Source organism: Gossypium raimondii, chromosome 8 (assembly GCF_025698545.1).
Source record: "Gossypium raimondii isolate GPD5lz chromosome 8, ASM2569854v1, whole genome shotgun sequence".
In the NCBI taxonomy this organism is placed as follows: Eukaryota; Viridiplantae; Streptophyta; class Magnoliopsida; order Malvales; family Malvaceae; genus Gossypium; species Gossypium raimondii.
Genome location: NC_068572.1, coordinates 56,813,583 through 56,957,761, shown reverse-complemented (window position 1 = coordinate 56,957,761; position 144,179 = coordinate 56,813,583). Strand labels below are relative to the sequence as shown.

The 144,179-nt window shown below is 34.3% G+C and overlaps 7 protein-coding genes, 3 long non-coding RNA genes, 1 other non-coding gene and 1 pseudogene across 14 annotated transcripts; 8 read left to right on the top strand and 4 right to left on the bottom strand.

Moving 5' to 3' along the window:
- The first annotated feature begins 12,073 nt into the window (after nt 1-12,073).
- On the top strand, nt 12,074-14,180 carry LOC105792402 (UDP-xylose transporter 1). Of its 2 annotated transcripts, none has more exons than XM_012620963.2 (8): nt 12,074-12,295; nt 12,448-12,568; nt 12,644-12,828; nt 12,929-12,996; nt 13,090-13,222; nt 13,301-13,462; nt 13,569-13,835; nt 13,956-14,180. In XM_012620963.2, the coding sequence occupies exons 2-8, from the start codon at nt 12,448-12,450 to the stop codon at nt 14,040-14,042; spliced, it is 1,023 nt and encodes a 340-aa protein (XP_012476417.1). In that variant the 5' UTR covers nt 12,074-12,295; the 3' UTR covers nt 14,043-14,180. The 2 variants fall into 2 exon arrangements, with proteins under 2 accessions (XP_012476417.1, XP_012476416.1); XM_012620962.2 differs by having other exon boundaries at nt 12,075-12,295; nt 12,443-12,568.
- A 15,582-nt stretch (nt 14,181-29,762) lies between these two features.
- On the top strand, nt 29,763-37,641 carry LOC105792400 (protein ENHANCED DISEASE RESISTANCE 2). Of its 2 annotated transcripts, none has more exons than XM_012620960.2 (21): nt 29,763-30,191; nt 31,253-31,327; nt 31,434-31,487; nt 31,570-31,635; nt 31,722-31,780; nt 32,023-32,153; nt 32,223-32,269; nt 32,349-32,446; nt 33,024-33,119; nt 33,208-33,272; nt 33,371-33,442; nt 33,892-34,038; nt 34,216-34,523; nt 34,691-34,754; nt 34,883-35,058; nt 35,438-35,539; nt 35,701-35,751; nt 36,366-36,509; nt 36,926-37,021; nt 37,138-37,239; nt 37,361-37,641. In XM_012620960.2, the coding sequence occupies exons 1-21, from the start codon at nt 30,036-30,038 to the stop codon at nt 37,451-37,453; spliced, it is 2,202 nt and encodes a 733-aa protein (XP_012476414.1). In that variant the 5' UTR covers nt 29,763-30,035; the 3' UTR covers nt 37,454-37,641. The 2 variants fall into 2 exon arrangements, with proteins under 2 accessions (XP_012476414.1, XP_012476413.1); XM_012620959.2 differs by having other exon boundaries at nt 34,216-34,535.
- A 2,341-nt stretch (nt 37,642-39,982) lies between these two features.
- On the bottom strand, nt 39,983-43,265 carry LOC105793704 (uncharacterized). Its single transcript, XR_008188191.1, has 4 exons — nt 42,799-43,265; nt 41,576-41,668; nt 40,914-40,985; nt 39,983-40,494 (listed from the first exon to the last, which is right to left on the bottom strand). It is a non-coding gene; the product is annotated as an uncharacterized LOC105793704 (long non-coding RNA).
- A 1,771-nt stretch (nt 43,266-45,036) lies between these two features.
- On the top strand, nt 45,037-48,080 carry LOC105792398 (GATA transcription factor 11-like). The gene is given in 4 exon segments (XM_052635394.1): nt 45,037-45,200; nt 45,881-46,245; nt 47,050-47,682; nt 47,684-48,080. Coding segments are annotated over 3 exon segments (1,035 nt in total). The 5' UTR covers nt 45,037-45,200; nt 45,881-45,915; the 3' UTR covers nt 47,756-48,080.
- A 5,628-nt stretch (nt 48,081-53,708) lies between these two features.
- Nucleotides 53,709-55,285, bottom strand: LOC105792399 (ubiquitin-like protein 5). Its single transcript, XM_012620958.2, has 2 exons — nt 54,988-55,285; nt 53,709-53,997 (listed from the first exon to the last, which is right to left on the bottom strand). Exon 1 carries the CDS (start codon nt 55,237-55,239, stop codon nt 55,018-55,020), a length of 222 nt encoding a protein of 73 aa, XP_012476412.1. The 5' UTR covers nt 55,240-55,285; the 3' UTR covers nt 53,709-53,997; nt 54,988-55,017.
- A 2,611-nt stretch (nt 55,286-57,896) lies between these two features.
- On the bottom strand, nt 57,897-58,639 carry LOC105793703 (uncharacterized). The gene is made up of 2 exons (XR_001133553.2): nt 58,492-58,639; nt 57,897-58,213 (listed from the first exon to the last, which is right to left on the bottom strand). It is a non-coding gene; the product is annotated as an uncharacterized LOC105793703 (long non-coding RNA).
- An 11,089-nt stretch (nt 58,640-69,728) lies between these two features.
- LOC105792397 (uncharacterized) lies at nt 69,729-76,264 on the bottom strand. Of its 2 annotated transcripts, none has more exons than XM_012620955.2 (19): nt 75,982-76,264; nt 75,300-75,403; nt 75,067-75,153; nt 74,873-74,948; nt 74,713-74,787; nt 74,567-74,620; nt 74,061-74,120; nt 73,836-73,952; nt 73,625-73,719; nt 73,303-73,511; nt 73,087-73,184; nt 72,810-72,913; nt 72,491-72,656; nt 72,246-72,368; nt 71,893-71,975; nt 71,380-71,521; nt 71,270-71,299; nt 70,967-71,037; nt 69,729-70,817 (listed from the first exon to the last, which is right to left on the bottom strand). In XM_012620955.2, exons 1-19 carry the CDS (start codon nt 76,018-76,020, stop codon nt 69,992-69,994), a joined length of 2,559 nt encoding a protein of 852 aa, XP_012476409.2. In that variant the 5' UTR covers nt 76,021-76,264; the 3' UTR covers nt 69,729-69,991. The 2 variants fall into 2 exon arrangements, with proteins under 2 accessions (XP_012476409.2, XP_012476410.2); XM_012620956.2 differs by having other exon boundaries at nt 69,729-70,814; nt 75,982-76,263.
- An 18,645-nt stretch (nt 76,265-94,909) lies between these two features.
- On the top strand, nt 94,910-95,404 carry LOC105793445 (agamous-like MADS-box protein AGL80; annotated as a pseudogene).
- Nucleotides 95,405-116,188: 20,784 nt separating this feature from the next.
- LOC128042880 (uncharacterized) lies at nt 116,189-116,891 on the top strand. Its single transcript, XR_008198390.1, has 2 exons — nt 116,189-116,287; nt 116,587-116,891. It is a non-coding gene; the product is annotated as an uncharacterized LOC128042880 (long non-coding RNA).
- A 3,771-nt stretch (nt 116,892-120,662) lies between these two features.
- LOC105793702 (agamous-like MADS-box protein AGL80) lies at nt 120,663-121,400 on the top strand. The gene has a single exon (XM_012622548.2). The coding sequence runs from the start codon at nt 120,663-120,665 to the stop codon at nt 121,398-121,400; it is 738 nt and encodes a 245-aa protein (XP_012478002.2).
- A 5,184-nt stretch (nt 121,401-126,584) lies between these two features.
- Nucleotides 126,585-127,331, top strand: LOC105793444 (agamous-like MADS-box protein AGL80). Its single transcript, XM_012622355.2, has one exon. It carries the CDS (start codon nt 126,585-126,587, stop codon nt 127,329-127,331), a length of 747 nt encoding a protein of 248 aa, XP_012477809.1.
- Nucleotides 127,332-141,996: 14,665 nt separating this feature from the next.
- LOC128032345 (small nucleolar RNA R71) lies at nt 141,997-142,103 on the top strand. The gene has a single exon (XR_008188472.1). It is a non-coding gene; the product is annotated as a small nucleolar RNA R71 (small nucleolar RNA).
- The last annotated feature ends 2,076 nt before the right edge of the window (nt 142,104-144,179 follow it).

Sequence of the window (144,179 nt, the reverse complement as noted above, 5' to 3'; positions counted from 1 at the left end):
CCAAATAGCTAAGTATCCTTTTAAAAAATTTCAAAATAAGGCAATATTTTGCGTTTGGAAATTCGAGAAAACGTGCCCTAATGTTCTGGGTTTCGATTTTTCTCGTTTAACCAAATAACCAAATATCTTTCAAAATAAGTAAATTTTGGCATTCATTCGCGTATCGGGAATTCGAGACATTGTGTCCTAACTTACTGGATATGATGCTTTTTTTTCTCGATTAATGTGAAATATGCTTCTTTTCCCAAAAATTCTCAACATTTTAATACAAGGATTGTATTTTTAATTCTTCAAAGTTTTCAATTCTCGACATTAAGACATTAGCTAATCAACTAGGTCCCAATTTTTGGGCGTTACGAGGGTGCTAATCCTTCCTCGTACATAACCGACTCCCGAACCCGTTCTTTTGAATTTCGTAGACCAAAATCGTTGTTTTAATAAAATCAAACCGTTTATTAAAAACAACCATTTTCGAGGTGATCCAATCACACCTTATTAAAAAAGATTGGTGGCAACTCCCGTTTTTCCGTTTTCATTTTCAAAAACCAAGTCGACCCCGTTTTCATCAAAAAAATGGTGTCAACATTGATTACTGTTGTGGGGTTGATGTTAAGGATTTAAGTTTAGTCCCAGATCTAGTGCTCCCACCAAAACTCAAAATTCTATAATTCGAAAAATATAATGAGACTTGTTGTCCTGAAGCCCATATCACCATGTTCTGTCGAAGAATGACGGGATACGTCAATAATGACCAACTGTTAATTCACTACTTCTAGGATAGTTTCATCAGGTCGGCCGCCAAGTGGTACAACTAGCAAAACCGTGCCAAAATCAGCTCATGGAAAGACTTGGCACAACCTTTCATGAAACAATACAGTCCTGTGACGGACATGACACCCGACAGAATTACACTACAAAATATGGAAAAGAAGCAAAAGAAAAGCTTCAGGCAGTATGCTTAGAGATGGAGAGAGGTGGTAACACAAGTCCAACCACCTCTTCTGGAGAAGAAAATGACAATGCTTTTCATAAATACTCTGAAATCTCCGTTCATTAACCACATGTTGGGAAACGCTACCAAGAGCTTCTCAAATATAATAATGTCCGATGAGATGATTTAAAACGCAGTAAGGAGTGGGAAAATAGATGCGAGGGAAAACGTTAAAAGATAAACCCCAAGAAAGAAAGAAAATGAAGTGAACACTGCAAGCGTGTATAATAAAGGCTATTCAAAACCAATCACTGTGGGCCAACCAAGGACCTTGGCAACCAGCTATTAAGGCCCTTCAAGGCAAGAATCCAACTCAAGACCAAACACAGAAAAACTCTAGTTCACAACCATCTCGATGACATATAGAGAGTTATATCAGAACTTGTTCGATGCGCATGTAGTATCTCCATTTTACTTAAAACCCATGCAACCTCTGTTCCCAAAATGGTACGACGCAAATGCTCAATGCGAGTACCACGTAGGAATAATGAAACACTCAATTGAGAACTGCACTGCATTTAAAAAGTAGATTGAAAGGTTCATCAATATGGGACTCGTAAAATTCGATGACCCATTAGGACCTAATGTAGCAGGAAATCCGCTACCCAGTCATTCAAATCAAGGGGTAAATGCGATAATTGGGAATGGAGGAAAGATGACCAAAATTGATGTTGTGGAGGTAAAATCTCCGCTAAAATGGGTCTGGCAAAAAATATAGACAGAGGATTAATTATGCAAGATTCGAAGGAGGTATTCAAAAGAGCGAGGAGCTACTGTGAGCTCTACTCTAAAGAAGGTCATGAGATCCAAGAGTGCACTAAATTTAGAGCTTTGGTGTAAAGTTTGATGGATAACAAGGAGTTAGAATTTTTTGAAGATGTTAAAGGCTCGGAAGGAGGAGACATATGCGCCTCAGAGGAAGGATCAACGGGGAAAGTCCACAAGGTCAATCACTTGGTGGTGATTATTTCACGGTCGAGAAGCAAAGAAGTGGGAGCACAAGCTGCGCCGAGAGTCATAATTCAAAAACCCGTGGCTTTCCCCTATAAGGATAGAAAAAGGGTTCCATAGAATTTTGACTGCAATGTGATGATCCCAGGAGAGGAAAACTCGGTTGGCACTTTAGAAGGTTGGCACTTTAGAAGAGGGCCAGAATATTGGCTTCTACATGCGCAATAAGAGGTGCTATGACCCTATAAATACAAGAACTAAGCTTGTTAAAGGAAAAAATATGACGGTTGAACATAAGAAAGAAAATACAGCTAGACTTGAATCACCTGTTAATGAGCCAGTAACTGAGAATGATGCTAAAGTATTCTTGAATTTCTTGAAGCATAGCGAGTATAGTGTTATAGAACACCTTCATAAACAACCAGCTCGCATATCAGTACTAGCCTTGCTCTTGAACTCAGAGACACATCGTAGCGCGTTGATGAAGGTGCTGAATGAAACTTATGCCGCTGATGATATCTTTGTGAACAAGCCAGACCAGCTGGTTAACAATATAAGTGCCGACAATTTTATCTTTTTCAATGATGATGAAATATCGCTAGGGGACATGGGATCCACGAAGGCTCTACACATCATTACCCGCTGTAAAGTATATACGTTACCAGGGGTGTTAATCGACAATGGATCTACACTTAACGTCTTGCCTCTATCCACACTAAATAGGCTACCAGTGGATAGCTCTCACATAAAGACGTGCCAAAATATAATGAGAGCATTCTGTGGTACGGAAATGAGGGTAATGAGAAGGATTGAAATACCTTTTTTAATTGGCCCAAGTACATATGAGGTAGACTTTTTGGTGATGGATATCAAGCCCTCTTATAACTACTTGTTGGGTAGACCTTAGATTCACTCAGCTAGGGTAGTGTCGTCATCACTACACCAAAAGTTAAAGTTGGTCACAGAGGGTCAACTGGTGACGATAAACGCTGAAGAGGATATCATTGCATCCATAACTAGTGACGCACCATACATAGGGATTGATAAAGAGGCAATGGAATGTTCTTTCAGATTATTGGAATTTGTAAACGCAACTTTCATTGTCGAAGGAAACAAGATCCCAACGCCCAAAATATCTAAAACTACGAGGATGGGTCTGCAGTTGATAGTTGGAAAAGTAGCCTTACCTGGAAGGGGACTCGAGAAATACCTCCAAAGGAGAGTCGAGACACTATTGCTGATGGATAAACGAGACTACTTTGACTTAGGATACAAGTTAGATGCGAGGCAAAAAAGAAGAGAGCTGGAGAAAAAGCAAGAAAGGAGAAAAGCGCGACTGAGTGGGGAAGAGGTCAAGTGGGAACTAATGACCTTTCCCCATATATCTAAAACGTTTGTGTCAGGAGAAACCATTTATCCTAAACGAATGAGGTCAAGAAAAGAAACTGCGAAATAAATGTTGGGAAATCTAAGCATCAACGCCATATCCGAATAAGGAATTAGGAAAGAGAATTTATCAGGCATTTGTCCTTACATACCTGAAAGTGTTCTGAAAAATTGGATTGTGGAAGAGATTCCTGTAATTTTTAGAGCTAATTCAGAGTAATGTTCAAAACACACTTATTGCTCTAAGCCTGGGAGCAATAAGAATCCTTTTGTGAAAAAAAAACATATGTCCAACATCTTTATTTCAATAAAATACATCTTTGTGTCTCATTTTAGGCAAATATTCTTTTATTTTTTTCCATTTCATTCATACTCATACCACACAGATAATTATTCTTAGATTCATTTGTTCTTTGGGTTTCCCTTCATTCCTATAACATGTCTCCAGATATCAATGATATGAGCGACGCTGCTACTGACTCAGGGTCTCCTTTTGAGAAAGATATCTGTCCAGAGGAACCTCAGGACTTTGAAGATGATCGAGATTGTAACCAATCTCCTGATTCGTTAAGGATGGTAGAACAAGATGAGAAACAAATCTTACCTCACAAAGAATTAGTAGAAATTGTGAGCTTAAGAGAAGAGAAAGAGGTGAAGATCGGAGCCTGTATCACCGTAGAGACAAAGCGAGACCTAATTGAGTTACTTCAAGAATTCAAAGATGTCTTCGCATGGTCGTATCAAGATATGCCTGGGCTAAGCACTGATATCGTAGTGCTTTGACTCCCCATAAAGGAAGAGTGCAAGCTAGTTCAACAGAAGCTCCGAAGGCTAAGTCCCGACGTCTTGCTGAAAATAATAAAAAAAGAGGTCAAGAAACAATTCGATGCTGGTTTCCTGCAAGTGGTCAAATACTCAGAGTGGGTAGCTAATATAGTCTATGCCCTAAGGAATATGGAAAAGTACGAATGTGCGTAGACTACAGAGATTTAAACAAAGCTAGCCCGGAAGATAATTTTCCATTACCTCACATCGACACTTTAGTGGACAACACGGTAGGTTATTCATTGTTCTCATTTATGGGCGGCTTCTCCAGATACAATTAGATTAATATGCATCTTGAAGATATGGAAAAGACCATACTCGTAACTATGTAATGAACATTTTGCTATAAAGTTATGCCATTTGGACTAAAAAATGCATGAACGACATATCAAAGAGCTATGGTAACTTTGTTTCATGATATGATGCACAAAGAAATTGAGATTTATGTCTTCGGTATGATTGCAAAGTCCTGAACAGAAAAGGAGCATGTACAAGTCTTGAGGAAATTATTCTTGAGATTGAGAAAATTTCAGCTGAAGCTCAATCTAGCAAAATGTACCTTCGGGGATAGGTTCGGAAAATTGTTAGGATTTGTAGTTAGTGAAAAGGTGATCAAGATCAACCTAGATAAAGTTAAGGCTATACAAGAGTTGCCTTCATTGCACACTTAAAAAGGGGTTCGAGGTTTCCTAGAAAGACTAAATTATATTGCCCGGTTCATTTCACAACTAACCGAGAAATGCGATCCCATATTTCGTCTCCTTAAGAAACACAATCTAGGTGTATGGGATGAGGAGTGCTAGAAAACTTTTGACAACGTTAAACATTACCTATCCAATGCTGATGCCACCTAGCCCAGATAAGCCATTGATGCTGTGCTTGGCAGTATTCGGGAATTCCATGGGATGCGTGCTTGGTCAACATGATGAGTTAGGAAGAAAAGAAAGAGCGTATACTATCTCAGTAAGAAATTCACTGAATGTGAGACAAGATATTCACTAATCGAGAAGTTGTGTTGTACCTTGATCTAGACAACTTGAAAATTGAGACAATACATGTTATACCACACAGCTTGGCTCATTTAAAAAATGGACCCTCTAAAGTACAAGATGGAGTCGACTGCTCTGAATGGAAGAATAACCCGATGGAAAATTTCGCTTTCTGAATTTGATATAATTTATGTGAACCAAAATGTAATAAAAGGGTGTACAATAGTAGAATTTCTAGCCAGTAGAGCTCTAAAAGATTATGAGCCTTGAAACTTTCATTTCCCGAATAAAGATTTGATGTATGTTGCAACCACTGAAGAAGATGCTCAAGAAGGACATCCTTGGAAATTAAATTTTGATGGAGCTTCAAACGTTATGGGTAACGGAATCGGGGTAGTCCTGGTATCCCCAAACGGAGATCATTATCCCTTTACTAGTAAATTAGATTTTGATTGCACGAACAATATGGCAGAATACAAAGCATGCATCATGGGTATCCGTGCAACCATAGAACGCAATATCAAAGTACTAAAGGTATATGGGGATTCTGCACTAGTGATCTATCAACTCAAAGGTGAATGGGAGACAAGAGATCCCAAGTTGATCGAGTATAGAAGGCTGGTCTTGGAGTTAATTAGAGAGTTTAATGACATCACTTTCTGCTACCTTCTACGAGATGAAAATCATATGGCTGATGCCCTAGCTACTTTAGCTTCGATGATCAAAGTGATTAAACAATAGGATGTAAAACCTATCTAGATGAGTATTTATGAGGCTCCAGCCTATTGTTACAACATCGAGGAAAAAAATGATGATCACCCTTGATACCACGATATATTGCAATATGTAAAGAACCATGAATACTCGGAGCAGGCAACCGAGATAGATAAAAGGACGCTAAGAAGACTGGACAATGACTATGTCTTAGATGGGGAGATCCTATATAAAAAAAAGAAAGGATCAGGTGCTACTAAGATGTGTAGACGCTGTTGAGGCCAAGAAAATCTTAGAAGAGGTCCATGAGGGTGTTTCCGAAACACATACTAATGGTTTTACAATGGTTCAGCAAATCATTAGATTCGGATATTATTGGTTCACCATGGAAGGGGATTGTATCGGTTATGCCAAGAGATGTCATAAATGCCAAATTTATGGAGACAAAATTCATATGCCTCATTCACCTTTTCATTTTATGAATTCTCAATGGCCTTTCTCTGTGTAGGGCATGGATATCACTAGGCCGATCATGCCAAAAACTTCCAATGGGCATCGATTCATCTTCGTAGCCATTGATTACTTCACCAAGTGGGTAGGTGCCACTTCATATGTCAATGTCACAAAGTCAGCAATTAGTAAATTCTAGAACAAAGAGATCATACATCGGTATGGAATGCCAGAAAGGATCATATTTGATAATGCATTGAACTTGAACAACAGTACGATAGCGGAGGTCTGTGGTCAATTCAAGATCAAACACTATAACTCGTCACTATATGCCCAAAAGTGAATGGTGCGGTAGAGGCAACCAATAAGAACATTAAGAAGATTGTGGGGAAAATGACTGAGACTTATAAAGATTGGCATGAGAAGTTACCATTTACCTTAAATGTTTATCGAACGTCTATCAGGACCTCCACCGAGGCAACGCCTTTCTCATTGGTTTATGGAATAGAGGCGATTTTGCCCATTGAAGTCAAGATTTCTTCTCTCTGAGTTTTGTCAGAGGTGAAGTTAGATGAAGCAGAATAGATCCAATCCCGATATGATCAGCTGAACTTGATTGAAGAGAAGAGGTTGAAAGCTATCCGTCATGGCTAGATGTACCAAAAATGAATGATACGAGCTAATGAGAAAAATGTTTACCCCAAAGAATTCCATGAGAGAAACCTGGTATTGAAAAAGATCCTTCCTAGACAAAAAGACTTTAGAGGAAAGTGGATGTCAAACTGGGAAGGACCTTATGTGGTAAAGAAGGTCTTTTTTGGAGGAGCGCTAATTTTGACCAAGATGGATAGCAAAAACCTGCCTAACCCTGTGAATTCAGATTCAGTCAAGATATATTTTACCTAAAAAAAGGGAGAGGCTCAGGTGAAAACTCGCAAAGGGCGTCTTGAGACCAAAGGGGTTTTGAGTTGAAAACCCAGGAAAGGGCAACTCAAAGTTTGATCGAAGATTGAACATTTGGTAGTCACGTCCTCTCAAAAGAAGAAACGTTACATCTTAAGGCATCAACAAAGTACTTTAGATCTCCTAAACACATATCAGGCTCAAAATGATCCTCGAGAAGTTTGTGCGGAGAAGCTCATGCTACGATATTTGGGGCAACTAGTTTTATCTTACTCATCTTGTATTTTAGCAATGCTTGCTATTTTGATTAATCTATTCATTTTGAGTTTTGCTCTCAATAAATTTCAACCTTGTATATTGTTAAAATATTTTTCAAGCATTTTTCATTGAAATAACGATTAATGGACTAATAATATTCAAGTAAAATGATTTCTTGCATATTACTCTGAAAGTTTTCTAAATAGTATAAGGACCTGAAACAGGACCACTAGTCAGAACTAACCAAATCTAAGAGTTAGAAAGGTTTGGGAACGAACAATTTAAATTGTGATTCTTTCCTCAGGTTTTCTGTCAAAAATACCAGTTGAACAAGAAGGCAGGGTAATGCGTTAGTAATAAAACCTTGATGAACAACGAGCAATGTCAACCTAAGCATTAAAAGGGGATCATTCTCGAAAAAATGACATTTTGCATTCATGCAAATATTATTCATATACATCTAGTTAGGAGCATTTGATTCATTCTGATCATAACATCCTAATCGCTTAGCATAAATATAGGCCCATGAAATGGATTTTACAAGTCATGTTCCCTAGAGAAAGGTGTAACAGATTAGTGAAATCACAAATCCTATACCCCTGAAGTTATAGTGGGACTGATTAAAGTTATCGTGGTGAGTCTTATCTCTCTGAAGTTGCAGTAGAGCAGATTAAAGCTACAAATCTCATCCCCCTAAAGTTGCAGTGGAGCAGATTGAAGATAGCAAATCTTATTTCCCTGAAATTGGAACAGATTAAAGCTACAAGTTACAAACCTTATACCCCTAAAGTTGCAGCGGGTCAGATTGAATCTACCATAGCGAATCTTATCTTCCTGAAGTTGTAGTGGAGCAGATTGAAGCTACAAATCCTATACCCCTGAAGTTGTAGTGGTCAGATTGAAGTCATCATAATGAATCCTATACCTCTGAAGTTGCAGTGGGTCAGATTGAGACTACAACAGCAAATCTTATCTCCCTGAAGTTACAACAGAACAAGATGAAGCTACCAATCATATACCCCTAAAGTTGCAGTGGTTTGGAATGAAGTTACAGTCGCAAATCTTATCTCTCTGAAGTTGCAGTAGAGCAAGATGAAGCTACAAATCCTATATCCATAAAGTTGCAGTGGAATAGACTGAAACTACAACAACGAATCTTAGCTCCTTAAAGTTGCAATGGAGCAAGACGAAGCTGTGACACTAAATCCTGCCCTCATAAAGTTATAGCGAAGAGGATATAGTGGAGTAGAGCATCCAATGATTTGAAAAAATGGGTTACTTAAAAAAGAGAAGCACTATAGAAGTTGAGATTTAGTAGGACCAGACAGAATTGGTCCTCTTTTAAGGCCTTTGCTCCTTTCCCGTTACACGACAATGAGCAAATAAGGGAAATTGTAGTGGCCCAAATTTATTTGACCCAAAATAAAACCAAAAATAAATAAATTTACAAAAAAAATAGATTGGCCCAAATAAAAAAACGAGCCCGAAAGCCCAGAACCTAAACTTTTTTTAAAACTCTATTTAACCCTAATCCTTCTCGCGTCGCAGCCTCACCACGTCGGCAGGCATGCTGTCTGACACTCCCTCTGCCACCACCTCCGTTGACCTCGCCAATACCTGTAAAAAAGGATGAAAAAAGACAAAAATAAGGACAACAGAAACGAAAGCAGAAACAGAAGCAAAACAAAAATAAACAATGTAATATTGGCTATAAAAGCCATAACCAGATTGTGAGAGATTGAGAAATATACAAAAAAAAACAGAGATTTTAAAACGGAAATCATACAAGGTGATTCATTCTTTTTTATTTTTATTTTTAAATAAGTAAATAATAATAAAATTTTACCTGTCGTTTGATCTTCGCACCATCGTCAGTGTTTCTTCCAGTTCGAAAGGTCGTCGAACCCCTTAAGATTCAGCCAAGGCCGCGGTGGAGGACGCTGAGAACCAAAAAGTTTTCTTTCTTTTGTAGAGTTTCGACTTTAGTTTGGGATTTTTCGACCCCAAATTGGAGTTCTACACAAAAAAAGAGAAAAAAGGGAACATTTTGTTTTTCTGGCCACTAGGGATGGCGGTCACCATCGCCGACGACCTGTGGCCACGGCGGTCCCCTTACCCGGATTCTGAGCTTAGCCTAGAGGGAAACAAAAAGAAAACCCCCGCTTTTTTTAAAAAAAAACACGGAACAAATGATTTTTTTCTCAAAATTTTTGGTTTTATAGCCTTGCTAAACGACGCCGTTTTGATCGGCGTTCTTAAGCCTCAAAACGACGTCGTTTTGGAGCCAAACCCGATGACTCGACCCGGATCCTCTTAGGATCAGCATGTTTTTAAAAAGGAGGGGATATTTACATTCCTGGTCCTTCCGCCTTTTGGGTTGTTTTAATTTAGTCCTAATTTCACTATTTTTTTTTCTTTTTAGAAATTTTACCTCGCTTTCAATTAAGTCCCCGGTTCGCTGGTCTCCTAGAGAAGGGACGCGTGTCTTGAGGATTGGGATAATTGCTCATTTGGTCCTTGTTCGTTTTCGCGCTTTTTATTTTGGTCTTTTATTTATTTATTTTATCCCAATTTATCCTTTAGTTTAATTTAAGTTATGATTAAGTCATTTACTTATTTTAATTCTTTTATTTATTTTTTACTTATTTGGTTATTTATCATTCCTTATATTTGAAATTGTTTTTATTTATTTATTTTCTTTTCATCGAGCATTTATTTATTTATCTATTTTTTTCTTTTCCTTTTTACACTTAAATATTAGATTGTTTATGCTCTTTTATTTGTGTATTTTTTATAATTGTTGTTATTATTTTATTTTATTTCTTTTCTCGTTATTTTATTATTTCTTTTATTATTTTCCACATTTTCTTGTCATGTTTATTTGTCCTTTTTAATCATGCATTTTCTATTTTTATTTTTATTTTAATTTACCTTATTTATTATTATGTTATTATAGTATTCCTTTATTTACTTATTATTTATCATTCTAATATTATATTATTATATTAAATCATTATCACTATACCATACATTATATTTAGACATATTTGCCCATTTTGTATTGTACCCGAATAAACTAAACATACATCACTTTAAACATCATATTAATTTTTTTACTCGATGCGTAAAAAGGAGTATTTGAAAACCAAGGCAACGTTCTTATTTAGAGATTCAAGAAATCAGCCCTAACTTACGGGGTTTGATTTTCTCTTTGAACCTAAATAACTGAACATCCTCTTAAAACTAAAAACACATGAGATTTAAACAATAATTGAATAGGGAGAAGTTTTATTTTCGAGAATTCGAAATGTCGTGACCTAACTTACGGGACATGACTTTTTTCATTATCTCAAAATAAGAAGGCTTCTTATATAAGTTTTGATTTAATTAAATGATTTAAATAAAAAAATGCAAAGAGGGATCATATTTGAATCTTCGAATTTTTATTTTTCGACACTAAAGACATCAAGTAATCAATTAGGTACCAATTTTGGGCGCAACAAGGGTGCTAATCCTTCCTTGTGCGTAACCTACTCCCGAACCCATTTTCTGGATTTTTGTAGACACAAAAATATTGTTTTAATAAATGAAATCTCTTATTAAAATGATGAAATTACGAGGTGACCCGATCACACCTTTTAAAAGTGATTAGTGGCAATTCTCATTTTCGTTTTTTAAATAAAAGTCGATTTCATAAAAAGGTTTCGACAGTAAAGATTAGAGGAAGCCAAGGAAAGGCCTCCCTTAATGAGTGAGAATGAAGGGTTTTTTTTTGGGTTCTTACCAAACTCCAATTGGATGGCAAACCCTTTTAACTTGCATTGGCAGGTACCTAATTTTTCATATAAGAAAATGTTCATCTTACCTTCCTGCCTTGTGGGCTAAGTTTCATTCTCATATTTATCTCCCTTAAATGCTTAAGAATTCAGATTTACAAGACCCCATTTGACTGTGACACTGTTCTTAACCACCAAATTTGAATGCTTAAAACATGACAGAAATCAATCCACCATTCCTAAATTATATACTTTGGTATAAATTTTAAAATTATATATGAACTTTAGTTTAATATGCAATTTTATATATGTAATTTTAATTTATCCAATTCTCACAAATTATTACCACAATTATTGATAAAGCATCATTTTAAGTTTGTATATTGCATACACAGATAATTACACTTATCCAATATAAAATAATTTGATGTATTTATTTCTTTAAATATGTATAATTGAATCAAAATAAAATTCTACGTATATGTTTGAACCACAATCAAAATTTCATATGTATAATTGCATCAAATAAAATTCATATATATAACTATGTATCAAATTTGTTACGTACTTAAATTTAACAAAAATAGTTTTAAAGGGTATATTTAACATTTACATTTAGGTGTAAAATTTACCATTTTTTGTTTTACTGGATTTTGCTTATTAACCTTATTAGAGTTATCACCTTATACTGATTTTTTTAATCTTATTTTAATTTCTTTTAGAAATTTTGACTGTTACTCATTGCTTAAATAAATCCTTACCTTCCTCCTTCTGGAAGAACTAAAAACAAATACACGTAGTACTTAAAACTATAACAGCGTGAAACACCAACCTCCCTAGCAATCTAACATAAAAAGCCTACATTCTCAAACAAGCCACAAATCATCTCTCTCTTGTTCTTTTTTTCCTCCAAAGCTCAATTTTCTCCTGCACTCTCACTGTTGAATTTCCCGGTGGTGGCTTGTTGTAACTTGACTTGCTTTCTGTTGTTTTTATGGAGTTTTAGCAACCCTCTGTCAAATAACATTGTCAATTTATATATTCTTTCAAAGGTATCTCTCTTTGTTCATTCTTTTGAATCTTTTTCCATTTTCTGCATAGTTATCCATTTATTGCAAGCCAGAAAAAGGTTGATAAATATCTTATAAGAGTGCAACATTAAAAACCTCTGCAACACATGTTTGTTTGTTTTGTTTCAGCAAAGATGGGAGAAATGTCAAGCTTCCAATTGGGAGTTATAGGGGCCCTGTTTCTTTCTGTTGCATCATCTGTCTCTATTGTCATATGCAACAAAGCTTTGATGAGCAATCTTGGCTTCCCCTTTGGTAACTTTTTTTTTTTTTTTTTTTGCCTTTATTTGAAATAGAAAATTTTCAGTATTCATTTATCCTTGGGTGCAGCTACCACACTCACTAGTTGGCATCTCATGGTAACATTTTGCACCCTTCATGCTGCCCAAAGATTCAATCTGTTTGAGAATAAATCAATTGACATTAAGACTGTGATGCTTTTTGGCATCCTCAATGGTGTTTCTATTGGATTTCTTAACTTGAGCCTTGGATTTAACTCCATTGGTTTCTATCAGGTGAACTCCATTTTTTGTTGTTGTTGCAAACGTTATATTCTCACACCTTCATCAAAATCAATATACCCCTTATTCTTTGTGGTGATGACTCTTTTGACAGATGACCAAACTTGCAATTATACCATTCACTGTATTATTGGAAACTGTCTTCCTCAAAAAGCAATTCAGGTTTTTTCTTAATTGAAGCCATTAAACTTGTGAATACTTCGAGCACTTTTGAGATTCAAAGCTGATCGTAACTCTTTGTTTTACTGTGTGCAGTCAAAAGATAAAGCTATCCCTCTTCCTTTTGCTTGTTGGAGTTGGCATTGCCTCCATTACTGATCTCCAACTCAATTTTGTTGGGACAATCCTTTCTCTCCTTGCCATTGCAACCACCTGTGTTGGCCAAATTGTATCCTTTTACTCTCAAGCTTAAGTTTCTTGAAAATGATCACTAAAATGTTTTATTTCTTAACTTTGATTAATATAGCTGACAAACACCATACAAAAGAGGCTCAATGTGTCTTCAACCCAGCTGCTGTACCAGTCAGCTCCATTTCAAGCAGCTATTCTTTTTGTGTCAGGCCCTTTGGTAGATCAGTTCCTCACCAAGCAAAATGTGTTTGCTTACAAATATTCCCCTATAGTCCTGGTAAAAGAACCAAATCCCTCCCTTTCCTTAGCATATCAATAAAACAGATATCATGAATGATATTTCAGATAACTAATTGCTTTTTTTTTGGAACATTGATTTGCAGGCATTTATCATCCTCTCATGTATTATTTCTGTATCTGTCAACTTTAGTACGTTTCTGGTTATTGGAAAAACATCCCCAGTTACATATCAAGTACTTGGTCACCTCAAAACTTGCCTGGTTCTTGCCTTCGGCTATACACTGCTGCATGACCCTTTTACAGACAGGAACATCCTTGGAATCCTGATAGCCATTTTTGGCATGGGTTTATATTCATATTTTTGCACCCAAGAGAACAAAAAGAAACAAGCTGATCCATTGGAGTGTCAGGTAATGTCATAGAGAAATCATCAAACAGAATGCTCATAGATATCTATGCCTTTCTTTTCTTGTCTTTATATCTTTCGAGAAAGGGTTGTTGACAATTTCTTTATATGTATTGTTTTACAGATGAAAGATAAGGAAGACAAACCATTTCTGGCTCACGAGAAAGAAGGCCATGAAGTTAAAAGTTCAGACAAGAATTCCATTGTCTAAAGCAAAAACAGGATTTTGTTATAAAGATTTTGTCTATTAAGTTAAGGTGTTGTTTCAAACGTTTTGTACCTTCCAGCACAAATGACTTTGATTCTTTAAATAAACTGAAACGATACTGGTTTGTAGCCGTTCTAAAAAGTTGTTTCACTTTAGTAGCAGTTGTTTCGATAGTTCAGTAATGCAAATTTTACTAGTAAAAGCACAATAAGATCAAAATTGCTTATGTAATTCGCATATAATACTATGTCCACACAGCTTTTTTCAAACAAATAATTCACCAAATAATTTCTCACTACCAGTAATTTAAGCTTAATTTAGCTGACACTCACAAAAAATAGTTGTAGACAAGTGCGAAACCAGAAAATTTGGGGTCAAAATTAAATTGTAATTTATAATACCCTATATCTTTATCATTTTTAAAATATTAAATTAATTTTTTATCATTTTTAGGAAGGCTAAAGCCAATTTTATTTTTACTAATTTAAAATTTTAAAGTTTCTAAAATACCTAAGTAGACAATTTTCCATTTTAAAGGACCGGGCCTACCAGCCCTTAGCTACGCTCCTGCTCTCAAACACTCAAAGCATAGTTGGTACTTGTTCTAAACGCTACAGCAAGGACCTGTGCTAGATTAAACTTAGAATTGTCGATACTAGATGCTGATGCACTAGAAGGCTCGCCAATAATGTTACATTTTCTAATATTATTGTTGCTTCACTGCATGAAAAGTGAAACGTATACGTCTTAGGTTTTCATCTTTCAACCAAACCAAAGGTGAGAGACGAAACGAAAGTAAAATTCTCAACTTGATTAGAGTGATAGAAATCGACTATTTTCAAGCAAATTAATTTCCATATTACTACTAAAGAGAATAATATTGAAGGTAAAAGTGAATTATTTCCATTGAAGGTATAAGTGAATATTATTGAAGGTAATAGCATCGGCAATAGCACGATATTCTGCTTCAGTGGAGGAACGAGAAACAGAATGTTGTTTCTTTGAAGACCAAGAAATAGGAATAGAGTCGAGATTGACAACATAACCAATTGTAGATGTGTGATCCATAGGGTTGCCAGCCCATTCAGAGTCAGAGTAGGCAATTAAACGACGATCAGGCTCACCGGAAACACGGAGTCCAAAGGTAGCAGTATGATGAAGATATCGTAGAAGGCGTTTGAGAGCTGCCGAATGAGACATGGTAGGTTGGTGCATGGCTTGAGAAAGTCGACCGATAGCAAAGGCAATGTCCGGCCGAGTAAAAGCCAGGTACTGTAAATTGCCAATGATGCGACTATAAAGAGAGCCATCAATAGAAGCATCTTCAAAGAAAGTTTCGGAAATAACAGAGGATGTCATTGGAGTGGCCAGACCTTTACAGTTTTCCATGTTAACTTCATGTAGCAAATCCAAAATATATTTGCATTGACTTAAGAAAAGACCATCAGAATGTGGAAGTACCTCAACACCAAGGAAGTATCGAAGAGAGCCCATGTCCTTTAAAGAAAATATGTTGGAAAGAGCATCAATAATGTATCGAACTCTGTTAGGAATTGTCAACCACAATTATGTCATCGACATAGATCAATATATAAACAGCGACTTCAAAACGGTGAAGATTTGACTAAGACTTCACAAATCCCAAACGTAAGAAGATAAGTTTTAGATCATTATACCAAGCATATGGTGCTTATTTCAAGCCATAGATTGCTTTGTTTAACTTGCAAACATGTGTTGGTAAATCAATATTTTCAAAACTGATTAATCAGCCAACCATTTTGCGTAGCAGTTGTCTTGATAAGGCAAACAATAGCAAGTTTCACAATGGGACTGAAAGTACCGTGATAATCTAGTCCACGACATTGAGTATATCCTTTGCCAACAAGGTGGACTTTATACCTTTCAACAGAGCCATCGGGGATATGTTTGATCCGAAACAACCTCTTACAGTCCACCACATTCGTAGATGAATCATATGGAACCAAGTCCCATGTTCAATTGCACACAAGGGTATTAATTTTGGCTTGCATGGCTAAATTCCAGTGGGGGAATTAGCTTAGCATGTTTCTAAGAACGAGGTATTGATGGCCACTAAACTAATTATAAATACGAATAAGACAAGCGCACTTATCGAACAATAGTATAGTTATGGTGAGTAGGGAATATCGTATCCACGAGGACTACTAGTAATTACTATTTTTTCTATTTTTCTACTAGTAATTACTAGTAATTACTATTGTTTTTAATATAAAATTACTAACTAATCTAACTAAGAATGCAACAGAGAATGAAATAGGAAAATAATCGAAGATAACCAATGAGATAGACAATACTCAAGAAAGAATCTACCTAGACTTCATCTATTATTATGAATCTGAATTAAACAATTTATTCACTTGTGTCTGGATTCGTAGAAATCACTAAATTATGTTAATATCTCTTTCGAGAGCAAGAACAACTGACTCTAGGTTGATTAATTGAAATCTCTTTCTAATTAAAACCCCTATTATCGCATTAACTCAATCGATTTTATGGATTCCCCTATTAGATTTGACTCTAATCCGGTAGATTTATGTCATCCTACTTCTAGGATTGCATGCAACTCCACTCAATTATGGTAGATCTATTCTTAAATAGGGACTTTTACTCCACTGAAATAAGCACATTAAACTTGAATTAATATATTAGAAATATTAAAACAAGAAATAAGCATACATAATTGAGAACAAGAATCAAATATTTATCGCGTAAATCAGAAATCAAATAATAAGATTCATCATAAGTTTCATCTTCCCTAGGTATCTAGGGAATTTAGTTCATAATCCTGAATGAAAAAATTTCAAAGTTAGAATAACCACAAGACATAAAAAATCTCAATAAAATTTTGAAGGAAATTAAATGGAGATCTTCAATCTTGAAGGAGATCCGCTTTCGAGTTGATTCTGATGGTGTTCTTCTCGAGTCTTTTCTTCAATCTTCTCTGAGTGCCCTCTTAGGTCTTCTTCTAATTGGTATTTATAGACTTTAGAATGCTCAGAAAGCCTAAAAATTGGGTTTTTTCGTGTATTTAGGAAACAGGGTGCGATATAGACACGGGCTGGCACATGGGCACGTGGCCAGCCCGTGTGGCTCACACGGGCATGTGGCCAGCCCATGTGGAAATGCCCAAGCCATGTGGATTCTGGAAACAGCTCTATTTGTTCGATTTTGGCTCGTTTTTCGCTCCTTCTGCTCCCAAATGCTCTCCTAAATATAAAGACATGATTTTAAAGGATTAGGAGCATCAATTTCACTAATTTACATGATTAATCATCCAAAAACGCATCAAGAATGGGATTAAAAATATGTTACTTTTATGACTTATCAGGTATAGAGTGGGTGGATGTAATGGTGGCTTGGTATTGACGAGGCTTGAGACTATTAGTTTTGGAACGGGTGATCATTGGGTGGTGGTAAGCAATGTTGGAAGTTGAGGAATACACGAATAAGGCGCCATTGCGGTAGTATAAGGAGAAGGTTGAATGAAAGAAATTAGTGGCAGTTGTTGTTTGTGGCGACTTTGGTAAGTGATTAGTTTAGAGGGTGTGGTATTTATGGTGATGGTGGGGTTGATTGTAAAGTAGTAATGGAATTTTGGTGAGTAGAGTCAAAGGGACAAGATAGAGTCTAATATCGATGGATGTGTGGGCAGTTGCAAGCGTAGTGGTGGAACATATAAAGAACTTTGAATAGAATCTGGATTGAGATTTTTATTTTGAGTGTTTTGAAATGAGATCGTCTCACAAGATATTATTAATTTTAAGACAAGAAAAGATATTTGTAAAAGGATAATTATCTTTAAAAAAAAACATCTCATGATAAGTAAAATTTGGACATATATGGATCAAAACAATGGTGACTATAAAATTTGTTCAAAAATCCCAAGTAAACGCATAGTGTAGAACGTGACTCAAGTTTACTTTTGGCATATGGTTTAAGCCAAGGTAGCATAGACAACCAAATACTTTTATGGATTCAAAATTTGGTGGTTTTTGAAATTTCAAAAAGAGATTGATGTTCAATGAATTAAATATACTGCCTGATGACAGGCATAAGTCCAAAATAGTGATGATAAGGATGCTTGATGTAGCAATGTGCAAGTGTCACGGGGCTAGACCTTTCGTCTCGCAATCCGTGCGGCCTTAGGCGATCCGTTTGCTCCAAACTCGCCCAAGTCAGCCTTAACTCGATGAGGATTCTTTAAGAACTCCTCCAAGGCACCAATTGAACAGCGGAAGCGATTTTATGCCAAAAGAAGCTAAGCAAAAGAACAATGAAAAGAGCGCGCAAAGTGTTTGAGTAAATGCTCTCTACTTCTCTTATTCACAAAGAATAATGAAACAATTCAGGAGTGAGTACAAATGAGGGGGAGGCTCTCTATTTATAGTTGAGCTCCCCCAAAACCGACGGTCAAGATACAATTACATCGACGGATGAGATTTAACCATATCCCTTAATTTTAGGGATTTACAAGATAAGCCTTATCAAATCTAATCTAATCTTTACAAGATATGATTCCCTCTATCTTCTAAGATTAGTTACCATATTAGCCTAAGTTGCCATCTCTTCGCTATCGGGCCAACCAGGCTTCAATCTGACAGGCTTCTCCAATACCTCTTTGAATCGGGCCAGTTCTTGTGGGCCAAATGATCCCCATCTGAGCAACAGACCTCCATTGGATGCATTTGGTGCGCTGGTCACGGGCTTTGAACTGCGGCCCGTGACATTCTCCCCCACCCATTCTCGCAACGTCCTCGTTGCGACTTCCGAATGGCACTGACTTGATTCGCCCCGGTCTCGTCTCGACGCCTTAGCCTTTCCCTTCCTTCGGGACCCTTGCCTCGGCTTACGTCGCTTCTTAACTCGAGCCGTCCTACTCGCTGCATTTACTCTGGTCAACTGTCCCACATGCATCGCTTCCTTTTCTTGAAGTCGATGCACCACCCACCTCTCCCATAGGTGGAAGCCTTGTCGACGACTCGGCCAACTCGACGCTTCACTCAACTTGAGCCTCATTGGTCCCGGCTTTCACTGTTTTCATCGCAACTCTTTCCTCTAAGTCCGATGACAAACTCACCTCTTCCCTGGGTGGAAGCCCCTCCGATGACTCACCAAGCTCAGACGTTGCCTTTCTTTTGACTCCGGCTTGCTTTGGACAGTTCCGCAACTCATGCGGACCACGGCACAAGAAGCACTTTACTTGCTTCCTTCTGCTCCTCTTTGCCCTCTTGGCTTCGGCTTTTCCCTTGCTCGAACCAAGCTTCTTGGGCTCCTTGTCTGTTCCATCGTTCCCCTCGATGACAGACTTCCTCGGACACTTCCGCAACCTATGCGGACCATGACACAAGAAGCACTCCACTGGCTTCTTCTCGCTTTCGGCCTCCTTGGCTTCGACACCCCTTGCGCTCGAACCAAGTACCAAGGCCTTTTCCACCGGCTTCTTCTTAAGCGCGGATTTCCTCGGACATTTCTTCAACATGTGTGGACCGTCGCAGAGAAAGCATTTCAGCTTGTCCCTTTTCTTCTTGGGTTTCTTCTTCCCAACTCGTGGTTTCCCATTACCACCATTGTCGCCGTTGCCATTGCCATTAACTCTATCTTCCTTGTGATCCATTTCACTTACGCCCCTTTCCTCGGACTTGGAAGACCCAAGCTTGTCTTTCCCTAGACCAAGCTTGACCACGGCCTCAACTACCGTCATGGCTTCCGACAGCTTTTGGACACCTCTTTGTTCCACCTCCTGTCTGACCCACGGCTTCAATCCCTTTTGAAAAGCAAGCAATGCTTCTTCATCGGTCACATCTGAAACTTGGAGCATGAGTTCCTTGAACTCTTGAACATACTCCCCCACTGTGCCTCGTTGCGTTATCCCTTGCAACTTTGCCCAAGCTTCTTCCTCGGCAAACTCTGGGTAAAACTGTCCCTTTAATTCGCATTGGAACTCTTGCCACGTCCCAATCTCACCATGCCTTTTATCGTGGTCCTACTCGCCACCATAAAAGCGCAATGTCGAAGAAACATTGAAGCAAGTGTTTACCTTAATCGCATCTTCCACGATGCCTTTTGGCACTAAGTAGTTTTCCATCCTCCACAAGAAATTGTCCACATCACATGCGACCTTGTCCCCACAAACTCTTTCGGCTTTGGGACATCCTCATTCTCGAGTCTTGCATTTGCCACTCCTTTCCCCACTACCGCTTGACACAAGGCCGCTCTCCTCGAGCTCCTCTATTCTTGTGCTCAAAGCCCTCGTCGTGGCCACTGTTTCCTCCTTCAAAGCCATCATCATGGCCTCGAGAGCATCATTCCTGTCCGACAGTTTATCCCGGTGTGAATTAAACAACTCGTTTACCTTATCCATGGTGGAACCAAGAGACATCTTTACATAGTCTCTGGACTGCTCCTCCCAGTTTGCTATGCGATCCTCGAGCCCATCGAGTGCCTCCTTTACATCCTCCATGGAACCCTCGAGTTTTTCCACACGTTCCTCTACTGCCGATATTGTCTCCCTCAAAGACTTCCTCGCCCACCTTTGTTCGAACTCTTCTTTCGACATCCCAACGGTGCCTTTGAACCAACAACTCAGATATCACTTGGTTCAAAACTTGGCTCGAATACCACTTGGTTTGAACCTGGCTCGAATATCTCCTTGGTTCGAACCTTGCTCGGATACCACTTGTCACGGGGCTAGACCTTTCGTCTCGTAATCCGTGCGGCCTTAGGCGATCCGTTTGCTCCAAACTCGCCCAAGTCAGCCTTAACTCGATGAGGATTCTTTAAGAACTCCTCCAAGGCACCAATTGAACAGCGGAAGCGATTTTATGCCAAAAGAAGCTAAGCAAAAGAACAACGAGAAAAAGCGCATAAAGTGTTTGAGTAAATGCTCTCTACTTCTCTTATTCACAAAGAATAATGAAACAATTCAGGAGTGAGTACAAATGAGGGGGAGGCTCTCTATTTATAGTTGAGCTCCCCCAAAACCGACGGTCAAGATACAATTACATCGACGGATGAGATTTAACCATATCCCTTAATTTTAGGGATTTACAAGATAAGCCTTATCAAATCTAATCTAATCTTTACAAGATATGATTCCCTCTATCTTCTAAGATTAGTTACCATATTAGCCTAAGTTGCCATCTCTTCGCTATTGGGCCAACCAGGCTTCAATCTGACAGGCTTCTCCAATACCTCTTTGAATCGGGCCAGTTCTTGTGGGCCAAATGATCCCCATCTGAGCAACAGACCTCCATTGGATGCATTTGGTGCGCTGGTCACGGGCTTTGAACTGCGGCCCGTGACACAAGTAGTTTCAAAAAAATGTCTCTGTTGCCTTTCAATTATGCTGCCCTTTGCGGTGTATACAGAGGTGATACCAAATGTTCTACACCATAAGAGTGAAGATAAGATTGAAAATTTTGAAATTCTCCACCACCATCAGTTGTGTGAAATTGATGCTCTAGTAAAGGGTGCAATGTTTTGAAGATGTTTAAAATCTCTATCTTGGTTTTTAAAGTGAACAGCCACATGTAATACGAAAATTGATCGACAAATAAAACATAGTATTGTTTTTTGTCAACAGATAGAACAGGGGAGAGTCCCCCATAAATTACTGTAAATTAATTGTAAAGGCTTTTCACTTTGCAAAGAATTTTTGGAAAAAGGTTGTTTGTGGTTTTTATTAGATCAATTAGAGTAACAAATAAATTGTTTCTAAGAATAAGAAATCGGAATTGAAAATAAATGTAAAATCTTATTGAGAGTATGGTGATGAGGATGACCTAAGCGATGGTGCCACGGCTGATAGGGGACAGCAACATTGCACCTTGGAGTATTAGAGATATTGCCCAACGACCATTCATATAGCCCGTCTCTATTCCGCCCGAGAAGCAGTGGCGCCCCCGTAGTCAGATCCTTCACAAGATAAGAATAAGGGAAAAATTCAATAGATGTATTATTGTAAAGACAAAAATGAGAAACGGAGATAAGATTAGTTTTAATGGTAGGAGTGCAAAGAGCTTGGTGAAGTTTAAATTTTTTATCTGAGACATTTAAAGTGACATTACCAGTGTGAAAAATTGGAACAGTGTTACCATTGCCCATGACGATTTCTTCTGAACCATGGTAGTCCTGTGTAGTGGTCATACTGTGAACATCTGGGGTCATGTGATGAGTTGCATCGGTATCAATTATCCAAGGTGCACATGAATTTTGAGATCGAGCAGGAAAACTGACTCTTGCTTGCATATGATTATGAGATATCGAACGACACACATGTGCAGAATGGTCAGGTCAGTCACAAAGTTGGCAGTACACGATGTATGTGGAATGTTGTTGCCGCTAAGTGTTACATAGTGGACGCTAATGTTGATTGAGTCCGTTGGGATTGTTATTAGAGTTTTGTCGATGGTTGTTTGTGTTGTTGCCAGAACGTGATGAAGTGAATGATGACCTGTGGACAATATTTGCTGTGATAGGTGTTATTAGAGGCTTTTTGTTGTCTTCATGTCGTGAAAAGATTTCATGATCGAGGAGCTTGTTGAAAAGCTCTTCATAAGTGATGGGAGTGTCACTAGATCGGATGATTGCAAAGATGTGTTTGTATTCGAGACCAAGACCTTGTAGGATTCGAACAATAAGATGAGAATTAGTGACGGGTTCACCAATAGTGGCAAGCTCGTCAGCAATAGACCTTAACTACAAGTTCAAGCTACTAGAGAATATTCTATTGTTGTTGCATCATGATCTACATGCCCTTCTTCAGATCTCAAAAGGGGGCATCCATCATGGAAAAAAAAATTTGGTTTAAGAAACACTTATGTATATAGAATGGTATATAATGTAGAAAAGAATGTCTTGGGTTTACTTTGAAAAAAAAAAACCAATTAAGATTGGTTATTTATAAGGTTTAAAATTAGAGTTTTATTACGATTTTTCAAAAACTTGACACCCATATATATCGATCTCATTTCAAGTAACTATTTCACTTTTCAAATAAAGAGTTACAAATTATGAAATTTTAAAATTTTTAAAACAAACATTTTCACTCACTATTTGATTTGAATATTATCTAAATTCATTACAAAATTAAATTCTATTGTTGCATTATCATTGAAGTATCTTATTAAAAACTCGACACCCGTGGGGCGATATGGTTTGATTTTTGTTAATTTTTTTGGATTTTTTGAACTGCCTATCATAATTTAGTTAGGTTCTTGATTTTTCCATCTTAATTTTGGATTTTGAATTTTTAAACTTACTTCAACAAAATAAATTTTGTTTTTATGACTTTTGGATGGGTGAATTACCTAAAAATACCAAAAATTATGAAAAATTATCGGATTAGACCAGTTTTTCTAAAATTTATCGAACGTGTTTTCCCTAACGGCTACTCCCAATGGTCGAATTCAACAGCTCCCCCCCCCCCGCCCAAACGACCATTTTTTTCCTATTTAAACCCCTAATTTCTTACTTTTTCAATTCACTCTCAACTCTCTCTTAATTCATTCTCAATTCTCACTCAATTTTCAATCCTCTCTCAACTCTCATTTTTTATTAAAATTGTATTAAGATTTTTTTAATTAATTTTATATTACGATTTTTTTCATATTTATTGAAATTAATAATGGTAAATTCTCTAATTCGTTTGGATGACAAGCACATTTCGATCGTTCAATGGTAAATGGTAAGAATTTTTTTATTATATTTAATTTAATTATTTTGTTGTTATATTGAAATTTAATATTTTGTATTTTTTTTATAAATAGTCGAAAGATTAGATTTTAGAGATGTATATTCGCAATCTATCCACTCCTCCATCGTCTTTAATCAAACCATACTTAAGAGATGCGAGATTTTTACATGTAACCCTTAAAAAACCCCCTAACCCCTAAACGGAGAAAGAAGGATACGTTTTCCTAAATCGACCTAATTTGATAATTTTTTTAAAATTATCAGCATTTTTGGATAATTCACCCCTTTTGAATATTATTTGGTAAGATTCAAAGTACTTTTCATAAATATTTTTAAAACAATAAATAAAAATAATCAATAACTTTTATATGATATTTTTGAAAAACATTTTTATCTAGAACTTTTAAGTTATTTTATTATTTTAAATATGAAAATTTTATTTTTACCTCATAAAATTTAAATTTATTATAAATTAAAGGCATAATGATAAATTTAGCCTTTAATATTCACATCTTTGTCAATTTGACCCTTATTCATTTTTAGCTAAATTTGGCATTCAAATTTTAAAAAAAGTCGAATTATACTTTTTAACAAAAATACTGGCTAAAACGTTAAATTTTTAAACATGGAGGCCCTCATGGCTATTCACATGTACTTCATGCTAATTTTTTTAATTTTTATGAATTTTTTATATTTTATATTTTTTTGAATATTTTTATATTTTTTTAATTATTGTTGATGTGCATACAAGACAAAATGTGTCAAACCAGAATGAAGTACACGTGAATTGCCACGGGTTGCCAAGCTAACATAGTTAAAAAATAATATTTTAATTAAAATTTTCGTTTTAAAAAAAGAGATTTGACTATTTTTAAAAGGTCAATAACTAATTTTAGCTAAAAATAAATCAAAGTCAATTGACAAAAAATATAAATATTAAAAACTAAATTTATTATTCCATTTAAATTAAATAAAATAAAATTTAATTCGATTCAAATAATTATAATTTATTAACTTTTATTCTATAAACTATCAAAACATCTCAATTCAAATCAATTTTTATTCTCAACCTTGTATAAATATCAAAATACATTTAATCATTTGATAACTATTACCCTAATTTCAATAAGATGTGAAAAACTTAAAATTTAAATCGATACACTAAACTCAGCATTGATAAGTGCCCAAATCACTATCGCAACAAATAATATTATAATAAACAACAAATAATATTAGTATTTTCAAGTGGAAGTAAATAACCGAAGCAAGCAATTCGAACAAAAAGCACATAAAAGAAATGATTTTATGACTGGTGAGAGAATTGAAAGGGCGAGAGACAGCGCCGCCCACATGACAAGCCATAGTGCCGAAAGTTTTCACTATCACCTATTTCATATCTAATTTTAATTTTAATATTCAAATCTTACTTCAGCATTTATTTAATTTAATACTTAAATTTAATTTTTACATTCAATTTTATACATAAAAATTTTCTTTTGTCTTAATTAAATATTTATATTTTTTACTAGAGAATAAGTGTTAAGTTTTAATTAAGTTACATTATGTTGATTGGCCTTGATGTTAAATTAAACTTAAATACTAAATTGAGAAAAAAACTTTTTTATGGAGCATAAAATTAAAATTAAAAACGAATTATATTATTAGCCAACTTTCTTTCGTTACGTAAACGATTATACGGTCGCACCTAACCCAACCATCCTCGTTCCTTTATGGGATACTTTATCTTTATTTTATTATATTTGATGATGTCCGTATGTTATTACTACTATATAGGAAAAAATTGTGAAAGGGCTACTTTGTTTTATTTATTTATTTAATAAAATAATCTTACATTTAATGAATTATTTTTATCAATTTACTAATACTCTTTTCTTAAATATCACGTAGATGTTAGGAATTTATTTTAAAAATAATCATTTGTGACATGTCTATACCATTAATAATAAGTTATGGTCAAGAGTTAATGAAAACTGAAAAAAAGAAAAAGCAACGCTATTATTTGAATGTAAAATTATTATCATTTTGTAGATAAGGATTTGTTTTAAGTTTTTAAATTTAAGTAATGAGTTTGTTTAAATATATTTTAATTTGTTACTTTCAGTAGTTTGTTTTTTTTTATATATTTTTTATGTTATTCAAGACTGGAAGACGATCAGAGTTCTAGGTTTGGATGGTTTCTATTTGGAGGAGAAGATAGAAGGTCTCCTTCTGCTAATGAATCGTTTTCCTCTCCACCGAGGCAATTTTTTCTTCTTTTCTTTGGCTTCTGTTTTTTACATTACTGCTGTTTGTTTGTTCCCTAAATGACCGAAAAGGCAGACACATATCTATGGGGTTGTTGGTTTTGCTTTTTTCTTAATGCAATTTCTGCCTCTGTATTTTACTTTAAAAAAATGATTCGGAACTAATTGTTTTCAAGATATTTAAAATTACATTCAACTTTTTAAGAATACAATATATATTTTACTATTAAATTTAACATGTATTGATAATTATTTAATGATATATGAATATAAAGATTTATGGTGATTGATGATAAAACTAGTACTATTCCATAAAAGTAGAAGAGTAGTGGGCATATAAAAAAATAAAATAAAGAATGGTCATTTTCATTTTATATGAATTTTCGTAAATATGATAATAGAGTTATAAATTTTAGTGGAGCAAGTAGCAAGATGTTTTAATGAAGCCAGAGCTATGTGAAATTCTTTGGGTGTAATTGGAGGATTTTGTACGGTGGCATGCAGTTTGTGCTATATAATTTAATTTAGACACAACACTATTGAATGAAAACCACATGAGTTCATCAACACTTATGCCACCATTAAAAAAACAAGAAAGAAAATTTGGAAATCAATACGTTGTCTATTTTTGTTTTGTGATCAAGTAATCTTTTACATCTTATTGATGTCGCTAATGAAAAACAAGTTTTAATAAGAAAATTCATTAACATAAGATTTAAAACTATGCGAATATTTTGATTAACCTATAATACAATTTTCTGTATGTTTAATTAGCATGAGATTCTCTAGCAATTAGATTAACTTGAAACTAAATTACAACGTTTTGTCCAAGGAGTGGTTGCCCCAAAGTCTTGGAAAATTTATTTATCATGTAATAGAGTTGTTATTCTTTTTAAGATAAAAGGAAGTTGGATTGCATTTAGTTAGAGAGTACATTATAATAGCATGAGAAAACACAAAGTGACTTGAAGTAAAACATTTTTTTACATATCCTTCAACTTAGAACTTCTAAAGAGAACATTCGTCGCACTGTGAGGCCTTTCCGTCTCTTTGCAAGTTGGCTACAAGACCCCTTGTTTAAGGCTTGGGTGGTTTCATAAAATCAGCTCAAGAGTGGAACAGGTGACTTTTGGAAACATCTTCATTCGCAAGAATCATATCATAGCAAGGCTTAAGGGTGTTCAACAGGCTTTAGACAGGTTGAATTCTAATAATTTGAGGAAACTTGATATTAAACTCAGAGAGAAGCCCGAAGAAATATTGGGTCTTGAAGAACTCTTATGGCGTCAGAAGGTTAGATGTGAATGGTTAATGGATGGGGGCCGTAACACCAAATATTACCAAAGCAGAACGATGACCAAAAGAACTAATAGAATTGAGGCTTTTAGGCCAGAAGATGGAGGTCGGTGCTTTGATGAGGAGAGACTTAGAAGGGAAGCTGTCAACTTTTTTACAAGTCTATATACAAACGACAAGGCGGGAGATGGGTATTTCCTGATTAAAAGCTAATTTTCGAAAATTTCTGATGTTGTTAGTGATTTACTCAATTTTGATGTTACAAACTAAAGCACTTTTTTGAGATTTTGCCTTTCAAAAGCTTTGAGAAGGGATGGGTTACATGCTAAGTTCTTTAAGAGTCAATGGGATATTGTTGGCATTTCAATTTGCAAACTGATTCGGAGAATTTATCAAGGAGAGATTTTGCTCTCAATAGCACTTTCATTGTTTATTGGCCTAAAGTCGACCACTTAATTCCATCTGATTAACCTATGTTTCGTCATCTATAAAATCCTAACAAAGACCATTATTAACAGATCAAGGCCGATTTTACTAGAGATTATCAGGTTAGCTTCATTGAAGGTAGGTCCATCACAGATACCATCATCATTGCGTAGAAAGTTATCCACACTATGCATACTTGTAAAGGGCATAATGCATGGATAGATATTAAAGTGGATCTTGGAAGGGCTTACGACAAAATCATATAGGAATTCCTCAAAACTCTTTTGGATACAGGTTTTTTTGCATAAAATGATTCACCTCAGTAAGTACTAAATTTGTTATTCTACTACGCAAATTGTATGAAATGAAGGTATGATTGAGGAATTCAAACCTTCTAAAGAGATTTGCCGAGGGTATCCTTTATCATCATATCTATTTGTTATGGGCATGGAAAGATTAGCTCACGATATTAACAAAGTAATTGAGAACAAGAATTGAGTTCCTTCTGAACTTTCAAGAAGAGGGCTGAAAATCTCACACCCTCTTTTTTTGCTAATGACTTGTTTTTTTTGCCCGAGTTGATATGGAGAAGTGGATGTAATTAGCAATATGCTAAACACTTTCCGCTATTTCTCAAGTCACAAAGTTAATGTTTGGGAAACTCAAATTTTCTTTTCAAAGAATACTAAGAAGAGTGTAGGGCAAGCTATCAGTGTAAAACAAACTGTGTTTTCATATAGTGTACTATCTAGGTTGGTATTTAGGAGTCCCTTTATTTCACAAGAGAGTGATAAAGGATACTTATAAGTTATTCTAAAAACTATTCAGACGCATCTTAATAGGTGGGATGCTAGGAGGCTTTCAATGGCGGGAAGAGTGACACTTGTTAAATTGGTCATTTTATCAATTCCTTACTACTTTATACAGTTTGCTCTCATTCCAAAAGGCATGTGTGATAAAATAGTGAAACTAGTCAAATTTTTTATTTAGGGTTCTATGTTTGAATCAAGGAAGCAAGCTTTTTATTGGGTGAAACCAATACATGTTTATTTTATTCCATATAGAGGACCCAATCGAGCTGAATTAAAGGGAGATAAAGTTCACATTGGTTGTAGTTTTGACAAACTGATACATATTTATTTAGTAGAATTTAAATCTTGTCTTGTACTAAAGATTGATAGTGAATTATTCTCTAAGTAAGACTCCACAAACATAACAAATGTAAGAAGTTTTTGAACTACGCAACTAATTTTTATATCCATCTCATAATTTTGCTCTGTTTGCTAACAAAGCTAGTTTCAATTAAATATGCAACTGAAAGGCATAAGCGGACAAAGAACCTTCCCCCCTCACACCTATAAATACCTTGAAGAACGAAGAAGAAAGGATTGAATCCTTGACTCTTTTACTAGCCCTAGTCCTCTATCTTCCTCCTTCTCTACCTCCTTGCATTTTTCCGGCTCTCTTTGCTCCATCACCTTATGCTCTTTATCTCCTCTATTGCTGATACTTATATTAACACATCCAATAATTATTTTGAATTTCAATCAAATACAAGTATAAACAAAAAAAAATTCCAGCACTATCTTTCTTTCTCGTACAGAAGAACTTTTTTTGTAAGGGACAAAAAAATCTTAAGACATCTCAGGCGTAAGAGGGAAATGATTGTTTTCAAGTTAATTTAGTTGCAAGCTTTTCGACCAGCTATGAATTTTGCTGTTGCTTATTTTACAAGGAAAAAAACAAAACAAATTAATTTTTTTCTTCTTTTTTCCCTTGTGATTTCATAAAAATTTTCTCATGAATAACCCATGTTTTAATAATTAAATAAATAAAAACAAAAAGTGAAAAAGGGGGAACGTACATGATTGGTTGCATAAATCTCGCGTACTTTTTAAATAAACTTCAAATCAAATGAAAGGTGAAAAGGGTAATATAGTAAATTTAAGTAATTCAATATTCGCCTGCCAATCGTTGTCTCATATACGCTTTCCTCCATCTCAGAATTTTCAGTTCTCTTAAACAAAGAGAAAACAGGGAAAAAAAAGCGAAAATTTTCGAAACCGAGTCGTTCTTTTTCCTGTTCTTTTCTTTGTATTTGAAATTTCAAAGAAAAAAAAGCAACATATTTTGATTCTATGCCACCTCATTTCTGGGGATCGGAGGATCAAATTATCATTACATTTCCATAGATTTTTTTAAAAAAATTCTGTGTTTGTCTGGCAAAGAGCTCTCCTCCTCTGTGTTTTTGAAGAAAAAAGAAAGAAGAAAAGGAAAAATGGCTGGTTCCCAGAGCGGAGATTTAAAAATGGAAGGATGGTTACATTTAATTCGTTCGAATCGGATTGGATTACAGTACTCAAGCAAACGTTACTTTGTTCTTGAAGATCATCTTCTTAAGAGCTTCAAATCCATGCCCATTTCCAATCTCCAGGTTTCTCCCCTCTTTACTTTTTTAGTATTTTTTTGTGTGTGTGTGTGAAGAAGCTTATATTGCAAGCTTCGTTACTCATTTACGAATATTGTGAACAAATAATGGCATTTAACTTTAATATGATTCTCTTTTCTTTTTGATTAATCGATCTAGCTGCTATAATGAAGGAATAACGAATTTTTAAAGTAACGGTTCTTATATTTGTTTATTGGTTGTATTTTTTTTTCATTCATTTAATAGTGATTTTGGTTGCTTTTATGAATTAGTTGAATATACTTAATAATTTCATAACAAACGCGTTTCTCACTAGGTATAGTATGAGTATTTCGATACGGAGGGAGAGTATTTCTATACTATACTAACCTGGTTGAAGTTCTTCGCTGACTTCTTTTTTAGATACTTTTTTTTTGAATAGTTTCTTTCAATAGAGCTGTCTTTCAAATTTACTCCTTTTTTTCTTTTCTTTTTGTTAGAGAAATAACTGTGTAAAGGTAAATCTGGGGAATTGTACTGTCAACTTTGTGTCGGGAATACTTTACTTTAGCATACATATGTCAGTCTTGTGTTCTTTAATCTTTAGTTTCTTTTTGAAAGTTGAGTTGATTTGATGATAATTTTAAGCCAAGCTAATAAGTGGCTATGCATAATTGTACAAGTGATGAAGCCAGGTTTTGTTTTAGTGCGAAGTGGCTTAATTTAATTTGATGATTATCATAAGCCAAGATAATACGTTTATGCATAATTATACAATGATGATGAGGCCTCGTCTTTGCTTTAGTGGGAAATGGCTTAAGCAGCCTCGAAGAATACTCGACGATCAAGCTATCTTGTGCCTCTGTTTCTAGATGTTGCAGTTCATTTTTAGTTTTGTGAAAGTATTGTTCATATGATTTGATTAATCAATAAATGGGGATGCTAAGATGGTATTTAGGCTCAAATTCATTGAGTATGTTCTTTTTGTTTGTAGCTTCACATTTGCATACCGTTTATTTTTCAGATATGACAATTTTATTGAGCATAAAAGATAAACCTCTAAGATAAACCTCTGATTTTCCTTTTAGGAACCTGGTAGAAGTGCAATCATTGATTCTTCCATTCGAGTGACAGACAACGGGAGGGAAAGCATTCACAGAAAAGTATGTGGTTTTTTCCCTCTAGGACAGTGGTAAATTTTCTGGTTTATGTTTTCTGATTGGTTCATGCTATCGGACCCTTAATGACAGTTCTTTGTTCACCTTATAGGTGTTCTTCATATTCACCCTTTACAATAGTTCTAATCACAATGATCAACTTAAGGTGAGGCAAATACAAAGATTCTTAGTCAATATATATCATACTTTCACCTTCATGTATGAGATATGGAATCTAAATTTTATAGCTAGGAGCTAGCAGTCCTGAAGAAGCAGCAAGATGGATTCAATCCTTGCAGGAAGCAGCCTTAAAGGTGCTGAACTGCTTTCTCTTGTTAATGCACATCTTAACTATCTGGCATTAGATGATATGAGACTGGACTTGATTGTATATATGCAGGGTGGTCCATACTCTGGAAATGATGCTGCTTATTCAAAGAGCAGATGGCAGTCCTTCAGGTATAATAAAGAGACCATCTAGCATTTCTATTCAGCATAAGCTTCTCCCCCTTTCTTTTTTGTCTGTTCACCTATGCTTGCAAATGATTTGCAGATTGCTTGAATAACTTAAGTTGGATTTGTTTGGGATAGTTAGTAGTGATGAGTGTGATAGGACATGACGTGCTTTTTTATCAAGTATTCTCCCATAGTTGTTCCCCATAACTATAAATCAGTTTCTTATAAGGATTCTGTGCATGCAGGTCAAGTGGTTCAAATAATGAAAATCACAATAATTCTCTTGACTGGACTCTTTATTCATCCACAAAGATGGACAGAGTGACATCTGATGTTGTAGCACCATCACCTTGGACAATCTTTGGATGCCAAAATGGCAAGTACAAATCAAATATTTGTGATTTTTTAGATAGAGTTATTTGTCTAAAACCATGAGGCAATGCAGGTCTCAGACTGTTTAAAGAAGCTAAAGAAAGGGATTCTCATAGAAAGGTTGGTAGCTTTTGATTCACAAGTCAAGGATATTCGTGCAATTGCATTTGACTCTTTTCTCTCCTCCCTCCATTGGCAGTGGGATGACCATCCTGCCATCATGGCTGTGGGCGTTGTAGATGAAACTTCAGAAGCCATTTTTCAAACACTTATGTCTCTTGGACCCTCAAGATCACAGTAAGCTTCCAATTACTCTTTAGTTTCTTAAAATAAAGCTCTTATATTCTTTTGCAAGAGGCATGGTTTAATTTCAATATCAAGTGGTACTTTAGATCTATGCATATTAGCAATCGTAGTAGATCTAGCATTGTGATTTGTTGGAACAGACTGCACTGTGATTGCTATTCTTACTGGCCATATTTAAATGCGCTGTTAGAGTTCATGTGTCACTTCTGTTGTAATAGAGAAGAAATGTCAACTTAAGTTTGATGGATGATAGAAATAGAAACCAAGTAATTATTTCCCTTGTTAATATGAATCCAATCTCTTTAGAAACTCTTAATCCAGAAACGTTTATTAGCTACACAAAACCATAAGAAGAAATCTATATTCTGAATATGACTTTATGCAAAGATTTAGCATCAGTATTTGGTGCCCGTTTAAATGCATATATATTTTTTTATTATTACTTACTGATGCTCTCTTGTATATCCTAAAGTTGTGCGAAATTAGAGTAATATTCATCTAGCAAATTTTTTTGTCTTATCCAGCATGCTTTCTGTTTCTTTTTCTAAAACCGAGGGTAATTTTGCAGATGGGACTTCTGTTTCTACAAGGGTTGTGTGGTTGAACATCTTGATGGTCATACTGATATTGTTCACAAGCAACTCTATAGTGATTGGTTACCTTGGTCAGATCCAAACTTCTGATATAGTCATTATATCTTGCAAGTCGGAGATTTCTGTTTATATGTCTTCTCTAACTCATTATACTTGCAGGGCAATGAAAAGGAGGGATCTCTTGTTGCGGCGCTATTGGAGAAGAGAAGATGATGGAACATATGGTACTAATTGTTCTGAGGGAACTCTTAACATTTGTATTCAAAGTTGGAACAGATCAAGTTAAACTGCAAACTAACTTATTTTGGTTGATATATGACAGTTATCCTCTACCACTCAGTGTGTCACAAGAATTGTCCCCCGCAGAAAAGCTATGTCCGTGCCTGCCTTAAAAGTAATGTATGCCTGAAATACATAATAAGAAAAGATAACTTTTCTACATTTTCTGAGTTCACCATATTATTCTGTTATACATAAGTAAATACATTATAAGTTGCATGAGCTGGTTTTGGTTTAAATTTAGCATGCAAGAGCCTTGTATTCTTAGTATCTCATGTGTGCATGATCACATGCAATTTACTGGTTTGTGTTTGAAGCATCTTTGGCTTCTCAATTCGGATACTGTTCATTGGTTCATATTCTATTGCTTTATTTTGATTTGATCAATTTCGCCATTGTTCTTGTATACCACATAGAAATTTGTGGGTTGCTGCACATGATGCACTATTGGTTATTTTTATTTTTATTTTTTTTGTGTGTTAAGGAACGATGTGGAGATGTATTTTTAAAAGAAGCAAAATCAAAACTTAATCTACAACGTTATTGTTTGACGCTTACTTGCAGGTGGTGGATATGTCATATCTCCTGTGAATGAAGGAAAACAGTCTGTTGTAAAACACATGCTTGCAATTGATTGGAAATTCTGGAAATCTTATCTTCGAACTTCAGCAGCTCGGCCTATTACCATTAGGATGCTTGAGAGAGTTGCTGGTAAATCATTTATTTGTGTTTTAACTCTGTGGGATTTGTCATCCTAAGCTTCAACTGATGTTATAATCTTATTTATTTGTTCATATTATTTTGTTTGTGGTTTGTGCATCTGTCTTATAACTTTGTGTGATCATTTGAGCCATTAAATTTCTAGGAATTTATATCATGTACTTGCAGCATTACGAGAATTATTCAGAGCAAAACAAGTAAAATATCCTTCGGACAATCTTTCTTCTGGAGAGTTGATACGGAAAGTTAGGTTGCACCAGAGTGTGGAGGATGGCGCAATTGATATGTGTACACAACTAGAGGCTGGGAAAACTAAGGAAACTACAAGTGAAGTAATGGAAAGGGCTCCTTCAGAACATTCAAGTCTGTTAGGTCTTAATGATGCAGCTGATGAATTCTTTGATGTTCCCGAACCAACAGACTATGAGCAATCAGAAGCTGGTTGGACTTCTGACTTTGGTCCTGAAATATCTCAGGTGCACATCAAAGTAATTTTTTTTTTTTTACATGAAAGTGAATTTGCTGTTAACTTGTGGTTGTATTGCCGTTACTCTTAGCATTAAATGAGGCTATTACAAGTTCTGCGTGTATTATTTTGCTATGAGTTTCTCACTTGACTTCTATGTGACTGAGAAATTTGTAGGATACACGCCATCCAAAGTTATCAACTGCTGCTGTTTTTGTGAAGAAGTTACATGGTCTTGCAGGTGGCTCCGTTTTGGATGATCAGTATTTCACCTTAACTTCTAAATGTGGCAATGAAGAAAAAAAAATTTCTCAAAGAAAGTTGTAGAAAGATAAATTGCTGATAACTTACAGTTCTTCCATGTTGCAGTTCAAAAACGAGGCTACATGGACTTACAAGACATGACGAGGGAAGATGGTATATGTTGCTCCTATGGAAACACTCTTCCCAAGGATCCAACTTGTACATTGCCTTGTAGTTGGACAGCTGCAGAACCCTCGACATTTTTAATTCGCGGAGAGAATTACCTAGAGGACCGTAAGAAGGTATGAAGAACAATGCTTAAGTGAGGATAAAGTTGAAGTCTATGAGAAAAATTCAGCTGGTGTGTTCTATGATGATTCATTCATTGTACGTGTGATTGCATGATCATGCCGTGAACTGACATTTTGTCTCTGATGATCTCTGACTATACTGTCTATGGCTCTATACATGTCCTTCCATATTTTGCATATAATGTTTGGATACAATCAATTGTCAACTTTTGTAGATATCATATAGTGATCAACTTCTAGAAGTTAGAAGTCATGGATATCCCCATTGATTTCACTTTTAACTTTCATTTTATATAGCTCCAATTTTAGTTTTCCTGCATTAAATTTCAACTTCCAGTTTAAAATTATTATGTATTTGCTTTGCTTTCAGTTTAAGGCAAAGTGCACTTTGATGCAAATGGTTGCTGCAGATTGGCTAAGATCTGACACAAGAGAAGACGATCTAGGAGGACGTCCTGGGAGCATTGTTCAGGTTCTTTTCATTTCTTTTTTCTTTAAACATATGTCATTACTAATTTTTCAGATTGAGATTTGAGGTCATTGTTTGTGAGTCACCCATAAGCAAAACTAGTTGCATTTGCAATATGTTGCCTGTACGTTAAAATAATGTTACAAAAATTGTTGGTTTTGCAGAAATATGCTGAGCAGGGAGGGCCAGAGTTTTTCTTCATTATAAACATACAGGTATAGGAGTTTTTGCTTGCTTTTAATTCCGCCAAACTATATTTCCATCTAGGCTAACATACTAAAAAGACCCTTAAACTACTACACTGTGTTTAAACAAGCCCTTAACCTATTTTTGTAGTTAAATAAGCCCTTAACCTATGATTTTTACTCATAAAAGGCCTTTATTTTAATATTAAAGTAAATATATTTTGAATTTCAGGCTCTTATCTTAATTTCTTGTTCATCCAATAAAATTATATACACTTTAACATCAACATAAAATCTAAAAGAGTAATCAAAATTTTCAAAAGAGTATTTATGTCATGCATCTAAGCACTTTCAAGAAATTTAAAATTTTATTTTTATTTAATAAAATATTCTCATCAAATTCACATCGGCATAAAATGCAAATTAGTTTAAATTTTTTAAATAGTTTTACTTTAATATTAAAATTAAGGGTTTTCATGGGTAAAAATCATGGTTTGAGGGCGTATTTAACTACAAGAATAGTATAAGGGCTTGTTTAAACAAAGTATAATAGTTTAAGGGATTTGTTAGTGTATTAGCCTTCCATCTATGTTTTCATCGGTTCTTAAGCATTGAAAATAATCAAACTATTTCCTGCAATGCAGGTGCCAGGTTCAACAACATATGGTCTAGCACTATATTATATGATGAGTAGTCCAGTGGAAGATTCACCCTTGCTACACAACTTCATCAATGGAGACGATGCATATAGAAATTCACGGTTTAAGCTCATTCCATACATATCAAAGGTTGTTATTTGCAGCATTTTGCAGTTGAGATCGGGAATCTTTTCTATTCTAGTGAGCTCACTTGTCACCAGTGGGTTACGTAATAAACTCAAAGAGAAACAAACAATCGATCTTACATTTAACTCCATTTAAATTGAACAGGAGAAACTACGTTTTCCGAATTCTCTGCACCTTTTTTGACAGGTCACTTAGTTTATACTTACTACTGCTTTCAAAGATTTGCATTGTAAGAAATCCCTAAGCTTAAGGTTTCTGTACTGAGCCTACCCAGGCCTTATGACCTATGAAGCGAAGTAATTGCATGCAGTCTTTACCATGAAGACTAGCCGGTTTAAACTCATACCGCATATAGCTTCATTTCACAATTTGCATTGCATAAAGAAAAAAGGTTTTGATAGATGACTTTGTTTTGTTAGGGATCGTGGATAGTCAAGCAGAGTGTCGGAAAGAAAGCTTGCCTCATCGGCCAAGCTCTGGAAATGAATTACTTCCAGGGGAAGAACTACTTGGAGGTAAATTTATAACATTGCCTCATTTTTAAACAATCAATGTTCAAAGTGGATTTTGACAATTCTAAATAGCATGAGAAACTCCGGCATACTGAAACTTCGTAATTGTTTGTTTTCAGCTTGGGATCGACATCGGATCATCAACGGTGGCAAGAGGTGTAGTCAGTCTTGTGCTTGGTTACCTCAACAATCTGGTTATTGAAATGGCATTTTTGATACAGGTAAAACAACAAACACCAAGCAAAAACAATGAATGGAAAAATAAAATGGAATTTCAGTGTCTTTGATCTTACACTTCCATTAATGTCCAAAATTGTAAATATTTCATGCGGAAACCTACAGGCAAATACAAAAGAGGAGCTGCCGGAGTACCTTCTCGGGACGTGCCGGCTTAACCATCTGGATGCAGCCAAGTCTGTTCCGGTAAAAGTATGATTGAAAAATAAAATTCTTAAATCTGATGAAAGAATGAATCCCAAAATCAAATCAAACGGGCTTTATCAATCAATACCCATTGATATTATAAAAAAACAGCTTCTTCCTTTTTCTTTTTTTTTTGTATAGATGACAGTGTTGATTAATATTGTATTCAAAAAATTTTCCCGTTTTGATATCTTTCTTAATTTAGTTGTTAGCTTATCGTTTTCTTTTCTAAATTGAGTGATTGCACTAATACTCATGGTCTGGTAAAGATCGAGTTCAAATCAAAACCATTCTTTTATTTCCTTAGAGAAAATCAATAATATTTTTTCTTAGATTTGATAAACAAAGTAAATGATGACAAGTATTTAACTAAGAATTAATTAAAAGTTATATGTTCCTATTCTTATTTTCGTGATTATTTTACTAAACTGATCACTTCATAATAAAGAAGCAAGAATTTGTATCAATCTGATAAATTATGGAAATTTTCCATTTTCAATATTTAATTTTAAATTGTGTTGGATACTTATTAACTTTTAAGTAATTTAATATTTATAAAAAAATGGTGAATATGATAAGTGGATTTATTTATCACTTAAAACTATGAAATAATTCATTTATATCGTGTAAAACTTAAATGGTTTTCATTCTCTATAATTTTTATATGACTAGTATTTTAACAATCCAACCATTAAATTTATATCAATCTAAAATATTGTATATATTAATATATATTTAATGGTTGAAATTTTTTATGTAAAACAAATAGTTAGAACTTTTTAATTTATGCTAAACATGTATGATCTACATAAATAAAATATGAAATATGACAGTTAAATTATTAAAATATTAATTGTATAGAAAAGTATGAAAAAATACAAAATTACTTAAGTTTTATACCGGTGTAAGTAGATTCCTCCCATTTTATTAATATATCAAACAATTTTATAATATAAAATCAATCCTAAAATTAAGTAGTTAAATTTTTAATGTTAAAATTTTCAATTTATCATACCCCTTGCTTCGTTTCTTTTTGCATTTACAGTTAAATCTAGGAATCTAAATATCAAGGGCTCGTTTGGTTCGCTGTAATGGAATAGAGGCGTAATAGGTAATTCTTTTGTTTGGTTGAATGGAATGGAATAGAGGCATAATGGTATTCTTGTGTTTGGTTGAATGGAATAGAGGTGTAATAGCATAAGGAAAAAAACTAAAATGACTAGAATACCCTTAGTAGAAAATTTTTTTAGGTAGATGATTATTGTTATTGTTATTAAATTTTAATAAGATTATTAATATAAATAATAAATAATTTAATCATATTTTAACATAATTATTATTAAATATAATTTAATAAAATATATAATTTAATAAAATATATGAATTTACTAAAATCATAATATATAATACTATAAAATAATTTAAAATAATTATTATTAAATATAATTTAATAAAATATATAATTTGATAAAATTCTTAGTATTAAATATTCTTATATGAATTTACTAAAATCATATTATATAATACTATAAAATATAATTTAAAATAATTATTATTAAATATAATTTATAATCTACTTTATTATTTTTAAACGCAATACATATTTTAATGTGCTAAAATATCATTAGTGGAACAAATAATTTAATTATTCTACAATTAAAAATATTACCAGTAATAAATAACTTGAGAATTATATTTTGCATAAACATAATTTTCATATATTAACAAAAGGTTAAATGAAATTCATGAAATTCTATGCCATAATCCATATGTTATACAGTTTTAGAACATCAAAAAGTTAGAAGATTGTAATGACATACCATCCCAAATATTACAAATAGAAAAAGTTACGAAAATATCATCAACAGAAATAAGAAGTTTAATGGTCAGCAAAAAATCTTCTGACCCATTCCAACCGCACATCAGAAGGTAAACTAAAGAAAATGAGCATTTGAGTTGGATGATCTGGAATTCATAGTTAAAATCCAAGCAACTAATCTCTAACACTCTCATCCCCACCTAATCAAAGGTAAAGTCACTGCCTTTCATCTTCCAATACAACTTAAGCATGGGATGAAGAGTGTTTCCATTAATTATGGAAGAAAAATGAATATATTTTCTCTTTTGAGATTTTTTTTCTATTTTTACGCTATCTTTCTATTTTTACGCTCTACTAAATACATTCAAAGTTTATAACCAAATTATCTTAACATATATGTGGTTCTTAACAGTTGGAAATTAACTAAATACAATATTAAGTATACTTACAAGAGATGATATTTAATATGGTTACACATGTATTATGACACCTTGTAACTTTTGCATAGATAAAATTACAGAATGTATACAAGGTTGCTTTTTCCATGTCATTCTTTTTTAAATCTCTTTTGGATATCAATTATTCCAAAAATATCTTTATAAATTATTTGGAGCAGATTATTAATAATAATATAATTACCCTTTAAAATGCACTAGACCACGCAAATAGTATATCAACAGACAAAAGCATTAAGTTTATTCAAATAATAATAATAGAGCGAGTATTTAAATAACAATAATAAGTTATCTTTAAAATTACATTGTATAAAGATATTTTGAAATAATTTTAAAAAGATATCATGGTCTCCAAATGAAAACTAGATAAAATAGTTTAACTTTGAAAGTCCGTTATGTAGAGGAAAGCCGTGCATCAACTACGACATCACAATTGAATTTTTGTCTTAAATCTTCATATATTTCCCCAAAGCAGTCTCTCATACCATTTGAAGACTCCCATTCATGGTCTCCAAATAAAAACTAGATAAAATAGTTTAACTTTGAAAGTCCGTTATGTAGAGGAAAGCCGTGCATCAACTACGACATCACAATTGAATTTTTGTCTTAAATCTTCATATATTTCCCCAAAGTAGTCTCCCATACCATTTGAAGACTCCCATTCAAGATATTGAATATGGCATGTGAAAGAACCAACTTATTTGATTAAAAGCACCAACATATACGCTTCACACAGTACTTTGCACAAACAGGAGTAGATGTAAAAGCAAAATCAATAACTGTAAACATCATTAAAAAGGCATTGTCAGCAAGTCAAGATCTATGACCCAAATATAGACAAAACGCCAACAAGACACATAAAGAACAGAGGGAATCGATTTAACAGATAACTATGGATTTAATAGTACCTGTCTTTACAATTAACCATAAACCGCAAATACAACTAAGCAAATGAGATTCAATTATTACAATTTAAATATAAAATAATAGAATTCAAATACATGAAAAAAGTTAATACTATCTTTCCTAGTTGAAGGTGCATTTACAGCTTTTATTTAGTACTCATGAAACTTAGTAAGGGTGAGATTCCTAAGGCCAGGATATCTATTGCATCAAAGAGCAATCTATGGATATGGAAATTCCCACATATAAAAAACACATAAGAGAATTACAGGCCCTAAATCCAGAGATGGCTTACCTCCTCCAATATCCTAAAAACTTCAACTATCGATGCTACCTTCCTTTGATGAAATGACAACGACTCCCAATCCTGCACATTACAAAAAAGTAAGCTGTGGTTTAACCATTGTTCCAAAGTTCTGGCAATTTTAATTTGAAATAACTCATGATAACTGTCTGTTAGTAAGACAAACACAGGATACTTATATTTCATATATTCAAACATGTTATCATATATCAGCATCAAATCCAATTAAGGATACAAACAACCTACCTTGGCTTGAAAGGTAGGTCAAAATCATCATCTTCTGTCACTCATTGACAAAAGTAGCTCAAGAAAATAGAACCAAAGGGATTTGTGACCAATATTTTTAGAGGGAGAAAGCAAAGAACAGAGGCAAGAAGAAAGAAAATATGTGTGAGTCTATGCAATGAACACAAAAAAAGAGAAAAAATAAACAACATCAAAGACACAACAAATAAGAGCTACAGACCAAGAAAAAAATAAGTCAACAACTTCAGTTGTCAATATGAGTCTATCAAATGTTTCATTTTCTCACTTTTGTCTCAAAAAATTCATAACAATGTACAAGTACAAATCTATACAGTCTCAGTATGAATTGATACCATCCTACTATACAAAAAAAGAATAAATTAATATAATCCTACTATGGAACTAACCTCAAGTTCCAATGCTCTTCTTGTCCATTTCAGTATATGAGTATGCTGACCAATCACCCAATCAATAATTAATGGCCCTGAGACTTTTTCAATCTACACACAAGTAAATCAAAATTAATACTCCATTTAGTCATCAAGATATTATCTAAACCCATACATCAAAAGCACTTTCTTTTGGAAATGTTTAGCTCCTAAACATTCCTATGTGGAACATTTTCCAACCTGCATGATACCATTACCCACTCCACTACTTGCATCAACCTAAATAATATCGGATGCACAAAGAAAATTATGTTTAAGATCATCATTAATCCTAAATCAAAGTTTTTCTTTTATAACCAGAAGTCCACAAAACAACAACTGAACCAATAAGCAAAATCATGTCCAGCTGTTGTTTGTAAAGTGCACCTCTCTGTATTTCAGTTAACATATTATTCTTAAAAAAGGACCAAATAAGGATTGAATGACATGATATCAATCACATTTAAATTAAGATCCAAGGGGCTTTAAAAAAATGATAGAATGTTCAAATATCAGACTAATAAAGTTCAGAAAGTATTTAATCCTTAGAGAAAAACAATTGCTTCTCCATTAAAAAGAAAACACTAGCTAGTAATATGTGAATCATGAACAAAGAATAACACCAGAAAAGAATAAAAAAGGTAATATTGCAGGAAGCAAACAACGAGGAGAAATACAATAACAGATACAAGATAGAATGATAATGCAGAGACATAAGTTTACAAACATGATTCAAAACATTTTGATAAGTAATACAGTATCATAAAATGCAAACAAATAACCTAATAATGGTCCAAATATATATGGTCTAGGAGAATGCTGCACTTTTTGTTCCTCAAGAGCAGAAGTATAAAGTATTTAGTTAACACAAAACCTGACACCACAAAACGAGGGTTTAAAAAAAGCACCTTATTTGCCTGGACAAAGTATTTATACAAGAAAGCCCCCGTTTCTCCCAAAAAGCATAAATACGAACAAAATAAAGCATAAAAAACAGTAAATACATTTCCATCCCAAAATTTTCTCTATCCTAGCTTCGGTAATGAAAAAAAATCATAACCAGCAAGAAACGAAATGTCGATTTACCAAGAAACTAATGAACTGAAACAATCGCACCAAAAACTAATCGTATTTATAAAAAAAAATTGCAATAACACCCATTAAAAATGCATGCAGAGAGGAAAGAAATAGAGATTACTCACAGGCCTATATATTTGAGAAGCCACTACAACCACACTTCCCTTACAGGAAAAAATAGAAGCTACAATAAATTGCAGCTTCAATTGGGCCGGAGATCTGAGACGGTGGAGTCAGCGAAAGATGCCAAGATGAAAGTGAAACGGGAGCGGGTGGAAGTTTGGTTCGCTGGTAGCTTCTGTTGATGTTGGGAGGGAGAGGGTGGAGGTTGATTTCAGCTTGGGAGGGTAAAATAGAGACTGAATAGCTAATCCTTGCTTTTGGAAGGGAATACAAATCGGCCTTGAAGCAGAGAATTTTAGAAATACGTCCATAACGTAATAGGCCTGTATTAGGGCATTACACCGGACCAAACATAGGATTAAGTGGGACCTACGGAAACCATTACACTCAACCAAACATGGTGCAAGTTTTTCTAGAACTATGTATTAATTTTAGTGAAGGTACTATTTTATTTTACTCGGCTGCTTTAAACGTGAGCCTCACATTAGATTGAAAAGGAAAAAGAAAAGGGATTACTTGTTTTCCGCACTTAAATGATGATGTTGTACAGTTTAAAAGTTCCTTTCAGCTGCTTTGATAGGATGTTCCTTTACAAACACACGTTTCACCAAATTGGCAGACATAGTTGCCCCAATCAATTATTTGCCTGCAATTAATATTAAATAATTTCTTTTATCATTTTACTCGTGATTATTTACATGGAAAAGGTGTTCTGGTTTCGTGGTCAAAGGTCTACAGATGTATTGTAGGGTTGTTATAATTTTTGTGGAAACAGAGAACCAATCTGTACTTAAAAAAGTAGAATCTAGGCACAATTTGGCAGGTTGTCCGTTTCAAATATACATATCTATTCCTAAAAAACTAAATTCTCCTAAAATAAGTTTAATCAGTTTTAGAAATAACATTATTAAATTATAAATAGAACCCCACTGTATTATGATATTTGGAATACAAAATTCAACTAAACTGAATAATTTATGATAATATTTGATTAAAAGCATTAGAATCCAAATAGATTTTTTATTTTCTCGGAATTTCTTTAAACTCTAATAAATCTCTTACCAATCCAATTATCTATCAAAATCTTTTACTGCTTACGTAAATGAGTGAAAAGAAAAACAAAAATCTTACAATAAAAGGAAAATCAATTTTAAAAATATATAAAAAAGAGAGGAAAAAGGGACCACAGGCATGTGAGAAGCTACAACTAAATTATATTTGCAATATTGTTTCTCTTCCTCCAACTCACTCCATCTCTCCTCCACTTTTTTTAATTGCTTTATATATTATTTGGTACCTCTATTTAGCTTCAATATTTAATTTAGTACTGAAGTTTTCTTTGTCTCATACAAGTACCTAAATTTGACTTTAATGTTCAATTTAGTTTCTGAAATTTTCTTTTGTTCCAATTAAGTACCTATATTTTTACTAGATCATACATGTCAAATATTTTGGGCCATAAAATGTTGTTCAGTTTGGATGCTAAATTGTATATTGAAACCAAACTTAAGTACCAAATTGAAAAAAAACCAATTAACAAATTAAACATTAAATAGCAAATGGTATATTAAATTTATTAAAATTTAAAATCACATTTATATTCTTTTCAATTCAAACAATTATTAAATCAAAATCAAACATCATATTTACATTGCACATACGTAAATTATCAAAATTTTAATTTCTTTTCTATTTCAAACCCTTTTTAATTTTTAATCATAACCTTTGAGTAATAAATAAATAAACACACCAATACTATATTTTATCAAAAAATCTACTAGGGGTTACATTATTAATTTTCATCTAGATACTTCAAGTTTTCTTAATAAAATGTGATATTTAAATTATTAATTTTCTTTCATTTTACCCAAAAGCATAATACCTACCAATAAGAGTGTGACATGTGGTATTGTTTAGGTAAAACGAGATAGTTTAGATACATTTAAATAATAATAATTTAGGTATTTAAGTGGAAAAGTGGTACAGTGTGAGAGGCAATTTTGTAGTTAAGCCAATTAATAAATATTTGACAGATGAGCGGTCATGAAAAGTGAAACCGTACAGTCACCTCCATGTGCGTCATCCCACATTAACTTTTGCTCCCTCTCTCTCACACACACAAAATCCCTAAAAATCCCAATGTCAGACACAGTAATATCATCTCCTCTCTCATTTTCCTCTAATCCAAACAATGCCTCTCCTTCAACTCTCTCCTTGAAACAAGGTCCCCTCTCTCTCTCTTTGCATTTTGTTTTTCTTTTCCCTGTTCAGAGAATAAAAAAACATTTTAAATGTTAGCATTTCATTTGCATTTTTTCTTTCACTTTCTCCTCTACAGTTTAGCTTTGTTCTCTGTTTGATAACTCAGGAAATGAAGAAAATGGCACTTGGAACTCTTTTCTTTGTAATTATTTACTAATTGTTAGAAATTTCATTTTGCTACATTTTATTTTCCATGTATCCAAACAAGCTATTGAAATTATTATTACTTTATTTGGTTAAAATTTTTCATGCTAAAATGACGACTTAACTGGTTCTCTAAGATATTTATTTCCTTATGTAAAACCCACCTAAATAGGTTGTTTATTTATTTATTTGGTTAAGCTTTCACACCTAGGAAACTTTATTTTTATTAGTTTAGTCTCCTTAATTTCTTCAATTTTTTTATATAAAATAAATAAGTTGTTGCTTGCTTTGCTAATTAGGCTACTTGTTTAGTAGCAAATCTAAAAGAGATATTTATTTCCATATATAAAATCACCTGTATAGGAAACTTTATTATTTTTGCCTTAAATAGTATCCTATACTCCTTAATTTCTTAAAAATAATTTTTATAAATAAAAAGTTATTGCTCAAGACATTATTGCTTTGTAAATAATAAAAAAATGATAAAAGAAAAACGGAATGTTAGCTAGAGAAGCTGATTTCCATATTGGATAATAACTTGTTACAAACCCCTTTTGTAGGCGTTTAAATTAAATTTTCCACTTATTTTGTCATAAATGTTTACATTAAACGCGTTTTATTATACCTTTGTATATAATAGTAATTAACATTCATTTTTTTTCTTTATTTTGTGAACAGAAAAATAAGGAAGAGCAAAATCAGAGAAAAAAACTATGAATAATTCTTGGTTTAACAAATGCTTCGATGGGTTTGGGGTCAATGATGGTTTATTTGACGACGTAGTGAAGTATTTAGATTTCCCATTGGAAGATGTTGAAGGAACGGATGATGATGGTGCTAGTGGTGTAAAAGATTTTCATCTGCCTCTCGGTGATGTTGAAGATAAAAGTTATGTTGGTGGCGGCGGTGATGATGGTGGTGAAGATTGGGATTGTAACTTCCAAAACTTGGAGCCGCCGCCTGCTAATGTTTTGGCCGGCTTGTCATCTGGTTTTTGTGGCGATTTTTTCAGTGATACTTTGGAGAATAAGTTTCCAGTTTCTGTGAGTTACCTTTGTTTCTCCTTATGCTAGTGATGTCTAATGATATTTATGGAGTTATTAGTTACTATGCTTTAGTGTGTATTAGATTAGTGTTCTGTGTTTTGGCTATACAGTTTACAAATCTAACATGTGCATCAATACATGTGCACTTTCAGGATGTACTTCCCAGAAAGCAACCATTAATAGGCAATATGTTAATTATTCGTTAGTCTTTGTTAAAAAGCAATGTTATGCAAAACAATTTTGTTTCGTAGGAGTTGTGCAGTGTTTCTCAACCTCGTAGTTATTAAACATTAGGCTCTTTATTGACAAAATTCTTCTGTGAAGGATGCTCTGGGAAAAGCTTTGGTTAAAGCTGGTTATATGGTGTGAGAAAGAGTTACAAATGAAAATACTTGATACAATAAGAGCATGAGGCATATTATGTGCACTGGTGGAGTCATGCTGTTATAGTGTGGTACATGTTTTTGGTCAGAGAAAGCAAGCAGGCTAATCAATGCTTGGTTTGCCTTACCAAGAAATGCAGTTGATTGTGACTCTCTGGTTACTGTTCAATGGCACAGTGGTTCTTTTTAAGATAAATTTTAGTATTAGAGATTCATGTAATTGTTCTAGTAGTCGATGGTGTTTTCTATTATCATTTTCAATTGGATCCTCGTACAGCCACTAAAATGAATGACTAATTCTTTAGAGTTTATTTTTTCTTCCTATCCCTTTTATTTATTTATTGTTAAGATAGGAGTAAATTCTTCCTTAACCTCACATCTGACTTATTGCTTAATTCTTCTTCCCTTTTGTATCTAGTGTGATGAGTCTTCAGAGCTAAACCAGTTGTCAGGCATTACCAAAGCATCCTCCAGCAGAAGCACTACTACCCTAAACGGAGAATCTGTGGATGTCAAAGGTTCAACCTGGTTCCAGACTTCTAGTCCAGTGTCTGTACTTGAAACCAGTAGCGCTTGCTCATCTGCAAAGCCGGCACCTATCAACCCTAAGCTAAGTTTCCTGGTGAAACGTGACCGAAGCAAGCGCAGGCGAGCATCTACCTTTAACCTGCAGTTCACATTGCCTTCCATATCCTCCACAGGATCTACTTCCTTGGTTGGTTCTGAATCAGAATCAGAAAGCCATTTAACAGAGAAATCTGCCAAAAAGAGACAGAAGAAAAAGAACCTGACATGGCTTTCAGGTTCCTGTGAGATCGACAAATCCTCCTCCGAAGAGGCTGCTGTTGTTAGGAAATGTACGCACTGTGAAGTTACAAAAACTCCACAATGGAGAGAAGGACCCAAGGGTCCAAAGACCCTTTGTAATGCATGTGGGGTTCGCTACAGGTCTGGCCGCCTCTTTCCAGAATACCGTCCTGCTGCAAGTCCTACATTTGTTCCATCATTGCACTCCAACTCTCACAAGAAGGTGATAGAGATGAGGAAACAATGCCAAGCTGCCGAAGTCGGTAACACCATCTACGGTGTTAATTCCACCAGAAATAGAAATGCGATTTAAATAGCAACCGCATTGATGATTATTAGTTTAGCAAGCATTTAGCAGGGAGCTTCCTTGTTCTGTGTTTTACTATTACTATTATTATTATCATTATTTTCCTTGTTTGTCAGTGTGTACATTAGTGGAATAAGTAGGATGTTAGATGATGACATGTTTGGTAGGAGTAGGCAGAAAATATAAAATCAGAGGGAAGTGGAGGGTGGATTTTCAAATTAGGGTTAGTGATTGGTAATGCCATTTAGATGTTCTTTTTAACATGTGTGACAGTATCAGGTCTCACCCTATTCATTTATTCTTCTTAAATGCAATTAATTTAGTCTCTTTCTTCATATTATCTTCTATTCTTCCACTTCTCCCATACTCACCCAATCGTCCTCAAACTCTGCAATCCATACACTATGGTTTGGAACAAATTTGCCCAAAGGGTTCATAAAACTAAGGCTGAGCAAGAAACTTCCATCCGAATGGTTACTCGAACCAAATTAAAATTTATTTTTATTTAGTTTATAATTTATTCTATTTTTGTAAAAAGTAATTTTTAGCTCTTTAAATTTTATATAATTTTAAGTTAGCAAATGATAAATTTGCACTTTGATCTCCTAAAAATGATAATTTTTAATTTAATCCTTTAAAAATTGAAAAAATTATGAACTATTAAAATAGTAAAATTACATTTTAACTCCAATAAAAAAATATAATTTCATTTCAATCCCTCAAAAATTTTCTAACTTCGGCCTTTTTCAATGGAAACAAATGTTGAACTAAAGAAGCCCTAAGAAAAGAGATTGGTTGGGACTTTTGGCAAATGCAAAGGCAATGCAACCAAGTGCAGAGAGTGTAGGCACAAAGATTAACAAATTTTACTAATTGAATTAAATTTTATGTGCACCTTTGGTTGGAACTTCATCTTGTCATGGAGTTAGAAATCTCAACCACCACAATATCATACACCGTCTAGTAAAGTTCGTCAAAAACTTTCTATTTAGCATTCATTTTCATGGCAAGATTGAACATACGGTCAGCTATTTTGTTCTTCTGTCTTGATATATATACCACTCAAAATTCTTCTATCCGTTCCAATAAATCCTTTACTCTCCCCTCTAACAAGTTCTAATCTCTATACAGTCCATCTCTAAGACAATATTCTTAATTCCCTTCTACGCTAGCTTAACTCCCTCAAAAGCCCCCCCAACTCAGCTTCCAAAACCGGGCAAATCCCTATTTTATGGGAAAACCCCTATAGCCAACCTCCCATTGTCCCTGACCACTCCCCCACTGCAGCAACAAATGAGCCCACAGCTGCATCAGTATTTACCTTTATCCACTCCCATTTCGGCACCTCCCATCGTATCCCCACTCCCCTACTTATGCTATCCAACCCCTTTCGAAATAAACATTCGGCAGTACTAACGTTATCCACAAGCCGCAAATACCACTGCAGAAATCCTGCTTTCTTTTCAAAGTTAGGATAAAAAATTCTTTTGTTTCGCGCCTCAACAAATAATCCCAAAAACCACATCTCAATTATCACTTACTATTGGAAAGTAATCCGGTCTAGATATATTAATGAGTATCCAATCTTTGAGGCTCAAAGATATGAATTCGGTAAGTTTTGAAGGCTGAATAATAGCCGACCGAGTTGTAACTGCCCTAAAACAAAGCCTCAACACATGATCCGTGTCTTCCACCCTACATCCACAACTGCTGCAATTTGCCTCCTCCGTCATGTGTCTCCGCACTCGTGAGGAGTCCGTCATTCAATACTAGCCGTAGGAAAGATCTCACCCTTTGTGGCCCTTTTAGCCTCCGTGCTGCCTTCCACAGAAAGTCATTTACCGTCTGATTATCCTGCAAAGAACTGTAAGCAGACTTGACACTAAGGGTGGGTTTGGATGGGCAATTGAGTGAGGTGCGGTGCGTGTAGCTTACTTTTTGTCTCACGCTACAGTATCGCTATAGTATCTAATCTCATCGCCACCGCTGTTTTTATACTAACCACAAGTAAACGCACTGCCCATCCAAGCTCACCCTAAAACATCTTCTCGATTCCCACCTCCAACACAACCTATCATCCTCACCATTGTTATTTGGAGGTACGGTCACCCCAAGTCTCTGAAGACCATTCTCCGACAACACAAATTGTAGTCGAGTCCAATCCCATCTTCCATCCCCCTCCACCATCTTTGATACTGGAGTGAATTCCGTGGGGTTGAAATTCGGGTCTCTTACATGTTCTATTAACGGGCCCGAGCCCGGAATCCCTTCATCATGCCAAAAATCCACCGACCTACCATTTCCAAGCTTCCAACATATCCCTTTCTTGACAAATTCTCAGACCTGAGCTATTCCCCTCCACAACCTGGAGCAACTGCCTCGTATGATGGAGGCCGGGAGGACCTCTTGCTTGTTATGCAAGACTTTGACTCATAAATGATCGACGTTCTGAGCTATTTTGAATTCTGACTTCATTAGAAACGATTGGTTTAATTCTACCATCTTTCGTAATACCACTCCCCCTCATTCACCCCTTTGCACAATCAGTCCCATCCAACCAAAAGAACTCCCTTCTTTTCCGTTGATCCCCAAACAAACCCACAGATAATCTTTTCCATCTCAAAGCAGACTCCTTTGGGAACCAACATGGTTTGCATAACATAGGTCGGAATAGTAGCTAGCACAGACTTTGCCAACGTGATCCGTTCTGAAAGCGACAAACTTTTTGCCTTCCAACCTGACAATTTCTGTCGCATTCTATCAATCACGTACCGATAAGTCTCTCTAGTAACTCTTTTGTGAAGCAAATGTACCCTAGATATCGACCCAAGTCCTACTTTCTTGAATCCCAATCCATTGCTCAAATTTAATCCCATCATATTCGTCACATTCTTGCTGAAAGATACCTGTGTTTTTCACGGTTCACTAAATGTCTAGAACTTTCGCAAAATCGAACAATAACAGAATTAATAACTCCCATTTGTTCCGTCGAAGCTTCTGCAAAAACAATTAAATCATCCGCAAAGAAAAGGTGGTTAATTACTGGCCCTTCCCTATTCAACTTAATCGGTTTCCATCTACCATCATTTACCTCCAACGCAATGGCTTGGGCCAACCTTTCCATACACAAAACAAATAGATATGTAATAAAGGATCCCCTTGACGTATACCACGCGAGGTTGAAAACGGTTCTGAAAGCAGCCCATTCCAACTCAGTCTGCATTCGTACATAACTGACGCATTTCATAATAGTTTCACTTAACAAGTCTAGAATCCCAATATCCAGCAACGTGTCATCAATAAAATCTCATCTTAACATTATCCTTTGTACAAGAAAAATGTTGGGGAAGAAATTAAATTGTATATTTTTATAATAGTAGAAATATAATTTTACTATTTTAATAAATTATATTTTTATAATTTTTAAAGAATTGAATCAAATTTTTATTATTTTTAAGGTAAAAGTATAATTTTATTATTATTAATTTTAAATTTTATAAATTATAAAAATCTTAAATGAAAATTTTTCTATTTTAAGGGCGTGCCTGTGCTTGCTCTGCCACTGATCTTATAAGTCACCGTGCAGAGACTAATAGACCGGAATTGCTTAACCATTTCTGGGCTTTTTACCTTCGGAATCGGAACCAATATAGTCTTATTTATCCATTCCTCAAGATTACCTCCCTCCATCACCCCTTGAACCGTCCCCACTACACTTCACTTCACTACCTGCCAATTTTTCTGAAAAAACATAGCAGGCAACCCATCAATCCCCGACGCTTTCAACGGATGCATATCCATTACTACCCTATGCACTTCTTCCTCCGTAACAATGCTAGACAAACACCTTAATTCATTATCCGAAAATTTTAAAAAATTGACCCGAACTGCATAATAAGGTGCTGCCAAGCTATCCGTTTGGAATAGATTAGTAAAGAAATCTACCGCATGTTGACGTAGCAGTTTCGGATCCTCACACCAATCCTCATCCCCTACTTTCAGGGAATGAATATTGTTCTTTTGCCACCTAGCCATCGTACTCAAATGATAAAATTTCGTATTTCTGTGATTCTGTCCCCCTCAATCAACCACTGACTTGATCTTTGTTGCCAAAGCATTTCTTCCTGACACCTTTGGTCAAGTTTTGATTCTTCACCAACCATGCATTATTTTTGTTGTGGTTTAGGGTTTTCCATTTGCCACATATCCACACCATGTTTTCCTCTTGCTTTTCTAACAATCCTCATCATCTCTGCATTCATCTACTTGGATTTGCTTGATGTCCCATTGTCGGTTTTGATGTTGTTTCTTCACCAACACCTTTCAATTTGTTCCTTTTTTTCCGTTCAATGTTGAAAGACAGCATTTCCAAGGGTTGATTAAAAATTTGAAGAAAATGAAAATCGATTTGATTCAATTTTGGTTCAATTATTTAATTCGGTTTGATTATTATTTAAATGTATTTAGTTTAGTTTGTTGTTCACAAATTAGAAATTTGTAATTTTGAACCAAATCAAATTATACTTTTATAATTATTTTAATTTTATAATATAAAATAAATATTTTACATTTAAATCGATGAATTTTAAAAAATATATTATAAAATATAGGGTTAATATTTAGTACACTCGCACTATAATTTTTATTCTACAAATAATCTTGAAAGTTTGACAAATATTTTTTAATATTTTATTATATTTTTATAGGATATTTGTCAACTTTCTAACTGTGAAAACTCCCCATTCAATATACTAACTAATTTCCTATAAAATATAATCAAATAAAGATTTTTATCGGCCCTTCCAGGTTCCTAAAAGACATTTTGCCACTGTCCAAGAGGGAAAAGGATTCACATTTCTCTTAATGCTTTTTCTCTAGTTGTCAGTTAGCATAGATTGTCCTGTCAGCACATGTTAAAATTCTGTTACAAATTGACAATTAAAATCAATCAAACAGCAGATTTGATAATTTTGTAAGTTTAGAGCCCAATTGAATGTAAAAAAATTTGAAAAGATTTAATTGATATTTTTTTAAAAAAAAAAATTTGAGGGTGTTTATACCATTAAGCCAAAAAAAAAAAAAAGTGTTGTAATATGCTGAATGTTTTATCAGTTTTTATGTTGGTGTTGGTCATGACCCTTTGCTTTGCCATTTTAATAGTCAAGCCCTTTGCTCGTTGCCACCTCTTCTACTCTCTTTCTAGTCAACTTGAAACAAAAGGAGGGAAGGACCTGAACAGACGGAAAACTAAGCTAAATATACCAATTGTAGGCAATACAATTACATATTTCACGGGTATATTATGTAGTGGATTTGGAGGTCGATCAATGCCAGAAACAAGCAGAACACTTTTCCAAAAAAAAAAAAAAAGGAAAATTAATAAATTTGATTCACTTCATGAAATGAGGGTAGTCAAAATAGAAAATGATGATGATGATGAGCGAGAAAAAGATAATAGGGCTTATACAATCATCCAATAAAAAGTTCCAAACATGCAATGAAGCTTTGATGATAATGATAAAAAAAAAAAAAGGTTTGGCTACATTTCTGATTGCAAAGAATTTAAATAATTTCTGGAATTGTCCAGCTTCTGGAGTTGAACTTGAGATAACAAGTTAGTATTGTCGTCAGCCAAAAACATGAATGACAAGCTTTGCATGTCTGAAAGTCAATTAGTTGCAGGATCATGGTTGATGGTAGTAGCAATCATCCTTTGAGAAAAGCCAAGACATTCAAGAAACAGCAAATTATAGCTGTCAATTGGGTACTATAACCTACATCATGGATTTAAATACAAAAAGCAATTTATGGTCGTTATTGTGGTCGCTTCGGCACTTATCATGATAATGATATTCAATAACGATGACAAACAAAACTAAAACCACAAAGTAATGACCCTATTTCATGTTACAACCCATGACACTACATTTTCATGTAACTATCTTTATCCTTTGACAATAAAATGGCTAACCAAGATTATTTAACGATTCATCACTAAACATAAGCAGGTGAGTTTTAGACAGCAGATACATATATATATGGCAAAGAAGTGCTAGATTAGACATGTCCACAAACTTCAACACTTTTTTTTTTTTGGTATTAGCCAAATTAGAAGTATCTGGATAGGTGAAGAGTCCATTAACAGATTACAAAAATTATTACTAGCTAAACATCAACACTTTCCTGAAAGGCTTGCCACTCATGTCTCCCTGTAGTTGAAATACATCTTAACTCCCTATTGCATCTTCAAACCTGCAAAAGGGTAAATGGAAATCTCAGAACTTATCATGAAGTAACTTCTAAATTGAAGCTACTGAATTGCAAATGCTTCATAAAAGTTAAAGCTAAATAAATTCATAATCATCTCATAAGATCCCACATGGTAAAAAAAATCAATTATGATCAAACAAATACACACACAACAGGGTCTAAAACAACACATGATCAACAATGAATCCCTTTATTATAAGGGATTCTCCATGCCACAAAAACCAGAGGAAGGTAAACATAAAAGGTTTGTGAAACTTCTCTATGGTAAAATCTTTTAGCCTATGAAAACAATGGCCTTATGACCAACAACTACAAGCACATTTCCTTGTAAAATGCAAGTCGCTAAACTATATATTATCTGCTAAGACTCAACATAAAAGAGAATAAATTTTGAGTTTGCTAATAAAAACTGAGAGGAAAGAAAATAAAGTGAGATCGTTATAACAAATCATTCCGAATTAGAATGATAAGAGGAAGGAAGAAAAAAATGATCCAAGTTAATTCTTTTCATCTTACCAAGTAAAAATGAACTGATTAACAAAATTCAGAGACTTAAGAGTCATTGAAAAAAACAAGGGGAAAAAAAACATTTTCGCTGTTAGCTGAATCAACAAGCGATTTGAAGGAAAACGATTTGTTAGCTGCATTAAATCGCTTATTGATTTGTTAATCAGTTAATTCTTTACTTAGAAAACCTCAAAATTCAGAGATTTATGCGTCATTTGGTTCATAAAAATAAGTATTCTGGTATTAGTTTAACGGGTCATGCATTATTTGAGTGTAATTCTTGAGTGAAGGCTACGTAACCGTCTAACGCTATTGGCTCACATTTAATTTAACAAAAAGAAACATAAAAGATAAAAGCCATTGATCTCTGGTTCTAGATTTACAGATGAAGTTGGAATAAATTGAAGATAATGCAATTATAGACATTGAAATAAGTGAATTTATCAGTAATAGAAAAGAAACTACCGGAATTAAGGGGATTGACTGAAGGAGAGGTTAGTTGTAATAGAGCTCGAGGCCCATGCCATCGTGAATCTCGTAGTCTTTGAGGGTGATATGGTCCTTGTAGATGGTGTACCACTTCTGGATTCGAATCTTATCGGCACGGGTTCCAGTCTGAGCAGCAACCAGTTTCTTGAGGTCGCCGATGGTGTCGTCCTCGTTACACTTCACCCTCACCTTCTTCCCCAGCCTGTCGTTCAACACTACCTCTATCATCTCCTTTCGTTCTTTCTATTTTCCTGTTAACACAAATTACCAAATATTGTTGTTTGTTGTTGTATCGTTAACGCGGCCATCTCTTAATTTATATAGTTACATATGGGCTATGCGGGTTCTGGAAATTCTTTTGAGGGTATTTCCGTACTTTTCTTCTGAGCAAATATTCGTATGACCAGTTACTGCTTTACACGTGTCTACACTTTGGTGAACCATGCAAAAATGGGTATGTTTAATGCATATATTCCTATATCTGTATGTGATGGGCTTTCATTTTTATAAAATCCAAAATTATCATTAAATCATAAGTAAGTTTACATTTTGGTCACTTAAATTTAAAAAATTACAAAATGATCATTGAACTATTCAGAAGTTTTTATTTGAGTCATTGGGTTGTTAAATTTAAAAGAAAAAGTCCAGCTAACAAGCTCCAAGTGACGATTTGACGATTTATTAGGTGGATCAGTACCTATCAATAAGTAGGAACATGCCTTATAACCAAGTAGATCTAACAATTAATGTTAGAGATCGAAGAATAAAGTTGCTTGAATTTTGATTTGTAGATTCGTGACGTTCAAAGTTGTTTCATGAAAAAAAAAAATTCAATGATCATTTTGTAACTTGTTGAAGTTAAATGACCAAAATGTAAACCTACTAATAAATTAGTGACCTTATGTGTAGTTTACCAAACATATAAAAAATCGGTTAAAAATTTATAATAAAAAATTATATAAAAAAGATATAAGAATTAAATATCATTTTGGTTGAAATGGTAAAACTCATATACTAAAAATTATGATATTTTGGGTTTAAATCTAATGATTTGCGTTATATATGTATTTTTTAAATTTATCAAAATATAAAAAATGCTCTCAAAATAATATTAGTTGCTTTATAAAAATAATAGGCTTTTGGTAGTTTTAGGCTTATTAGTGAAAAAAGCCCTCAACGAAAAATTAAAAAATCAATCAAGCACTCAATAAATTTTAGCACTCAATTAAGCCCTTCAAGATGAAAAATTAATCCATCAAAACCCTCTATTAAATGTTGACCAAGTTTGACCATTAAATTTTGCTGACATTGTTGATAAACCAATTGCACGGTGACATGTGGAGACCACATGTAGTAAATATTTTTAAAAAAATCCTTAAAAATTAAATATTTTTAAAAGATAATGATTTAAAAATCACATCTAGGTTTTTTAGGTTCATTTGAATCGAGATAACAACTTGTCTAGGTTCATATTAGATATAGTTCTTTAGACAATTACAAAAAGAATAATGAAAATTTATTATTATTATTATTATTATTAATTATAAGAAATTATAAAATTATTATAAATATTAAAATGTTTAAAAATTATTAAAAATCATGCCTAAAATGCACAAGTGGTTATCCAGATGCATTTGAACCTAGACAATCATTCTTAGTTCATTCCATTCATGGTTTTAATAATTTTAATAATTTTATTTTAATAAATTTAATATTTATTTTATAATACCTTATAACTCTAAATTTTTTAAAATAATTTTATAATTTTCTTATAATTTTTTAAATAATTATTGTTTTAAAGAATTAGATTTTTAAAAAATAAAAATAAAAATACTTGCTGATCTGGGCCACGTCAAGCATGATGTACACGTGGTTGCCATGTGTTGTCGGCTAATTGGTCTATCATTCACATAAGTAAAATTTAATGGTCAAATTTGATAACATCAATGGAGGAGTTTGATTGATTATTTTTCATTTTTAAAGGCTCAATTGGGTGCCATGTGTTGTCGGCTAATTGGTCTATCATTCACATAAGTAAAATTTAATGGTCAAATTTGGTAACATCAATGGAGGAGTTTGATTGATTATTTTTCATCTTTAAAGGCTCAATTGGGTGCTAAATTTTGTTGAGGGTTAATTGAATTTTTTTTTCACTAAGGTTTTTTTTTTTACTAATAAGTCGTAATTTTATAATAGAATTGAGATTCAATTAATGGGTGACATCAAATCAATCAAACACAATATAATAGTACAAATATCTATTTATCTATCTATCTATCCATCTATCTATCTATACATACATATATTAAGCCCCTAACTGAGTTGATGCCTGGTGTTGAGTTGGTGTCACAAGTCTATGGAGTATCAACTCAATTGGGAAGTTACTAAAATACCCCTTATCTATCTATACTTGTATTAAGTCTCTGGTAGAGTTGGTGAACAGTGCTGAGTTGATGTCACAAGTTTATCGAGCATCAACTCAGTTGAGAAATTACATTATTATGAGAGTTTTTTTAATCTTTTTATAATTTGTAAATCAATAAAAACGCAATCATAATAAGATTTAAATCCATGACACAATAAATTATCAATATTTGACTTTATTCATTTCTTCTTCTTCTTCTTCTTTTATAATGACTTTATCATTTCAATCAAAGCATCATTTGATTTTTCTATCAACTTTTATTGAATATGTTTGTTACATAAATTTTATCCACATAGTGAGTGTACAATAATATAATTTAATATAAAATTTTTAATATCTTTATTAATTGTATTTACAAATCATCATTATTTAATTTATAATATTACTCTCATCACATTTACACATGGTTTAATTCGGTCTTTTTTTACAGTTTTGATATTGAGGGTTAATTTTAAAAAAATGAGAAAAGATGAAATTTATTATCTTAAATTTTTGGGTGTTTCTATTTATATATATATATATATATATGTAATAGGCCAATTTTGGCCTGGTTAAAAAATAAATAACAAGCCCAAATTATAACCCAATTACATTAGCCTAAAACTAAATCTAACCTAGCCCAATAAACCCAGCAAAGCCTTTTCGCCTCAGTGCTGCAGCAGCAGTTTCCTTCCCAGCCTTGGTGCCGCAACAACTGTCTTCGCGCACGAACGCCCAACAGCCCACGTTGCAGCAACCGTCATCACCCACGACGCACTCATTCCACGATCTCCATACCTGCGAAAACACAAAGACAAATGGGAATATAGACCGAAAATAAGGGGAAAAGAGAGAAGGAAGAGGGGGGATACAAAAAGGGAATGATTTTTTGTAAAAGGGGAGACAAATTTTGTATTGAAAAAAAGAGAAAAAAGAGAAAAGCAAACGTTTTGGAAGGTGACAAATTTTGGCATAGTTTCTTCTGTTCTTTTACTGTTTTTATTTTATTTTGTTTGTTTTCTTTTGTTTCTTAAAACAACAAAAAAGAATAAAGAAAGGGAGTAAAGAAAACTTACCGGTGTGGCGTCGTTGAAGCTCCTTTGTTTCGTCGCCATCGGAGCAGGGGAGGAGTTTTCAGAGGCAGAGATACGGCGCAGCTTCAAAGGAAGAAGGAAAATGAGTTTAGGGTTTTAAAATGGGATTTTATAGTGTTAAAAATGGGACATTTGCACCATTGGTCCTTTGTTTTTTTTGGGTGATTAAATCAGTTTTTTTTATATTTTTAAATTAGGCAATATATTTTAATGCTGTTTTAGTTCAATCCATGTTGCTGCGCAGTGCTTGAGTGATTTGGATAATTTGCTCTTTTGATCCTCCTTCTGTTTCGCGTGATTTAATTTGCTCCTTTTCACGTTTTTAATTTTCGAATTTAGCCTTTAAATTCTATTTATTTTCAATATTAATCCTTAATTTGTTCTTGTTTTTTAAATACTGTTAAATTGTTTATTACTATATTATTATTAGCATTTATTATTATTGTTATATTATATTATTATTATACATATATTATATGCGCATTTATGTGATAATATTTTAAACACTTTTTATATACTTTATTATTATTATTATTATTTTATATATATACGTATATACATTTTTATTTTATAATATTCATACGTTTCCCATATTTTATAATCTATATATGTTTATACATGTTTTTATGTATATATATATATATATTCATATATTATTCAAAACTTTTATAAATATATTTTCCATATATTTTATAGATACATATATACCCTATTTTCATAATTATTAATATATTATGCTTACGTTCTTATTTTTATGACAACTCATTATATTTTATGATTATGTTCTTTTTATAATTCTTGTATGCATATATAGGTATATTTTAAATTAAAGTAATGATTTTATGTTACGCATTAGCATTTTATCATACTTTTAAAGAAAAATCTATTTTGGCTTTGTCAAAGCATTAAAATCGTTTTTATTTTTAAATTTCTAAATATTTGGCATTCATGATTCTCGAGAAAGATCGTGTCCTAACTTCTTTGGATCGTGATTATTTTTCAACGAATTTAGAAAGCCGAGTATTTATTTTGCAATAAATTCACACAAATTTCTAATAAAAGCTTGTTCTCGGGGATCTAAAATTTCGGGTCCTAACTTACTGGTCCTGATATTTTAACTTCTCGAAATAAGGTGTTTTTTTAAAACAAAAGGTGCTATTCGGTATTTGAAATTCTGAGAAATTGTGCCCTAATTTACTGGGTTTCGATTTTTCTTTATTTGATCTAAATAATCGAATACTCTTTTTAGATTTAATTGTGTGAGTTTTAAAATCAAAAGACAAACTTAATTTTAAAGATTTAAAAATATTGTGCCCTAACTAACTGGGTGTGATATTTTATTTCTTTAAATTAGGAATGTTATCTTTTTAATTCATCCTCGAGTTAAAATTTTTTATTTAAACTCTTTTCAAATTTTCGACATCAAAGACATTAAATAATCAATTTGGTACCGATTTTTGGGCGTTACGAGGGTGCTAACCCTTCCTCGTGCGTAACTGACTCCCGAACCTGTTTTCTCAAATTTCGCAGGCCAAAATTGTTTTTAAGGTGAGCCGATCACACCTCAATCAAGGATCGGTGGCGACTCCAATTTTTGTTTTCAAAGTCGATAACTTATTTTTGTTTTCAAAAAAATGGTTTCGACAGCTTGGCGACTCCACTGGGGACCTTCGAGAGTCGAGCCATAAATTGATTATTTGGTGTCTTTTTGTCGAAAATTAAAGTTTTTTTTTTAAAAAAATCATAATTTTCCTTTGCATTCATTGATTTTCATTGTTTGCTTGTTTGGCTTAAGTCTGTTATCTTATTTGCATTTTGCATCTCATAACGTCAATCATTTTTACCCCTTTAGGTGGGAGTGAGAAACTAGTCCTTCGTGAGGTTTTCACCTCCGTGCAGGATAGTGGATCGCTTTTGGAATACATCTGTACCTATGTCTTCGTGAGATTTTCATCTCCGTGTAGCCATAGGGAAATGTATTCCCCTGAACCGAACTTGGTCCATATGAGCCTATAATGGGTGAGGATCGAGGAATCTGCTGGTTTGGGTACCCTTGCTCTAGAAGCCAAAACCGCATATAGTGAACCTTAGGAACTTACCCTAGGTAGAATTACTCTAAACCTTAGTAGATACCTGACTAGGAGTTTTTATTATTTCTTGATTGTATTGGATTAAATGTTTATACCTGATACTAACCCGTTTTGTTTTGTTTTTTATTGCATTGCATTTGCATTTTAGAAAAGAGATGTTGATTCAAGTTTGATTACTAATTTAGAAAGCCTATCATAAGAAAACGGGTTTCTTGATAAAATGGAAATAGTACGGCTGCCTGAATATATTTCGAGAAATACAAGAAGGGCGGTGGAAGAATTCGTGACTTTACTTCGGGGCCCGAGGATTCAAGATGATTGTCTAAGAGCTTTTAACATTCCAACTTTCTTAAAGAAGCTAATGAGCATTGCAAGGATAGACAGATAACGGATTGCGACCAGAATCAAGCAGAAGGAGCTAGTAGTGACATCCTTTGGAAGTTCGCGAGGTTTATCTTAAACATCCGGATGAAGAAAGAGGTCGATGTTTTTTGGAGTATGAGGACGAGGCTGTACACGCATCCATTTTATGTAAAGAAGTTTGTCTTCTAGTGAAGTTTTCTAAATAGAATTGAATCAGAATCAACGTCTCTTTTATGCATTCATTTCATGCATTTGCATTGCATAACATCATATGCATTAAAATCCATTAAAAAGCCCTAATTGGTTAAAATCATTCCTCAGTTAACCTGGAAACCAACCAGCCAACCCAGCACCGTTACGGTACAAGAGCGAAATTAAAAAATATGGACCAAAGGTTGGAAAAGCTCGAGCAGTTTCAAAAAGAAACGCAGGATCATCTTCAACAGCAAATGAAGGGACAACTCGAGAAGATTCAACAAAGTTTGATGGATAAAATGGAGGAATCACAAGGAAGTATGATGACAAAGTTAACGCGATTTTTGACTAAAGGAAAAGATAAGGGAAAGAGCCCTGTAACAAATATTGAAGAAGAATGTGAGGATGGACTCCAATATCCTCCAGGCTTCACTCCTCTACATGTGCAGCACCAAGCGGAAGTGTACCCCCGTAAATATTCTGTTACGATTAGGCCCCAACAATTTCAGGCCGATGCTTCGAGGTCAATGAATTTCCAGGTCGGATCAGGCTTTAGTCTTGAGAACAATCCTACTAATCCTATTATTCCTGATTTTGATGAAATAGTTGAAAAAGAGAGAACAAAAGAGGAATTACCAAAGCAATTGGAGGAAAGATGGAAGTGGATTGAGGAGAAATTCAAAGCAATGGAAACTACTGAAAAATGCCATGGGATTGATGCTAAGGATTTAAGTTTGGTACCGGATTTAGTGCTCTCTTACAAGTTTAAAATGCCGAATTTCGAGAAATATAATGAGACCACTTGCCCTGAAGCCCACATTACTATGTTTTGTAGGCGAATGACTGGGTATGTCAATAATGACCAGTTATTGATACACTGTTTTCAGGATAGCCTCACGGGGGCAGCGTCTAAATGGTATAATCAATTGAGCCGTGCTAAGATTAGTTCCTGGAGGGATTTGGCACAGGCTTTTATGAAGCGATCTGATCATGTGGCGAAATGGTTCCTGACAGAATTACTTTGCAAAACATGGAGAAGAAGTCGAATGAAGGTTTCAGGCAGTACGCTCAGAGATGGAGGGAGGTTGCAGTTCAGGTCCAACCACCACTCCTTAAAAGAGAAATGGTGATGCTTTTTATAAATACGTTGAAGGCCCCATTCATCACACATATGTTGGGAAGTGCCACAAAAAGCTTTTCTGACATTGTTATGAGTGGTGAGATAATTGAGAGTGCTATTAAGAGTGGAAAGATTGATGCTGGAGGAAATAATAGAAAGCAAGCCCCAAAGGAAAAAGAAAATGAGGTGAACAGCGTGAACACGTACAGCAAATCGATTACGGTGAATCAGCCAGGAAAGGTGGTTACTAATCAGCAGGGTTCATCAAGACAAGAATCAGGTGTGAAGCCAGGTACTGAGAAGCTTCAGTTCACACCAATTCCGATGTCCTATAAGGAGTTGTATCAAAGCTTGTTCGATGCACATGTAGTTGCTCCTCATTACTTAAAACCCCCACGGCCTCCGTTCCCCAAATGGTACGACGCAAGTGCACAATGCGATTATCATGTAGGAATTACGGGACATTCTATAGAAAATTGCATTGCCTTTAAAAAATTGGTTGAAAGGCTTATCAGTATGGGCGTTGTCAAATTTGACGATTCATCCAGTGCAGAAAATCCGCTACCTAATCACATTTGATAATGGGGTGAATGTGATGCATGAAGAAGTGGTAGGAAACGTTCACATCAATGCCATACATGGAGACACAACTAAAGAAGAGATATTGTTAGATATTCGCCTTTGTAAATTTGGGAGTGTTTTAATTAATTGGACTGTAGAAGAAATCTCTGTGGTATTTAGAACTTACTTAGAGTAATGTTCAAAACACACTTGTTGCTTTTAGCCTAGAGGCAATGAGAACATTGTGAAATAGGCTCATGTTTGAACGTCATTATTCTATGAATACATCTTTGCATTCATTTTTTTGAGCCAATATTCTTTCATTCTTTTCGAATAATTCTAGATTCTTTCATTCTTTTGGATTTTCTTCCAAATCATTCATTCATTTAATTCATAATCATACTGTACAGATAACTATTTATAAATTTATACATTCTTTTGTATATTCTTTGGTATTTATTATGGGCCCCCAGATATTAATGACATGAATGACACTGCTACAGATTTAGAATCTCCTTTTGAGTAAGACATGTGTTTAGAGGGATCTCATCACTTTGAAGATAACATAGATTGTAGCTTATCTCCAGACTTGTTGAGGATGGTAGAACAATAAGAGAACAAATTTTACCCCTTGAAGAGACAATGGAGATTGTGACTTTAAGAGAATATGCATAACTGGATATACGAAGCAAAACCTTGTTAAGTTACTTCAAGAGTTCAAAGATGTCTTCGTATGGTTATACCAGGATATGTTCAAGTTAAGCACTGATATTGTAATTTGAGCAATAGCACAACGTTAAAAATTTGCAGTATGTTCAAGATTCATATCATGAATGATGCAGTTAGAATTCTTTGTCGGGGCAATGCCTTCTTCTCTGGCTTATCCCGTTGAAGTCAAGTTGTCATTTTTCTGTATTCTTGTTGGATTTCATCCTAATTGAAGTGGAAGATCTTACGAGGAAGACCTTATCTGGAATAATATTGATTCTGATCGAAAAGGATGACCTGTACTTGCCTAATCTTATGAGTGCAGATTCAATTCAAAAAAAAAGAAAAGAAAAAAAACACAAAAACAAAAAGAAACAAAAAACTTCCATTGGGGCAATGCCTTTCTGTTTAGCTTATTACGTTTTTTTTCCCATTGAAGTTGAAATTCTTTTTCTCCGGGTATTAGCTGAGTTGAAGTAGGATGAAGATTTAATCTCGATACGATCAGTTGAACTTAATTGAAGGAAAAAGGCTAAAAGTTATTTGTCACGGTCAGATGTACCAAAAACGGATAATGCGAGCTTATAACAAAAAGGTTCGTCCTAGAGAATTCCACGAAAGAGACCTGGTATTGAAAAAGATCATTCCTCTACAAAAGGATTTAGAGAAAAATGAGTGCCAAATTGGGAATGTCCTTATATTGTAAAGAAGACCTTTTTTGGAGGAGCTCTGATTTTGAGTGAGACGGATAGTAAAAACTTGTCTAATCCTGTAAACTCAGAATCAGTTAAGAAATGCTTCGCTTAAAGAAGGAGAGGACCAAGGTAGAAACCCGCAAAGGGCACTTTGAGTCACAAAAAAAAAGGAAAAAAAAGATGTGAAAAAAATAAAAACGAAAAAATGAAAAGTGAAAATGAAAAAGTAAAAGTGGAGAGGCTAGGGTGAAAACCCGTAAAGGGCGCCTTAGACCAAAGGGGATTTGAGTTGAAAACCCGAAAAGGGCGGCTCGAATTTTGGTTAGAATGGGGCATGCGGTGATCTTGCTATGCCTGAATCAGTAGGAAGGGGTACGTGACATCTTGGGGTATCGACAGAGTACTGTAGATCTCCTAAACACACGTCAAACTCAGAATGGTCTTTAGAAAGTTTGTACAGAGAAGTTCAAGCTGCGATATCTGGGGCACCTAGCCTTTATACTGTTTATATTTGCTTATTCTTGGAATACTTCATTCTTTTTCAAGATTCAAGTCAATTTCTCTTTTATTCTCAATATTCTTGATAATTTATTCATTGCAAGCTATGCTCTCAAATCAATTCTATTTTACCTGTCATTTTATTCTTTTTTGCAAACGTGTTGCATTAGAATAATGATCAATGGACTAATAAAACTTTCACAAGGGAAGTTTTGCATATTACTCTAGAAGTTTCTAAATAATACAGTAACCTGAAACAGGACTATTGTTTAGAAAGCACCAAGTTTAAAGGTTGAAATATCTGGGAAGGAAAGGTCTAAATTGAGACTATCCCTTCAGATTTTGTTGTCATAACATTGATTGAACAAAGTGACAAGATGTCATGTTGGTGACAAAGCGTCAATGAACAAGTAAGCAATAATCACCAAGCAATAAAAAGAGGTTTCTTTGGAGAGAATAATCCTTCATTCGTGCATAGGCATTTGGGTATGACACCCTGAGATTGGTATGAAAGACCAAAGAGCTTCACATTTTGCATCCTTGAATTGCGATAGATGTGGATTGAGAAAAGACCAAATTTTTCTACCCTTGGGTTACAGCGGGAGAAAGATGGTACAAATTTTACGTCCCAATGGATGAAACTTTGAGGTTTACAGTGAGGGGCAATTTGATCAAGCGTTTATTTGGAGATGTGATCTGAACAAAAGACGTTGTAGCACGTCAGTGATACGACTTTAATAAACTTCGAGTAATGACAACCTAAGCGGGATCATTCTCGGAGAGTAAAATTTTGCATTCATGCAAACACCATTCACACATGTCTAGTTAGGAGCATTTGATTCATTTTGATCATGTCATCCTAATCATTAGGCATAATTAGGTTCATTATACAAGTCATGTTCCTCGGAGAACAGATTGGTGAAATCACAAAGCTTTGCCTCCCCGGGTTACAGCGGAGCAGGTTGAAAATGGCAGATCTTGCCTTCCTGTACTGATAGAGAAGCAGATTGAAGATTTCAGATCTTGTCTCCCTAAGCAGTAGTGGGGCAGATCAAAGATGGCAGATTTTACCTCCCTGTGATTACAGTGGAGTACATTGAAGCCAGTAATTCTACTTCCCTGGGCAGCAGTGGAATAGATTGAAGATTTCAGATCTTGTCTCCCTAAGCAGTAGTGGGGCAGATAAAAAATGGCGATTTTACCTCCTTGTGGTTACGATGGAGTACATTGAAGCGATAATTCTACTTCCACAGACAGCGATGGAATAGATTGAAGATTTCAGATCTTGTCTCCCTAAGCAGTAGTGGAGCAGATAAAAAATGGAAGATTTTACCTCCCTGTGGTTACAGTGGAGTACATTGAAGCCAGTAATTCTACTTCCCTGGGCAGCAGTGGAATAGATTGAAGATTTTAGATCTTGCCTTCCTGTATAGACAGCGAAGTAGATCGAAGATGGCGGATTTTACCTCCTCGTGGTTATAGTGGAGTACATTGAAGCCAGTAATTCTACTTTCCTAGACAGTAGTGGAATAGATTGAAGATTTCAGATCTTATCTCCCCAAGCAGTAGTGGAGCAGGTCAAAGATAACAGATTTTACCTCCCTGAAGTTGCAGTGGAGTAGACAAAATAGAGCAGGTCACGTCAACTTTCAGTGGAATAAATTGAAGCTACAAGTCATATCTCCCTGAAGTTGCAATGGAGCAGACTAAAGATAGCAAATTTTGTTCTTTTGAGAAGCTACAAGGTACAAGTCCTATCTCTCTGATATGGCAGTGGAGTGGATTAAGGCACCAATTCCTATACCTCTGAAGACGTAGTAGGTTAGAATGAGGCTTCTTGAAGAAGAAGCGCACTAAGATCCAGTATGACCAGGCAAAATTGGCCATTTTTAAAGTCTTTGCTCTGTTCTCGTTACACGATAACAAACAAAGATGGGCAGCTGTAATAGGCCAATTTTGGCCTGGTTAAAAAATAAATAACAAGCCCAAATTATAACCCAATTACATTAGCCTAAAACTAAATCTAACCTAGCCCAATAAACCCAAAGAAAGCCTTTTTCGCCTCGGTCTTTGCAGCAGTTTCCTTCCCACCTTGGTGCAAGAACAACTGTCTTGGCGCATTTAACGCATAATGACCCACATTGCAAAGAACCGTCATCACCCACGACGCACTCATTCCACGATCTCCATACCGCAAAAACACAAAGACAAATGGGAATATAGACCGAAAATAAGGGGAAAGAGAGAAGGAAGAGGGGGATACAAAAGGGAATGATTTTTGTAAAAGGGAGACAAATTTTGTATTGAAAAAAGAAAAAGAGAAAAGCAAACGTTTTGGAAGGTGACAAATTTTGGCATAGTTTCTTACGTTCTTTTCTTGTTTTTATTTTATTTTGTTTGTTTTCTTTTGTTTCTTAAAACAACAAAAAGAATAAAGAAAGGGAGTAAAGAAAACTTACCGGTGTGGCGTCGTTGAAGCTCCTTTGTTTCGTCGCCATCGGAGCAGGGAGGAGTTTTCAGAGGCGGAGATACTGGCGCGACTTCAAAGGAAGAAGGAAAATGAGTTTAGGGTTTTAAAATGGGATTTTATAGTGTTAAAATGGGACATTTGCACCATTGGTCCTTTGTTTTTTTGGGTGATTAAATCAGTTTTTTTATATTTTTAAATTAGGCAATATATTTTAATCTTGTTTTAGTTCAATCCATGTTGTTTGCTTGAGTTGCTTGAGTGATTTGGATAATTTGCTCTTTTGATCCTCCTTACATTTGGCGTGATTTAATTTGCTCCTTTTCACGTTTTTAATTTTCAATTTAGCCTTTAAATTCTATTTATTTTCAATATTAATCCTTAATTTGTTCTTGTTTTTAAATACTGTTAAATTGTTTATTACTATATTATTATTAGCATTTATTATTATTGTTATATTATATTATTATTATACATATATTATATGCGCATTTATGTGATAATATTTTAAACACTTTTATATACTTTATTATTATTATTATTATTTTATATATATATGTATATACATTTTATTTTATAATATTCATACGTTTCCCATATTTTATAATCTATATATGTTTATACATGTTTTTATGTATATATATATATATTCATATATTATTCAAAACTTTTATAAATATATTTTCCATATATTTTATATATACATATATACCCATATTTTCATAATTATTAATATATTATGCTTACGTTCTTATTTTTATGACAACTCATTATATTTTATGATTATGTTCTTTTTTATAATTCTTGTATACATATATAGGTATATTTTAAATTAAAGTAATGATTTTATGTTACGCATTAGCATTTTATCATACTTTTAAAGAAAAATCTATTTTGGCTTCGTCAAAGCATTAAAATCGTTTTTATTTTTAAATTTCTAAATATTTGGCATTCATGATTCTCGAGAAAGATCGTGTCCTAACTTACTAGATCGTGATTATTTTTCGACGAATTTAGAAAGCCGAGTATTTATTTTGCAATAAATTCACACAAATTTCTAATAAAAGCTTGTTCTCGGGGATCTAAAATTTCGCGTCCTAACTTACTGGTCCTGATATTTTAACTTCTCGAAATAAGGTGTTTTTTTAAAACAAAAGGTGCTATTCGGTATTTGAAATTCTGAGAAATTGTGCCCTAATTTACTGGGTTTCGATTTTTCTTTATTTGATCTAAATAATCGAATACTCTTTTTAGATTTAATTGTGTGAGTTTTAAAATCAAAAGACAAACTTAATTTTAAAGATTTAAAAATATTGTGCCCTAACTAACTGGGTGTGATATTTTATTTCTTTAAATTAGGAATGTTATCTTTTTAATTCATCCTCGAGTTAAAATTTTTTATTTAAACTCTTTTCAAATTTTCGACATCAAAGACATTAAATAATCAATTTGGTACCGATTTTTGGGCGTTACGAGGGTGCTAACCCTTCCTCGTGCGTAACTGACTCCCGAACCTGTTTTCTCAAATTTCGCAGGCCAAAATTGTTTTTAAGGTGAGCCGATCACACCTCAATCAAGGATCGGTGGCGACTCCAATTTTTGTTTTCAAAGTCGATAACTTATTTTTGTTTTCAAAAAAATGGTTTCGACAATATATATTATCAAATTCAGTTGATAAATTTGTGTTTTTAGCTTTTTAGGTGAAAGGGTCATAAAGAAAAAAAATACAAAAAAAAGACCAAAATACACAATTTGTAAATATTCTAAAATCAAGACTAAATTGACACATACATAAATGATGAGGGTTAAAGTTACTATTATGCTAATTTAAAAAGCTGCCACATCATCATTCGTTTTGATGAAAAATAAAAAGAAATTATTTTATAGTCTTTTATAATTAGATAATAAAATTTATCAATAATTTTAGTTACCCTTAATTTTTATCCATATACCGAGTGCCCTTCAATTCAACTATACCTAAATTTTTATTTTGATAGCAAAGCTCTACAATTCCATTTGTTTACAGAAGGTGGTTTAGTCTTTTAGGCTCTACAAGCCCATTTGTTTATTTTTTCATTTTTAAATATTGGCGTGTTAAATAATTGTTTTTAATATAAATAATAATTTATTATTCACTTTCAGAATTATAAACTTCTCACTCAGTTTTATTCATTTATTTAGATAAAAAAATCATCCACTTACAGTTTAAAAAGTACAACTATAAGAGCTACGGAGTTTCCTTCTTTTTTCTTCTAATTTAAATATCCTTATCTACTCTAAATTTTCTTGTTCAAACATTCTAATTATATTTAGCGAATAAATGTACAATGACACTGTATATTATATTATATTAATCCCTTTGATAACACGTTTCTCAAGTTCTAAGCCCATTGTATTAAGCCGAATAAATTATAAAAGAAGAAAAGCAAAGATCTTGTCATTCTAAACATCAAAACCAAATGAAAACACCCCCCCCCCCAAAAAAAAAAAAGGGGGTTAAAATCTGGGGGAAAGGAAGAATATGAAGAGAGAAACACCAGAGCCATTAAAATATTGATTCCATATGAGCGTTAATCAGTCACAGGGAAAAAAAAGCCAAAACAAAATCTTGAATAGTAAATAACTAATGAACATGTAATTAACCAAAATAGCACAGCCTACCGTTTCAACACCATCAGGAAACAAAATTATATACATACCAATTTTGCTACTTCAGCCCTTCCCATAAGTACACATCGTCGTACTTTCTAATTCCATGTTTTGCCACAAATATGTTTGGCAGGCATTACTCCGAAACAGTGACCTCTTTGTCAACCCTCCAATAGTTTGCATCGTTGAACTCCTTTATCCCAGCACCAACTTCGTCGGAGTTCTCCTTTTCGGGTACATTAGGAATGATATTCCTTTTCAATGGTCCTGCTTCCCCAACTATCCCTTCTTTCAAGGCTTGTTCCATTGCCTTCTCCGTACCTTCTAATTCCACGCCTACAAATTCAACATCCTCTTCAAACAAAGAGCGCACAGATGGTGGAGATTTTTTACTTGAATTGCTGCTCACTGATCCGTCACTCATATCCACGGAGTCTGAGGAACCATTTGCAAGTATGGATTCCCCATTCGAGGGCTGTCCAACATCAGTCATCACTGTCTCTGTAGTTCTGGCTAGGTTGACATCTGAGCTGTCATCATCAAGAAACGGATTCTTGCTTGAACCACCCACTTGGAAATCCGATGATTCTCCCCACCCCACCCATTCAGGTAAAGGCCTATCTCCAAGCAAGTCCTTGTTTTCAGTTGTATCAAACCTGAAGAATCCCATATCATTAGAAGCATTTGCTTTCTCCCCTTGGGGATCCAAGTCTCCACCGTTCATCGAATTTTTAAATCCATTCATCGCATCAGAAGTAGATGTGCCATTCATTGACTGTTTGCTTTCATTTAACTCATCCTCCTCTCCAACTATCACCTCATCGTCACTACTGCTGTTACCACCATTTGCAGTTCCATTCAAGTTAACATCATCAAATACCTCTGTGGGTGATGTGGCCATAGGTTCATTACCGATTTTATCATCTTGGAATGCAAACCAATTGGAATTTGTAAACAGACTGCTGCATTAAAACATGGGTTGTAATCGCCATTAAAATGGTTAGTTCAACAGAAGAATTCAACTGTGATATAGCCATGAAGCTAAGGCTACTTGAACAAATATTAATCAGCCAAATTACTCCATTACTATGAGTAATAACAAGAAACTCACCTCCCTTGGTCATCACTGAGCCTCAAGGATGATATGACAACCTCAGCAGATTCATCATCAAAGTATACATCCTGCATCGTAAAAATACATTTGCCATCAAATTTCACATTAAAAATGACAAAAAAATGCCAGCTTGTTTGGTTCTCCATCACTCAAGCTGATCTTAACAAATAGCCCTAAATTATGTTACCACCGATGTCTTTTTAATAGACATACAGAAGCCACAGGAAAAACACCCTCTTGGCCTCATATTAAACCATAGAGAAAGATTTGAAGTAAATTAAAAGAAAAAGAGTTGCTTACCTTGTCATCTCGACCAAGACCACCATGGTCCTGAAAGGAGTAAAACAAAAACATTAAGTATAGCAAACAGGTAGAATTCAAGAAGTTTTCAGGAGAAGCAAACTACACACTTCTTCATTATCATCATTCCCATATATTTTGTAACTGAAAGCCTGACTTAGGTTATTTGCTAAAGCTGCAACATCATAATCTCTATCATGAAGATCATCCTCGTCGCTATCCCTTGTTCTATCTTGGAATGCTGTTGGGCGGCTGGACAGGAGAAGGAAAAATACATTACTCTTTAAGTGATTTTCTGTTAGGTCTCACAACTATGCCATTACTGCAACTGGAAACAACGTGCTAACAACAAATATAAGTTCAAAAATTGGAAATACCAACTCTTCACATTAGCAGGCACCATATGACAGGCAAAAGCCATAAATAAGCAAGAAAAGTAGAAGAAACATTTCATATCTCATTTTTATAAGTTGGAAATCTGTCGCAAAGACCATCTAGAATCCATTAGTGCTAGCACTCCTTAAAATGCCATACCAAGCACCAAAATCTATAGGTAATTGACCCAAAATAAAAATCCAACTAATCAGACTGAAATACCAATCAGAAATGAAACAAGCACGTACCCACAAGCCCATCGATAAACATTTTCGACTGCATTACGTTCTTGCAAAACATTAGTTTGCCACTCGTTCCATTCGCTATTTTCCTATAAGGAAATTTATGAAGACGTGTCAGCAAGTAAGAAAAGAGTAAGTCAAATAATTCAACATTGCAATTCCAGCCAATGAAAGATATCACCAATGTGGCAAATAACAAAATAATAGAGCTTAATTCATATTTACCATACCACATAGAGAGATCCGTTCTCTAACTTTGGTTATAACAAAAGTTGTTAGGTTAAGCAATAATGCACCTAGATCCTGTAAGATCCTGACAGAAACATTCATACAACATTAAACAGCATCCAATTCCCCACCTGTATACATGCCTGAATGCGGCTGTTGCTGCTTCCCAACTGTAAAATTTTATTTGAAATGCGTGTAATATGTCCAATGTTTCCTACCCGATGTGCACATTTTCCGGCAGCAGGTAAAGTAGGCTGTTTGAGCAAAGAAGAGTTAAGCTGACTGCATAATCATGTAGCTTTATAACAGCTCCTGATTCTTTATTTATAATGGCTGTTAGGAAAATGGGGAAAAGTTGCATGATTAGAGCATCTACCTGATTACTGTCACCAGAAAGAACTGGATTTTTGTCAGTTTGAAGAAATTTCCCAATCAAATCACATTCTTGAAGAAGATTATCAACTATTGCATCATTCTTGCTTTCAAGACACGATAATATTATACTCCCCACATGATGATGTAATGCATTGTTGTATGGGTACCTGCATAATTTGAAATAAAGAATCAATCTTGAGCCTGCTGGCAGAAAAAAACCAACACCTACCTCAGGAAGACATCAAGCATTCTCTTCAAGATTCAAACTCCAATAAGTTTTTTAATTCCATTCAAGATGCCGGTTTTAAGCAAGAGCTTACTCGAAGAAAAGATCAATAACTCGTTGAATGGTTCCTGTGTTGACCAATTCCTTCTCTGCAGCTTCATTTCCAATTCTCAACAGTACAGCAATAAACTCCACAATCTGAAATAAAAGCAAAAATTTCAGAAATAACACATGCACCTATTGCACCTATTGCACCTACAAAGTTTGATATGCATTACAAACACCAAAAGAATCAAACAGGTGTCAGTTATCAGATTGAGTATTCCATTTTGGTTGGTACAGGAGACTTATGATGAGAATATAATATGAACCTTTAGACGATGCTTCCCAAGAGGCGGCCTCAATTCTCCATATGTGGTAGGCAAAATTTTCTCATCAGAGGACACATTCAAAAGCATGAGTAAGTCACCTACACAAACAAAAGCAGCCTTCAAGACCATGGCTAAAACGAAAGCCAACAGGTTCCAAGCACCTAGGAATATACAAAAACGATTACATACAACTTTCAGCAAAAGAAACCCACTCACCAAGCTTAGGCAGCATAGCATTGATAGTCTCCGAATTCACAGGAATTGAAGGCTCATACATATGTTGATGTCGGAAAGAATGCATCAAGGGAGAAACAATTGCTGATCTTTTGGGATCCAACAACGAGATGCAAACTGAGAGTGAGTGTATAAGGCCAGATTTTGAATGTGAATCTTCCAATGCATGACCAAATATCCTTACAACAAAGCTGCATATGAACATATACAAAATTACCGGTCAAGTCACAAACATAAACAAAGTAGAGCATTGAAATGGCAATGCATATAGGGAGGGAACACAAAGTAACTGAATCTCAGAAACCTTGGACTAGAGAGTTTAGTGGCTAAAGCTGATGGGGAATTCCGTGTTATTGTACATAATGTTTCTGCTGCATTAGCATGAACTTCAGGAGGACACTGGTCAATGTAGAAAAATAAAAAGCAGGTTGTGAGGTATTCGTTACGAGAAGAATGGCATGCCGTGAAAATATTAAAACAACATTACGCCAGAATACAACAGAAAATTCTCTTACTGATGGACTCAATTTATCCACAATCATTTCCAGCAAATTGCTATCAGCTAACCATTGCATTACATCCAAAAAATTGGGATATACATGATCATCACCTCCTACTAACCGAACCAAAACCTGTGAAAATAAGCATCTCATCTCAACGCTCATCCAAAACATATGAAAAGATGAACCATATAAAACTCACTACTGCACTAAACCAGGAAAAAGAAACTACTCAGGCACCTCCATGATGGATGTGATTCCTATCAAATCAACCAGTTGGCGAAACACATCTTGATGTACCTGTTACAAAGCTGTCTCAGTAAATCCATATAAATAAAACATTCTATCCTTCATAGTTCAGAGATTATAGAACACAAAGAAGCCCAATATTGCCATGCAAGTCATTACACTTGTAGTGTCATTACTGTACAAAACTCAGAGAACCAACTCACCAGATGAAAATGATCTATAATCTACAGAACTGTTAACAACACCCATAATTTAGCACATTTAAGTTAACTTACGGAGACAAATTATGTAGATGCATCATGCACATCCATGCCAAAGTTCAACTGAGGCACAAGATGAAGTTCAAACTGACAGTCTACATTCATACATGTCTCGGTTACACTAATCATCCAGATTTACAGGTTCTCGAATGCATCATCAAACAACATAAATGAAACAGATAAGCAAATTTCTGAGGAATCTAAGAATGTGATAGTAAGCACAAAATCTTTACTTACTTGAACATAGTTCATAATTGGAACAGTCTTCCGTAGCATAAGGCAGACAACAACCTAAAGTACCACAGCAAAAGAAACCTATTAAGTGGTAATAATAACTAAAGCAGTAATCAAACTAAAAATGATTGAACCAGCACAGAAACTACCTTACTGAAATAACCGGCTAGCAAGGCACTATGAGGACGGTTTGGTTCCAAGAAGGAGAAGAGTAAGTTCATCAACTGCAACAAGGAGACAAGCATAAGAAACAAAATCGTAGCAGTTTTCACAACTAAAAATGCATAATCAAGAACAAAAATGAAATACCTCTTCCTCCTCCACTAAAGTCTTCAGAATAACATCTATCTCACATGTAAATATCTCACAGGCTATGAATGGGAACCTAGATACATAAAAGAACACATCATTAAGAAAGGAATGACTAACATCAGATAAGTTGCAAGCCAACAAACTAGAAAGATTTATTTTTCCTGATTCTTCATTAAATGAAAATTACTTACTTGAAGACCCGTTTGCTGTCAGCATCCTCTGGAGGTTCTTCAACAACATATCGCAATAACTGCTCAACTTGAGCTCTATCTCGCAGACTGCAAATAAAATATTGAGCACATCATGAGCATCAAGCAAGACTAATCATCTATTAGATTCTACAAAGACTCCGACATTCACTAATAATCAATTGAAAAGAAAAACTTAAGGAAAAGGCACAATGTTATATAGTGGCAAAAATTACAAGTTGATGAGCCGACTGTTTAAAGCTTTACACTCTTGGATTATTTCTTCCTCATCCAGAAGCTCTTCCAAAGTAAAGTTTTCCTTGTCTAATATTGACTCCACCTACAAATGAGTATCGAGTCAATGAAATTAACCAGAATCCAGTAAACAAAAAAAATCAATAACCCGACAAAATTCTTAGAACAAGTCGTAGAAAATGGAGAACGAAAATGAAACAAAAAAACAAATGCAGGTAAGCATATCTACATAGCTCAACAGATTTTCTGAATTACATGCAAAAGCAGATAAAACAAAGTAAGAAAGTTCAGCTTCAAATAAACAGAATTCCAACCATTTCCAACTAAAGAAAGTACTTAAAATTCAAAGTTAATTCATCAAGTTGAACAAGGAAATTTCCCAAAAAGGCGGACAAATTTAAGTCGTCGAAACTAGTCTGCTGTGGCATCGATGAATCCAAAGTAAATTTCAAATTAACTAAGCAGAAAGAAAATCAAGAATTCGAACCTACAAAAACAAAAAGAAAAAAAAATAGAAACCTAATGAAAAATGACAAGTTCATTACATACGATAGAAAATTACTAAATCAATGTAGTAAGTAAAGATTAAAGAAATCAAGATTTTAAATTAAAAAGAAACAGAGAAATTAATTTAATTAATCAAGCAGTATAAAAATCACTCACCGGAGAAGAGGCAGATAAAGATGTTAGCTTCCAAAACATGGTGAAGAGATTAAGCAGAGAAATAGATCTGTAAACCTTAAATTTTTACCAGTGAATCTAGGAGTTGTCCAAAGAGGAGGAAAAATAGCGCGAGAAAATATATAAGAAAAAAAACCCTAATTTTTGCTGTTAAAAAAAGAAAGAGAATGAGAGATCGAAAAAACTATAAAAGAATTTTTTTTTTTTAAATGTCGGAGTAGCTGAGGGAACGAAGAAAAGGGAGGGGAAGAGTTTTTTTTTTGGCTGTGGAAAAATACAAAATGAAGCATGTCCCACGTATTTCACAAAATTATTCTTTTGGTCTAATGGGTTAATGGGCCATGTATGTAATGGATGGTCATGGTATGGTGGTGATGGTCATGGCCTCAAGGTGACTTGTGAAAAACTGATCCACCAGTTTCTAAAAATGGAGAACACTCTAAACTCACAGCATCATTCAAGTTTTTAAGGTCACGAACTCTGACTCCGATTTTTTCACAAATTTGTTTTTTTTTTTTATAAAATATTTTCTTTCAAATTACTTCCTCTTTTTGTAATTTCTTGCGGAAAGAATTAGTGCATTTAAACTAAAAAAAAAGTGAATAATGGAAAAATGGTCGCTTCTGGAGGTGGTGAGAATGCCGATAGTGGTGGACACGCAAGAATGCTACTGGTGGCAGTACAAGTTAGCAATGGGGCAACCAAAAGAGTTCACTTAAGGGAAGAAGATTTGTCAGATGCCTATGGAATGCCTATTGACTCTCCCTTCGAGGGTTGGGCTACTTTCAAGGCTATATTGATGAATGTTAATAAGAACAACATTCCTTACCTCTGTGGAGGTTGAGGACATTGATCTTCGAGAGGATGAAATGATTACCGAGACTATCGAGGTATAATAAGGATTAAAATGCATAAATTTTAAAATTTATAGTAGAAATTAAAAATAGGAGGTCCTAAAATGATTATCGTGAAATCGGCTTGAAAATTTGAATTCTAAATTGAAAGTTAGGTTAGTCTCAGTTTTAAGAACTAAATTGAATAAGTTTCAGAATATGTGTGACTTTACAATTGATTGTGAATTGAGTTGGAAAATTACGTTAGGCATTGTTGGCTAAAATTGGCGAAGAGTAGTTCGAGTTTTTTGTAAGTGTTTCTGAAACATAACACTTATTTGATTTCTATATTTCTTGATATTATGTGTCGTGTACTGTTTAGGGTAGACTTATTGTAGAGAATGGAAAGGAATTGGAGTAAATTCAACCGAATACCAAGATACGTGCCTAAATGAATAAACTTGCGATAATGGAATAGATTTTCATGGTGGATTGATATGAAGTTAAGTAGAAGCATACTGAAAAATATCAAATGAAACTTGCAAAATGGTTGAATTATAGCCGTACACGATGTGATGGAGATGATCGAGGGGCTATTAGGCCAAAATTGAGAAACCATCGTTGCCGGGCAATCTGGGATGGCAGGTCATTGTTGTCGGGCTTTCTAGGATGACATAAATGACTTATGAAACCATCGTTGCTGGGCAATCCGAGGTGGTATGCCATTGTTTCCTAGCAATTAGGGATGGCAGGTCATCATTGCCGAGCAATCCGGGATGACGATTTTAAATGAGCTAAAAAAATGGGCTTACGAGTTTGGAAATGTATCAGTATGTTAATATGGAACGATATCCTTAAGTTAGGCAAATGTGTAACCAGTGACAAACTCATGTTAAAGTTCAAGCTATATAGATTTTAGACATTCACTCAAGTTTATGCGATTTTCCTATCCTACCTCGTTTAAAATAAATAAATTGAATTCCCTACTCATCGTACAATTTGTCTTTCGTGTGTAGGTTAGGTACATAGCTTTATTCGAGTCCCACTTCAACATTCAACCGAGATCCTAGATTCCCTAAAGTTTGTTGTCTTTTGTTATACTTATTGTCATGTACCTAAGGAAGTCATTTTAGGATTTTGGATGGTCTATGTATGTCTGATATGTGATCATGTACTTAGATGAATGGTTAGCTTTGGTTCAAGTAATATATATACATCTTGCCATTTTGTTGTGGAACCTTGAATGATATTATGAGTATAACAATTTGAAGTTAATTGGGTAAGGTAGATAATAGGGTGAATGCTTAGGTAGATATCATGTAAAAATGGTATTGAATGGTTTTTGGTATGCTTTTGTTTGAGAAATGGTAGTCGATAATTTTGTTGTGTTTTGGTGCCAAATGTGGCATATTGGTTAGATGTTTAGGGATATATTCGATGGCATGTTTTAGCATGGTTTTGACATGTTATAGGTAGGTTCCTAGTGGCAAACTAAAATGCATTTTAGGTCATTATTAATGGTTGGATTGTATCATACATCAAATGACCTATTTTGCACCACACAGTTGTGTGTCACACAACTGAAAATTATTAACCATTTGTACCATACATTTTTCAATAGTCACACAGGCTGGCCACACACCCATGTAAGCACTGTAGATTTGGTTATTTAGTTTTTCACACGGTCCCAGTTTGTTACACGGCCTAGCCACACGCTCGTGTGATTTTGTTTTATATTTGCAAATTTAATCTACAAGGTCATAATGAGTTACACGGTCTGGGCACACGGCCCATAATTGCTCCTTTTTGTTGTAAAAGTTTCAAAATGGTCATTGTTGATGCCGGGTCAATTCTAGAGCTTTCGTAAGCTGAATTTAAATCTGATTTTGTTTGCAAAGCATGATTTTACGTGAATGTATGTAATTATTCAATGTTTAATAGAATTTTTGACTTATGAATCGCATGTAACTATTCTGTTAATTACTGTAACATCTTATCGCTCGGGTTCGATGACCAAACCAAGAAATGGGTGTTACACTAACCTCTTAGAAGGGAGGTTACAACTTGCTTAAGAAAACTTAATTCGTCTTTATAATGATGTCTCTGCTTCATCTATCCCATCAAAGAGCTCAGTGATCAAATGGGGTTAGGCTAAGAAAGAGTTCAAAAGGAAAGGTATTGAAATTAGTCAAAGAAAAGGTCCTTTAGTGCCGGCTAAAGAAGAAATTGACACCATTGTTGAAAACCTACCTGCTATTGAGTGCAATAAGGGTGCCTCCATGAATAAATATGTGGAGGTTGTTGACTGTGATGTAATGGATGGGTCTGATTATGTGTAATACTAAGGTCAATCAATACCACTTTCCCTTTTATTTTATTATAGCCCTTAAAGTATTTGATTGAAACTGTTAGGGGTGTGGAAACCCCCATTTTGATATATACATTAAGGAGTATTATTGGGAGCATGATACAAATATCTTAGCTTTATTTTAGAATAAAATTAGTGGGCAACAAGTTGATCGAGTGATTTAGAACTTTGGATTTCCATTCTCATATCGTTTTGAAGCTTATGGCATTGTGGGTGGAATATGAATTTTTTGGAAAGTTTTTGCCTTTATGGAAATTTTGTATAATCATTGGAAAACTACTAAGTCTTGGATTTGGAAATGTATACTTTAAGGGAGGATATATGCTAATTAGGTTTATATATTCAAATTTGGAATGGTGATAAGGTGGCAAGGGAAGGAAATTCCTTTTGTTTCACACAATACCTATTTTCGAACAAGCAAATAGGAGGGTTGTTGATCTTATACATCCAAGTTACTAGGTTTGGAGATCATCTCCTATATGAGAAAATTTAGGGCGTAATTGGCTAAATGAGTGAACTTCTTGTAGTTTCTCAATCGTTAATGGCTTGGATAGATTTGTATAGAAATGCTATTTTGATGGATCTTTCTTTGTGAAGACTGCTTATGAGCTTATTTGGGCACAAAATGCATAGTCTAATAATCCTTCCCTACATACTTTCAATTGGAAATCCTTATGGAGAACTAAAGGTCCTTTCAAGATAATTATATTCCTTCGAAAGAGAGGCATGTAAATTGATGACTGTTTTATTAATTATTAATCTAATTTAATGCTTAATTAACTATAAATTAAAACTAAGTGGAATCATCATCATTCTCCACTATCAACATAAAAAAAAATGGTGTAATAACCATTTTGGTACTTTGGATAATTACTACCTAGGTCATTAAGTATTCTCTTAATTAAAACTCAATAATGATTAGACTTTTATAATTTACTCCCTGAGCTTTAATTAACTATTTTCTCGGTTAAATTATTTAACTAATTTTTAATATATATTTTTACTAACTTTCTTAATCTTTATATTTTATCCTTGTAGAGTTGGTTTATGAAAATGAGGTTCAGAAATCACGTTTTTTGACACTACTGAAAATTGGATCGTTACACTGGTGCTCAAAAGCTATTCGGGTTTGACTTGAAAAATGTAACACCCCTTACCTGGTCTGGTCGTTGGACTCGAGCTATGAGATGCTACAACAGCTATCAGAATAGTATCATGCAAATCACATCGTTTAATTCAATTTGAAACATACCAAAGACGTACTCAACAACAATTGGGGAAGAGAGGAGGTAGGAATGAGAAATAGCGGAATCGGGGTTGAGAATTTGGAGCTACCCTCCCCAAGCAGAGGTTGTTCCTATAGACAAAAATGACATTAACTTAAAAGTTCAAAAAAACTTTATCACACCTGATTCTCCTAGGGACCCGAATTTAAAGAAAAGTTGGGGAGTTGATTGTATAGAAACATGAATTTTCTAGCTTTATTGAAATATTTAGAAACTTAAGTGGTGGTTAGGGAGTAATTAGATTTCAATTCTAGTTTAGTTAGATTGGAATTGGTTGGTTTCAAAATGGAAGACATAATGATTATGATTTAGTGGTTGATTTGGTCTGTGGAGACCGCGCCCATGGAGTATATATATATGGTGTGTGAGGAAATAGAATTCTTCTAAGTTCCGTTTACAAATTATTCTCCGCCTATAGTATCGTCTTCTTTGACCACTCCAGAAAATAAAGGGATAAAGTTGAAGGAAGCTCTGTACGTTGTAGTCATCATGTGATTTAAAGTTTGTGTAAACAACCCTAACCCGTATCCGTCACTGGAATAGGGTTACGGAGCATTACCGAAATATATAGATCAAATACAGACATTTCATATTATTTAACATTCATATAAAAAATTATTCATAAAGTCCCTTATATTAGCCTTCGAGGCCCAAAATATGCATTATAAAAAAGTCGGGACTAAATCAGGTACTTAAAGAATTTTTTGTAAAATTTTAAAAGTTTTCCTAGGTGAAAAGGACACATGCTCGTGTGGCATTTGAAATAAGGCACACGGTCGTGTCCAGCCCGTGCCCTTACCCATGTAACTCTTTGACTTGGGTCACACGGCCAAGTCACAAGCCCGTGTGCTAGGCCGTGTGAACATGAAAATATGTATTAAATAGATGCAGGGGTCACACGGCCAAGCCACATGCCTGTGTGCCAGGCCATGTGGTCAATTCTGAGCATTCTGTTTTGAAACTTTAAAGATGCAAGGGACACACAGCCAAAACACATGCCTATGTGCTAGGCCGTGTGTCACACATTGCTGAGACACATGCCCGTGCCTCTGCCCGTGTGGACAAAATAAGGTCATTTCCAAGCCTTATTTATCACCCAAACATGTCTTTCACCTACATTAACACTTAAACATATTCCCAATCCAATATAAAACATTTGAATCAAACCAAAACCAAGTCTTATGCATAGTGTAATACCCCCTACCCGTATTCGTCGCTGAAATGGGGTATGAGGCATTACCATATTTTACCGAATAATTTTTTTTTCAAAATCCCAAAGTTTTTTTTGAACTCAATATAACCCCTTTATAAATATCTAATCTTCCCTACAATTTTAAATCGAGACCAATCCAACACAACCAATCAATTTCAACATGTTTTCAAGATAGATTTAACGTATTCATAAGATAACCTCATCACATACCAAAACCAAAATTTGTTAGCCATACCAATGGCTAACCATGCATTCATTTCACATTAACATTTACTTTACTAGCTTATACATGCCATTGATTTCCAAAATAAAGTTTCTTTATATATCGAGATCTTGAGGTTAATAGTGTGATATGTCTCTGATCGAATCCGACCTTCGAGCTCTTAACACTACAAAACAGGGGAAAAAGAAATAGGTTAAGCACTTTGTGCTTAGTAAGTTCATGTAACAAGAATTATACTTACCTAATATTTTCAATACAATGCAATAAACATTCATACACCCATTCCATACATTATTCCCCTATCATGCACAAAATCAACATTCAAATTAGTCCAATAATTTCCATGTATCAATAATTTATACCATGATTGATGAGCTCATCAATTCCATGATTTCCATTCCCTTGTTATTTTTCCATATTTATCCCGTTGAACTACTTGGAATTTCGATGGATTTTCAAAGGTACACTTTAGTGTACAAATCCGGGTCCATCAATTCATATTCATGTGCACACATTTCCATTTCAGAGAGCACACTCCCGTGAACCTCATCCTTACAGCAGGATTACCAGTCCAGGCTAAATCCCCTGTAATATAAACTTATAGAGTATTGTCAAGATTTCCAGTCCAGGCTAAATCCCTTGCAATGACAATTACTCTAATGAGCTTGGATCTGAATTACAGTCCAGGCTAAATTAAGACCTTAATTCAGATTACCCGTCCGGGCTAAATCCATTTTCCACATATTCTTCGGGAGGGCTATATCAGGATAGGATCACCTGTCCGGGCTAAATCCTTTTTACCATCAATTCCTTTTTAGAGATCCATCGAATTTTCCTTCTATTCAACCGGGATTTATTCCCCTTTTTATTAAATATATCAATGTTCCATCAATTTTTATACAATGAACATTCAAATCATATTCACATCAATAACAAACATTTCAAGCATTTAAGAATATAATTCGAGTTACATGAACTTACCTCGATACTTGTTCGTAAACAAAAAACTACTAATCCCGAACTTTTTATTTTCCTAGATCTAGCTTCGTACTTGAATTTTCTGGATCTAAATAAATAAATTTAATCATTAAACTAATACATTTCATGTTCATATGTAACATTCTCTATAATTCCATTATTTTTTTATAGTTCATTCAAAGCTTTCTCCTTGAGTCATAGTCGCTAAATTATTTATATCTTGAGCTACGAAACTCCAAATTAAGATCCACTAATTTTACCCAAAACTAGACTCACATATATTCTTACCGTAAAATTTTCAGAATTTTTGGTTTAGCCAATAAGTAAAGTTTATTCTTTAAAGTTTCCCCTGTTTCACTGTTTGACAGTTCCGACCCCTCTTCACTAAAAATTAATTATCTCATTTTACAAAATTTGGATGATGTTATTGTTTGTTTCTTTTGAAAATAAACTCATTAAGGATTTTAAACATATAAATTTAAACCCCTAATTATTTTTATCCAATTTTTGATGATTTTCCAAAGTCAGAACAGGGGAACCCGAATTCATTCTGACCTTGTCTCGCAAAATCTATTATATCTCATGATTTACAATTCCATTGCTTACACTGTTTCTTTTATAAGAAACTAGACTCAATAAGATTTAATTTCATATTTTATTCATTCTCTAATTCTATCTCTACAATATTTTGTGATTTTTCAAAGTTAGATTACTGCTACTGTCCAAAACTGTTTTAATGCATGATGTTAATTACTATTTTTCCCTAAGCTTTCAATAAATGATAATTTCATCCCTGCTCAATTAACCTCTCAATTGAGCTGATTTTTCTCAATTAACACTTTATTATATCACTTTAAACTACTTTATAACCTTTGGAAATCAGAATTTTAGCACTAGACTTTGATTCCAAACTTTTTCATAATTAGGTCCTACAAATCAATTTCTATTGAAATTACCTAATAAAATCATTTCATAAACAAATTAAAGCTTCAATTTCATGCTAAATCATCATATACTTCCAGCACATATTCATAGAAACTTTCAATTTCATTCATAAAATCAAAAACTAATGAATTTAGTAATAGGACCTAGTTGTAAAAGTCTTAGAAACAAAAAAAATTACAAGAAAAAGGCAAGGATTAACTCACTTGGTGCAGAAATTATGAAAAACCAGCTTGAGTAAACCCTTATGATGTTTTTTTCTGATGAGAATGAAGAAAATATTAAGAGAATTCTAGATATTCCAATTTGGTCCTATTTTATATTAGTAAATTTTTGTTATTTTCCCATTTTGCCCTTATTTCACCTATTCTCCTGATTTTTCTCAGCTTATGCCGCCCAAAATATATCCTTTTGGGCTTATTTGCAATTTATGTCTCTCCTCATTTAACAATTGAGCTATTTAATCCTTCTAGTAACTTTTACACCTTTTTCAATTTAGTCCTTTTCACTTAATTGACTACTCAAACATTAAAATTTTCTAATGAAACTTTAATACCATATTACTAACACTTCATAAATATTTATAAAAATACTTTGACTCGGTTTTACGAGATCGAGGTCTCGATACCTTGTTTTTACCCGATTTCTTCAATAATTTTTTTCTAACTAACCACTAAATCGGTAAAATTTTTCTATCGATATTTTTATACGATTTTCCTATCATATGAATATTCATGCAAAAAATATTAAAATAAATTTCTCTTTAAATCAGATTTGTGGTTACGAAACCACTATTCCGATAACCTTAAATTTTGGCCATTACACATAGCATATCATCTTATATAATCAAGTATCCATGCTTAACAATTTGATTACTTACATATATATTCATATTTGTACTAATTCAAGCCATGGTACAATTTGCCTATTAGTTAACCATCAATCAATTATACCAAAACACATATCAACCATGATAAGACCATATACTTATATATATCAAAATGCATCAAACATAAACCATACCAATGGCAAATCACAACCAAACACATACATGCCATCATTTGGCCAAATTTAGCCTATACATGTCATTATACCCAAAATTTTGCTATTTATATCGAAACGAGCTGAAGGATAGTGTGATGTAGCTCCGACTAGCTTCCAACCTCTACGAGCTTCCGAATAATATAAAACAGAAGAAAGAAACATAGTATGCTTTAAAGCTTAGTAAGTTCGTATATTGAGAAATTAACTTACCATTCATTTACATTTAAGGTAAGCATACAAATATATCCAAAGCAATTTGGCCAATAGCCTATACACATATACTCATTAAACATGTTAGTAATGTATTTCACATGAATTTCAAGTAAACATATATGAGCTCATAAATATTCGGTTTTCCATATACATATACTTTTCACATCAAGTGTCCATGAAACATGTACACATCCTATCCTTGTATTTCAAGCATATATTCGTAAAAAATCTTTTCAATTTCATAACATCTCATGTTAGAACTTTACCCATTGAATCATTTAAATATCGATGGATACTTGGGTAGTACACACGAAGTGTACAAATCTGTAATATATCAATTCATATTCAGGAATGCTCATACAAGCACATAACAGGAAGCTCTCTCTCGAGCCATATAACAAGAAGCTCATGTGAGCCATGTAACGGGAAGCTCATTTGAGCTGTATAACGGGAAGCTCATAAGAGCCATAATTGAGAAGTTCAAACGAGCCAACATTGCGAAGCTCTGGAGAGCTATTAATCGGTAAACTTACAAAGAGCCTTTAATTGGGAAGCTCCGAAGAACCATATATCGAGACACTCATAAGAGCCGTGGTGTGTCTACAACACATGCAGAATCACAACCAATCGGTATGCTTCGAAGAGCTATTAACGGGAAGCTCGCAAGAACCATATAACGGGAAGTTCAAGAAGGCCATATATCAGGATGCCCATGAGAGCTAATAACGGGATGCTCTTTTGAGCCGTGGTGTGTCCGCAACATATGTTGGACCACAACCAATTCGGGAACCCTGTATCCATCGAATCTCATTTATTCAAACATGACTTAATACTTGTCGGGCATTATCGGACATGTGATCATCACTTGTTCATGGCAATTATACAATTCACATACATATCATTCAATTTAAACATATAAACATACAATTTAGTTACACAAACTTACCTCAACAAGTGTTCGTGTATTTGAAATCTACTAATCTGACACTTTCTCTTTTCCTCGTTCTAACTCCGTATTTGGTCTATCCGGATCTATATGAATAAATTTAACATCAATTCATGTTCATTTCAATTCAATTCACATCTTTGGAAAAAATACCATTTTGCCCTTATACTTTTGATTAACTATAATTTCATCTCTAGGCTCAGAAAATGAAATTCATGCAATTTAATCCTTATTTGAAGCCTAGCCAATTTTTACATGTAACATTTACAGCCCATGTATTTCATAAAATTTAAAATTTTTCCATGAATTTTACATATTTATAATTTAGTCCTTAAATCACAATTTTTCAAAATTCACTTTACAAAAGTTGTTTATCTATCAACAAATTTTTATTTTCTACCATAAATTTCATAATTCATGCATATTCATCCATGGAAAAATTTAAAACTTTGATAACTTTACAAATTAATCCTCGAGATAGCTCGATTAAGCTATTACGATCTCGAAAATATAAATATTACTAAAAAGCGGGACAAGATTACTTACCCAATTAAGCCAAGTAAGCTTGCTTAAATTCTTTTCTCTTAACTAGGGTTTCCATGTAAAATAATTTGGGAAAGATGATAATATGATGATATTTTTATTATTTTATCATTTATAATCTTTTATTATTTTACTTTCCAATTTCATCATTTTCTTTATTTAATTTTCCATGGATGAATCATCAAACTTGTCTACTAACTCCTCTTAATGGTCTATTTTCCATATAAGGACCTCCAATTTTGAATTCCATAGCTATTTGATACTTATAGCTACTAGAACTCAACTTTTTCATTTCATGCAATTTGGTCCTTTTATCAATTAAACATGTAATCAGTAAAATTTTCTTAACAAAATTTTTATACGATATTCCTATCATACGATAGACTATAAAATAATTTTAAAATAAATTTTCTTACGGACTCGGATTTATGGTCTCGAAACCACTATTCTGATTTTACTGAAAATGGGCTGTTATAATTTGGAAGTAGAGAACTTGGGGAATTGATCAGTTTTCTTATCCCTCCAAACTCGTGGATTAAAGGAAGGAGTAGAGTAATTACTCTCAAAGCTTCTGTATAATTAAGGATTTTGGGTTTTAAGGTTTGAATGCCTTTGAGTTAGTCGATAAGTGGTTGTTATACTTAGTTGCTAGGACAAGGGAGGCTTTAGCGTTTGGACAAGCTAAGCTGTCAAGAATAAGGAAGCAATGTGAGTTTCAGTGCTCTACTTTTGAGTGATCGCTGACAATGCATTGTTTGAATGGTCTGTGTTTAAGTTGTTTTGAGTTTGTCTGAAATTGTTGTTATGTATAGATTTGGTACATAAGCATACCAAGCATGAATTTGTGTTGAGTTTTGTGATGATGTATAATTTTCGTTGATTGTAATTCTAGGTATGTATAAGATGGTGTAGGTAATTGAGTACCCGTAAATGTATTTTTATGCATGAATTGATTATGGTACTACTACATATAAATTTGGTGCTCCACGTTATTATGTTATGTGATTATATGTTTGTGTTTATAAATTGTGGAGTACGAAGGGGAAATTATTGACAGGTTAGATGAAGTTAAGATTAGGAAAGGGTGATTCTGTATACCACGATCCAAACTTTTCTAGATGTAAACCGTGAAATACAAATCCCTGGGACTTGTGGAGGGGACACTACGGTGTTCGAGCATCAAGGTTAAAAGTGGCAAAATAGAGGAAACGACAGATAGATAGGGAAATGGAATTTTCATTAGATTCTGCAATCCGGTATTGCTGGGTTCAAACTGAGATATGTGAAGTTCCAGACCTTGCGGAAGGGACGCTTCGGTGTTGGAACATCAAGGTTAAAAGTGGCAAAATAGAGGAAAGGATGGATAGATAGGGAAATGTAATTTTCATTAGATTTCACAATTCGATATTGCTGGGTGTAAACCGGGATGTGTGAAGCTTCGGGCCTTGCGGGGGGATACTTTGGTGTTCGAGCATCAAGGTTAAGTAATGATATCGACTGTCTTACTAGAGTGGCACTATGATGATGCTTATTAGGTTTCATACAGCAACACTGCGACAACAATCAGTAGGCTCTATGGGGCAACCTCGTGACGACTGTAAGGTCCTTCAGGACGATACCTCAAAGGAGGTTTAACGTGTAAGATCGTATCTCGGCTATGACATCTAAAGTGTTTGGTATGACATCTAAAGTGTTTGCTATGACAATGTATAAGATCATAGCTTGACTTTGGCAACCAATAGAGTCCACCAGGACATTAAACATGGGTTCAGACTGGGTAAGACTATAGCTCGAATATGGTGTCAAGTGAAGTCCGCCAAAATGGGTGGGATAGGAAGATGACATTACAAGGTAAGAAAGAGACTGAAGTATGATCTATTTGGAGAGTAACATGAAAGGACAAGTACAACTTGTCCGAGAACGCGGGTAAATGGGTTAGTCCAACAATTCGCCAAATTAAGAAGATAAGAAAGACGAGTAAGAACATATGAGTCTACAGGTTTTGGCAAGTAAACCCAAGTCGGGGGTGAAAATAGAAGGATAAAGTGGAACCTAAGCCTAAGGGGTCTACAGGTAAAAGATAGCCTGAGCGGGTAAGTCTGTTGGGGTTCACTTAGAAACAATGATTGTAACAACTCATTTTTAATGAAATCGAAATAGTGGTTTTAGGATCACAAATTCGAGTTTGTAAGAAAAATTATTTTAAAATTATTTTATGGTCTATTGTATGATAGGAATATCGTATAAAAATTTTGTTAAGAAAATTTTATCGATTTCATGTTTAATTGAGAAAAGGACCAAATTGCATAAAATGCAAAATTTGAATTCTATTAGCTAAAAGGATCAAATAGCTATGGAATTCAAAATTAGAGGTCCTTATATGAAAATAAACCATTAAGATGAGTTAGTAGATAAGTATGCTTAGTCATCCATGAAAAATTAAATAAAGAAAAAGATGAAATTGGAAAGTGCATAAAATAAAAGATGATAAATAAATAAATACCTAATATCATCATTTATCATCATTGTTCCCAATAAAAAAAGATAGAAACCCTAGTTATGGTGTTCAGTTTTTGAGCAAGCTTAATTGGCCTGATTAGGTAAGTATTTTGGTCCCGTTTTTAGTAATTTTTATATTTTCGAGATTGTAATAACTTAATCTAGCTATCTCAGGGGTTAATTTGCAAAATTAAAATTTTTCCATGGATGTGTATGCTAAAATTTTGAAGATTATGGTAGAAAATGAAAGGTTGTTGACAGATAAATAATTTTTGTAAAGGAAATTTTGATGAAATTATGATTTAGGGACTAAATTGAAAAGATGTAAAATTCAAGGAAAAGATATAAATTTTATGAATTACATGGGCTGTAAATGTTACATGTAAGAATCGGCTAGGCTTGGAATAAGGATTAAATTGCATGAATTTCATTTTCCGAGCCTAGAGACGAAATCATCATTAACTAAAAGTATAGGGGCAAAATGATAATTTTGCCTAAGATGTGAATTGAATTTAATTGAAAATGAATTGTATTAAATTGAGTTAAATTTACTCATATAGATTCGAATAGACCAAATACGGAGTTAGAACAAGGAAAAAAGGAGGTATTGGATTAGTATATTACAAAAACACGAACACTTGTTGAGGTAAGTTCGTGTAACTAAATTGAGAATTCATATGTGTTAATTGAATTGTATGTATGTGATTGTATTGTTGCTATGTATATGAAATTAATCGCATATCCGACAATGCCCGACAAACATTAAGTCTCGATTGAATAAATGAAATTCGATGGATACAGGGTTCTCGAATTGGTTGTGGTCCTGCATATGTTGTGGACACACCATAGCTCGAAAGAGCATCCTGTTATTAGCTCTTATGAGCATCTTGATATTTGGCCCTCTCGAGCTTCTCGTTATATAGTTCTTGCGAGCTTCCCGTTAATATCTCTTCAGAGCATCCCGATCGGTTGTGATCCTACATGTGTTTTAGGCACACTGCAGCTTTTATGAGCGTCCCGTTATATGGCTCTTCGTGAGCTTCCCGATTAAAGGCTCTTTGTGAGCTTCCTAATTAATGGCTCTCTAGAACTTCCCGATATGGCTCGCTTGAACTTCCCGATATATGGCTATCCGGAGCTTCCCATTAATGGCTCTTCGGAGCTACCCGTTATTGGCTCGCATGAGCTTATTGATTATGGCTCTTATGGGCTTCCCGTTATATAGCTCGGATAAGCTTCCTGTTACATTGCTCACATGAGCTTCCTGTTATATGGCTCGAGAGAGGGTTTCCCAATTATGTGCTTAAATGAACACCCCCGTATATGAATTGACGGATTTCAGATTCGTACACTTCATGTGTACTACCCTTGTATCCATTGATATTTTAAATGATTCAACGAGTAAAGTTCTGATGTAAGATGGTATGAATTTAAGATGAATTATTATGATAAATAATTGAAACACAAAGTTATGATATGTACATGTTTATGGACACTTGAAGTGATAAATACATGTATGTGGAAATTGAATATTGATGAGCTCATACATATTTCTTGGTGTTTACATGACTAACATGATTTTTGAGGATATGTGTTAGGCTTTTGGCCATGTTGTTTGGAATATGTTTTATTTGCTTACCTTTAATACGATTAAATGGTAAGTTAAATTACATGTTATATGAAATTACTAAGCATTAAATGCTTACTTTGTTTATTTCTTTTGTTTTATAGTATTCGAAAGCTTGTAAAGGTTGGAAGCTGGTCAAAGCTACATCACACTATCCATCGGTTCACTTCGGTATAAATAATAAACTAATTTTGGTTATAATGGCATGTATAAGTTATTTAGCCAATGTTGGCATGTAAATGTTTGATTGATAATAGCCATTTGAATGACTTATGTTTGGTATGTTTTGATGTATATATATAAGTGGATTTATCATGTTAGAAATATTGAGCTTGATTATACGTATATGCATTTGGTTATTTAGGTTAATATGAACATTAGGTAGACATGATAATAAATTGTTATTTGAGGTGCCTAAGAGCACATTGGTTGTGTGAGGTAATATGTCATGTTTAAGGCATGATTTTGGTTTGATTAAAGTGTTTTGATATGGCTTGAAAATGTGTTAAAGTATTGATGTAGGTTGAAGAAAATTTGGGTGAGAAATGTGGCCTTGGAAAGGGCCTATTTTCGTCCAAACGGGTAGAGACACCGGCATGTGTCTCAACAGTGTGTGACACACGACCTAGCATATGGGGGTGTGTTTCGGCCGTGTGTCCCCTGTATCTTTAAAATTAAAAATAGAATGCTCAGGATTTTTCACACGGCCTGGGACACAGGTGTGTGGCTTGGCTGTGTGACCCCTACACCTATTTAATGAAATTTATTATGTTCACATGGCCTAGCACACTGACGTGTGACCTAAGTCAGAGAGTTACACGGGTACTAACACGGGCTGGGACACGGCCGTGTGCCCTATTTCGAATGCCTACACAACCTAAGGCATAGGCGTGTCTCTTGACCGTGTGAGCTACACGGCCTGACCATACAGGTGTGTGCCTCTTGTACCTAGGTAAAATTTTGAAATTTTGCGAAAAAATTTCTAAATACCCAGTTTAGTCTCGACTTGATTCTAATGCATGTTTTGAGTCTCGAGAGCTTATATAAGGGACTTTATGAATAATTTCTGACATGAATATTAAATAATCTGAAATGCCCGTATTTAATCTGTATATTTTGGTAATGTTCTATAACCCTATTTCGGTGATGGATACGGGTTAGGGGTGTTACAATGATAGCGTAACAGTCTGTCTGGTATAGTTTATCAGAAACCAATAGAGAGGAAGGATGTTTGACCAGGATTAAATAATACCAGATAGACCGTGTGGAGCTAATAAGAGAAGAGTCTGCCAAGGACTAACCTGGGACGGATAGTTTGTCAATAATACCGGAGGGTAAGGATTTGAAATCTAAGGAAGTAAATGGAAGACAACCAATGGTAGACAATGGAATTTACATCAAAGGTTGTGAGTAAAAATGGAAGATAAGCTTTTTAGATAGTAAGGGAAATTGGGATAAGGCAAAATCAAACCTATACCACTAGAGGACCATTACCGTAAAAGAACATGCTTATGTCTCAGATAGAGAATAAGTCCGCTAGTGGTGAGCTGGGGGAAAAGGGGGAGGCATCGACCTCGTCGGTGAAATCTGTGGAAGGCCAATGATGATCAGAGAGTTGAAATCTCTACTTAAAATGTTGTTCCTTAAAGTTTCTGGATTTTTACAATAGTGTTGTCTTGCATATTCTCACTAAGCTCATTTGAACTTACAAATTTACTGCTTATTCGTAGGATAAAATTTTGACTTAAGAATCGAGTAGAGGGACCAAGCTAGATATCGCTAGTTTGTGAGAGGGGTGTGATTGTCATTCATGTGTATAGATGGACACTCCTTAGAGGTTACGTCTCAAGAATTAAATTGGATGTATTAGTGTCATAGGCTTAATCAAAATAGCGAATAACGTTAGAGATTACCAATATAGTAAATTTGTAATAATTCTAAAGTTTGTTTGAAGTGGGTTATGGCTGAAGTTAAATTTTGAAAAAAAAAGAGTGGAAATTAAAACATTTAAATAGGATAGTCAATGAGTTTAGTTAAGTTACATGTGGGTCGTGACATTTAGTATCTGGACTGGTGGATCGGGTTGGGTATAGGGTGTTACAAAATCAATTAAAAAAATGACATTAGCTAGGTATTTCTTTTTTTTTCTCATTATTACCCTCGAGATAGGAAGATGAATGTCGCCACTGACTGGTGCAGTATAGATTGTGGCAACGAAAGGCGGAAAAGGGGAAGATCAAAGATAAACGTCGGTGAATGGTGATGAGAAACATTGCTGGCTGGCGGCAGACACTGGGTTATGAGGGATTGGAGGCAACAAAAGAGACGGTTAAAATGGGAGGAACAGAATGTCTTACGGGATTTGAATTGGTAAGACATTTTCCTTAAAAAAAGCCTTCATTTTCCCTTTTTTGGAGAATGATTTCCTTTAGTAACTCATTTTCCACCAAACAAACATGGGAAAATAATTAAAATGTTTTCTGTAAAACGTTTTACATGTAAACAAATGGACCTTTAGTGTTAGCAAGAGATCCAAGCTTTTTTGTGGTGCGACATTAGCAGAATATAGATTAGGCAACAATATCATTATCCGATGTACACTCAAAGGATATCCTATATTAAATAAGTGGTACAATGTCTTTTTCGAGAAAACAAAAATACACTACAAGCTGGAATTGGTCATGTTAGGTATTCGACAACTACAATACAATTGCGTCATCTATTTTCAACAAATGGTTGGCTCACCCTCTACACAATTTGGTTATTCAAATAGCAAATAAAGCTGCTATACTTAGTCTAACTGACATACTTATCATCTTTTTGTTATTTTTGTCATAACATTAAAATATTTACCAAATTTATAAGAGAAAATACAACACATTATTACATTTCTTAGTTAACAATTTACACTACTTAAATACCAAACACTCTAACATGGTAATTATATAATTACTACATATCATTTATGTATTATAATGATACTTTTTTGCCATTTTAAATTTTCCAAATTTATGTTCTTCATCTTTTTTAACAAATAAATATTTTTTGTTTTTTATAATTTATTACCATTAATAAATAGACATTGTTATTAAAAAAACTAAATATTACTATGGCGTACAATGTATGGTATGTGTGAACACTTGCCTTTTATATACTTATGTATATGTTATTTTTATTTGGCATTACCATTTATAAATTAATATATCAAATATTTATGATTATTTTTAAATATGTTATTAGTCCTTGTATTTCTAAAAAATTAAGATTTGGACCCTATACTTTAAAAGTTAAAAGTTCAATCTCTTATTTTTTTCAATTTAAAATCTTAGTCCCATCATTATCATTGTTGATAGTTTCGCTAAAATTTATCAACTTAACATGATTATTTTTCATCAAATATATACCATGTCACATGAGGACAACTTAATCAACATGCCAAATGAGTAAATTTTGATGGAAAATACTTATGATTTAATCACTAGAATAGGTTTTTAAATAAAAAAGTTGGAGGATAAAAGATTAAATCTCAAATTTGGTTTGTATGAGGACTAATGTCATATTTTTTATATTACATGATTCATTTAAATACATGATCTTGAAATTATTTTATTTTATCATTTTATGACTAAACAAATTATTCAATATTATGTGATTCCTATATAATATATGTGTGAATAATTGCATTCTATTTTATCATTTACAATTTGAGGTAGACGTCAAGATCTTCCTTGACTAGACTTAAATATGCATTATATATCTGTCATTTTCATATATACATTTATATATAATACTTATGATTCAGTATAAATACATAATAAAAATTATTTTATCATTTTATAACAAACTAAATTATTCAATATTATAAGATTTGTATACATACATAATGTAAAAAAATTGTATACACATGACATCACTTTTGACTAAACAAATTATATACGCATGATACTTTAATCATTGTAAACAAAAATAAAAACCAAACCTAACACATCTAATAGAATTCTCAGTATTGCATTATAGCTTCATTATCTCAAGATATCTTCTATATACTAAAATATTGGCTATTATTGTCATTTAATTTGAGAAGATTTTCACGCACTTCACCTTTATATAAAGCATCCATTTGGTGTTTGGGTAAGCAATACATAAGAAAAAGAAAAAAAAACCATTCCAATATTCCCCCTTTGATTTGCAAGCCATGAATAGAAAGAAGGTCAAGCTTGCTTATATCACCAATGATTCAGCAAGGAAAGCCACATACAAAAAAAAAAAAAAGAAGGGTTTGATGAAAAATGTGAGTGAGCTAAATACCCTTTATGGTATTGATGTTTGCTCTATCATGTACAATCCTTATGAGTCCCAGCCAAAGGTTTGGCCATTCTCCATGGGAGTCCAATGAGTGCTCTCCAAGTTCAAAAGGATCCCCGAGATGGAACAAAGTAAGAAGATGGTGAACCACGAGATTTTCCTCTCCTAAAGGATTGCCAAAGCAACTGAGCAACTTAAGAAGCACTGCAAAGAGAACCGGGAAGAGGAGATGACCCAAGTCATGTTCAATAACATTTCTGGTGAAAAGGTCATCTGTGGTTTGAACTTGGGGGACTTGTATGATCTCAACTGGTTGCTTGATGAAAACATGAGGGATATCGACAAGAGGATCGCTGCACTTGCTAATACACCCCTTAATCCCTGAGGGGCATCGTCATCGTTGTCCTCATTTGTGGCTGTACTACCACCAATGACAATGGTAATGCTCGAAGCGATACCGAGGATCAATATAGAGGACATCGTACAAACAAAGGTGAATAACATGGATCAAATGCAGAGGCAACAATGGATCATAGAGATGATTTACAACAACAATAACAACAACAACAACAACAACAACAACAACAACAACAACAACAACAACAACAACAACAACAACAACAACAACAATCCTTAAACTCATGTGGCATTTGGTGGCAATGAGATGATGTTCCAGTTTGGTGACAACATCAATCTCAATAATAGCCTTTGGTCCAATGCTTTTTTCCTTAGAAAAAATAAGATTTCATTTGTGTCATCTATTTGCTTCTATTATGGCCTTTGATCCAAAGGTATTTTATCATTTTATGTTATGATGGTGTTGTGCTTTTTGAAACTTGCTCACAAATCGCATATGACACATACAGGGTTCATATACAATAATTCATAGGGTTTGCATAACATTATCCTAGAGTTTGCACATAGGGGGTTCGCATACTTAAGGTTCGCACGTAAGGGTTCACACACTTAGGGTTCACACATTCATTCCTCATATGGGTTTGCCTAGTATTGCTAGGGGTTCACATACTTAGGGTTCGCTCAAAAGGCCTCATAATAAGAATTCGCACATGGTATAACTTTCACAAGGTTCCCATAATTATTAGGCTCACATATACTATACATAGGGTTCGTATAAATAAACATGTATGGTCTGCACCTATGCTCTAGGGGATCGCACATAAGATTCTTATTAGGTTTGTCTAACGGCTCGCATATTATATTAACATACAGAATTGCATATATACTTAGGGTTCGCCTATCATATCCTATGGTTCGTATGAAACATATTACTTACTTCCAATTCAACAATTAGTTATACATAATGACTTAAGTTTAGATCTCACACCTGATTTGAAATCACAAAAACCTTAGTTTTGGAGAGGAGATTAAAGATCCACTTAAGGGAAATGGATGATTTTTGAAAACTTTGTCTCCTTTTGAATTGAAAGTTGATTTGAAGAGAAAAGAGCTTGAGGGTGTTTTTCTTAAAAATTCGTTAGATAAGATTCTAGGGTTTGAACAAAATCAACTATTTATAGAACATATTTTACCCTAATTAAAATAGGTTTTCCTAATTCATGTAAAATTAGGACAATTTTTAAATAAGGACTAAATTGAAAAAAAATAGTTTTTGGCTGGGCTATTTTGTAAAATTTGGCACTTTTATGGGGTAAAAATAAAGAAATAAATTAGTTTAGTAGAGGCACACAAAAAGGTTTGAACTTGAGACTTATGGGTATGCTAAGGCCTTACCACTAAACCAGCAAACTCATTATTGTAAACTTTTAACACAAATGATTTTGAAGGCATTTTAACTCTCTTACCCTTTGCTTTTTTTTAAAAAAAAATAAAGTTCTAAAATTTATCTCTATTTCTGGTAATCCCTATTTTGGGATGTGGCAGTAGTTTAAGTAAATTATAGTACGATAAAATAATAAGTAAAAAAATTGGTTTTGTAACGCCTCGAATTTGGGCATAGATGGAAATAGGTCTTGAGCGTTGGAACTCATAAAAATTTATGTGTGCAAGAAAATGACATAAAGGAGTGTTTGCTTCAGTGGTTAAGTGATTTAGGAGTGTTTAGGAATGTCTGAGAAGTTCTGGGATCAAACTTAGGCTCTAGCAAAATTTTAGTTTTTCCTCTTAAGTAAACCTTGACTCTGGACTATAGGCCTTATATATAAATGTGCTAGATTCACATCACAAATGAGCTTGTGGCCTAGTGGTGGTGGTGTGACTTGGCTATTGTAAGAGCTTGGGTTCGAATCTAATGGAATACAAAGAGATATTTATTTTATTTCTTTATGGTAAGAGAGGTGGAGTTTGATTGAAACTCTGGATGAGGTTTGAATTAGTCAAGGAAGAGAGAATCAAGGGATGTGGTTGGTAGTTGGGTGTGATTAGGAGGAGGAAGTCAAGGCATACTAAAACTCCTCCTACTTATAAAATGGTAGAAAGCCAATAGAAGATCTACCATAACTGGTGGAGAGATTTCTAATTCAATTCGATCGAGACAGCTGTACCTGATTGGGGAAGCTTGTATATGCAAATTTCAGCTAGGTGTCTCTTTTGTGTGATTTTCGGTAGTTTGAGAGCATTTTTGGGATATTATTGTTGTGCTAGTTTCAAGTTTTGGGTGTTGTGTCAATTAGTCTTGGTTTTCTTGAGTGCCGAATTTTCTTGCTTTCTCCTCTTTTGCGATTTCGTGCTTTACCTTTGTGATCAAATTCCTTTTGGGCATTTTCTTTGCTTTATTTCTTGAAGCCGAACCTTGTCTCTCTACTCTCGATCTTAATCCTTCATTTGGTCGAACCCTTGTCCCTCTTCTCTCGCAATCAAAGTCAACTACACCATTTTTCTTTCCCTATTTATTCACCTTTCTTCTCCTCCCAATATCTCTCTTTGTCTTGGCCGAACTTAACATCCCTCTTAAATACTAAGCCGTCTACTCCTTGGTATTTTGGTTTCGGTTTTACATGACTTTGGAGAAATCGGTTGGCATTTGTATATTCCTTCTCTAGTTCGCTATTATTCCAGATATGACTGATTCTGATTGATTCTGAGGATGGCATTTGTACTATTAACGATATGACTGATTCTGAGCATGGCATACTACATACACGACATGCTGCATGGGGTTGGGATCTTGTATTGGAGGAAGTGATTGATATGTGAAGGTCGCATAGGTCGCATGAGACAACTGTGGACCCACCGATGGCTATAAGCCGATTATGTGATTGGCAGCTCTGCTGCAATATTGGTTAGTGCCGCAACCGGTGCTACATAAGGAGTGTAAGGAGGGTGGGTCAATTTAATCCCCACATGAGTGTAGGGTTGGACAGGAGATGGAGTGTAGGGTTGGACAGTAAATAGAGTGCAGGGTTGGTATGGTATTTATGCATTGTATATTCTGATTCTGATAATGAGATGGGCTTAGGCTTAGATATATGTGACATGTGCCTTTTGATATGGGCTTGGGCCCAGCCGAGGCTGATGTGGGCTTAGGCCATTTGCCACCGTTACCGTAATAGGCTAAGGCTCACCCTGATACTATTATTGTTAAGGGCTCAGGCTTGGTCTAATTCAATTCTTTAATGAGGGGATTACACACTGAGTTTTCATAAGCTCACCCCGTTTTTAACCTTTCAGGTAATCCCAGCTTTAGACGGTTCGGAGCTATGAGGGACTCGGAGAGGGACACACAACTGCACTTGTTTTATTCTATTTTTCTCATTTACTTAAGCAATTTGATTTTGATTCGGGTTGTAATAAGACCTTTATAATTTCTAGATTTTAAATTTGGGATTTGATGTGATTGTGATTTATATCTACTAGAGGTAGAACACTGTTTTCCAAAACCCATAACTATTTTCTGACATTACGTTTCTGCACCTCAATTTTTAAATATCACGTTTTCATAAATCATTTTCTTTAAATTAAGCTTCCGTAACAATAAGGTTTTGAAGGTAATAACTTTTTAATAAACCTCGATTGAAAATAAACAAACGCAAACTGAGGTTTTATACAAATTTTTAAATGCAAGAAGAGTTTTTAATGAAAACATGGTTTTCAAAAAACACTTCAATGTGGCACGCCAGATTCGGCCCTAACTTCTAGGCCGAATTTGAGGTGTTGCAGGTTTTATAAGAGAGTAAATAAAATTGCATAAAAGAATGAAACTAGATAACTAATATGTAGACTTAATCAAATCTAAGCATAGGAGACTAACTCGCTTCGATGGTCTTAACTAATTTCTATTTCGGGTTTTACTCAATCAACTAGTCGCTAACCTCGCAGGATCTCTTGATCTTCCACTAAACTAATGAGTTGGTAAGAAATACGTATCTCTTGACCTCACAGTCCAAACCGACTTGGGGTAAGGGGTTCATGGATAGGCAATACCAATTTTGGGTTAATTCCCATATAGATGACTTCCTAGTGTTGTTAGGCCTAGGGTTTAAGTTATTCCAATCCCAAACAGTTGATTCTCTAAGAAACCCTACATAGAAATTAATTAATCACACATCCACTCACTAATCCCCTATAAGAGGATTAGTTCCTTATAGATTCCATAAACAATATAAACTTGATGAATAAAATAAACATGAAAAATAATTCAAGAGTATAGTTTAGAGAAATCTTGATTTGTATTTGAATAATTGAAGTGCAGAAATTCTCAAATAGTTTATGTGAATCCACAAGTCAGATTCTCCGAATTACACGAACGAAAATAAACTGAAAATTAATCCTAGGTGTAAAAGAAACTAAAAACTGAAAACAAAAATGAAAGGAAAATTCTAAATTACAGAAAAGAAGTCCTCTCAAGTGTTTAATAAGCCTATTTATAATATTAGGGTTGGTCGTCCTTAGCCCTAGTTTGGCTGAATTTTCTACGTTAATATCCATTTGTACAGAGCAAAACACCCTCAACTCATAAATGTTTCATGTACAGGGTCGGTGTCGCGACATCTGCTGCATATGTTGCGACACTGAAGGCAGTTTGCTTGGCTTAGGCGTAGCTTCAGGGGTGTGTCGTGACATCATCTAGCTATGTGATGACACTCAAGGCAATATGGCTATTTTGATATTCTGCTCACTATGTTGTGACATAAACCCTCTACGTTGCAACACGGTGATCAGTCTATTTTTTTATACCTTAAATGATGTCTTGTACACTCACCAAACATATCAGCTTTCCTTTAGGCCTACTTAGGCCCCTAAGGTCATATAAACGACTCAAATCACACTTTTTATTAAATGAAAACTAAGATTGAAAAACTAACTAAAACATAATAAATTTGCTCATGTTCAAGCTTCTTAAGTATGAAACCTAGTTTAATCTGTTACAACGAATTGTGGCAGATTAGTTATCCCGGTTGTGATAAAATTTTACACTTCACTAAAGATAGAGAATAAAAGAAACGTTATGGTGGGTTTAGGAAAAACATTATCATTAGGGAGAAAATGTCCTTGTCACGCCTCGAGAAATTTGCATATTTTACAATGCTCCATATTACGAGTATGATTTTCTTTAAAATATTGATTTAATAGATTTTAAAAACATCAACATGGATAACATTGTAAACTATCTTACTAAGGGAAGGGGCGAGTGGAAATATCAACCTAATATTGGTTCCCCAATAGCGTTTAACCAAGTAATTAAGTTCCTCATTGCGAAGATGTGGATACAATTCATATGTACCAAAATATCTTATTTGATGAATGTTTCTAATGTGAATACTTTTGGAGCTATTGTTCTATATGCTATCTTGCAGGGAAAATAGGTCTGCATAGGGGAGTGGATATACCAAAGCATGAAAATATGCATCAGCAGCTAGAAGGTCAGAATTATCTTCCCACTCCTTGTGACGAACTTGTGCAAAAAGGAAAGAGTTCCAATGATGACCACTAAATCATTTATGAAGCTAACAAAGAGTCTGTTCAGAGACTTCATGTTTACACAGTTTATAGAGCTTCATCGAAAACAAATTAAAGAATAGAACCAACGTCGAAAACAAAAGATAGATGTCTGTCAATCCTTAAAATGGAATAGCAAAGCAAAGGCTCTAGGTACAAACGTAAATGAAATACTTGACTCAGAATGGATTATTCGTTGGATGCATGCGAGGTCGATCGGTCAGGACTATGCAAGGAAGCATGGTATGCGAGTACCACACGTTCTATCAAACAAGTATGCCCCTTATGCAATTCGGCACCCAATCAGAAGAAGGAAATAAGGAAGAAGATAAAGATGATGATGAGGAATATTAAGGAGAGGAATGAGAGGAAGAGATGGAGCAAGAATCCCCATGCGCTTATAACTATGAGGAAACCTTCCAACCGAAAAGGGCCTTAAACAAAAGCATGATAATTCGTACCCCAACCTATTCATCAGGTGGAAGATCGTCTAAAGCGGTTGCCACAAGCAATGAGAAAGCTCCGATGGAGAGGTGGCCAGAACTTGATTCCGCCAATGAACACCACATAATCACCCAAAAATACATTAAGAATGAGGCTAAAATATGTTAATTTTGACTCTTATCAAATTCATTCAACTATAGTATCATGATTGAGCTTTCCTTATTGACATACCATTATGAAAGCTACTCGATTAATGCTCGTTCAATGATCTTGTTACCCTCATAGGATATCCTTAATCTCTTTGGGATAACTATTTTCTCCCAATATGATCATATTTTATCTCACGGTAACCATTACATCTTCTTTCATGAAAATTCAATTAATATCATACAATAATTAAGTCATTCATCATAAAGACAAACGATCCATGGCCACAATTACTTTTCATCGATCATATAATACTAATGAGGGGATATCATTTACCCATGTAGTGGGTTATAAATTCCACTATTGTGAATGATGCTACATATTGCAGAAGTTATATATTCAATGCACTAGCTTTTGGTTCCTTATTTATTCGAACTCAGGCTTTTAATTAATTTAAAGTATACGAGTCACACATACATAGTCCACATCCACTTAGGATTAAGTTATGCCGCACTATGAATGTCACAAGTGAATAGATCCATAAACAGATTTAGGATTTATTCTACTTGGGTCTTGTCTGATGTACTGTTAGTCACATCTATGTCTCTATCTTCGGGGAGTCATCTTCTTTGATGCCCAAGACAAATCATCTTCCCAATTAGATTTAATAGACGACATGTTAGTCTTTCAACTGATTTGCTCATTTCCGATAAGACTATCTGCATGTGTAGCTTCGTCTTCTAATATAAGTTGTCTTTCTATATTACAATCTAATCACGTAATACCTTTTAGTATTAATTAAACATTAGATAACTAGCGAGCCAATATTTGCTTCCATTTTATTTTGCATGCAAAAACCATTGAAGACAATATACAAAAGTTATTAATGTAACTCAAGAATACTTTTACTAACCAATCTATTTGAAAAAAGTGCAAGTGTACATATACGAAAATATTACACTTAGGGCATTAGATCCGACAAATAGAGCCTAAAAGAAAGTGGCATTGATACACGCTTTGAAGCCTTCATTAATTTTTCATAAGTTTATTTTATCCCCATACACCAACAAATCCATAATACCTATTTTGTTCAGTGATTTCAAACTTTGTTTAGGTCACATCTACTTCCATTAACCTTACATCATTATTAGATCGGTTTGGAAAGTTTGGTGTTTTCTCCATGTCTAAACACACACTTTTTTGTCAAGACATCACCTAAATATTATTTTCACCTAAAAGTTAGATATCTTTATGGCTGGCTTCTATTGTGTGCATAAAACAACAATTTTTAAAGTACAATTTTACTGCAAGCGTATAGGTCATTTGTAATATTTGTAGTGTTACAACAGAACACTTGGGTATTCCAAGGATCAAACCTAAATGAGATGGCGATTGAGTGATAGATATCATACACTAGAGAGTCTAAGCGACTACTAATATGATTTTATAGTACGACAAATAATAACAAGAAAATTTTGCAAGAAAATTCAATATGTTATTCTATGGGCTAAATTGCAACAATCAGAAAACAAAGACATTATCCAATAAATAAATATCGGTGATTGGTTGTTTTCGATAGGGTTCACCAGTCCTCGAACAAGGGACTTAAATCGTTTAAATTACTAGGTGGCTTCATTTTATCTTTCGATCTCAATTTTACCAACTTAGATGAATTAATTTTAATTTATCTCTCGATCTCACCAGTTAATTCGAGACTAATGATTGAGTGCACAACAAGATTACCTTTCAATTTCACTTGCCTAGATCTTCCCTTAGGAGCGTTATTTCCTAAGTTTTTAGGTCTTTTCGATTTAGTCTAATTTGTTACGATTTAGTCATTTGTCCAAAAATCAGCTTAGCCACATGTCCATCAACCAACCCATTTTTTAGGTTTAGCTACTCATTCTGAAAATAAATAAAACAAATATGGAAATGAAAAGTAAGGAATCCATAGACGTAAAGCTTATGAAAAATTGAAAAGTTTGGATTTTTATGTAATAAAACTTAAGGAACATGAAACAAAAAGCATTCAACAATAAAATCTACAACAATAAACATAAAAGGAAAAAAAATTAATAGATTGAAAGTAAAATAAATTGAAATACATTAAAATAAAGCTAAGAATGTCTTACAACCAAGGTATAAGGACTGAGATTGCAAATAAACCTAAGCCACAGTGATAACTTACTTAACTACCCCTGAGAATAATAAAACTAAAAGGACAGTTGCTGGGAAATGTAAAATCTACAGCTAAGGAAATGAAAAATAAGAAATCCTGGAAAAAGAAGAGAAAAGCTAAGAGAAAACCTAGAGAAGAAAAATGCTAAAACTAAGATAATGTGTGTGTCTCTCAACGTCAGCCAAATTTGGTTGTTTTAGGTTGCCATATGATGGATTTTTGTTGCCGAAATTCCCTCTACATGGGCATTGGGTGATTGGTGGATCGAGTAGACAAATACTACCATTTTTGTCCCTCTCACAATGTTAGTGTCGCACAGAAGAAGATATTGCGATACCTCGAGCAGCTGTGAGCATTGGAGTCTTCTTTGGAAGATGGATATCATGATAGCAATGAAGGGTGGTCTCAAATCTTCTATACTATTGGAGGTATCGCGAGTCCAAAGTGTGGATATCATGATACCCATGTCCTTTGGTGTCGTTCTCACTTGTTTTCAACCTCCAACACATCCCTACACCACTCAACCACATGTTAGGCCCCCCAATGACACTATTGACCAAATTGGGTCACAAAATGAGGAAAAATGAGACATTTACCCTTATCAACTTAAAATCTAAAAAGTACAAAAAAAACCATGAAAAAGAGGCTACTTTGATTGAGAATAAGCTCCTTAATTATACCAAGCGAGGCCAAATGGGTGAGGCTAAGAAGAGTTCAAAGGGAAAGGTATTAAAATTAGGAAAGGAAATGATCTTTTAATGTAAGCTGAAAAAAGAAATTGATGCCATATTTGAAATCCTACCAGCTATTGAGTGTGACGAGGATGCCTCCATGAATGAATATATAGAGTTTGTCGACTATGCTGTATTGGATGGGTTTGATTGTGTTCAATACTAAGGTCAATAAGTACTAATTTCCCTTTTTATTTTATTATGGCCTTTAAAGTATTTTATTGACATTTTTAACGGGTATGGAAACCCTCGTTTTGGTAGATTCATTAAGGGGTATTATTGGGAGCATGACATGGATTTATTATCGTTGTTTGAGACTAGAATTAGTAGGAAACATGTTTGATCAAGTGATTCAGAAATTTGGATTTCTATTTTCGTATCGTGTTTTAACTTGTGGCTTCATTGGTGAAAGATGAATATGCTGGAATGCTTCTATCTCAATGGAATATGAAAAATAATACTTTAAGGGAGATAGGCATGCAAATTATGTCTGGATATTTAGATTTTGAATGGTGATAAGGTGGCAGTGGAACCAAAGTCCTTTTTACTTCACAAAATACCTATCTTCGAACAAGAAAAGAGGAGTGTCGAAACCACCTTTTTGAAAACAAAAATTTTAGTTATCGACTTTAAAAACAAAAACTGGAGTCGCCACCAATCCTTTATTAAGGTGTGATCGACTCACCTTAAAAATTATTTTGGTCTACGAATTTTGAGAAAACGAGTTCGGGAGTCAGTTATGCACGAGGAAGGGTTAGCACCCTCGTAACGCCCAAAATCGGTACCAAATTGATCATTTAATGTCTTAGTGTCGAAGGTTAAAAGGATTTTAAAATCAACTCAAATGATGAAATTTGAAAAAATGATAATCAATTGTTCAAGTCATGTAAAGAATCGAGTCCCAATACGTTAGGGTACAATTCCTCATAATCCCTGAACTTTGAATATCACTTTTATTTTATGTGAAAATCTTCATTTTGAGAAAGTAACATGCCACACCCAATACGTTAGGACACAACAAGTTAAGTTCCCAAAAATGATTTTTATACTCATGCATTTTGAATAAAGAATATCCTCGGTTATTTAAGATTAACAAAGAAAATCAAAACCCAATACGTTAGGGCTTAATTTTCCGCGAAAATCCCAAACTTAAAATAATGCTTTTATTCAAAAAAACTTCAATCAAGATAAAATGATTTTGATATACTGACAAAACCAAATACGTTTTCCCCTAATATACCCCATAAAACTAGCACTTTAACATGAGTTAAATATATATTTACAATATGTGTATATACATAAATAAGTACAACATGTAAGTAATTTTGGTAATATGTGTATGTATTTTAAAACACATACATATGGGTATACATAAAATGAAACCTGTAAAACTTATAATAACTTCTAAGAAAATATGTACGTTTATTTTACAAAAATAGTACATGTGAAAATTCTGTAAAATAAAATATAAAAATATGTATTTATGTATGTATTTAAAATAATAGAAATGTATAAATATATATAAAAATATAAAGTATATAAAAGTTTAAAAGGAAAAAGAAAGAAATAAAATGTATGTAAAACGTATATAAAACATATGCATGCATTTTAAAGCTCAAGAACATATATATATATATACCAAGAAAAAGAATAAAAAAGTTATACGTTTGTAAGTAAAAAAATGAAACCAAATATAAAAACGATATGTATATATGTACATGAAAATAATGAATAATATTAATAATAATAATAGACAATAATAGTAATAATAAACAAGTAATAGTACCATAAAATAATAACGTAAAAAAATAATTAAAATAGTTTTAAAAAAATGGATTAAATTGAATAAAAGACGAAAAAGCAGGGGGCGAATTCAAAAATAAATAAAAAAGGATCAACTCGAACGCACTAGCAACAATGGGGGACTAAGAGGGAAATTAATCCCACCCTTCAAAACGCTGCGCATTGAGGGACCAAATCAAAACAAAAATAAAATACGCGGCCAATTTTTAAAAAACAAAACATATCTAATTGAAGCGCATTGCAAAAAGGGAAGACCCTAAGCGCAAATTCCCCAATTGGCCAGAACGCGCGGATCCTTCCCTCCGGGTCGGGTCACCGCGCGTGTCAGGGCTTGGGTAAAACGGTGCCGTTTTAATCTCCTATTTAAAGCAGCTTTTTTTTCTAAAACCATTTGAAACATAATAAAAGAAAAAAAACAAAAAAAAAACTCAAAGGCCCTCTGCTAGGGTTTTCTTTCGCCCCCTTTTTGCACCGCCGCCGCAAACGGCCTCCGTCGCGTTTTCACCGATTGGAGATGCGACGCAATGAGCTCCGAAGGTAAGTTTCTTTCCTTTATTTTTTTATTATTGCAATATATAAAAAAAACCAAATCGGAAAAAGAAAGGAACAAAATCTAAAAAAAATCGAATGATCACCTCTTTAAAAAAATGAATAATCGATTTGCTCTTATTGATTTTTTCCCTCTGTTTTTCAGTTTTTCTTTTGATTTCTCCCTTCAATCCCCATTTACAGATTGAAATCGGCCTTATATAGCCGAGTAAACTCCACAAAAAATGATGAAAGAATTATTTTTTCCTTATTTACTGCGTTTACTCTCGTTAAGTCCGCTTTTGCCGCAGGTATGAAGGTTGTTGAGGGATGCCGCGCACGTGGAGGAGCAACTCTCGCGGAGGAGGCCTCTAGCTCCGAGTTGTGCGCCGGTTGGGACTGCTGGAGGCGGGGGCTGCTGCTAGGGTTTCTCAACCCTTTCCTTTTTCCATTAGTTTCGGGCCTGGATTAGGAATTAGCTATTGGGCTTGTTGGGCTGTCATTATTTTGGGCCTGTAATTAGGTTTAATTTTTTTTGGCCCGGGTATATTTGAGCTTGTACAACTGCCTCTCTTTGCTCATTGTCGTGTAACGGGAATAGAGCAAAGACTAAAAGCCCAATTGTGCCCGGTATTACTGAGCTTCAACTTTATCAGTGCTTTTCTTCCTCAAGTAGCCTCGTTCATTCCTACTGCAGCTTCAGGGGTATAGGAACCAGTGCTTCGATCCACTCCACTGCAACGTCAGGGAGATAGGATTCGTACCTTGTGGCTTCTCAAAAGAACAAAATTTGCTATCTTTAATCTGCTACACTGCAACTTCAGGGAGATAAGACTTATAGCTTCAACTTGTTCTGCTACAACTTAAGGGTAAATCTGATGCGATCTGCTCTACTGTAACTTCAGAGAGATGAGATCTGCGGTTTTAATCCACTCCATTGCAACTTCAAGGAAATAGGATTGGTTACTTCTGTCTGCTCCACTACAACTTCAGGGAGATAAGACTGAATAGGATCTGCCCTCTGCAACTTCAGAGAGATAAGATCTGTGCTTTTAACCCGCTCCACTGTAACTTCAGGGAGATAAGATTATTTTCTTCTGTCGGCTCCACTGCAACTTCGATCTACTTCGCTGCCTAGAGAGATAAGATCTGTAATCTTCAATTTATTCCACTGCTGCCCAGGGAGATAGAATTACTGGCTTCAATGTACTCCACTGTAACCTCAGGGAGGTAAAATCTGCCATCTTTGATCTCGCTCCACTATCGCTTAGGAGATAAGATCGTAGTCTTCAATCTATTCCATCACGCCTGTGGAGATAGAATTATCGCTTCAATGTACTCCACTGTAACCTCAGGGAGGTAAAATCTACCATCTTCGATCTGCTCCACTACTGTTTAGGGAGATAAGATCTGTAATCTTCAATCTATTCCACTGTTGCCCAGGGAGATAGAATTTCTGGATTCAATGTACTCCACTGTAACCTCAGGGAGGTAAAATCCACCATCTTTGATCTGCTCCACTACTGCTTAGGGAGATAAGATCTGTAATCTTCAATCTACTTCACGCCAATACATGAAGACAAGATATGCTATCTTCGATCTACTTCATGCCAATACATGAAGACAAGATCTGCTTTCTTCGATCTACTCCACCACCAGAATGGGAAGACAAGATCTGCTATATTCGATCTACTTCACGCTAATACATGAAGACAAGATCTATTTTCTTCGATCAACTTCACGCCAATACATGAAGACAAGATCTGCTTTTTTCGACCTACTTCGCCACCAGTATGAGAAGATAAGATCTGCTATCTTCGATCTACTTCACGCCAATACATGAAGACAAGATCTTCTTTTTTCGATCTACTTCACACCAATACATGAAGACAAGATCTACTTTCTTCGATCTACTTCGCCACCAGTATGGGAAGATAAGATCTGCTATCTTTGATCTACTTCACGCCAGTACATGAAGACAAGATCTGCTTTCTTCGATTTGTTTCGCCACCAGTATGGGAAGACAAGATCTGTTACCTTTGATCTACTTCACGCCAGTACATGAAGACAAGATCTGCTTTCTTCGATCTGTTTCACCACCAGTATGGGAAGACAAGATCTGTTATCTTTGATCTACTTCACGCCAATACATGAAGACAAGATCTACTTTCTTTGATCTGTTTCGACACCAGTATGGGAAGACAAGATCTGTTATCTTTGATCTACTTCACGCCAGTACATGAAGACAAGATCTGCTTTCTTCGATCTGTTTCACCACTAGTATGGGAAGACAAGATCTGTTATCTTTGATCTACTTCACGCCAGTACATGAAGACAGGATCTGCTTTCTTCGATCTGTTTCGCCACCAGTATGGGAAGATAAGATCTGTTACCTTTGATCTACTTCACGCCAGTACATGAAAACAAGATCTGTTTCTTTGATCTGTTTTGCCACCAGTATGGGAAGACAATATCTGTTATCTTTGATCTACTTCACGCCAGTACATGAAGATAAGATCTGCTGCTACTTCACTGTTGCTCAGAGAGATAAGGCTTTATAATTTCACCGATCTGTTCTCTGTGGAACATGACCTATATAATTCACTTTATGAACCTAATTATGCCTAATGATTAGGATGCCATGAACAGAATGAATCAAATGCTCCTAACTAGACATGTATGAATGACATTTGAATGAATGCAGAATGTCATTTTCGAGAACGATTCCTTCTTGTCACTTAGGTTATCATTACTCAAAGTTTATTTAAAGTTTCATCGCTAATGTGCTATAGCGCCTTCTTGCTCGGCTGGCATCTCCAAAGAAACACTTGACCAGATAGCCCCCCACCGTAAACTTCTAAGTTTGATCCACTGGGATGCAAAATTTGTACCATCTTTCTCCCGTTGTAACCCAAAAGTAAAAAGATTTGGCCTTTTCTCAATCCTCTGCTATCACAATTCAAGGATACAGAATGTGAAACTCTTTGGTCTCTTACACCATTCCCAGGGTGTTACACCAAATGCTCATGCACAAATGATGAATTCTTCTCCAAGAGTAATTTTTTCTTATTATTCGGTGATCATTGCTTGCTTGTTCATTGAAGCTTTGTCACCAACACGACATCTTGCCATTTTGTTCAATCAATATTTTAGACAAGAAAATTCAAAGGGATAGTCTTAGTTTAGACTCTTCCTTATTAGATTTCCAACCTTTGAACCTAGTGCGTTGTAAACAATAGTCCTGCTTGAGGTTCCTATATTATTTAGAAACTTCTAGAGTAATATGCATAACTTCCCTTGTGAAAGTTTTATTAGTCTATTAATTATTATTCTAATGCAACATGCTTGCAAAAAGATCATGGATAAGAATAGAGTTGGCTCTGAGCATAGCTCAAAATGAATAAATTTTCAAGGATAATAAAGATGGATAACAAAGAAATTGATTTAGGAATGCGTATCTTGGAAATGAATGAAGTGTTCCAAGAATAACAAAAATAGTATAAGGATTAGGTGCCCCAGATATCGCAGCTTGAACTTTGTTGTACAGACTTTCTGAAGACCATTCCGAGTTTAACATGTGTTTAGGAGACCTACAATACTTTGTCGATGCCCCAAAATGTCGCCTACCCTTTCCTATTGATTCAAGTATAGCAAGACCACTGCATGCCCCATTCTGATAAGTATTTGAGCTGCTCTGATAATTGCAAGTGCCATTTTGATCAACATTTGGGCCGCTCTTTTCGGGTTTTCAACTCAAATCCCCTTTGGTCTAAGGCGCCCTTTGCGAGTTTTCACCTTAGCCTCTCCATTTTTACTTTTTCATTTTTCATTTTCATCTTTTCATTTTTTCACATCACTTCTTTTTCTTTTTCTTTTTTTTGGGACTCAAACTGCCCTTTGCGGGTTTTTACCTTGGTTATCTCCTTCTTTAAGCGAAGTATTTCCTGACTGAACCTGAGTTTACAAGACTTTGCAGGTTTACCATCCATCTCACTCACAATCAAAGCTCCTTTGGAAAAGACCTTCTCTATAACATAAAGTTCTTCCCAATTTGGCATCCGTTATATTTTTTGTAGAGTGAGGATCTTCTTAAGTATTAGGTCACCATCGTGGAATTCTCTGGGACAAACCTTTTGCTATAGGCTCGCATCATTCATTTCTTGGTACATTTGACCCTGATGACTAGTTTCTAGCCTTTTTTTTCAACTAGGTTCAACTAGTCATATCGGGATTGGATCTTCATCCTACTTCAGCTCAGCCAAAACTCGAAGAGAAAAAACTTCAACTTCAATGAAAAACGTGATAAACTGGAAAGAGTGGCATTACCCCGGTAGAGTTTTCATTGCTCCATTCATGATATTCACCTTGAACATACTATAAATTTTTGATATCATGCTGTTGTTCAGATTGCAATGACAACGCTTAAACGGGCACATCCTGGTATGACTATACGAAGGCATCTTTGAATGCTTGAAGTAACTCAACAACGTCTTGCTTTACTTTTTGGTCATGCATGTTCCCTCAAGGTCACAGTCTCTATTGTCTCATTTGTTTCTCTTATTGCATTACCATCCTCAACAAGTCAGGAGATAAGCTACAATTTATGACATCTTCAAAGTCATGAGATCTCTCTAAACACATGTCTCACTTAAAAGGCGATTTTGAGTCTGTAGCAGCGTCACTCATGTCATTGATATCCAATGACCTATTGTAGGTGCTAAAGGATATACAAAGAATAATATGTATGTATGAATGAATGGTATGGCAGAAAAAATCCAAAAGAATGGAAAAAAAATCGTAAAGAATGAAAGAACATTTACTCAAAGATGATTGCAATAATGTATTTCATTAAAATAATAATGTTTAGACGTGAGCCTATCTCACAAAGAAATTCTTATTGCTTCTAGGCTGAAAGCAACAAGTGTGTTCTGAACATTACTCTAACAGACTCTAAATACATCAGGGGTTTCCTCTATAGTCCCATTATTTAGAACACCTCTAAGGCGAATATCTAATAAGGACCCTTTTAATTGTGTCTGCATGTATGACATCGATGTGCAAATTTCTCACCACTTCTTCATACATTGCAGTCCCCCCATCCTCAATCATGACTGGGTAGCAAATTTTCTGCACTAGACGAGTCACCAAACTTGACAATACCCATGTTGATAAGTCTTTCAACTTGCTTCTTGAAGGCAGTGCAATTCTCAATCGAATGTCCCGTAATTCCTGCATGGTATTCACATTGTGCGTTCGCATCATACCATTCGGGATACGGAGGTTGTAGAGGCTTCACATGAAAAGGGAAAACCACATGTGCATCAAACAAATTTTGATACAGTTCCCTATACGGTACTGGGATTGGTGTAAACTGGAACTTCTCAGTCTTCATGCCGAAATCTTGCCTCGATGAATTCTGTTGATTACCAACCACCTTTCTTGGCTGACTTACAGTAACTGATTTAGAGTAACCCGTGTTGTTCACCTCATCCTCTCTTCTCCTTGAGACTGACATTCTGTTACTCTCTCCAGCCTCAATCTTTCCATTTCTTATGGCATTTTCGATTATCTCTCCATTCATAACTATATCAGGAAAGCTTTTTGTAGCACTCCCTAACATATGCGTAATGAACGGTGCTTTCAGTATGTTAATAAACAGCATGGTCATTTCTTTCTCCAAGAGCGGTGGCTGAACTTGGACTGCGACTTCCCTCCATCTTTGTGCGTACTGCCTAAAACTTTCGTTCGGCTTCTTCTTCATATTTTGAAGGGTGATTCTATTAGGAGCCATGTCTACTACATGACTATACTGTTTCATGAACGCCTGTGCCAAATCTCTCCATGAACTAATCGTGGTACGACTCAATTGATTGTACCATTTAGATGCTGCCCCTGTGAGGCTATCTTGGAAACAATGTACCAATAGCTGGTCATTGCTAACATATCCAGCCATTCGCCTACAGAACATGTTGATATGAGCTTCTGGGCAAGTTGTCCCATTGTACTTCTCGAATTCTGGCATCTTGAACTTGTGAGGGAGTACCAAATCTGGAACTAAGTTTAGCTCTTTAGCGTCAATCCCGCAATAGCTTTCAGTGACTTCCATTGCATTGAATTTCTCCTCGAGCCATTTGTATCTTTCCTCTAACTGTCTCGGTAAATCCTCCTTCACTCTTTCCTTCTCAACCACTTCATCAAAGTCAGGAATGACAGAGTTAATAGGATTATTTTCGGGATTAGATCCTGGTCCAACTTGAAAGCTCGAAACACCAGCCCGAAACTGCTGCGGCATGATGGTGACAGTAGATTTACGCGGGTATTCAACTTGAGTTCGCACATGTGGATGGGTGGAACCTGGAGGATAGAGAGGTTCATCATCATTTCTCTCATCGACATTTGCCATGGGGCCCTTTCCCTTATCACCTCCTCCAGTCAACAGTTTGGTTAGCTTCGCCATCATATCATCTTGGGATTCTCGCATCTTCTTAGACATATCCTCTCGCATCTTATCTAACCGCTCCTGCACCCTGAGCTGAAGTCGGTCTTACATCTCCTTCTGACATTGTTCGAGTTTTTCCAATCTCTGATCCATGTCCTTAATCTTTGCTCGAGAACTGTAATGGTGCTTGGTCGGTTAGTTGGTTTCCAGGTTAATTGAGCAATGATTTTAGTTAATTAGGATCCTTTAACTGTATTTAATGCATATGATGTAATGAAATACGAATGCATGAAATGAATGCATAAAGAGACGTTGATTCTGATTCAATTCCATTTAGAAAACTTTACTAGAGGACAAATTTCTTTACATAAAGCGGATATATATACGGCTTTGCCCTCATACTCCAAGCAAAGACATCTTCTCCTTCTTCATCCGGATGTTAAGATAAACCTCGCGAACTTCCAAAGGATGTCACTGCTAGCTCCTTCTGCTTGATTCTGGTCGCAATCTGTTGTCTGCCTATCCTCGCAATGCTCATTAGCTTCTTTAAGAAATTTGGAATGTTGAAAGCTCTTAGACAATCATCTTGAATCCTCGGGCCCTGAAGTAAAGTCACAAATTCTTCCATCACCCTTCTTGTATTTCTCGGAATATATTCAGGCTGCCATACTATTTTCCATTTTATCAAGAAACCCGTTTTCTTATGATAGGCTTTCTAAATTAGTAATCAAACTTGAATCAACATCTCTTTTCTAAAATGTAAATGCAATGCAATCATAACCAAAACAAAACAAAACAGGTTAGTATCGGGTATAAACATTAAATCCAATACAATCAAGAAATAATAAAAACTCCTAGTCAGGTATCTACTAAGGTTTAGAGTAATTCTACCTAGGGTAAGTTCCTAAGGTTCACTATATGCGGTTCGACTTCTAGGGAAGGGGTACCTGAACCAACAGATTCTTTGATCCACACCCATTATAGGCTCATATGGATCGAGTTCAGTTCAGGGGGATGCATTTCCCTATGGCTGCACGGAGATGAAAATCTTACGAAGACATAGGTACAGAGGTATCCCGGAAGCGGTCCACTACCCTGCACGGAGGTGAAAACCTCACGAAGGACTAGTTTCTCGCTCCCACTTAAGGGGGTAAAACGGACCATGCAATGCAAAATGCAAAGTTGCCAACATACCAATATGAAAAATTAATGAATGCGAAGAGAACTCATGAATTTTTTAAAAACTTTTGACTTTCAACAAAAAGACAAAGCATAATCAATTCATGGCTCGACTCTCAAAGTCCCCAGTGGAGTCGCCAAGCTGTCGAAACCACCTTTTTGAAAACAAAAAATTTAGTTGTCGACTTTAAAAACAAAAACTGGAGTCGCCACCGATCCTTTATTAAGGTGTGATTGGCTCACCTTAAAAATTATTTTGGTCTACAAATTTTGAGAAAACGAGTTCGGGAGTCAGTTACGCACGAGGAAGGGTTAGCACCCTCGTAACACCCAAAATTGGTACCAAATTGATCATTTAATGTCTTAGTGTCGAAGGTTAAAAGGATTTTAAAATCAACTCAAATGATGAAATTTGAAAAAATGATAATCAATTGTTCAAGTCATGTAAAGAATCGAGTCCCAATACGTTAGGGTACAATTCCTCATAATCCCCGAACTTTGAATATCACTTTTATTTTATGTGAAAATCTTCATTTTGAGAAAGTAACATGCCACACCCAATACGTTAGGACACAACAAGTTAAGTTCCCAAAAATGATTTTTATACTCATGCATTTTGAATAAAGAATATCCTCGGTTATTTAAGATTAACAAAGAAAATCAAAACCCAATACGTTAGGGCTTAATTTTCCGCGAAAATCCCAAACTTCAAATAATGCTTTTATTCAAAAAACTTGAATCGAGATAAAATGATTTTGATATACTGACAAAACCAAATACGTTTTCCCTTTTTTAAAAATGATAAAAAGTTAATATACCCCATAAAACAAGCACTTTAACATGAGTTAAATATATATTTACAATATGTGTATATACATAAATAAGTACAACATGTAAGTAATTTTGGTAATATGTGTATGTATTTTAAAACACATACATATGGGTATACATAAAATGAAACACAGTAAAAACTTATAATAACTTCTAGGAAAATGTATACGTTTATTTTACAAAAATAGTACATGTGAAAATTCAGTAAAATAAAATATAAAATATGTATTTATGTATATATTTAAAATAATAGAAATGTATAAATATATATATAAAATATAAAGTATATAAAAGTTTAAAAGGAAAAAAAGAAATAAAATATATGTAAAACGATGCGAAACATATGCATGCATTTTAAAGCTCAAGAACATATATATATACTAGTAAAAAGAATAAAAAAGTTATACGTTTGTAAAAGTAAAAAAAAAATGAAACCGAAATATAAAAACGATATGTATATATGTACATGAAAATAATGAATAATATTAATAATAATAATAGGCAATAATAGTAATAATAAACAAGTAATAGTACCATAAAATAATAACGTAAAAAAATAATTAAAATAGTTTTAAAAAAATGGATTAAATTGAATAAAAGACGAAAAAGCAGGGGGCGAATTCAAAAATAAATAAAAAAGGATCAACTCGAACGCACGAGCAACAATGGGGGACTAAGAGGGAAATTAATCCCACCCTCCAAAACGCTGCGCATTGAGGGACCAAATCAAAACAAAAATAAAATATGCGGCCAATTTTTAAAAAAAAAACAGATATAATTGAAGCGCATTGCAAAAAGGGAGGACCCCAAGCGCAAATTCCCTAATTGGCGAGCAGCGGATCCTCCTCCTGCCCAAGTCACCGCATGGTCAGGCTTGGGTAAAACGGCGCCGCTTTTAATCTCCTATTTAAAGCGCTTTTTTCTAAAACCATTTGAAATGAATAAAAGAAAAAACAAAAAACTCAAAGGCCCTCTGCTAGGGTTTTCTTTCGCCCCCTTTTTGCACCGCCGCTGCAAACGGCCTCCGTCGCGTTTTCGCCGATTGGAGATACGACGTGATGAGCTCCGAAGGTAAGTTTCTTTCCTTTATTTTTTATTATTGCAATATATAAAAAAACCAAATCGGAAAAAGAAAGGAAAAAAATCTAAAAAAATCGAATGATCACCTCTTTAAAAAAACGAATAATCGATTTGCTCTTATTGATTTTTTCCCTCTGTTTTTCAGTTTTTCTTTTGATTTCTCCCTTCAATCCCCATTTACAGATTGAAATCGGCCTTATATAGCCGAGTAAACCCCACAAAAAATGATGAAAGAATTATTTTTTCCTTATTTACTGCGTTTACTCTCGTTAAGTCTGCTTTTGCCGCAGGTATGAAGGTTGTTGAGGGATGCCGCGCACGTGGAGGCGCAACTCTCGCGGAGGAGGCCTCTAGCTCCGAGTTGTGCGCCGATTGGGACTGTTGGAGGCGGGGGCTGCTGCTAGGATTTCTCAACCCTTCCCTTTTCCATTAGTTTCGGGCCTGGATTAGGAATTAGCTATTGGGCTTGTTGGGCTGTCATTATTTTGGGCCTGTAATTAGGTTTAATTTTTTTTTGGCCCGGGCATATTTGGGCTTGTACAAGGAGGATTGTTTATCTTATACATCCAAGTTACTAGGTGAAGATTATCTCTTATATGAGAACAATTCGAGAATAATTGGCTGAATGAATTAACTTATTGCATTTTTTCAATCGTTAAAAGAGGTGGATAGATTTGTGGGGAAATACCATTTTGATAGATATTTCTTTATAAAGAGTGCTTATGAGCATATTTGGACACAAAATGCATAGTCTAACAATCCATTCCTATAGTTTTAATTGGGAATTGTAACACCCCAAACTCGGCCTAGATGTCATGGCCAAATCTAGAGAGTTACAATAATCATTTTCGAAAAGTTCAACTTAGATTATTTGAATGTCAAACAATCTAAAACAATTTAAACAGTTATACCAAACCACAAAAATCTAAACTTTTAAACAACAATCCAAATGAGTATATGATAGTATAAGTTCAGATAAAATAGTAAAATAATCAAGATGGAGATGACCGAGCTCCTGCTACGCTGACCCGCCTAAGTCTGTGGGTTACCTGAAATTCAAACAAATAGACAAAATGAGTTTACAAACTCAGTGTGTGTAACTTATGTATTCAATTATCTGAATAATGTCAAACATATCTTTGACTTAATTTATTAAGATAGTTCTCAGAATCGGATACAGAGTTAGAAACTGAGTATTTTAGGTACAATACAGATCTTATTAGATACAGATGCAAAACTTATCAGACACAAATACAGATTCCTACCCCCATCCATTACACACTATCTCCGTCAATCCCTACACACCGTGTGGCGTCGACAGCCATGGATTCCAGCTTTCGTTGTTAGCAAAAAGTTCAGGTTTTTGCTACACACCTGACATAGTGTCGACATAGAAGCAACCAAGATGAATCTAGAACCTAAAAACAACAATCCAGTGACCAATTAAACAATTATTCTCAATCGAATAGCTAGAATTAGCATGCAAAACCAAAGATACGTCAAAAAGCTTTGACACAAAAACCCAACTCAAAAAATTCAACCATTTACCCATCCACGTTACAGGAATTCACGAACCTAAAACGTTAAGGGATTGTTATTCTCAAGATCTTCACCTAAAATAGAACCAATTGAACACTCAAAAAGATAAATTGAACAAAACAAGCGGAAAAACCCAATTTGACAAATAACAAAAAATAGCAACACTTAACATAATTTCGACAACCAAAAGTTACGCTGATAACTTTTCAGTCAAACACAACAAGTACGCAACTTCCTTGATAGAACAACAACAAAATTAATGAAAGGAAATAAAAGAAAAAGATGAACAAAGCATGATAGAAGGATGGAAGAGAAAGAAAAAATAAAAGAAAAAAGAGGGAACGACGGGAAAACAATTTAGTTAATTTAAAAAATAATCAAATTTTATGGAATAACACAAAATTATACTTAAACATTGATTACACAGAAACTCGAACACAAAACCAAAGGGTATACAAAAGCTTAACCATTGAACCAACAGACTCATTCTTGACACAAAATCACACATAATTAAACTTAATTTGACAGTTTAGGGATAAAGATTTAGACCAACAAATAGCAAAATTTTCTAGAAATGGGACTTGAACTCCAAATCTCAACACATAGTTAAGGCTCTAAACCACTAAAGCATATCCTTAGTCATTGATAGAATCTAACAAGTAAAGGTTAATTTTTTGGGGTGTTACAGTAATCCTTATGGAGAATTAAAGTTCCATTCAAGATAATTTTATTCCTTTGGAAACTATGAAATTAACTTTTTTCCATTAAAGTTGAGCTTTGGAAAAGAGGCATGTCAATTGGAGACACTTGTTTAATTAGTAGATTACATAATAAATTTTGGGACCAATTGTTTCACACTAGTACCTTTTCTTGAGTTAGGGGTGTAAAAGACACAGTGGTCTTCGTAAGCATTTCTATTTTGACTAAAAAATGAACTCAATTTGATAATTATCAAGTCGAGCTCGAGCTCGAGCAACTTGAGCTATCAATCGAGCCAAATTTGAGTTTAGTAGTGCTTGAATCGAACGGCTGGCAAGCCTTATCAAGCTTTTAATATTTTTAAATAATTAAATTATGATATTAGCATTAATATATATTGTTATACCTAAGCTTAATCATTGGGCTGGGCTTGAGCTTGAGCAGAAAAATTGGTAAACGAGTTTAATCAAATTCGAGCTCAAGCCCAATTATATCTAGAGCAAAGCTCGAGCTTAAACATAGATGCTCGATTAAGCTCGAGTCGAGTCTCGAGCTCAAAATTTGAAGTTGAACTCAAGCTCGAGCTTGGCAATATACAAGCTCGAGCTTGACAATATTGAAGCTTGGCTTCGCTCGATTGCAACTCTAGTTGGGTTGTTTGGATCGAGTGCTTAGCTACAAATATAGTGGAAGCTTATAATAAACTATTCGACCAACATATACTACGTCAACATGGATATGCAGATCAACCCAATGCTTCCATCTTGATAATTGCACTACTCCCCAAGTTGATGAATGTTAGCGTTAGGGATTGTATTTAATTGGCAATCTGATCTTCTTTGTGGTGCAACATTAGAAAAATATTAAATGATTGCAACATCTCTTTTCAGCCAACGACTACCTCACCCTTTACACAATTTAGCTATTCAGATAGCAAAAAAAAAAAAAAAAGTTGTTATGCTTAGTCTAGGTGGCATACTTACCATCTCTCTGTTATTTTGGTCGTAACATTAAAATATTTACAAAATTTATAAGAAAAAAATATATAGCACATTATTACAATTCTTAGTTAACAATTTACACTACTTAAATACCAAACACTCTAACATGGTAATTATATAATTGCTACATACCATTTATGTATTATAATGTTTTTTGCCTTTTTAATTTTCTAAAATAACTTTTTTGAAAAAATAAATACATATTTTTGTTTTTATATACTTTATTACCATTAATAACTAAAATTGCCTTGTCGTCATTGCATGTATGGTATGTATGAACACTTGCCTTTTATATACCTATGTATGCGTTATTTTTATCTAGCATTACCATTTATAGATTAATATACAACATATTTATGATCCTTTTAAAATAAGGATAAAATATACTATTAGTCCCTACTTCTACCGAATTAAAGATTTAGCCTCATACTTTAAAAGCTAAAATTCAATCATTTTACTTTTCAATTTAAAACTCCTAGTCTCATCATTATCATGGTTGGTAGTTTGGTTGAAATTTATCAACTTAACATGACTATTTTTCGTCAATCATATAACACTTCATATGATGACAACTTAATCAACTTGTCAAATTGATAAATTTTGATTGAAAATACTTACGATTTTAATTATTGGACTAATATTTTCAAATAAAAGTTGGAGGACTTAATTTTTACTATAAGTACAGACTAAGTATCGATTTTTTTGTACAAGGACTAGCACCATATCTTTTATGTTATGTTATTTGGATAAATACATGACGAAAGTCATTTTATCATTTTATAACTAACCTAATTATTCGATATAATAAGATTTGTATAAATACGTAATAATTTTTTGTAAAACATATGACGTCACTTTATGACTAAATAAAATATATATCTACATGAAACTTTAATCATGGAAAAAATAAAAAAATAAAAACCCAACACATCCGATTGAATTCTTTGTAATGCATTACAATGATATCTTCTATATACTAAAATTATTGGGTATTATTTTCACTTAAGATGTGAACATTTTCACTCCCTTCACCTCTATATAAAGCATTCGATTTCTGTTGGGAAAGAAATCCATAAGAAAAAGAAAAAGAAAAAGCCATTCCAATATCCCCCTTTGCTTTGAGAGCCATGACAAGGAAGAAGGTTAAGCTTGCTTATATCACCGATGATTCAGCAAGGAAAGCCACCTACAAGAAAAGAACGAAGGGTTTGATGAAAAAACTAAGAGAGTTGAGTACCCTTTGTGATATCGACGCTTGTTCTATCATGTACAGTCCTTATGAGTCCCAACTTGAGGTTTGGCCTTCCCCCATGGGAGTCCAACAGGTGCTTTCCAAGCTCGAGACAATCCCCGAGATGGAGAAAAGTAAGAATATGTTGAACCAGGAGAGTTTCCTCTCCCAAAAGACCACCAAAGCATCTGAGCAGCTAAAGAAGCATTGCAAGGAAAACTGGGAAAAGGAGATGACCCAGGTCATGTTCAATACGATTTGTGGCAAAGGGGTCATCCATGGTTTGAACTTTGAGGCCTTGAGTGAAATCAACTTGTTGCTCGATAAAAAAATGAGTGATATTGACAAGAGGATTGATGCACTTGCTAGGACACCCCTAAATCCTCAATGGGTGTCATCATCATCGTCCTCGTCCCTGGTTGCAGTGCCACCGATGATGATGGTAGCTCCCGAAACGATGCCGAGGACAGGTACGGAAGATATTGTGCAAGAAGATGTGAACGAAATGGATCCAATACAAAGGCAACAATGGATCATGGAACTGATGAGCAACAACAACTCTCAAACTCATGTGGGAGGCAATGGGATGATGTTCCAATTTGGTGACAACATCAACCCCAACAATGGCCTTTAGTCAAATGTTGTTTTCCCATGGGGAAAATGAGAGTTCATTCGATTTATCTATTTGCTTCTATTATGGCCTTTGATCGAAAGGTATTTTATCATTTTATGTTAGGATGGTGTTGGGTTTGTTGAACTTTGCTTACAGATCAGAATTTTTTCCTTTAACTAATGCATCATTTTAGTTTTTAGGATTAAAAAATTATGTTTATTATTTAAATTTAGAGTTTTTATGTTATTCTCATAATTTGGAGTTTTTATTTTATCTTTTAAATTTTTTATGCTTCAATCTTAATTACTTTAATGAAGCAATATTTAATATCATAAGTTAGATTAGATCTTAATGAAGCTATCTTGAATGCATGCTATAAAGCAATATAGGAAGATGCTTTATTATTTGTGAGACAAGTCAGTGAAGGGATTAAAACTGATGAGAGATAATTAGGGAATGGTAAAACTAGATTTGTTGCGACTTTTTATCTAATTCTATGGAATCAAAACTATATGTTTGACGTGTGTTTGGTTGGCATTCATATTATTTTTCTATTCAACATAATATAAATTTATATAAATTGGTATTACTACATTTTAGTAATTCATGTTTGGTTGGCATTCGTAGGTTGATAAATATATACCGACAACTTGTATAAATATTTAAAATATGATAAAATGCTTTTGTTTTAAATAGGTTAATTTGGATTGATTAATTTTTTTTCATTTAGTTTTCAGAGTTATGGTTGGACTATTTTTAATTTACATAATTAGGGTTAGTTTTTGAGCCATTTCAAGTTCAGGTCATTTTAGGTTAAGGTTGGAAGAGTTCGCATTGTTGACCTTCTATTGTCAAATCAAGTTATGTTCTATTTGGATTCAAATTAACCGGGTTGGAGTTTCAAGTTCATATTAGAATTTATAAGCCTGTATAAAATTATATGAATATATAAATAATTTAAAACAATATAATAATCTAGGATAAATTAAAAAATTATAACACCCTCAACCCGGCCTAGACGTCATGACCAAATCTAGAGAATTACAATAACCATTTTCAAAAAGTTCAACTTAGATTTTTTGAATGTTAAACAGTCTAAAACAATTTAAACAATTATTCCAAACCACAAAAATCAAAACTTTTAAACAACAATCTAAAGGAGTATACGATAGTATAAGTTAAGGTAAAATAGTAAAATAATCAAAATGGATATGGCCAAGCTCCTGCTACTCCGACCCGCTTAAGTCTGCAGGTTACCTGAAATTCAAAAAAAAAGACAAAATGAGTTTACAAACTCAGTGTGTAACTTATGTATTTGATTATCTGAATAATATCAAACATATCTTCGACTTAATTTATTCAGACAGTTCTCAGAATCGGATACAGAGTTAGAAACAAAGTATTTTAGGTACAATACAGATCTTATCAGATATAGATGCAAAACTTACCAAATACAAATGCATATTTCTACCCCCATTCGCTACCACCATCTCCATCCATCCCTACACACCGCATGGTGACTGTATGTCACATTTCAGATTAATTGCAGTCTAACTGCAAGATCAAAATGTGATAAATCGCCAAAATCATATTTATATACATGGCTTAGCCACCAGAATTGGCAAATCATTAAACTGATCACACTTTCTTCTTCACCCAAATCCCAACCCAATGCAGAAACAGAGATGCATACACAGTGATACAAATTCAAGTCATGTTTAGATATTTTGTATCATACTCGCTTAGCAAATAACATATAGAATATACATACAGATAGCAGATTTTTCATCGTCCAATCATCAAATATCAAGTTATATAGCCTAATTCAGATAATACACACCCTACAGAAGGCCTACGTTCGATTCAGACAACGTTTATGGCCCTAGGAAAAAGTCAGATACATAGCCCATATGCCCTTGTAGATTCACACGACCTACATGGCTGACCAGTGTGCCCTACACGGTAGCTCATATCAGTGCCTTACATGGCCTAGCACACGCTCGTGTGACTCAAAATAGAGATTTACATGGTCTAGCACACGCCCATGTGACTTAAAATCCAAAATGTCTCTCGCACGACCTAGACACATGCCCGTGTCTATTGCCCGCGTGACTCAAAATTAAAACAGTCTCTAACACGGTCTACCACACAGCCTGGCACACGGTTGTGTGGCATCGACAACTATTTATTCCAACTTTCGTTGTTCACAAAAAGTTTGGGTTTTTGCTACACACCTGATATGGTTTCAACATAGAAGCAACCGAGATGAATCCGGAACCTAAAAACAACAATCCAGTGATCAATTAAATAATGATCCGCATTCGAATCGCTAGAATTAGCATGCAAAACCAAAGATACGTCGAAAAGCCTCGACACAAAAACCCAACTTGAAAAATTCAACAACTTACCCACACACGCTACATTAATCCTTGGACCTAAAACGTTGGGGATTGTTCTTCTCAAGATCTTCGCCTAAAATAGAACTAATTGAACACTCAAAAAGAGAAATTGAACAAAACGAGCAAAAAAACCCAATTTGACAAATAACAAACAATAACAACAATTAATAGAATTTCGACAACAAAAAGTTACGCTAAAAACCTTTCAGTCGAACACAACTCCCTTGATAGAACAATAGCAAAATTAACGAAAGGTAATAAAACAAAAAGATGAACAGAGGAGAAGGAGAAAATGATAGGAAGCACGGTGAAGAGATGGAAGAAAAAGAAAAAAATAAAAGGAAAAAGAGGGAATGGGGGGAAAACAATTTAGTTAATTTTAAAAATAATCAAATTTTATGGATTAGCACAAAAATTATACTTCCACATTGATTACACAAAGACTCGAACAAAATACCAAAAGGTATAAAAAAGCTTAAACATTGAACTAGTAGGCTAATTCTTGACACAAAATTAAACTTAAGTTGAAAGTTCAAGGATAAAAATTTAGACCAAAAAATAGAAAATTTTTCCAAAAATAGGACTTGAATACCAAATCTCCACACACAATTAAGGCTCTAAACCACTAAAGCATATACTTAGTCATTGATAGAATCTAGCAAGCAAAGGTTAAATTTTTGGGGTGTTACAAGAATCCTTATGGAAAATTAAATTTCCATTCAAGATAATTTTATTCCTTTGGAAACTAAGCAATTAACTTTTTTCCATTAAAGTTGAGCTTTGGAAGAGAGGTATGTCAATTGAAGACACTTGTTTGATTTGCAAATAACATACTAAATTTTTGATCAATTGTTTCACACTTGTACCTTTTCTTGAGTTAGAGGTGTAAAAGAGACAGTGGTCTTCGCAAACATTTCTATTTTGATTAAAAAAATGAACTCGATTTGGTAATTATCAAGTTAAACTCGAGCTCGAGAAACTTGAGCTATCAATCGAGCCAATTTTGAGTTTAGTAATACTAGACTCAAACGGCTCACGAGCCTTATCAAGCTTTTCATATTTTTACATAATTAAATTATGATATTAGCCTTAATATATATTGTTATACCTAAACTTAATCAATTGGTTGAGCTTGAGCTTGAGCTTGAGCAGAAAAATTAGTAAATGAGTTTAATCAAACTCGAGCTCAATCTCAATTATATCTAGAGTGAAGCTCGAGCTTAAATATATATGCTCGATTAAGCTCAAGTCGAGTATCGAGCTCAAAATTTCAAGTTGAGCTCAAGCTCGAGCTTGACAATATTCAAGCTCAGCTTCACTCGATTACAACTCTAGCTTGGGTTGTTTGGATTGATTGCTTAGCTGCAAATATAGTGGGAGCTTATAATAAACAATTCGACCAACATATACTACGTCAATGTGGATATGTAGATCAACCTAATGTTTCCATCTTGATAATTTCACTATTCCAAGTTGATGAATGTTAGTGTTAGGGATTGTATTTAATTGGCGATCTGATCTTCTTCATGGTGCAACATTAGCAGAAGATAAATGATTGTGACATCTATTTTCAGCCAACGGCTGCCTCACCCTTTACACAATTTAGCTATTCAGATAGGAAAAATAAGTTGCTATACTTAGTCTAGGTGGCATACTTATCATCTCTTTGTTATTTTTGTCATGACATTAAAATATTTACCAAATTCATAAGAAAAAATATATAGCACATTATTACAATTCTTAGTTAACAATTTACACTACTTAAATACCAAACACTCTAACATGGTAATTATATAACTGCTACATACCATTTATGTATTATAATGTTATTTTTTCCTTTTTAATTTTCCAAAATAACTATTTTTTGAAAAATAAATATATATTTTTTTGTTTTATATACTTTATTACCATTAATAACTAAAAGCGCCATGGCGTCATTGCATGTATGGTATGTATGAACACTTGCCTTTTATATACCTATGTATGCGTTATTTTCATCCTGCATTACCATTTATAGATTAATATAGAAAATATTTATGATTCTTTTAAAATATGGATAAAATATGTTATTAGTCCATGCACTTCTACCGAATTGAAGGTTTAGCCCTCATACTTTAAAAGCTAAAATTCAATCATTTTACTTTTCAATTTAAAATCCTAGTCTCATCATTATCATGGTTGGTAGTTTGGTTAAAATTTATCAACTTAACATGACTATTTTTCATCAATCATATAACACTTCATATGAGGACAACTTAATCATCTTGTCAAATTAATAAATTTTGATGGAATATACTTACGATTTTAATTATTGGACTGATATTTTAAATAAAAAGTTGAAGGACTTAATTTTTACTATAAGTACACGACTAAGTCTCGATTTTCTTCGTACAAGGACTAGCACCATATCTTTAACATTACGTTATTTGTATAAATACATAATGAAAGTCGTTTTATCATTTTATAACTAACCAAATTATTCGATATTATAAGATTCGTATAAATAAGTAATAATTTTGTTGTAATACATATGACGTCACTTTATGACTAATAAAATATATATCTCCATGAAACTTTAATCATGGAAAAAAATAAAAAATTAAAACTCAACCCATTCGATTGAATTCTTTGTAATGCATTACAATGATATCTTCTATATTCTAAAATTATTGGCTATTATTTTCATTTAATTTGAGAACATTTTCACTCCCTTCACCTCTATATAAAGCATCCAATTTCTGTTTGGGAAGGAAATACATAAGAAAGAGAAAAAGCCATTCCAATATCCCCTTTTGCTTTGAGAGCCATGACAAGGAAGAAGGTTAAGCTTGCTTATATCACCGATGATTCAGCAAGGAAAGCCACCTACAAGAAAAGAACGAAGGGTTTGGTGAAAAAACTTAGTGAGTTGAGTACCCTTTGTGATATCGATGCTTGTTCTATCATGTACAATCCTTATGAGTCCCAACTTGAGGTTTGGCCTTCCCCCATGGAAGTCCAACAGGTGCTTTCCAAGCTCGAGACAATCCCCGAGATGGAGAAAAGTAAGAATATGTTGAACCAGGAGAGTTTCCTCTCCCAAAAGACCACCAAAGCATCTGAGCAGCTAAAGAAGCATTGCAAGGAAAACTGGGAAAAGGAGATGACCCAGGTCATGTTCAATACGATTTGTGGCAAAGGGGTCATCCATGGTTTGAACTTTGAGGCCTTGAGTGTAATCAACTTGTTGCTCGATAAAAAAATGAGTGATATTGACAAGAGGATTGATGCACTTTCTAGGACACCCCTCAATCCTCAATGGGTGTCATCATCATCATCCTCGTCCCTGGTTGCAGTGCCCCCGATGATGATGGTAGCACCCGAAGCGATGCCGAGGACAGGTACGGAAGATATTGTGCAAGAAGATGTGAACGAAATGGATCAAATACAGAGGCAACAATGGATCATGGAACTAATGAGCAACAACAACAACAACAACCCTCAAACTCATGTGGGAGGCGATGGGATGATGTACCAATTTGGTGACAACATCAACTCTAACAATGGCCTTTAGTCAAATGTTGTTTTCCCTTTGGGAAAGTGAGAGTTCATTCGATTTATCTATTTGCTTCTATTAAGGCCTTTGATTGAAAGGTATTTTATCATTTTATGTCAGGATGGTGTTGGGTTTGTTGAACTTTGCTTACAGATCATAGTTTTTTCCCTTCAACTAAAGCTCTTATATCATTTTCCTTTTTAGGATTAAAAAACTATGTTTATTATTTGAATTTTTGGGGCGTTATAGGAATCCTTATGGAGAATTAAAGTTCAATTCAAGATAATTTTATTCCTTTGGAAACTATGAAATTAACTTTTTTCCATTAAAGTTTAGCTTCGGAAGAGAGGTATGTCAAAAGAAGACACTTGTTTGATTTGCAAATTACATACTAAATTTTTGGATCAATTGTTTCGCACTTGTACCTCTTCTTGAGTTGGGGGTGTAAAAGAGACAATGGTCTTCGTAAGCATTTCTATTTTAACTAAAAAAATGAACTCGATTTGTTAATTATCAAGTCGAGCACGAGCTCAAGCAACTTGAGCTATTAATCGAGCCAAATTTGAGTTTAGTAATGCTTGACTCGGATGGCTCGCGAGCCTTATCAAGCTTTTCATATTTTTACATAATTAAATTATGAAATTAGCCTTAATATATATTGTTATACCTAAGCTTAATCATTGGGCTGAGCTTGAGCTTGAGCAGAAAAATCGGTAAAGGAGTTTAATCAAACTCAAGCTCAAGCTCAAGCTCATTTATATCTAGAGTGAAGCTCGAGCTTAAAAATATATGCTCGATTAAGCTCAAGTCGAGTATCGAGCTCGAAATTTCAAGTTGAGCTCAAGCTCGAGCTTGACAATATTCAAGCTTGGCTTCACTCAATTACAACTCTAGCTCAGGTTTTTTGGATTGATTGCTTTGTGGAAAGACGGAAATGTGCAAGTGTACACAATCGCAACAAGTAATAAAGTGACAAGTAAATGTCAAGTTATCGTACCCACGGGACTGTGAAAAGAATTATTTATGAATGCAAGTTTAAAACACTTTGGTGAAGAAAAATATTTTGATTTGAGGAAGTTATTAAAAACTAAGATTTTTAACTAAGTAAAATAAATAAAAATAAAATAAAAGTTCCAATGCACGATTTCAAAAGATGATTTTAATCAAGATGATATAATTTTGCTAGATTAATTATATTTCTTAACTTAGAGTTATTAAACTCATGTTCATGTTGTTACGAATAAATTCACGGCAACTCGGTAATTTGCTAACTTATGAACATACTTACCTACCAAAATTCCATTTATCTCTTAACTATATCTCTATGTCAATTCAACCGATTAAACAAATTTTAATAAGCAAATGTGTTAATGCACATACATACTTATGAAATTAAAATAATATCTTGTACATATCTCTATGCAAATTCAAGCATTTAATTCAATCTCATAAGCACATAAAAGATTACGTGAGGTAATAATGTATTTCTACCTTGAAACAGTTTAATCATAATAATCTTGCAAGTTATGCAAGGCTAATGTATCATTAGATACTGTTGCTAATTTAACCTCAGCTACCTTAAATGATTAAACATGCACTAATTAAGTATCGTGTCAATTAATTACAATTTCAATCCATTTAAATAATTAATTCATTAGTTACCTTACAATTGTAATGCAAGAATAACTTAGTCATGGTTTTACTTAATCAAACATCTTACCGAGGCCTATAACAACACAAACACAATTTTAATAAATTAAGTAGACGAAATGCAATCAACCTAACATGAATTAAATTTAAGTCATATGAATTAAATTAAACATATCAACATCACAAATATTCATAGACATGTTCATCATAACAACAACAAAATTAAAAGGATAGGGAACAAGAATCAAATCCGGTGTTTCTCCAAGGCTTGACTAGTTTGCTCCGCTTCTCCTTCTCCGCTTGGTCTTGTTCAACCGAGGCTTCTACGAACACTTGAATTCTGCTCCAAATAGTGAATGAATGACTCTTTTTTAAGAGGTGAAATCGACAAGGGAATGAAGAACAATGTAAGGGAAATGAAGAGAGAAAAATGATAGAGAAGTGAAGAGATGAGAAGAGTTGAGATGTGTTTGATGTGAGTAGCCAAGGGGGTATTTATAGGTTGAGATGACTGCCAAAATTAGAAAAATCAGCAGCCATAGAGTCCCCCCATGGCCGGCCACACATGTGGCAAGCCTGAAGGTTTCAAACTTGCTATTTTAAGGTAGGGGCAAATCTAGAAAGGTACAAATAGTGGAGGGGTTTGAATGCAATTTGAAGAAGTCTTCAAGGGCCATTTTGCAAGTCAAATAATCAGCCAAGCAAGCTGATTGGGTCAGCATGTGAGACGGTTTTGGGCTGCCCAGTGCTCGGTTGGTTCAGTTTTCTCAGTTCAGCTCAACTGAGCCCCTTTTTATAATTAATTAATAATAATTTATTTAACCCAAATTAAATTGGATCAAAATTAAAATTAGTTATATTATGAATTAATACACATAATTTGGACTGTCTTATGCTTCAAAATTAATTTGCCTTGATGCTTCAAAATTGCTTCTCGGTTTTACGCTTCTAGCAGTGTCTACCGAGCCATTTTTCTCCCTTTGTGCGAATCTATCGAAAATGATAAAAATTAATCAAAATTTATTATAAAATTAAGTAAAATTCAACATGTTAATAATTTAAGTACAATTTAATTATTTTATAATAATTATATATTTTTTGACACGATTTTTACAGAAACTGCATGAATTTGAGTTAAAAATGGCATGAAAAAGTGTGCATATTTTCGTGTTTCCACACCCCCAAACTTAATTCATTGCTCGTCCTGAGTAATGCACAAATTTGAAAAGAATTTCTCGAAAATACCTTTGAAAAATTCCATTAGAACAACATCCTTCCCAAAATTATGATTTTACTAAACTTATGCTCAAAAACAAGATTTTGATATTTATGCTACGTATGTATACATATTATTCAAATTAATCTCAATTATTCTTATGATAGCAAAAATAGTCTAAATTCTTTCTCAATAAAGACATGCTAAATTCCTACCAATTTGATTTTATTCCCTTATTCAAGATTAAGTTGCAATCATTAAGTTTAACTTATGCCTTCATATGTTGAACATAGCAATTTCTCTCCACTAATGTAGGTAGTATAGAAACTTGAATCAATAGGTCTTTAAAAAGGTTGTAATGTGGCTAGGCTAGGGGTAGGTAAAAGATAGATAAATTTAGGCTAAAAACCCTAGACTCAGCTTTAATTGGACCTTCAGAACAATTACATTAAATACACAAACTTACTTTACTTTCACATGCTCTTTTGTACATCTATTTTCTTTCAAGTACATATGCTTTCCTTTTTTTTCATGAGCATTTTACTGTATGTACTACATTTTTTTGAGCATTTGATACTTCTTTTCAACTCCCCCAAACTTATTTTCAAAGAATGTTCTAAATAATACTGAGTCTAGTATTTGAGACAACTTAAAGATAATTAAGAGAAAAGCGGTGGCTAAATATTGCAAGGGTTCAAATAAAATTAGGCCATATAGTCTCAAAGTTGGGTTTCAAGGGATAAAAGTTCATCATGATTGGCTTCAAAGGCTGAAATGGTCCAAACAAAAGTTTCCTAAATCATTTTCAACTTTCCATGCTTCCTAGGATTTTGCCTCAAGAAACTACTAAGTCAATTCTAGAGACTTAAACTTTCATGCATGCCTAACTTTCCTAAGGAACTAAAAATTTTATGGTATGATTTGCATGCTTTATTAAAAATACATTTATATCATAATTCAACTAACATAACAATTATTGAAATAATAAAACTTTATTTATACTAAAGTTTAGCATACTGAACAAAATTTCAAATTTTTGAACAAACTATATCCTAATCATAATTAAAAGAAAATTTTATTCTGAGAGGAAATAATTTCAATTTTTTGGTACCCCTACTTAAGATGAACAATGTCCTCATTGTTAAAAGTGAATAGATACATACACACCAGGTATGATTCTATAAAAGAGGAGGTGAGTCAATTTGACTGCTTATGTAACACCCCTTACCCGAGGCCATTGTCGGAGTCGAGCACGAGGCATTACCTAACTTAACTTACTAGTTCGGAGCATAAAAATTTTCTTTTAAAATTAATTCACTCACGTTCATTCAATATATCCCTAAAAAGGAATCTTGAGACCCTAAATCATGCAACGGAAATGGTTTGGGTCCAAACCGGGAACATTAATAATTTTTCGAATACTAAAACAAATCAAAACAATTCATTTCACTATTCATAATAAAATTGTCCAACTACGCGACAGTCACTAATTTGATTATAACTCAAGTTAAAAAACTAAAAATTTAGATCCATAAATTTTCCCTGAAACTAGACTCATATATCTTCTTACCATAAAATTTTCAGAATTTTTGGTTTAGCCAATTAGTACATTTTATTCTTTAAAGTCTCCCATATTTCATTATTCGATAGATCGACCCTCTTCACTAAAAATTAATTATCTCATTTTACAGAATTCAGATAACATTCTCATTTGTTTATATTGAAAATATAATCACTAAGGAATATATAAATATAAATTATAACTTCCAATTATTTCTGTACAATTTTAATGATTTTCTAAATTTAGAATAGGGATTTCAAAAACTATTCTGACCCTGTCTCACTAAAATTCAAATATCTAAAAATATACAACTCTTTTGCTTACTATATTTCTTTCATGTGAAAATAGACTCATTAAGCTTTAATTTCATATCTCACTTAGCTTCTAATTAAATTTCCACCATTTTTGGTGATTTTTCAAAATCATGTCAATGCTGCTGTCCAAAAACTGTTTTAGTGGAAAATGTTGATAACTAAGTTTATAACACCTTCACTTTCTTTCAATTAAACCCTATACATGCTATATAAACCTTAAGATGCACAATAAAATTTATTGAAGTAATCTGGATAGTGTGCTCTGATGTGTTGATCTGCTCCACCGATTTCACATCAATTTACAAAGAACATTAATCACACAGGAGTAAGCTTATGTAAGCTTAGTAAGTTCAAAGGCATAAAAAATAATTCTTACCGAACATCTTATAACAATTATACAATATATAATTTCACTAATTCTTCCTTTTCTTAATCAATTTAGGAAACGGTTATGGAATTGAGTACTTCATTTTTTAAAAATGCCATAGTATAACTATGGTCAATCACATAATACACAACGAAGCCATAGCCCAGCCATGGTCTTACATGGAAGCATATATCACACCGATGTCATATCCTGGATATGGTCTTATACGGAAATCACATATCACATATTGTCATGGTCCAACCATGGTCTTTTCCGTCAATGCGTATGAGTGACTGAACGAAAGTACTCAATCCAATGTTCCACTAAATTAGAAATTTTATTCAAACATTTATATTTTCACAATTATCTCAGTTTAATAACATTCATATAAAATAACATACCATATCATTCATGAAATTTCAAAGTATAATACAACATTTCCTGCCAACCACAATCTCAAACAATGAATTTACTCAATTGAGCTCAATATCAAATATCAATTTATATTCCAACATTTGGCTTCAATTGCACTTACAAATACTTGTCAAATTAAGGATCGTCTTACAGATTTGAGTACATCGTTTGCCCGGTGCCACGATTTGCTTGAATATTTTACAATGCTATAACTCAGTATGGTTTCCTTCACTGAAATACCATACCTACTTTTCACAACTCAGTATGGTTTTCTTCACTGAAACACCATACCTACTTTTCACAACTCAGTATGGCTTTCTTCACTGAAACACCATACCTACTTTTCACAATTTTCCATGGATTCACCATGGGCTTATTCGTCAATTCATCACTGATTACAGAACATATGTACTCAATCCTGCGTATCCCTTAATTTAAACTAACAATCTCATTTTTTTCCATTTTTACCATAATCATAATTCAACAACAATATACAAATTGATACAATATATCAATCCCACATTAACAATTAATCATAAAAATTCAGCCGTATGAACTTACCTGGGCCAATTTGTAGGATCTGTAAAAGTTCAGAGACTATTTTGATACTTTCTCTTTTCCGCATTTATCTTTAGATTCCCATTCTATAATATAATTTTTTCCATTCATTAGCATCTAACTCAATACTAATTCACTTCACAATTTATGCCCTTTAATTTTTGAAATTACACTTTTACCCCAAAACTTACAGTTTTTACAATCTAGTCCCTACTCAATTAACAATTTAATTGAACTAATTTTTTCCTCAAATAACACTTTATCTAATAATTTTAGGCTATTATACAGCCTTTGATATTCAGAACTTCAGTACAAAACCCCAATTCCTAGCTTTTTCACAATTAAGTCCTAAAAATCATTTTCTACTAAAATCACTTAATAAAATCATAATATAATAAAATTAAATCTTAAAATCTATGATATTTCATCTTAAAATTCCAGTATTCACTCATGGTAACTTTCAAAATCATTCATAGAATCAAAAACAAATGAATTCAATAGTTGGACTTAATTGTAAAAGTCACAAAACATGAAAAATTACAAAGAAAAAGCAAGAATTGAACTTACATGATGAAAATATGAAAACCAGCTTGAAAACTCTCTCCTATGGCGTTTTGGCTGAAGAAAAATGATGATATCTCTAGACTTTTCAATTTTGTCTTTATTTTATATGTTTAATTTGTAAAATTTCCAATTTTGCCCTTATTTCTCCTTATTTTCTTGCTGATTTTCTTACCCAAACCGTCCAGCCCATATACTTTAGGCCTAATTGCCTTTTAAATCCCTCCTTACTAGTCACTTAAACTACTTAATCACAATTTAACAAATTTTGCACTATTTTCAATTTAGTATTTTTTTAATTGATTGACTATCCAAACGTTAAAATTTTCTAACGAAACTTTTATACTAACTCAATGACACTCCATAAATATTTATAAAAATATTTATGGCTCAAATTATGAATTCGAGGTCTCGATACCTCGTTTTAGACCCAATTTACCAATTAAATTCTTTTTAAATCACAAAATTCACTAAATCACATAATTCACTAATTCAAAAATTCTTCTAAACTCACACTTGACCCATAATTATTACTTTATTAAATTTTTCAAGCTTACTTGTCGGATTTAGTGATCTAAAATCACTGTTTTCGATACCACTAAAAATTAGGTTGTTACAGCTTAAAGTACCAAGCTCTCTCTAGATCCAAGCCTAGACATGTATATATCTATTACCACACTTTATACTTTTGCAACTTGTTCATTTTTATTAATAATTTCCACCTCTTGTTTTATTATGCGAAAATAAAAATTCCTAATAAAACCTAATCCTATTAAATAACCTAAAAGCGAAAATAAAATAAGGTCAAGATCCCCCATTTTTATTTATTTGCAGATCCCTCCGAATTCGACTCATCTTTTGCTCCATCGTCTTTGTTTTTGCATGAATCGCTTTGCTCCCTCTTCGATAGTGGACTCAATGGTTCAAATATGAAATCTGGAAACTCAGGCACAAAAATAAATGGGTCATTGTATATTTTCGTAAGAGCGCTTCTCATTGAGTCATCCCGTATTTTTGAATATCTCTAGTAAGCGTGTTGCTGCCACTGCATGTGTCGCGTGATGTCCATCAACTTTGACAGCTCATCTCGAAGATCTGGACAAGGTGATTAAGTCCTGAACATTGAAGTTGCGACGTCAGGTTCGGTTACTAGTTCTATTGGTTCTGCCTTATTAAGGATTTCAGCTGATTGCATTGGTCCAATCTCTGTGGGATCTTCTTCTTATTCGGGATCCTCTCTCTCTTCAACTCGTTGCTGTAGAACAGAGTCTCCAGCTATTCGGTAGAGGGTCCAATCTGTGATTGTGCCCTGGCTATAACTTGTCTTCTTTATGTTTGCAAGAATTTTAGTTTTCAAGCACAAAATTGTTATCGTAAAGGGAAAGTAAGCTGGGCCAGAACGTCTAGTGGCATAATTCCGCATTTCTATCAAGATCATTTTTCCCACATCAATGGGCTTTCCAGTTAAAATCGAGTATAATAAGACCATTCGCTCTAATGAAATTGTAGTCCCATGTGAAATAGGCATAAGGTTGAATCCAATGAAATAGAACCATACCTTCGCTAGTGGTGTCAAATATTCTCTGCAACAAGTGTGAATTCCTTGCTTTGACACAATCCACTTAGAACCTGGAATTGTAAGTTCCTCGAGAATTTATTGTAGATTTTCAGACTCAATATTGCTCATCAAGGAAGAATATTTGTTGTTTTCGAAATCAGGTAATTTAAAGAATTCATTAATATTGGTACCTTGATTCTACGAATAGAAACTTTCGTCAATTCGCTTGAGATTAAATTTGCATAAAGTTCACGAACTAAATCCTCATCCACACTAGGTCTTTTCTCACAGAACAACTCCCAATTTAAAGCTTCAACAACTTATCAAATACGTGCCATGAAATCAATATAGTTGCTTTCTTTCAACATAAAGCCTTTTTCTAGGTGCATCTGTTGATTCTTGAAAATGCTTTCGTATCTCGCTTTAGCTTCTTCACAGTGGAATTTGTTTTGTGATTCGTCAATTTGGGCAGAGGCACGAGTTCTTTTGCGAGGCATGATTAACCTGATCATAAGATAGAACAAATATTTTCTCAAAAATTTAATTAGTATAAAATATTAATAATTCAATAATTTGAAAAATTAAATAAAATTGAAATTTTAGGAGAAAAATTTGTCTTACCACCTTTTTATAAAAGTTAAGCACTCAACGAAAATAAATCTAAAGTAAAAGAGGTTGGTTTAGGGATGGTTGTAGGGTGACTTGATGGTGTGGTGTAAGTAGCAAGGTGGCAGCGGCACGCTAAGGAGCAGCAGGGCATGCATGTGTCGTGCGAATGTGGGGAAGTGGGTAGCAAGCAAAAGGTCAAGCGTGCCTTGCTAGGCTGCCATGCTTGATCTGCCAAGGAAAAAATGACAAGGAGCGCGACTCTTGGCGCACACATTGTGCGTGGGGGCTACTAGGTGTGTGCATAGGCTGCTAGCCGAATGGGTGAGGGTGCTGAGTGGAGCTGGGCGGTGTTGTGGCTAGAGAGTTCGGCACTAGGTGATTTGTGGCTTGGTGTGTTGTGGATTTTAGGAATAATTGAGGGATGAGTGAAAAAAAATAGAAAAGGTGGGTGAAATTTATAGTGAATGGAGTGGGAGTTTAATTAGAATTCTTAGAAAAAATTAATAATTAAAATATTCTAAGTTCTAATTATCATAGAGTTAACAACAATTAATAATTACTACAATGTATATTAAAATATTATTTGCTATTAATTTATTAAAATAAAACTTATTAAATAAAAATGATCAAATTTAAATTAATATATATTATAATGGATATAATTATATATTAATAATTATCATCTTATTTATTAAATTAAAATGTTTATTCTAGATGCCTTTTAAAAATATTTACAAAAGAGCATCTAATTTTTAATATTTATAAAAGAGCAACCAAAATTTGAAAATAATTCAATTAAGTACCTAGACTTAAGGAAAATTTGAAATTGAGTTGCAATTTAAAACTTGGATCAAAATTGACCCTTTTTTATTTGAAAAACTAAAAATTTATTTTGCCATTTAGGGAATAATTTCTCGGAAGATTATGTTAAAATCAATTCCCAGGAAAGATTGGAGGGGTCACAAGCGGTCCCGCTTAAGTTCCGATCTCCTAGACAGAATTTATTTAAACATACTAATCCCGAAAGTATACCCTAAATCATTTATTAAAAAAACAAGAAAAATTAAATATCTAATAAAACGAACTAGATTTGATCCCATTCAATTTTATCCCCCCTTTAATGTTTTAAGCGCTGAGCATTGACTCGAAAATTACCTCTCTTACTTTGAAGTTCGACAACTCCGTATGGATAAACTTGGTGACTCATAAAAGGACCGGACCATTGTGATTTTAACTTACCTGGAAAGAACATCAATTTGGAATTAAATAACAAGGCTTGCTAACCTGCTTCAAATTCTCAAACTCGAATATGCTCGTCATTCTATCTCTTAAGTCTTTCCTTGAGTAATTTGGCGTTCTCGTATAAGAACATTCAGAATTCTTCTAACTCATTGAGTTGGAGCATCCGTTTCTCTTTAGCAAGCTTAAGATCCAAGTTGAGTTGTTGGAGAGCCCAGTATGCTTTGTGCTCTACCTCCAAGGGCAGATGACAGGCTTTCCCAAAGACCAACCTATAAGGTGACATCCCTAAAGGTGTCTTGTATATTGTCTTGTAGGCCCATAAAGCATCATCCAATATTTTGGACCAATCTCGTCGGTTCGGACAAACTACCTTCTCGAGTATGCCTTTGATCTCTTTGTTTGCCAGTTCAGCTTACCCATTCATCTATGGATGGTAAGCTGTGGCAACGTTGTGTTTCACTCCATGTTTTTCGAGTAACCATTTCAAACATTTGTTTACAAAATGGTACCCTTTATCACTGATGATAGCTCTCGGGGTTCCAAACCTTGTGAACACATGCTTCTGCAAAAACTTCATCACAACCTTAGCATCGTTCGTCGGATACACCTCGGCCTCAACCTATTTAGACACGTAGTCTACTGCTACCAATATGTACATGTGACCAAAAGATAGAGGGAAAGCACTGAGAAAGTCAATACCCTAAACATCAAATAACTCTACCTCAACGATGTTTGTTCAAGGCATCTCATTTTCATTGGTGACGTTTCCAACCCTTTGACAATGATAACAACTTTTTATGTAAGCATATGCGTCTTTAAATAGTGTTGGCCAAAAGAATCCGGCTTGTAATACTTTTTTCGCAGTACATGTACCTCTGAAGAGTCCCCCACTCGGAGTTGAGTGGCAATGATATAGAATCTTATGTACTTCATCTTCTGCCATGCATCTCCTGATCATTTGATATGTACACTTTTTAAATAAGTATGGTTCTTCCTAGAAATAGTACTTCACATCGTGAAGAAACTTTTTCTTTTGATGATACGTCTTATCAATTGGCATCAAACCACAAGCTAAATAGTTAGTAATATCAGCAAACCAAGGGGTATTATAGATATGATTTACCTTCAATATGTGTTCATCTGGAAATGTCTCCTGAATGGCTATAAGTGGAGAATTCCCTTCTTAAAACTCCAATCTGGACAAATGGTTTGCTACTTGGTTTTCTACTCCCTTTCGATCTTGAATTTCTAGATCGAACTCTTAAAGTAGAAGTACCCATCAAATCAATCTCGGCTTAGCGTCTTTCTTGGCAAGTAAATACTTAATTGCCGAGTGGTTCGTATAGACAGTCACTTTGGTACTTAGAAGATAGGATCAAAACTTATCAAAAGAAAACATAATAGTAAGTAACTCTTTCTCTATTACCATATAATTTAGTTGAGCTCCTGTTAGAGTCCAACTTCCGTAGTAGATGGGATGAAAATTTTGTTCCTTCATTGGCCCATGACAGCTCCTATCGCGAAGTCACTTGAGTCACACATCAATTCAAATGGCAAATCCCAGTCTGGTGTGACGATTGTGGGTGCTGAAACTAACTAACTCTTCAAATCTTTGAAAGCTCTTAAGCACTCCTCATCAAATTTGAACGTCATGTCCTTGTCCAATAATTTGCCTAAGGGTTTAGCAATTTTGGAGAAGGCTTTGATAAATCTTCGATAGAAACCAACGTCGCCCAAAAAGCTCCTAACACTTTTTACAAATTTTGAAGGTGGGAGTTTCTCAATAATGTCTACCTTTGTTTTATCTACCTCAATTTCATGTCTCGTTATCCGATACCCTATAGCAATACCTTCTTGTACCATGAAATGACACTTTTCCCAATTGCGTACAAGGTTTGTTTCTTCGCATCGTCTTAGTACCTTGTCTAGATTGGCTAGGCAATCATCATATGTATCTCCGAATACTGAAAAATCATCCATAAAGACTTCCAAGTATTTCTCAACCATATCAGTAAAAATAGACATCATACATATTTGAAATGTAGCAGGTGCATTACATAAACCAAATGACATGCATGTAAATGCAAATGTACCTTACGGACAGGTGAATGTTGTGTTGTGTTGATCTTCTGGTGCTATTTTAATTTGATTATACCCTGAGTATCCATCGCGAAAATAATAATAGTCTCACCCTGCGAGTCTATCCAGCATCTGGTCTAAGAATGACAAAGAAAAGTGAATTTTCTTAGTCGCCTTGTTCAGCTTCTGGTAATCGATGCAAATTCTTCATCCCGTAACTATCAGTATCAACTCGTTATTCTCATTTTTAATGACCGTAATATCTCCTTTCTTTCGCACGCACTAGACCAGACTTACCCACGAACTATCAGAGATGGGGTAAATTATACCCATACCTAACCACTTGATGATTTCTTTCTTTACGACGTCCTTTTTAATGGGGTTCAGTTTTGGTTTTCCATCAATCGTCCATTTTTTGTCATCTTTCAGGATGATCTTGTGCATGCATATAGACAGACTAATACCGCGAATATCGACTATGGTCCATCCGATAGCCTTCTTGAATTGTTTCAATACTAGGATGAATTTCTTTTCTTACTAAACGGTTAATTCTACTGAAATAATCACAGTCAAAGTAGAAGTGTTACCTAAATAAATATATTTTAAATGTGAGGGAAGTACCTTCAGTTCTAATTTAGGTGGCTTCTTGATTGAGGCTTTTGGTTGGGCATAATCCCTATTCTCTAATTCCAAAGATTCAAAACGGGATTGCAGATTAAATCCCCTTTGATTAGCTTCTAGAAAAGCTAAGTATTCATCCCCCTCTTCATCACTTGGAGGGTCTGATGTCAAAATTTGTTCCAATGGGTCCTCAACATAGTTAAGTTCCCTTTCCGTGATTAATTCCTCTAAATCAGACACTACAAAGCAATCATCAATTGTGTCAGAAAATCGCATAAACTTAAAAACATTCAATGTTACCTTATCGTCCTGAAAACGCATAGTAAGCTCGCCCTTCTACACATCAATAAGGGTCCTTTCAGTTGCTAGGAAAGACCTTCCGAGGATGATTGGCACTTCTTTGTCTGCTTCAAAGTCTAGAATAACAAAATCAGCAGGAAAAATAAATTTGTCTACACGTACCAATACGTCCTCGATTTTTCCTTCTAGATGTGCTAAGGATCGATCTTCTAATTGAAGTGTAACCGTAGTAGGTCTAACTTCACCTATCCCAACTACCTAAATATTGACATGGGCATCAAGTTGATACTCGCACCCAAATCACATACTGCCTTACCACAATATGTTGCTCCAATATTGCAAGGTATGGTAAAACACCCAGGATCCTTCAACTTTGGGGGTAGTTTGTCTTGAAGATATGCACTACATTCCTTTATCACCAGGGCTACCATCTCAAATTCTCCAAGCCTTCATTTTTTTTGACAGGATATCATTCATGAATTTGATGTAGTTTGGCATTTTTTCAAGTGTTTCATCCAACGAGATGTTCATATGAAGTTGCTTGAGTACATCTAGCAACTTCTTAAATTAAACTTCATACTTCTGCTCCTGAAGTCTTTGAGGATAGGGTAGTTGAGGCCTCTTTTCTAGAATTGGTTGATTCGTCTTTTATAGTAATTCTACTTCTATCGAAGTTGTTAATTTATCAAAATTAGCTGGTTTAGAAGTTACCTTATTAGATTTTGCAAACTCTGGTTCCTGTGAAAGTGAAATTTCAACACTCGGTTGAACTTCTTCTGAGTCTTGAGAATCGGCTAGCTCCCTTTCAACTTCGACGGTGTTGGGCTCTAATGTCTTTTCTCTCATCAATGTCAACGCTTTATAATGCTCCTTCCCAAGATTCCTCGGATTCTCTGTATAACTAGGTAAAGCACCTTATGGTCGGTTTCTGGGTTTAGTTGTAAGTTGGCCCATTTGGTTTTCCAAGTTTTTCAATGTAGCTGCTTGGCTTTGGATTAAGGCATCATTCTTGGTTATGTATGCCTTCAACAAGTTTTCTAAGCCATTGAATGGTTCAGTTTGAAGTTGTTTCTAAACTTGTTGGGTAAAGATAGGCGGCTGGGTCGGTCTAGGTTGGGCGTCTGTGTTACTGGGTCCAACCCCTTGGTTACTCCAGGAGAAATTAGGGTGATTTTGCCATGATAAGTTATAGGAATTGAATTGTAGTCCTTGCCTTCCTTGATTTTGGTTCTGGTTACCCATGTAATACACGAATTCTGGGTTCGATGGACATTCTTCGAACAGATTTCCTTGCCTACAATAGACACAGGCTACATTTTCAAATTGATTCGGTGACTATGCTGCAAAACTATTAAACCCATTAGTGGTAAAATTTTTAAGCATTGAGGACATTGAAGATATCTGAGATGCGAGTGAAGTGAGAGCGTCCACTTCATGTACTCCAGCGACTCATTTTCCTGATGCTACTCGATTGGTTGGCCATTGATAATTGTTACTGGCAATTCTCTCAATGATTTCATAAGCCTTATTATAAGACTTAGAGAGGAGAGCACCGTTAGTAGAAACGTCCACTTCCATCCTCGTGTGAGCATTGAGACCATTATAAAATGTCTCAAGTTGGATGCAATGTGGGATTCTATGATTAGGGCACTTCCATAATAATTCTTTATACCTTTCCCATGCCTCATACAAGGACTCATCATCCATTTGTTGAAAAACAGTGATCTCGTTCCTCAACTTAGCATTCTGGCTAGGCGGGAAATACTTTATGAGGAATCTTTCTGCTAACTCTTGCCATGTGGAAATTGAATTTGGTGGCAATGAGTTCAACCAGGCTCGAGCTCTGTCCTTTAGCGAATATGGGAACAACTTCAATCGTAGTGCATATTTGGGTACTCCGGCTAACTTAAAAGAATCGTTCACCTCCATAAACAGTCTTAAGTGAAGATGAGGATCTTTGGTAGGCATTCCATTGAATTGACCCACTGTCTGAAGCATCTGGAACATGACTGGCTTCAACTCGAATAGTTGTGCCTCGATTTCGGGTTTCCTAATACCCGGATTAAGATCATGAAATACTGGCACAGCATACTATCTTAGAGCTCTATCCCTATCATCAGCAATAAGGATAGGATTTTAAGCAGGGTTTGCTCTGTTTCCTTGATTCAAATTTTTAAAGTTCATCTCTTAGGTCCTTTTTGGACTTGATCGTCTTCTTTGCTGTCGAAAAGTTCTTTCTATCTCAGGGTCTACGGGGAGTAAATTGATAATTCGGTCAATACTCATAACCACCTGAAATAAACACAGAAAAATTAATTAAGTTAAAACTAAACAAAAAAAATAAATCAAAATGCAAAATTAACAAATTCGCAAATAATGACTTTTTAAAATAGTCCCCTACAGCGGCACCAAAAACTTGGAACGACGGAAATGTGCAAGTGTACACAATCGCAACAAGTAATAAAGTGACAAGTAAATGTCGAGTTATCGTACCCACAGGGACTGTGAAAAGAATTATTTATGAATGCAAGTTTAAAACACTTTAGTGAATAAAAACATTTTGATTTGAGGAAGTGATTAAAAACTAAGATCTTTAACTAAGTAAAATAAATAAAAATAAAATAAAAATTCCAATGCACAATTTCAAAAAATTATTTTAATCAAGATGACATAATTGTGCTAGATTAGTTACATTTCTTAACTTAGAGTTATTAAACTCATGTTCATGTTGGTACGAATAAATTCACAGCAACTCGGTAATTTGCTAACTTATGAACATACTTACCTACCAAAATCCATTTATCTCTTAACTATATCTCTACGTCAATTCAACCAATTAAACAAATTTTAGTAAGCAAATGTGTACATGTACATACATACTTTTGAAATTAAAATAATCTATTGCACATATCTCTATGCCAATTCAAACAATTAATTCAATCTCATAAGCACAAAAGATTACGTGAGGTAACAATGTATTTCTACCTTGAAACAGTTTAATCACAATAATCTTGCAAGTTATGCAAGACTAATGTATCGTTAGATACCATTGCTCATTTAACCCTCAGCTACCTTAGATGATTAAACATGCACTAATTAAGTATTGTGTCATTTAATTACAATTTCAATCCATTTAAATAATTAATTCATTATTTACCTTACAATTGTAATGCAAGAATAACTTAGTCATGGTTTTACTTAATCAAACATCTTACCGAAGCCTATAACAACACAAACACAATTTTAATAAATTCAATAGATGAAATGCAATCAACCTAACACGAATTAAATTTAAGCCATATTAATTAAATTAAACATATCAACATCACAAATATTCATAGACATTTTCATCATAACAACAAAAAAATTAAAAGGATAGAGAACAAGAATCAAATCTGGTGTTTCTCCGAGGCTTGACTAATTTGCTCCTCCTTCTCCACTTGTTCTTGTTGAACCGAGGCTTCTACGAACACTTGAATACTGCTCCAAATTGTGGATGAATGACTCTTTCTCAAGAGGTAAAATCGGCAAGGTAATGAAGAACAATGGAAGGAAAATGAAGAGAAAAAAATGAGAGAGAAGTGAAGAGATGAGAAGAGTTGAGATGTGTTTGAAGTGAGCAGCCAATGGGGGTATTTATAGGTTGAGATGGCTTCCAAAATTAGCAAAAATAAGAAGCCATTGAGTCCCCCCATGGCCAGCCACACACGTGGCAGGTTTAAAGGTTTCAAACTTGCTATTTTAATGTAGGGGCAAATTTAGAAAGGAACAAATAGTGGAGGGGTTTGAATGCAATTTGAAGAAGTCTTAAAGGGC

Coding starts and splice junctions, on each gene's coding strand:
- LOC105792402 (XM_012620963.2), top strand. CDS start 12,448: ATGGGAGAAATGTCAAGCTTCCAATTGGGAGTTATAGGGGCCCTGTTT. Junction 13,223..13,300: donor CCACCTGTGTTGGCCAAATT/GTATCCTTTTAC, acceptor TGATTAATATAG/CTGACAAACACCATACAAAA. Junction 13,463..13,568: donor AATATTCCCCTATAGTCCTG/GTAAAAGAACCA, acceptor ATTGATTTGCAG/GCATTTATCATCCTCTCATG.
- LOC105792400 (XM_012620959.2), top strand. CDS start 30,036: ATGGCTGGTTCCCAGAGCGGAGATTTAAAAATGGAAGGATGGTTACAT. Junction 31,636..31,721: donor TGCAGGAAGCAGCCTTAAAG/GTGCTGAACTGC, acceptor GTATATATGCAG/GGTGGTCCATACTCTGGAAA. Junction 32,154..32,222: donor AATCTTTGGATGCCAAAATG/GCAAGTACAAAT, acceptor GAGGCAATGCAG/GTCTCAGACTGTTTAAAGAA.
- LOC105792399 (XM_012620958.2), bottom strand. CDS start 55,239: ATGATAGAGGTAGTGTTGAACGACAGGCTGGGGAAGAAGGTGAGGGTG.
- LOC105792397 (XM_012620955.2), bottom strand. CDS start 76,020: ATGTTTTGGAAGCTAACATCTTTATCTGCCTCTTCTCCG. Junction 71,522..71,892: donor GTTTATCGATGGGCTTGTGG/GTACGTGCTTGT, acceptor TCTCCTGTCCAG/CCGCCCAACAGCATTCCAAG. Junction 71,038..71,269: donor GTCTTGGTCGAGATGACAAG/GTAAGCAACTCT, acceptor TTTACGATGCAG/GATGTATACTTTGATGATGA.
- LOC105793702 (XM_012622548.2), top strand. CDS start 120,663: ATGACAAGGAAGAAGGTTAAGCTTGCTTATATCACCGATGATTCAGCA.
- LOC105793444 (XM_012622355.2), top strand. CDS start 126,585: ATGACAAGGAAGAAGGTTAAGCTTGCTTATATCACCGATGATTCAGCA.